At 37.6% G+C, this 125834-nt stretch overlaps 2 protein-coding genes, 1 long non-coding RNA gene and 1 pseudogene across 9 annotated transcripts; 2 read left to right on the forward strand and 2 right to left on the reverse strand.

Moving 5' to 3' along the window:
- Positions 1–1179: 1179 nt before the first annotated feature.
- On the reverse strand, positions 1180–22354 carry LOC114314571 (outer envelope pore protein 16-2, chloroplastic-like; annotated as a pseudogene). Its single transcript, XR_014336866.1, has 7 exons — positions 22223–22354; positions 22085–22136; positions 21823–21900; positions 3526–3557; positions 3106–3139; positions 2791–2857; positions 1180–2003 (listed from the first exon to the last, which is right to left on the reverse strand). The product of XR_014336866.1 is annotated as an outer envelope pore protein 16-2, chloroplastic-like (transcript).
- On the forward strand, positions 15578–20453 carry LOC114314570 (uncharacterized). The gene is made up of 3 exons (XR_014336867.1): positions 15578–19354; positions 19490–19719; positions 19832–20453. It is a non-coding gene; the product is annotated as an uncharacterized LOC114314570 (long non-coding RNA).
- Positions 22355–26804: 4450 nt separating the features above from the next.
- Positions 26805–109279, reverse strand: LOC114314569 (uncharacterized). Of its 6 annotated transcripts, none has more exons than XM_082881583.1 (29): positions 108745–109279; positions 105100–105180; positions 104886–104985; positions 104713–104797; positions 104559–104608; positions 103243–103322; positions 44900–44980; positions 44686–44785; positions 44513–44597; positions 44359–44408; positions 43085–43164; positions 38073–38132; positions 37076–37175; positions 36859–36936; positions 35942–36009; positions 35704–35772; positions 35546–35623; positions 35366–35461; positions 34384–34454; positions 34129–34206; positions 33925–34018; positions 32067–32162; positions 30862–31076; positions 30654–30768; positions 28414–28545; positions 28226–28333; positions 28037–28146; positions 27854–27955; positions 26805–27766 (listed from the first exon to the last, which is right to left on the reverse strand). In XM_082881583.1, exons 1-29 carry the CDS (start codon positions 109048–109050, stop codon positions 27238–27240), a joined length of 3297 nt encoding a protein of 1098 aa, XP_082737709.1. In that variant the 5' UTR covers positions 109051–109279; the 3' UTR covers positions 26805–27237. The 6 variants fall into 6 exon arrangements, with proteins under 6 accessions (XP_082737709.1, XP_082737708.1, XP_082737713.1 ...); XM_082881582.1 differs by having other exon boundaries at positions 26805–27769; XM_082881587.1 differs by lacking the exons at positions 103243–103322; positions 104559–104608; positions 104713–104797; ... (1 more) ...; positions 105100–105180; positions 108745–109279 and adding exons at positions 45104–45211; positions 67552–67874.
- Positions 109280–121711: 12432 nt separating this feature from the next.
- Positions 121712–124398, forward strand: LOC114294629 (small COPII coat GTPase SAR1A). The gene is made up of 3 exons (XM_028238760.2): positions 121712–122180; positions 122682–122813; positions 123805–124398. The coding sequence occupies exons 1-3, from the start codon at positions 122052–122054 to the stop codon at positions 124123–124125; spliced, it is 582 nt and encodes a 193-aa protein (XP_028094561.1). The 5' UTR covers positions 121712–122051; the 3' UTR covers positions 124126–124398.
- The last annotated feature ends 1436 nt before the right edge of the window (positions 124399–125834 follow it).

A 125834-nucleotide genomic window follows, 5' to 3' on the forward strand; every position in this document is an offset into this window, starting at 1 on the left:
TTCTTTTGTCTTGTTTTCATTTTTGGTGAATTTTTGTAAATTTTTTTTTTTTTAATTTTTTAAATTTCTAAATTCAGTTCAATACGAATAGAAAAAATATAATTTTTTTAAAAAATTCGAAAGGACAAAAATATGACAAAATAACAATCTTTTTTTTTACTTATTTTCGTTTTTAGTGATTTTTTTTTTAAATTTTCAAAAAAAATATACATTCATCTCAATAAGATAGACTAGAAAAATAAAAAATCTTGATAGAATTTAAAAAAAAATCATTAAAGACAAAAAAAAAAAATCAGAAAAAGATGTGGCTTTTTTTTTTTTTTTGCCAAAATGGGCCAGAATAAACTAATTTTTTTATTTATTAGAAAAAGACATACAAAAATGCAAAATATATAAAAGTGATTTGATTTAAGTAAGATAAAAAATCAATAAACTAACTTATAAGTCACTTTCTAAAAGAGACTACTAATTAAATAATTCATATGATAATTAACTATTTTAATTAATTTATTTTATAAAAAAATACAGAAAATAAAGAAAATAATTAATTTTTTATAAAAAATAAAAATAAATAAATAAAATAATAATAAATTTTTAACTATTTTAAACCGTAACATACGTATTTTTATTAATGACTTTTGACTAAAATATAAATTAAAAAAATAATATATCTAGAAAGAAATTTTAACTTTTTTTTTTATAAAAAAAAATGTAAAAAATAAAATAAATATTTCTATTAAAATATTTTTTGTCATGTTTAATTCATTTAAAAAATAATAATAAATTACATTACAAAATAAAATTTATCATTCACATACAAATTGCAAAAGGGAAGCATTCTATTCCAATTCATTTACATTATATTTTTTTATTATTTTTTAAATTAAATAAAATAATCATTTTAATTATGTTCATTCTCACATTTAGTTAAAAAAATAATAAAATATATTATAAATAAAATATTATTCACGATAATAAAATAAAATGATCATTATATATAAAGAATAATAATATCCATTCCATTCCATGTTCATTGCAATAAATCAAGCGCAGGACAAGAGGATCCCTTCCCATGAGAATCACTTCAAGAACACCCTTCCCATGAGAATACCCACTCTGAATGACACAATCAGCCAATCATATGTTGCCATAGTCATACATTGAACTCTATATATCAAATGATTAATATAATCAATAGTATATATGAAATGATTAATACAATCAATAGTAACTAAAGGGCGTACACAGTACATGAAATTTCCGCTTAAACGGAATCTGAAGGGTTGACGTACTACAAATGAAGACAGTCTGTTTTCGCGACTCAAACCCGTGACCACCAGGTCACCAAGGATAGCTTTACCGCTACGCGAAGCGTGCCCTTCACCATCAATAGTAACTATGCTTCTAAAATTAGTGGCTGCCCGGAAGGTCCCTGTGCAATCAAAGCCAGTCGTTTTATGCATCACAACACACAATTATTAAATCATGCATGAAAATCGTGTTTTAAGGCCAAAGATTGCAAAAAGAGGCAAGATGGTGTGGTGAAAGAATGAAATTCCTTTCTGTTACAATTCTAGTGTCCTAGATCAGATGATTTCGAATCATACTTCTTATTGACACCCATAAAGGAACCGTTAAAACACGTTCAACTTGAACCAACCAAAATTGCATTAAGAAATAAGAATAAAATCTGAAGTTGAGTAGCCAACCACTATAGATGCTCCTAAGATATGGAGTACGTTCCTTTACAAAGCACAAAAAGAAGTCCTAGCAGGGTCATTGTTCAACAGAAACTAGACATTTCGCATATAGAATATACAGGAAAGCAACTAAATTCCCTGGCATCGCCCACCGTCACCTTAGAATATCCCTGCAAGAACATTCGCAGCAGTGGAGATTGCAGCACCAGTAATAGCACTCTGCACAATCTGCTCAAGAGAAGAATTATCTGATGTAAGTGCCGGTGCCACGCCTGTAATTGCCCCTGCCACCACACTGTTTTTCTGAACCAAAAGAAAGCAACACGGTGTGAGGTAGTAGCCCTACCCAATCCAACTGTTACACAAGACGGCTCAAACTTAGCCCAATGAACCTTTGAGGCTTTTTGAATACAGGAAAGCCCTGTATGATATAAGGAAAAATCTTGGAAACTTGAAAAGTTAACTAAAAATTTAATGTGGTGTGCAAATCCAAATTTAGTGTGCTATGGGTCCACACACTTGATTCTTCGGCAACTTTTCGGGTTACCTGTTTTGGTCTAACCAACCACTTATATGCTGGCTTGAACACACCTTGTAACCCCAAAGGCTTTGCTCAGAGAGAGACAGATTTAAGAAAGCTCATCAGTATTCACAGAAAATTCATACAAAAACTCTACCAGAATAATGTGGTTTTGACATTCTTGAAATTATGTCACAAAGCATTAAATAAGGTCACCAAAGCGCGAAACCTGAGGCTCTGACTAGTTATTTGGATGCCATTGTAACTTTGTAAGGTGAGATGCGTAAAACTGTAAGCATAATGAAGACCATAAAAGAGAAGCTTATAAAAGATGGTAATTATTGGAATTCCTCAAACTTAAAATCAACACTTGCACTCAGTTGGACAAATTTTTATTTGTAATACATAAGGTGTGTCAAATTGTCGAAAACCCTTCCCCAAGTCTTATTCAAAAATCGAGTGTACATGGAGCCAGTTTGCTGAAATATTTACTCAGGGCTTTATTCAATTGGTAGATGGAAGATAAAAACATGGTAATGAGAAGTAACAAACCATGATTAGTAATATTACCCAATCATGAGTTCCACGGGCCTCTTTTAGCCCATAGGTGAGACCTGGTACATTCCAGCAGCCAGTCCTAGAGGATAAGAATATTTGTTAGCACCCTTCACTTTCATCATTTATATGGCACATAATAATCACAACTTGTGCAAGCACTGGTTAGTCAGCCACCTAAATCATGAATGGTGAACATGGTTGCTAAATTGTCAAGTCAACAAAAAGACATGGTCAAGCCACTTCAGCTGATAGCAAGATTTGTTCGGATCTTCAATACAGACATCAAATGAGGAGGAAAAAGAGAGTCCAGTCACTGCATAGACTTACCCCATTGTAGAGATTCTTTTCCGGTATTCTTCACCTGAAAGCATTGTTATGAGAAGCCAAAAGAATTAAAAATAAAACTGTGTATCAGAAATGCATAAAAAAAAATAAAACCAGGACTGACAATAAAATAACCTTTCACAGGGATCCTCTGTCTAAAATCTCAGGTCCCACTATCCCAAGGCCCCTCTCCACCGCATGATCAAGCCAGAGAGACCCATTGTGTGGTAAAGAGATGCTTTGCGATAGGTTAGATCCCAGACGAATTCACCTTTCACTAACACACGATAAAAACAAGCATTGGCATCCATTCTAAGTATCCATTCACTGTTCCAAGCACACGTCATGGTTCCAAAAGGCCTAGCGTTCTTTTTTAGGCTATTTATTTAAGAAAGAAAACTAGCACACTAGTTCGAATCTTACCAAGGCTTCAAGAGATATTCTGTTGGTTTCCCCTGCAAAGCATGTAAAGGAGCATAAAAAACACGGCTAACAGAATTTCTCAAACCAATTTGAATTCAGCAGGATTTGCATCCCTAAATAGAATAGTGTGCTATGATCTTTAAACAAGTATTCCATATCCATGCAAATGTCAAGTCCTTTAGAGAGAAAATCCTAGGTGATGATGCTGCTAGCTCCTGATGGAACAGGTCGGGTTGATCCACGCCTCCCAAACCGTTGTCCGATTGCTAGGCCTACGGAGAAACTTGTACAAGAGTTCAACGGGGAACGGGAGTCCCCCAGCGAACCCTCTGACGAGCAAGTTAGAGAAGAGAGAGTGATGGAATGTAGAGTTAGGATGGTGATGAAGAACTTAACCTTCTTTTTGTCTTAGAAGCCTGTTTATATCCTTTGCTTATCATTTCATTGTCCACTCCGACCTGTCATGTTGGCTGAAAGCCTATGTTTTAGCTTGCCTTGTTCATGGTGAAGTCGTTCTGCCTCGACGTGAAGGGGTTATCGCATTAAATGCTGCAGGGGAACTCATTAATGGCTGATGTGTGGTGCAATAACTCTGCAGGATATTTGTCTACCTACGTGGCTGGTTCTTCTGTTGGCAAGTGTTTAAGTATCATTGTTTCTTGGTGCAACGTTGGGTTCCAGCAATATTCGGCTGTAGTGTTTGAGTTATGCATTGGACTCTAAGTGGTGGACCAAAAGTCCCCATGGGCCCACCTATGTCAGTAGTCCCCCATTCCCAAGTACAGCTTCAGTCCAACGAAGGGAATAAGAAAGAAGACAGGGGTTGCGAGGGATCGATAGAGAGAAAAGCGACTATGAAGTGGGCCGACTGCAAAGGGTCGATTGCGAGGAGGGCCGACTGTGAAGGGCGACTGAGTGGGAAGATCGATTACAAGGAGGGCCGACCGTGAAGGGTGACCGAGTGGGAAGACCGACTGCGAGGAGGGCCGACCGTGAAGGGTGACGGAGTGAGAAGGGGAAATGGCGGCGCACGGGGGTCGAGGCGCGGTGTGACATGTGATGATGTGAAATGGAATAGACAGGGAAGGGAAAAAGAGTAGTGGATCGTGGTCTTATACGTGGCACAATCCCGTAATAAGGGAAGTGATGCGTTAGTAGGGAATGAAGGGGTAGGCTAATATAGGGCGTTGAAGAGCCGGGGGTGAAAATTTCAAACTGGAAAAATTTAATCTTGACCTTTGGAATATAGGCAAACTGTGGGCATTTGGAGTTATTCGCTTTACCTACCTTATCACAAAAAACCAACACATCCCTAAAGTGAACTCATTTGTTTCGTGTGACACGCATCTGTAACACTTTGCGAACTTCCTTATGCCAGCGTCCGAAGCAATACGTAGACACGTAGGAGAGATGGCCCGAGATGAAGTGCCAGCCGCAGGGCTTGACTTGTTAGGAGACAACGACGCGGTGGAGTTGGAGGAACAGTATCGAGTGGAGTGAAGAGAGGAGAGGGGAGCTAGTCAAGCGGTACAGGCTCGTTCGATGACGATGATCATAGCTGCTAAGCCAATCAGCTAAGTGGAGCCGGACCACTGGCATACTAAGGCCAACAAGTCCACGTTTACGGTAGAGAAGTTGGAGAAGGTACGAAGAAAGTACCAAATCCCCGCGGAGATAGAGCTGATGCTGGCCACATCGAAGGAGAGGACGTCGGATGCACGGCCGACGGGGTTCACGCTGTACGAGGAGGCGTTGCGGGGGGGCTGAGGCTACCACTTCCCCAAGTAGTGGTGGACGTTCTTAACAAGTTGGAGGTGGCGCCAGGGCAGTTGATGCCGAACGTCTGGAAAATACTAATGGGGTGTGCGAGCGCCTGGCCACAGGCTACTGGAGGAGCGGAAATGACGGTGGAGGAATTCTTCTCCTGCTACAAGGCCTCAGGTCAAGAGGAGACGTGGGTGACCTTGCAGGCAGTAGCGGGCCGGGGTTTAGTGGCAGGCTTGCCGTCTTCGGTGAAGGGGTGGAGATCGAGATTATTTTTCGTATCAGCGAACGGTAGGAGGGGAGTTCACACAACATAGAAAGTCCTCACAAAATCGGTGGGGCCAAAGTTAGATGTGCCAGCCGAAAATAGGGTGAAGAAGGTAAAGAAGTAGAGGGAGGAGAATGGGGTGAAGTGGGATCAGCTAATCCTTCCTTCAACCTTGTTTGCCTTGAGACTGGGACCGCAGCCAACAGAGGGGGATCCGGCGAGGGAGGAGTTGGAGGCACAGAGGAAGGCGGATGAGGTAGAGGATAAGAGATTGTTCGCCAAAGCAGACAAGTATAAAGAGACACAATTAGGGTCTGCCCCTAAACTGGTGATGAGGGAGCGGGTCTGACCGCATCCTAAACCGCTAGGCAACAAAGACTTAACTGGTTTTGCCCCACTACTGCCCTCAGTAGACCCGTTGAAGAAGAGGGGTAAGCAGGAGGTGGAGGCAGCGTTGAAGAAGTCAAGGAAGAAGAGGGTGGGTGTAGAGGGATGAAAAGACGCCCCTGTCTTCAAAAAGATGAAGGTTGGGGGCGATGATGCCTCTATGGTAGGGAAGATGAAGGAGGGAAGGGTGGAGGCAGCTGCAGAAGAGGCGAAGGAGATTGCCCGAGTAGTGAAGGAAGACAATGGTCCAAGTGCCCGAGTACTGAAAGAGCCCTTTGGCCCAAGTGCCCCTATGGTGTCGATGGTGGTACCTGCACCAGAAGTAACCTTAAGTCCCAGCGAAAGGAAGACTGAGGTCAGCAAGCTAAAGACGAGTGTCGCGCTAGTGACCGCGTTGTACCACACACGCGCGCTGGCAGGTCGCTCGGCAGATGAGGGGAAGCCAGGGTCGCAGCCGACCGTCTTGTTGGAGTGGAGGAGGATGCGACCGTGCAGTCGATGGCGCGGTTGACGGAGGCCGACCTCCTGAGAGGGTTTTGCTCAGCCCAGATGAAGGCAGTGACCCTGGCGACTGCCTTGATGAATAAGGCAGCGCGCATTAAGTTGGAAGTGGAGCCGCTGAGGACCCAGTTGGCAGAGGTAAAATTGCAGTTGCAGAACCTAAGGGTTGAGACAACATGATGGAGGAAGGCTGCTCGGAGTGCATGCGCCAAGGGCGAAGAACATGGAGGTATTGGCGCTGGTGCAGAGCTACTTGGCGGAGCAAGCTAGTGCCAAGCTCCTCGCAACCAAATCAAAGCTGGAAGCAGAGCGCCACAAGGCGATATCGCTAGAGTTCGAGTTGGCGGGTGAGAAAAGGAAACTAGAGGAGGTTCAGCAAGCCTGCACCACTACCAACGAGAGGTGGGAGGAGGCAAAGACCAGCAATGAAGATCTGCGAGACCAGGCAGTTAAGGACAATGAAGAGGCCGATGGTCGGATCGCGGCATTGAAGAATGCCCTGGCAGAGGAGAGGGCGAAATTGGCATCTAAGAGGGCGGAGTACCCCGACTTGTGTATGGCGGCCGTAGACCAATTCAAGGGGTCCACCGAATTTCAGATGGCCATAGATGCTACTGTCGCCAGTAGCTTGGCGAATGAGGGAAATTGGGGGGTTGGGCCGTCTGGAGCGGCCGCTGGAGGTAGAAGTGAAGAGGAAGTGATCCAGAGCTTCCAGCGATCTGATTTCTACAAGCATGAAATAAGCGAGTTCTGGGACAGCGGCTGGATGACCTTCAAGCATAAGGCGCATGAGCTGTTCCCAGACATGGACTTCAGCCTCGTGAAAGTAGATGAATACCACATCGCCCAGACCCCCTTGGACGAAGGCATTGAAGAAGAAGATCTGGTCTCCAGTGAAGAAGAGTGATTTGTGTAACAAAGTGTAAAAATTTTACTTTTGTTGTTTTTTTTTTTTTATATGTAATTTCTGCAACGAATTGTATGAAAGCGTAAGTTTGTGAATAAAACAACGAGTTTTCTTTTGTATTATTGTTGTCGTTATTTCTTTTGAGTTGTAAATTTGGAATAATGAAAATGGCTAAGCATAATTTGATGAAAAATGGGTGTGAAAGTAAGACTTGTGTGTGAATTGTGAAAGTTGCTAGTAAATTGTGATGTAAAAAGTTTAAAAATGGGCAACTAGGCTAACTTGTGAGAAAAGCATGATGTAAAAAATGTTAAAAAATGTTGTAATATGGACTTGGATTTTAACTAAGTATGGCAACCATGCCGTAATATTAAATTATGAAAATGGACTAGCCGAATTCTTCATTCGAGTTCTGACTAAGATTGGGAAGGCTCTACCATGTTGAAGTTTTAATCGACTCAGTCTGGCCGAGCTCTTCGTGCTCAGTCTAGATGAGGCTTCAATTAACTCAGTCTGGCTAAGCTCTTCGTTCTTAGTCTGGCTGAGGTTTCAATTAACTCAGTCTAGTTGAGCTCTTCGTACTCAGTCTGGCTGAGGCTACAATTAACTCAGTCTGGCTAACCTCTTCGTGCTCAGTCTGGCTGAGGCTTTAGTTATCAAGTCGTTATTGAAACACAACGTAGATAATGGAGATATAAAGTCATTTGCATTTAAGGCGTAGCCTATTGATCACAAGTTTACACCACGTATAGAAAGGACAAAAACGAACAAGCGTGTAGATCGTCAAAAAGAACATACAACAATTGATCAATACAAAAGTAGGAGATGCCATTTTACTGGAAATAATGCTTCAAGTGCTCGGCGTTCCACGGATGGGGGAGGTCTCTGCCTTTCATGTTTTGGAGTCGGTAAGTGTCTAGGCGAGGTCTGGCTTTAATGACGTAAGGCCCTTCCCATTTGGCTGCTAGCTTGCCCTCAGCGGGATTTTTGGTCGCAAGAGTCGCCTTGCGCAAGACTAGGTCCCCAGCTGCGAACTTTCTCGGTCGGACTTTGCGGTTGTAGTGTGTTCTCATTTTTTGTTGATATGAGGCCCGTCTGACAGCAGTGGTCTCTTGGAGCTCTTCAATCAAGTCTAAGTCAGCTCAACGCAAGCCTTCGGTTAGTTCTGGATCTGGGTGCAAAACCCTCGGGGTCGGCAGGCCGATTTCCACTAGGATGACCACCTCAGCGCCGTATGTTAAGCGAAAGAGGGTCTCCCCGGTAAGGGTTCAGACGGTAGTGCGATAGGCCCAGAGTACGTTTGGTAATTCCTCAGCCCAAAGTCCCTTAGCGGCTTCCAATTTAGTTTTGATGATCTTGAAGAGAGAGCGGTTGGTGACCTCGACTTGCCCATTGGCTTGGGGATGACTTGGGAAAGAGAAACATGGCTAAATATGGAGCTCTGCACAAAATTACTTGAACTTGGCATTGTTGTATTGCTTGCCGTTGTCTAAGACGATGGCTTGAGGGATTCCAAATCGGCATACGATCGACTGCCAAATAAATCTGGTTGTGTTCCGTTCAGTGATTGTGGTGAGGGGTTCTGCTTCCACCCATTTAGTGAAGTAATCAATGGCGACTACAGCGAACTTGGTTTGGCCCCTACCGGTGAGCAATGGACCAACTAGGTTGATGCCCCACTTGGCGAATGGTTAGGGACTACTGAGTGTAATCAGTTCTGTAGGTGGAGCATGGGGGATGTTGGCAAAGCGCTGGCATTTATCACACTTAAGCACAAATTCCGTGGCATCTTGGTTGAGAGTAAGCCAAAAGTAGTCGGTGCGAAGGATTTTATGTGCCAGCGACCTGGCACCCAAATGATTGCCACATTCACCCTCGTGGACTTCCCTCATCATATAGGTCGCTTGAGCGGGACTGAGGCACCTGAGGTATGGGGGTGAAAACCCACGTTTGTACAGTAGGCCGTTGATGAGGATGTAATTGGATGACTGGGCTCTGACTTTGGCGGCTTGTTATTTGTCGTCTAGCAACTCTCTACCTGTAAAGAACAGAAGGATGTCCGCCGCCCATGGGATAAGTTCGTTTTGGAGGAAGTGGACCTCCTGCTGGGTTGGCGAAGTAGCGAGGTGGGCCGGGTATTAGCGAGGTGGGCCAGGTATTCAAGACGGACACCATGGCTGAGGTCTGACTGGTCAACCAAGGCTAATTGGGCCATTTCATTGCTTTGGAGCTTTCTGACCGAGGGATGTGTTTGATGTCGAAGGTGTTGAAAAGGCGAATGAAGGGGAGTGCAATATCCTTGTAGGCTCGCATTGTGTCTTCCTTTGCATCGAATTCCCCCCGTAATCTGTCCGACGATCAGTTGGGAATCACTGAACACTTGGATATAGCTTACATCAATGTCTCTGGCTAGGCGCAGACCTGCTATCAATGCCTTAAATTCAGCCTCATTATTACTGGCGTCGAACAAAAAGCAGAGAGCACACTTGAAATAACCGCCCTCGGGGGCGGTGAGGATGAGACCAGCCCTACTATCTTCTTTGCGGGATGATCCATCGACATTGAGGGTCCAAGAGTGGGGATCTTCTGCTTCAGTGTTGAATTACCTAGGCGGAGGGAGCGTGGTTGGGGTGGGATTGGTGAATTCCAAGATAAAATCGACGACAGCTTGTCCTTTGATCGCTGTTCGAGGTCGGTAAGAGATTTCAAATTGGCTGAGCTAGACAAACCATTGCATAAGTCTACCGGACAACTCTAGTTGTTGCATTACCTTCTTCAAAGGTTGGTCAGTGAGGACCACTATGAAGTAAGTTTGGAAATAAGGTCGGAGTCGTCTTGAGGCTATGACCAAGGCAAGGGCCATTTTTTCCAGCAGAGGGTAGTTCTGTTCTACCCCCCTGAGAGCTTGACTAATGTAATAAACCAGATGTTGTACTGAGTCATCCTCCCTGATGAGGGCCGCACTGGCTGCGGTGTTCGACACGGCTAAGTAGAGAAAGAGGGTCTCGCCCGAGAGCGCCTGGGAAAGTAGGGGGGTTGGCTATGCACTGCTTCAATTGTCGAAAGGCCTCTTCGGATTCGGTGGTCCACTCAAAGGCCTGTCGAAGGACTTTGAAAAAGGGGAGGCACTTGTCTGTTGCACGGGAAATAAAATGGTTGAGGGCGGTGACTCTGCTGGTAAGCCGTTAAACCTCTTTAATAGTTTTGGGAGACTGTATTTCTATCAGGGCCTTGATTTTTTTAGGGTTGGCCTCGATACCCCGCTGACTGACCATAAAACCCAAGAATTTCCTAGATCCTACGCCGAAGGCACACTTCTCGGGATTCAGCTTCATTTGATACTTGCGTAGGGTGTTAAAAGTCTCTCGCAGGTTTGCCAAATGATCACAGAAGAGTTTGCTCTTGATAAGCATATCATCAACGTACACTTCTATGTTCCGACCTATCTGGTGATGAAATACGGCATTGACTAAAGTTGCTCCGGCATTTTTCAACCTGAATGGCATAACACGATAGTGGTAAGTTCCCCGGTCAGTGATGAAGGAGGTGTATTCATAGTCAGCCGGGTGCATCAGAATTTGATTGTAGCCGAAGAAGGCGTCCATGAAACTAAGCATCTGATAACCGGCAGTGGCGTCGACAAGCAGATCTATGCGGGGGAGAGAATAACTATCTTTGGGGCAAGCTTGGTTAAGGTCGGAGTAGTCGACGCAGAGTCTCTATTTTTCGTTGTTTTTACGGACCAGGACCACATTCGACAGCCATCTGAGGTAATCCACGTTCTTGACGAACCGTGCCTTCAGGAGTTTGTCTACCTCAGAGGCGATAAGGGCATTGCGTTCTAGGTGAAAGACACACTGCTTCTGGTGTAAAGGTCGAAAGTGGGGCTCAATACTAAGACGATGCGTAATGAATGAGGGATCGATACCCTGCATATCGGAATAGGTCCTGGCGAATACATCATTGTGCTCGGTTAGAAGGGCTGTGAGGTCAGCCTTGGCTTGGGAGGATAGTTGGCTGTCGATCTTAGCTATTTTTGTTAAGTTAGTGGGGTCGATGGGGACTTCAACAAGTTCTTCCACTGGTTTCCCTCTAACTAATTCATCTTTGTCTCGGACGTCAAGTCCTTCGATGATCATAGCCTCCTTCAGCTTGACCTCTTTGAGTAAAGCGACATAGCATTCTCTGGCCACAATCTGCTCTCCCCTCACGGTGCCAACCCTGAGGTCGGTAGGAAACTTCATGGCCAGATGATACGTGGATGTAACGGCTTGAAAAGCGTTAAGGGTTGTGCGGCCGAGGATGATGTTATAAGCGGAAGAACAGTCGACGACAAGGAAAGTAAGTAACTTGGTGGTTTGCCGTGGATACTCTCTGATGGTAATGGGACGATCGATGAAGCCTATGGAGGTCACCTGATCCCCTGTGAAGCTGACCAATGGGGTTTGGAGAGGGGACAATCTTTTCTCCCCGACCTTGAACTGGCGATAGGTGTTCAGGAAGATGATATCTGAAGAGCTGTCGTTGTCGACGAGCACTCGTCTGACTTTCTAATTAGACAAGAGAGCAGAGATGACGAGGGGTCGTCATGAGGGTAACGGATGCCTGTGCAATCAGTCTCCGTAAAGGTGATGGGTTCTATCCACTGTTTGGGGTGTTTGAAGGGACGGTCCAATGTCGCGACTTCTTTATCCAATGTCGCGACTTTTTTGAGTTCTGTTCGTTGGGCCGAAAGGGATGGTCTTTCGCGTGCAAGCCCACCAGCAATGACTCTGATCTCTTCAACAGGGGGGACAGGGTTGCCTTGTGCTCGGGGTTGATCATTGCCTTGGTTAGGTTGTGCAGGTTGTCAGGGAGGGGTGTCTCGGTGGTTACCTCTGGTTGGTTCGGTCCTTGGCCGTTGCTGAAGGCGGGCTGCCGTGAACCGACTGAGACACCCCTGGCATATCAAGCTCTCAACCTGGTCTTTAAGGTTAACACACTCCTCGGTATTGTGGCCGTGGTCTTGATGGAAATGGCAGTATTTGGACTAGTCTCGCCGGTTGGAAGGAGACCGCGATGGTTGTGGCCATTTCAAGGGATAATCTCGTTGGATCTGGTTCAAGACTTTTTCTATGGGGAAATTAAGGGGAGTGTATCATTCGAACCGGTCGGGTGGGTGCCGATCGGTCGACTCGAGCAGGTCAGTCGATATACTGAGGTGTTTGTTGTGTGTACTGGGTGGTTCTGGTTTCAGATTCCTTTCTCTTCTCTCTGAGGGTTGGGTTTTTGGTTGTGGAATCTTGTCGGGCAGCTAGAGAATCTTCGGCATTCATATATTTTTGGGCTTTGGAGAGGAGGGTTGCCATGGAAGTCGGAGGGTTTTTGAAGAGGGAGAAAAGGAAGTCGGATGATCGTAGACTAGCCATGAAAGCTGTGAGAATGACCTTGTCATCGTTTTTCGCCACCTGCAAGGCCTCGGTGTTGAAACGAGTGACAAAGCTACGCAGCGATTCCCCTTCCATCTGACGGATGTTGAGGAGCTGAGATGTCGGATGTCGTTGGCACTAGGCACTAGTAAAATGGCTAAGAAATGAATCACTTAGGTGTTGAAATGTAGAGACGGAGTCCATCGATAGCTGACTTAACCAGAGTTGAGCCGACCCCTTGAGCGTTACGGGAAAAGCCCGACACATGATCTCATCAAGAAAAGCATGAAGGATCATTAAGGTCCTGTAAGTCTCCAAATGGTCGACCGGGTCCGTTGTACCGTCGAAAGAGTCGATTGAGAGCATTTTGAACTTTGGAGGTAGGGGTTTTTCTCTGATGGAGGCGATGAACGGTGAGTTGGTTGTTGTAGAGGGTTTATTCTGTATGTTCTGCATGACTCATTGAAGCTGGAGTTTCATGGCTCGGAGCTCCGCATCCCAGACAGGAACGTTGTTACTCCCGTAATGCAATGGAGGTTGGACACTACTGACCTCTCCCTCAGGAGCAGATGCTTGGACCGGGACCCCGAGGTGGTGGATTTATATCTTGGGGTAGGGGTCGCAAACCCTCCAAGTTGGAGGGGTGGGCTTATTGGGAGGGATGGCTCGAAGTTCGTTCTCAATTAGGTGGGATATTTTATGGTAGTGGAGGAAGCACATGGAGGTCTAGTTGAAGCAAAGCGTTGATCAGGGCTTGGTTTTGTTCAGCTAGGCGGTTGATGTTGTTGGTAAGTTTTGTGAAATATTGCGGGGGTTGTTCAGGTTAGGAGGGTCGGCTTGGGGGTCGGCAACGTTGTGTTGAGAAGCCATGGATCTTGTTGTGACCATCCACCTCGGTGGGTGGCAAGGTGGAATTATCGGGAGTAGGTCTCCAGTAACAATGAGCACAATTGTCACACGGAGTAAAAGGTTCCCACAGATGGCGCCAACTGATGATGCTGCTAGCTCCTGATAGAACGGGTGGGTGGATCCACGTCTCCCAAACCGTTGTCCGATTGCTGGGCCCATGGAGAAACCTGTACAAGAGTTCAACGGGGAACGGGAGTCCCCCAACGAACCCTTCGACGAGCAAGTTAGAGAAGAGAGAGTGATGGAATGTAGAGATAGGATGGCGATAAAGAACTTAACCTTCTTTTTGTCTTAGAAGCCTACTTATATCCTTTGTTCATCATTTCCTTGTCCACTTCAACCTGTCATGTTGGCCAAAAGCCTACGTTTTAGCTTGCCTTGTTCATGGTGAAGTCGTTCTGTCTCGACGTGAAGGGGTTGTGGCATTAAATGCTGTAGGGGAGCTCATTAATGGCTAATGCGTGGTGCAATAACTCTGCAGGATCTTTGTGTACCTACGTGGCTGGTTCTTCTGTTGGCAAGTGTTTAAGTATCATTGGTCCTTGGTGCAACGTTGGGTTCCAGCAATGTTGGGCTGTGGTGTTTGAGTTATGCATTGGGCTCTAAGTGGTGGGCCAAAAGTCCCTATGGGCCCACCTATGTCACTAGGTAACAAGAGAATTTTGTTTAGGGGAAATTGTGGATCAGTGGCATAGTTTGAAGATAATTGCACTACACAAGAAATTTTTAAGTGCAAATTTGACAGAGGAAAGATGTCAGTAGAGACTTGCACCCCATGAAAATGAATTTTTTTTTAGGTAAACTACCAATAGGTTTTAATAGAACTTAATTCTCATCAAATCTTATTGAAAATTAGAACTAATAAAATTGCTGTTAAAAATAATTTTTTGTAATGATTTTTTGCACATATCGTTAAAAATTAACAATTAGCGACTTTTTTTGTCGAGGTTATTATAAGTTGTTCCTAAACTTATAATTAGTGACATTTTTCTACGACCAATTTTTCAAATAGTTGCTGAAAATTAAAAATTAATGACGTTTATTTTGTGACGATTTTTTTAAACTGTCGTTAAAATTTGTAATTTGTGATATTTTTTGTGACAAATTTTTTAAATTAGTATTTTTTTTAATAGCATTTGATAAAAAATATCATTAATTCTCACAAGATATTAAATAATAAATTCACCTGTTAAGATCTACAAGTAACTCTCTTCTCTTTTTTTTCCCTCCGACTATCCCACTGATTTGTGATTTCTTTTTTTATTTATATGTTCAATCCTCCCCTAAAACAGTATTTAGATGAATAGAAAACAAACACGCGGCTCAACATGTCCACTCAATAATATCCATCAGGAAGTTACTAAAGCAATCTATAAGTTTTTTGATCTTCTAACCGACACGACACAACACAACAAAATCAACCTGAAACAACCCCCCATCCCCTCCGGAAAACAAAACTTTGACCAGTGCAACCTATATCCAGTACGTGGTGTTTTGAAAAGTTGATAAAAAATTAATTTTTTAATTTTTTTAATATGAAAGATAATATAATCTAAATAGATAAAAAGTTAAAAATTAACTTTTTATTTAGTTGTCAAAGCACCCCTATGTGTATCATTTCTATATTGAAAATTGTTATATACCCATGAAGTGTAGATCAAAATAAATAATATATTTAATATCTTATTATTTATATAAATATTGAATTGGGTTCAAAGTCAGTTCGTTTATTAAACCAACTCAAAAGTCTGGCTCGAACGACCCGAGTTGAGCTCATGAACATATATAGCCTCCGTTTGACAAGGTAAATTGGGGCTATTTTAGCCACTACCGGACAAAAAAGGCTAAATTAGTCAAATGGAGACAAAAGCCAAGCACGTGCTTGGCAACAACCTATGCCATGGTAAATTTACCAAACTACCTCCACTCACTCTTGATTGAGAGGGCCATCGCCTCACTACACACACAACACATTTTCTAGGGCACACAGAGAGGGTGAAATGAAGGAGGCGATTTGGAGACCCTCAACGGCGAAGACATCTGACAAAGCTTGCCACAGTCGATCGGTACCGAAGTACACATCTGCGGCGTCGAAGAAGACTCACGAAGCTTGCCAAAATCGAACGCTTGGGGCGTACATCTGCGGCGTCGAACAACAACTCACCGTCTAAAACACCATCGGTCTTCAGGTAATGGCTGTTTCAGTTTTGATTTCGTTTTCTTTTTCGGGTAAATCCGTCCCCTGCATCCCGATCTGCTGGCTTCATCTATGAAATCCCTTTCAGTGGGTGATTACAAATTTTTTGACTCCAATTTGTGTGGACTCTGTTTTTTGTTTGTCATGTGGGAAACCCACCGCCGAATGTGAAGACTTTGAAGGTTTCACAGATACACACAAAACTAGGAAATGGATTTTAAGGTTTTACTTCCCAAATCAAGTCAAATATTCCCAATTTCAGATTGTTTGTATACTCTTCAATTTTTCTGTTTTGTACACTATGATGAATGTGCAAAATGAGCCAATAACACCCACCAATCAAAATATTAAATCTAAGAGAAAGTAAATTAGAGAATTAGAGTGTCTGTCAAATTAATGTATTGGTCTATTATAATTAGAATGTTACAGTGCTCTGTTTACTACAACAGAGAATTACAGTGCTCTGTTTAAATTTTTCATCCCTTTTTCTTTAATAATTATCTTTGCTGAGGAAGAGGTACATGGTGTCTTAATCCAATTTATGACATCTTCATTTAAAATTAAGACCACTACACAGAGCATATTAGTGTAAATTCCAATAAACTTATAGACAAGAGTGCTCAATAGAGATCATGATATTTCCATATCCATGGTCATTAGGGTTAATTTAAGTTGAGACTTTTGGCTTTATCCAATTGAGAGTTGATTTGGATCTATTCCTATATAAATGTAAGAGAAGTAAATTGAGAAATAGATAGATAGATATAAATCTGTTCTTATATAAATCTATGATCAACCCATGATAAAAATTGAGAAATATATAGATATGAAGTACTTTAAAAATCTGTTCTTATATAAATCTGTTCTTGATTTGTTCTTATATAAATTTGTTATTAATTTATAAATCTGTTCTTGATTTAATTGAGAAGTAAATTGAGAAATAGATAGATATACATTTGTTCTTATATAAATCTGTTCTTGATTTGTTCTTATATAAATGTAAGGGAAGCAAATTGAGAAATAGATAGATATAAATCTATTCTTATATAAATCTATGATCAATCTATGATCAATCTATGATACAAATTGAGAAACACATAGATATGAAGTAGTTTATTACTTTAAAAAAATTGAAATCTTATCAAGATTCACAGAGTTTATCCAAATGTTTCTTGATTTGTTCTTATATAAATGTAAGAGAAGTAAATTGAGAAATAGATTGATATTGTAGGAAAGTTTCCCAACTGTACGTTGTTATGAACAACACAGGAAAGAGTTACATTGCAGAGGTGTTAATGAAAATATTTTATCAAACCTTGTGGCTTCATTTAATGAAGATAGATTAGTGAACCCATTCTCTCCCTCATATGCACAAACATCTGTGTTGTTTTGAAAAAGCATAAAAATTAGATTAGCTTTTTTGGGAGAGGAAAAAATTTGTATGAATTCTGTTTGCTCAAATCTCAGTGTATTTAGAACTTTTTAGGTTGGTGACTAATCTTATCCAAGAGTTTATCCAAATGTCTCTTGATTTCAAAGCCTTTGCACTTTCTCGACTGTTTCATGATAGGAAACACACGGTGTTCATGGCTTTTTTATATTATTATTATTCTTTTGGGGTTGTATATATCCCATATGTGCAAGTGCATATGGATAAAAGAACGTGGATGAATAATAATTTTAAAAAATAAATAATAATTTTTAAAATTAATTTTTAAAATATAAATTTTAAAAGAAGTTTACCACTATACAAGAACGTGGATGAATAATAATTTTAAAAAATAAATTTTATTAATGGTAAATTACAACAATAGTATTTGTACGTTATCATTTTGATTCATGTAAATTTAATTGATTTAATTTGATCATGAATTTTTAATTTGATTCATGTAAACACACGATGTTCATGGCTTTTTTATATTATTATTATTATTTTTGGGTTGTATATAGCCCATGTGTGCAAGTGCATATGGATTAATAAATAAGTTTACCACTATACAAATCTATGGATGAATAATAATTTTAACAAATAAATTTTATTGGTAGTAAATTATGACAGTAATATTTGTACGTTATCATATAAATTTAATTGATTTAATTTGATCATGAATTTGTAATTTATAATTGATTTAATTTGATCATAAATTCTTAATTTGATTCATGTAAACACACGGTGTTCATGGCTTTTTATCTGTTAGGTTTGAAAAGGAAATTCACATTTACCTTTCTATTAACACGTTGATAGTGAAACCATAACTGGTAGGCCACTTTTCTATAATATAAAATGAATAAAATAATGAGTTTGAATACACATCCTATGAAACTTGTGCATCAACGTATTCAGTTCATGTTTATCCTGAAATATGGATTTCATAAACTAATTACTGCTATGATTCATTGTTACTTTCGAATGTTTGTCAAACATAGCATGGCTTCGTTTACCTTTACTGCAACTTCCAGTACATGGCCACGCCGAATGTGTGCCTGTGGACATGGCCCCTGTATTGTTAAGATTTCCAAGTCCACCAAAAATCCAGGGAGTCCCTACTTTGCATGTCCCCGCGCCTATGATGAGTGCCCAATCCATTACCGGTCATAATTGCATGAACATTAAGAACCCATTGACTAATAGTTTCATCATTTGCACTCATCAGCCTTGTGTCAGTTAGATTGATTGGTGCGCAGAACCAAGGCGACAGAGCACAGACTATGCGTCATTTAGAAACGACATTGTCATGCAATTGCGGGATGATGTCATACACATTCAACAATCCTTGCGTCTCCTTAAAACCATTGTCTATGTGCTATGCATTGTTGTTATCATTTTGTTGTTGCGTATGTAAGGAACGTTAGGATATTGTTAGTATGTTCGAAACGTTAGGAGGTTGTTAGTATGTTTTAGTATGCCTATAAGCTTGCTTTGCGTTCCTCCACTAGGAAAGGGTAGACGTATTAATGACTATCATAGCTATGTCCACCGCTCAGTTGCATGTTTATTTATGTATTTTATTAATGTGCAACAACAAAACAACTGGACATTTCTACAAGCATGTCGGTATGTCCAAGAGTGGTACAAAAAACACATGGCTAAAACACCATGTCACACTTCTATATTGACCGGGCATGCATGGATATCCGAACTATATGCGGGCCATATGGGTCGATTTGAGGAAAATGTTTGCATGCCAAAGGAAGTTTTTGCCGCTTTGTGTGAAACATTAGTAAATGATTTTGGGTTACAAGCACCGTAACGTCCACATGGCTTAGTTGTTGAAGAAAGCGTTGCAATATTTATCCACGTGTTGAAAAGGATGCAAAATCAGGAAATCTAAGAATGGTTCCAATATTCGGGGGAGACTGTGTCTCGGTACGTGCATAATGTATTAACTTCCATGAAAGAGTTCACAGTTGTTCATTGCTAGCCCACATATAGTCAGCATCATATACATCCATACGTGCAGTCTAAACGGAAATACCTACCGTTCAAGGTACTATTGAAAAACCTCACCCAGTTATGTGTGCCAAGTCCAGTTATTTTTTTTTTATTTTTAAGTGGACGTGATGTATGAAAATAACCATTACATGTACCCGTAAGAGTAACAATACAATTGGGTTGTTGGCAGGGCTGTATTGGAGGCATAGACGGAACACGTGTAAGTGCATGGGTTATGGGGCCAGATGCGTCAACATATTTATAGGAAATACTGTCACACGCAAAATATCATGGCCGCGTGCGATTTTGACATGTGTTTCATTTTCATTTCGTGCGAATGGGAAGGAAGTATGCACGATAGCCGCATCTTCAACGAGACACTAACAAATGATAATGTCCCATTTCCACATCCTAAAGAAGGTAACACAATGCATTGAAAAATCGATGGGGGTATAATATTTCGCCAAACATCGTTACTTGAAAATAAAGCATAATGTCAATTTCGTGTCATAAATTCTTATACTGTCTACAGGCAAATATTATCTTATCGATGCTGATTATCCAAACCGGGTAAGTTACCTAGCACCTTTCAAAGGCAGTCGTTACCACCAATAACAATTCCGAAGTAGTGAACGGAACAGGACGACAAAAACCTCAAGGGAATTATTTAACAAAGTTCACTCGTCGTTGCACAGTGTGATGGAACGCACTTTCAGTGCCTGAAAAAATCGATGGGGGTTTATTAGAGACATGCCTCGGTATGACTTTGCAAATGTGCAAGTTCAGTTAGTAAGTGCGTCAATGGCATTACATAATTATATACGGTGAAACACAGGTAATCCAACAACTGTTCACCCAATCTGCAACGAGGAAGAGGCTATGACAATAGTAAATGCCATACCAGAAGTTGAACATAACGAGGATGGTTTAATGGTCGGACATGAGGACCCGTATATGGCATTGGTGCGACTTCGCATATGCGACAAGTTAGTGTACTTGCGTAATAACGGAACGTTAGGAAATATATAATAGTCCACCTAATATTCGTAGGCTTCTAACATTGGTAACACACGTGGAACAAACTATATGTAAATATATTATCATGTACAATATGTATGTGTTTACACAGGAATATAATCTCTTTCAATTGGTGACGTGCCTAACTTTGAAAAAACAAAAACCACAGAAAAAAGCCTTTTCGAAAAAAAAAAAAACAAGTCAAACAAATAAGAAAAATAAAAAAAAAAACAAATTCAAAAATTATCATGTGCCATGTCAATTAAAAATATAAAAAGACCAGTTTAAAACAACAAAAAGCCAAAAGAGGCATAAAAAATTATCATGTGCCACGTCAATACATTATGATTTTTCACATCATTTTAAATAAATTACATGAAAAAACCTTTTTCCAAAAAAAACAAACAAAGTAAAAAAAAAATTTAAAAACATAAATTACCAGTTGCCACATAATTTAAAAATAAAGAAAACACATGAAAAATCATTTTTGAAAAATAAAAACAAATTAATGTATACAAATAAAAAAAAATGACAAAAACGTAAATGAAAAAAAAAAGAACCACAAAAATACGCCTCATCCAACAAAAAAAAAACGTAAAAACAGAAATTAGCAGTTGCCACGTAATTTTAAAATAAATAAAACACATGAAAAATCATTTTTGAAAAATAAAAACAAATTAATGTATACAAATAAAAAAAATGACAAAAACGTAAATAAAAGAAAAAAGAACCACAAAAATACGCCTCGTCCAACAAAAAATAAAGAAGTAAAAACAGAAATTAGCAGTTGCCACGTAATTTTAAAATAAATAAAACACATGAAAAATCATTTTTGAAAAATAAAAACAAACTAATGTATACAAATAAAAATGACAAAAACGTAAATTTTTTAAAAAAAAGAACCACAAAAATATGCCTCATCCCAAAAAAAAAAAAAATTAAAAACAGAAATTAGCATTTGCCATGTAATTTAAAAATAAATAAAACACATGAAAATTCATTTTTGAAAAATAAAAGAAAATTAATGTATACAAATAAAAATAAAAATAAAAATGACAAAAACGTAGATTTAAAAAAAAGAACTACAAAAATACACCTCATCCAAAAAAAAAAAATTTAAAAACAGAAATTAGCATTTGCCACGTAATTTAAAAATAAATGAAACACATGAAAAATCATTTTTCAAAAATAAAAACAAATTAATGTATACAAAAAAAAATAAAAATGACAAAAACATAAATTAAAAAAAAAACCATAAAAATATGCCTAACCCAAAAAAAAAAAAAAAAAAAAGAAGTTACAATGACGTTAACGTGGAGGAAGGACGACTAAGAGTTGAAATGTAAAATACTAAGGGCAGTTCGGTCATTTAACATGTGGACACCTCACCAAAGAAGCCAAAAAAGCTAAAAAGTCCTTCACAAACCTAGCTTTTTAGCCCCAGGCTAAAATAGTCAAAAAAATCAAAAAGTCAACTCTCTTTTCAAACGACACCATAATATATACCTCTGAGGTCTGGGAATCAATACTTCTTCTTGCCGGTCGTGATCTCTGGTGGCACACGGCCGGTTTCCACCCCTGTCCCTGATTTTACACCAAAAATATACATATAAATGTATATATATATATATATATATATATATATATATATATATATATATATATATATATATATATATGTATTTGTTATTGTTATGAGTTTGTGTAATAGGAAAGAAAGACAGAGAACAATTAACAAACACAATAGAGTCATGTATAAATAGAAGACCTTCAAGGGCTGTAAAATAAGCCTCATGCGGCACAGCCTAGATTGCTTCAATCTGAGACAAATTGAGAGAGAGAGAGAGTGTGTGTTATAATGTATGTATGTATGTACATGTATAATTTATGATATATATGTATATACCCCAGCGGCTTTGATGAAGCAATGGGCGATACGGTTGAGGAGAGGGTGGCCAAGATAGAAGAAGACGGAACCCTTGTTGAAGTTCCGTATCTCACCCAACAGTGTTCTCGTCTCCAAATTCTTATTGCTCATCTCTCTCTCTCTCTTCTTTGTTGATTTCAAATCAATTTCAAAAACGCAGACAGAGAAAATGCAGTTGTAGAAGAAGAATGAAGAAGAAGATGATAAGAGAGTGTGTGTGCATGTGTGTAAGTAATGGAATGGAGAGTGTAATGTCATGTGGTGATTCGTTGGAGTCCGGATCCTCTCCAGCTTTTCTCTCTGGCTCATCTTCCGAGAAACGGTTCAGATAAAGTCACGTGACCTACAAATAAATAAACGGCTCAGATTCATTTCTTTTAAAAAAAAAAAACATATATGTCCCTCTCTCTCTCCGTTCTTTCTCACTGACACACACTCATCACAACACACACTCTCTCTCTCTTTCTCTTTCTCTCTCTCTCACATTTCTAACCAAAAAAAAAAATAAAATTAAGACCACACTTTCTCTCTGTATCACATTTTTAATAAAAAAAATACATATATATATATTTTAATCTTTTTGAGTTTATTTTCATAATATATATTATATATATAATTTTTAACATAAAATTTTAATTTTTATAAAATTAATATGATTGAAACTATACTTTTAAAATAAGACTAATATTAAATATATTTAATAAAAATTTAAAATAAATAAAAAGTAATTACCATGTTTAGTTATGCTTTCAAAGTATTATTATAAAAATTATTTTGATGAAATAAAACACACAAAAATCATATATTTTTGAAATTCTTAAAAATAATTTTCATTCCAAAAAAAAAAATATGAAGTCATTATTTTGAAAATTATTTTTAAAATATATGAAAATTAAACTCGTTTGGTTAATAAAATTAAATTAAAAGTCATTATTTTGAATTTTTTTCTGAAAAATATAATATTAGTCTTATTTTAAAAGTATATTTTCATTACATAAGTCATTATTCTCATATATGAAAATTTTTTAAATAATAATTTGAAAGCATAACTAAACATAGTAATTACTTTTTATTTATTTTAAATTTTTATTAAATGTATTTAATATTAGTCTTATTTTAAAAGTATATTTTCAATGATATTAATTATATAAAAATTAAAATTTTATATTAAAAATTATATATATTATGAAAATAAAATCAAAAGATTAAAATAGTTTTTTTATTTTTTATTAAAAATGTGATATAGAGAGAGAGTGTGATTTTAATTTTTTTTTTTTGGGTTAGAAATGTGAGAGAGAGAGAGAGAGAGAGAGAGAGAGAGAGAGAGAGAGAGAGAGAGTGTTCTGTGGTGAGTGTGTGTCAGTGAGAAAGGATGGAGAGAGAGAAAGGGACAGATTGAAAGTGTGTGTGTGTCAATTAGTATGTTTCTTTTTTTTAATTTAAATAAATGAATTTGAACCTTTTATTTATTTGTAGGTGACGTGGCTCTATCTGAGCTGTTGCCCGGAGGATGAGCCAGAGAGAGAAGTTGGAGAGGATCCAGACTCGGTTCGTTGGGGGGAGAGGTCAAGTCGAGTGGGGATGCGTGGAACGGTGGGCCTTTACGTGTTGCTTCCCCTCTTCTTTATCAGTCCAATTCTCCTGCCACGCGCCCATTAAGGGTGAACAACAGATATATCGATCCGTCCAAATCGATTGAGCCGAACTAATCCGTCATATTTTGAATGGATGCGTGATGACAAGCGGATGGTTGCGGATTGATTTTTTCCAATCCGCCTAGTTTTGGACGAATGGTGAATTTGAGGTTTCTTTGGCCACAACCGAACCTCCAAACCACAAGCACCCCTAGTAATTTGTAAGATTTTGTATTTTCAATTTATTTAGATATTTTGTTTGTATTTTCAATTGAAAAAGAGTTTAAATATTCTATTGAATATGTTCTGTTGAAAAAGAGTTTTCAACTTGAATATATTTTTTGATTTTTAAATATAACTCTAAAAATAATAAATAAATAAGATTATATATGCTGGTTGGTTTTTGTTTTCAAAAACAGATATAGATGTAATAATACAGAGGCTTACAATCTCTATTACTACTTTGTTCATAGTTTTGGTGGTTTGAATTGTTTTTATATTTTAAGAACCACATATTGTAATATTTTTGTGAATGAGGCATGTTGTAATTGTAATATGTGGATGAAACATGTAGTGATTGTAATATTCTAAAGTTGCAAACTTTCTTTCTTTAGATGAGACATGTAGTGATTGTAATATTTTTTTAAATCATTGACTGTAATACTTTCTCTTTTTTTTTGGAGGAAGTGCACAAGTTAAATTATATTGAAAATTTATAAAATTTTAAACCGCCAAATCAATTCACATCCATCCTCCAATCCGCTCAATCTACATTCGTCGAATTGGCAGACGGATGTAAATTGATTTTCTCCAATCCGCCAATTTAGAGGACAAATGACAGATTGGATATTTCGTGACTGCAACCAACCTGCGCCCGCCCCTAGCACCCATTGTAAACTGGATTAAAATAACAAAGTCTCATATTCTCAAAAAATAATTATTATACATCAATAATAAATTTTAAGATAAATTATAAATATACTTCTTAAAATACGGAGTGTTACTGTAATTTTAAAAATTACATTATGCCATTTTAAGTTAATAATCACATAACAAATGTCCAATTTATTAATAAATTATCAAATTAATAAATAATTTTATTATTATATAAAGTAATAATTAGAAATTTTATTTTATGTTAATTTTATTAAATAAAAAATTATGACAATCAAATATTTATAATTTTTTAAATGAAACAACTCACATTTTAAACAAATCTCGAAAAGTTCATTCATATTTTATACTAAATTCTATAAATATTAATAAATTAAAATTTTAATTTTTTATGAATTTATAGTTATTATTTATAAATTCCACTATATTGTAAATTCTCTTTTGTGATTTAGCTTGTGTCTGTTTGAAAAAGATTTTTTTTAATTGTATGAAGAAGAAGAAAGGTGAATAATCAATTTGCTTTTTGCTTTTTGCTTTTTATTTTTTGGAATATTTATCAATAAATTCTATCTCACAAACTGTTATACCAATCAGTCCCCACTTTATACTTTTGTTCCAGTAAGTCCTACTGGTGGGGAGATTTGTTCCCTTCTGATCCTTTTTTCTTACTAGTGGACAATTGTACCTTTTTTTTTGATTGGAAACTTTTTTTTGCTCACATTTGGTAGTTTGAATGGAATGTTCACTTATATGTCAGCCATCATGGGTAGGGTTTTGTGTCGTCTGAGTTTGGGTGTCTGTGGACGACTGTGTGCCAACTTGATAGAGATATCATTTCCATGGGCAGGACGCCATTGTTATGAAGGTACGTTCCCTTATGACGGCTATGTGTTTGTGTGGCATACATAGCAAGTTTAGTCGCCGACACATCCGTCTTTTGTCGTTGTGTGGATGCGTTTCTATGTTTTGTTTATTTACCTGGTACGTGGGTTGTGTGTTTCGCGAGGGGTTGTGTGTTGTGTTTTGGGATGGGTGTGAGTTCTGTGTGTTTGTGACTCTGTATTTACTGATATGTGCATTTTACTTGTGTGTGGGTTGTGACTCTGTGCTTGTTTGGTGCAGTTTAAAAGCTGCTTATTTCAGCTTTCAGCTTAATTTAAATTATTTTGATGTGTTTGGTTTAACTTATAGCTTATACCTTATACCTTTTTGAAAGTCAAAAATCAGCTTATTCTTTGAGTGGGGCAGAAGATGCTTAATTTATAAGTCAGAAATCAACTTATGTTCATAGTTATAAGTTATAAGCTGTTTAGGCATAAGATATAAGTACTGTCCCATAACTCTACCAAACAGAGCCTCAGTGTTTTATTGCATTCTATTTTGTGATTGTATCTACTTGTTTTTCCGTTGTGATGGAGACACATGCAATGTTGTGTCACGTAACCCACTAATGCCTCAAACTATGGAGGTGCCACACACTCCTACCATACACATCACACACTAGAGCAAAAAATGCTTTAGTGTCCTTTCATGTTGTGTGGCACCCACAACTGTGATACATGACAAGCACCACTCTGAAATTATAAAGGTGCAACATACAACAGTCCACGTCAAACACACGCGCGGAAACACTCACACACCCAACGTATTGCTTACACCAATATACATATGGATGGCAACAATGTCCTTTCACAATAAAAATGATCAAACGGATCATTAGAAAATATTTGAGACTAATTGGATCAAAAGTTCAACAATTAAGATTTATTAGTAAATTTTCTTTTTTTTTTTTTTTAACTTTTCAGCCTTTTAATGATTCTTTAATTTTTTAAACGAAAATCTTCATTTCAATGCATGAAATTACAATTAGTTACAAAATACAAAATTTATATATTGCCATATATTATTAAAAGTATTAAACATCTCTTTTAGTTCAGTTATATAAAATACTACAAAATTATACCTACAGAAATATTACCCTCAAGCCAATCACTGCACCCAAAAACACAATGAGAGGAGAGGAGAGGAGAGGAGAGCAAAATGAAAGGAAATTAACTATACAGGGCAATATTGGTGCCCTATCTATCCCACATATATAATTCACATATACCTATCTATATATGAAAGGGGGCGCAGAAGCACAAAGGAGACAAAACCCAAAAATGATTAAAAAAAAGAGAGAGAGAAAGGAAAATTAGGAAAACCAAAATTAAATGCTAAAAGAATGTTTTACAAAAGCAACAAATTACTCGGCTCAAAAGCATCAGAAAAGACTTAAAATGAAGCGGGAAGGGAAGTCTGCCCACAATAAGAAAATACGAATTTCTTGCCGCCCTTTTGATGGCACTGTACGGCGTCCCTCTCCCAACCCAGTCGTATTCATTTAGTCAGTTTCTGATTTCACTTTTGAATGTAAAGCACAGGGCTGGATAACTTCCATGTCGAAATATGCTTCTGGAACATAAATTAAGACCCGCTAACAGCCATTTCTGGTGAGGAGTTCGGTGGTATTAATGGGCAGTCCTCTCCGCTCAACAATCTATTGTCTGTAGTAGTACTGTGCAAGCTATCAGAACAGCTTCTAGGACCGGTTGATTCTTTATCTGTATAGCTCTCCTCATCTGAACTCCTACACTTACCCAAACAGCTTATGGATCCCTTATCTGGGTTATTCTCTTCGTCTGGGATATTCTTGGAGTCTGGAGAGGAAGGAACAATCTGCACGGTGCTTGCTGCTTTTTTACTGGGTAATACCGCTTGACTTAGAGTTGAGCACAAGGCAGCAAATACACTATCTTTGGACTTCGGGTTTTTACCTATCCGTTGCTTTTTTATTAGCCCAGGCTCGTCCTTCAGAGCCAACTTCCTTTTCAGCTTAAAGGACTCGACTGTTCCCTCATCTCCATCAGAAATTTCTGATTGCTTCCGCGGTGGTGACTTGTAGTCTTCATCATCCTCATCATCCTCATAATCAACTAGTCCACTAGATCTTGGACTACTACAAAAAAGAAAACAAACACATTACAGAGTAAAATCTTTGCGTAAAGCAAATCCATAATATTTTGTGGGGCAACTTGAATACCTTAATGATGGGTAGTTTGCAGTGGATCCATTGGATAAAACAGGCTGAGGTTGTACTCTAGGGGAATGTGAAATGGATGCAGACGCTGAATCTTCTTCGTCGCTGATCAAGCACCGCATTCAGTGGCTACTAGCAAAATTATTCTACATAAAGATTATCTACTACAAGACAATAAAAATGCACCTGTCCTCGTTGAAGTAGTCTTCCTCTTCTTTATCCAGGGCACGCTCATCTCTTCGTTTTCTGGTGTCCAATAAATTAACGGAGTTCTTCATTCCAGGGTTGTCCAGGGACTGCAAAATCAAGATCATCAAGCAAAAGATCTATAAACCTGAAGTAAGATCGAAAAACCAGACAAGAATTGAAGAATACCTGCTCATATTTAACTTTCAGACCATGAATGGCGGTTAAATTCTCAAAATTAATCAACTGATTCCAGAATGAATCAACTACATACTTGAGTAGTACCTTCAAGTTCTCCTGCATGAGTCAGCAGATTCTCTTCCCTGAGATATCCATTTAGCAAGCAAATACATGAGAAGTTGAAAAGAGATGGTCACCTTGCAGAGGTACTCGAAGAGTTCTAGAACAGCAGAGTTCAACAGGTTATAACGATTCCCATTACAAATAAAAGCCTGTACAATTGGTTTCAAAAGGTTGTTCTTCACAATATGATTCATCAGATGCTCATCCTGCACAATGCCATACGAATTTACCTCGTAAATAAACATGCTGTCCAAAAGAAATATTAATTCAAGCAAACCACTTGCATTCACAAGCAATCGCCATGAGCTCACAGTTTCGTTGTGCTGCTGGCTTCAAATTTTGGGTTTGGAGCTGGGGTTGGGTATTGTGATTATAGCTTGAAAACTTGTGTGAGGTGTTGTAAGCAAGGTTGTTAAGATCGCGATCCGGATTGTAGCATCATACGATCCTACAATTCAATTAATACAAATCAATCCGACTCGCACTATGGATCGCACCTATGTCAGGATCGTTACAGGATCAGTAGGATTGTGGGATCCAAGGTTCTGAAAAGCGGTTGCGGTCGCCGTAACAGTAGCGGTGGCGCAGTTGCGGTTGCGGTTGCGGGGTGTAAAGGCTGTAGCTTAATGGTTGCGGTAACTGAAACCGTGCATTTTTTTATTTTTCGCACAATTTGAAAAAAACTTACTGATACACAAATTTTTCTTCCATGATCATATTTATTGGGTTTAAAATACATATTGATCAATTTTTGTAAATTTTTAAGTATGATCCAATATATTTCATATTTTTAAATCTCTATAAACTGAGTTTTTTACATTTTATTTTAATAATTAATGACTTTATATTATACAAAAAAAACAATCTACGACAGCCGCTACAGCCGACACACCTGTGAATCTCAATCACACTGCAAAAGCGGCTGTAACGGGTGACGGTAACCACCACAACCGTTACGTAACGGTGTTACATAACGGTTGCTGTCGTTTTTTAAAACCTTGGTGGGATCAATACGGTATCGCGGCTATTTACGATCCTGTAAAAAAGGCTTTTTTGCTATATTTGAGTCAAAATACGTATCTGAAGAGGAAAACAGTGGAAAAAATTACTCTCCACTCCAAGGCTGTTTACATGTGATTAGGGCAAGACAAGTATGGGAAAGAGATCGAACATCAAAGCTTCAGATTTTCTGGAACCAGCTCCAGGTACTCTTCTTCTTCTTCTACTTGGTTCGTATTCGAATCTTCCTTCTCTCTCTTTTTTTTTTCAGTCTTCTTCGTTTTTCCTTCTGCTGCTGCTGCTCCTTCTTCTTCTCTCTGTTCGAATGAATTCAAATCTGCCTTGTTCAGTTTTTGTTTTTCTAATCTGCCCCAACCCTCTCAATTCTCTACCCGACTTTATACCAGTCAGTGTTTCTCTCTCTGCTAGTTTCCCTGTAAAATTCATGGCTTTTGTTTATTATTAATGGGTCTTTTTTTCTTTTTTCTTTTTTGTAATTTGGGTATCTAGTTTTGATTTTGTTGAATTCAACTAGGCTTGCGGTAATACCACGTTTGATATACAGATTGTTTTGGGGGAGTTGAACATAATGAGATTATGGTTGTGGCCCTTCCTAAGGTCCACAATTTATAATTTTTAGTTGCAGGGTTTTGATTTTTTGGTCTATAAATTGCTAAGGATTGGCTCCTCAAAATAGTTTGTCTCATCACAAAATGCGCTATCAAATTAGTATTGTTTGGTGTTGGTTATGAATGGTATTCATTTTTTTTTTTTTTTTTTGGTCTGACAGTTAGGAGTGGAGATGTCTATGGTGTGCACATTTGTGTGTGTGTGTGTGTGTGTGTGTGTGTGTGTGTTGTCATTCTATGTACATTTTGATAGTATTACTTAATCATATCAAAATTATTACTTTCTTTTATCATCTTAGTAAGATCTTACGATTCTCGATCCGATCATACGATCCAATCCAGTAGACCCCCAAAACAATCCCAAGTAGGATCCTGATCTTAACAACCTTGGTTGTAAGTGCAAGTACTAAAGCATCTGTCTTCAAATTATAAACTAAATAAGTTGCAAATAAGTAGAAACAAACAAGTACATTGTTGGACCCCTTTCATATCAGCTTAAATTTCCCTCCCTTCCAGAACTTTGTTACCCAAATGAGAAAAATGGGAAAAATATCACTCAGCAAATGAAAACCAGCAGAAACTTACATGCACACTATGAGGGTAAATTCACACAAAATTTGGAATGCATCATGACAAGGTTCATGTCAGCCAACAAGTTCTTATGAGTATCAAAGGAAATCACTTACACTACGGGAAATAAGGGTCCGAAAAAAACGAACAGCAGCAAGTACAAGGTATTTTTCCTTCCTATGAGTCAGGAACAAAACTTTATCTAGCACATTATGAAGAAGAAAGTTGCACCTGCAAACATGAGAAAACACATTAAGTCCAAATATCATTGTCAGAAGCGGATCATCAAAACTAAATGACCATAAAAGCAGCACCAAAAATTACTTTATTCTGCATGGATGGTGCAAAACACAAAAGCACAGCAGTTCACATATGTTCAAGAGTATTTCTGGCTTTGCTCGGATTTCATTTTCAGCACTTCCAAAGCCCACAGATTTGCTGACTGATTGATCAATGCTGTTAGGAGGGCAAGATGATGTTATAACATCAATTAATTGACCCAAGTGCTTCTCATAGAAAATCTCAATGATAGTATCTCTCTGCAAAAAATCAAAAAAAAAAAAAAAAAGGAAAGAATGATCAAACACAATGATGCCATAGACTCAAGTAGTACTTCAAAGAACAAATGAGAAAGAAACAAATTTAATGTACAAGCAATTATCATCCAAAAACCTTTTAGAATATTTACAGCACAAATTTAAATGAATAACCATAAACCTTCGGAAGAAAAAGTAAACACAAATCCAGCATGCTCCAAAAATGCAAAATACACAGTAGCTCCAAAAGATCCACAATCTAGAAGCTCAGAATGAAGATCACTGTGTTCCAATTTACACCTATATTTTCTGGTAAATAATTTAGATCTAGACCCTAACTCCAAACCTATTCTACTAGGTAGTACTGTGACACAGACATTAAGATTGAACCAGTTCCCATCCACAGTAGCACCTTTTAGTGGGTTAGTTCAATTACTTATAGAACCACTTCCGTTGTGCGCTATTAGGGCATTTTAAAAAAATTTAGGGAGTTTTTAAAGTCTCACATGGCAGAATATTATTTAGAAAGTCTTTTTAGAATGTTTCCTAATTTTAATTTTTGCAAATATCACTCTTTTGCTTGAAGAAGTGAGTCTAGGTTCAACATATCTCCTCCCTCATATCAACTACAAATCAATGTTTTGAAAGGCATTATTGAGGTTGCATCTAGGCGAGGCTCCTGCTACTGCAGAGCCTAGGGAGGGTCAGATGTACGCAGCCTTAACCATGTGCAGAGAGACTGTTTTGAAGGTTTGAACCCATGATGCAGAGGTCACAATAGAGCAACCTTACAGATGCTTTCTTTCAACCAAAACAAAAAGCATTCAAATAATTCAAAAAACATAAATTTTATTGCACAACAGTTGACTACTATCCACCACATGTTCTGTAAGCAGATAAAAGATATTTCAATACTGCTATAGAACTCCATTTGGCAATCAAAAGTCATTTGAAAAACATAAAAGTTGCATAACAAAATGAATAATCATGCACCTGTGATCCTGATGTATAAGAATCCAAAAGGTTTCGAAGAATTTCAAGAAATTGGCAATGCATGTCATCCCCAAAATCTGTTATCATGCCTTTAACCTACAAATACATTAACCACACAACAATTAACTCTTTTCTTTGGAGAGAGAGAGAGAGAGAGAGAGAGAGAGGAGGAGGAGGAGGAGGAAGAGGAGGAAGTGCATAACCAAAAAGAAAAATAAAGGAAAACACAAATTTATATTTAAAAAAAAAAAGAAAAAGAAAAAGAAAAAGAAAAAGAGCATACTCAAATTGAAATCACAAGCATAAGAATAGTTGCCTCCATTTTAGAAACAATGAACACAATAATATACAGTAGCAACAAAGGTATTACCAAAGCCTGACTAAGAGCAACACACTGTAGTACAGAAAGGTACCATTTCAACTAGCTACAGCACATTAGGCCCCACCTGATTGGGACACATGACTTTGTTTAGTTTACAATACATTAGGCACATCTCTACAAGAAAAGCCCTAAAACTTTTTTCTAATTTGCAAGTCTGATAGATGTCCTTAGATCTGATGTCTCACCATTAGATGTATGTGTGTCCTAATCAAGGACATTAGGACATTAGGCCCCACCTGATTGGGACACATGACTTTGTTTGGTTTACAATACATTAGGCACATCTCTACAAGAAAAGCGCAAAAACTTTTTTCTAATTTGCAAGTCTGATAGATGTCCTTAGATCTGATGTCTCACCATTAGATGTATGTGTGTCCTAATCAAGGACTAGGAGACCATGTGTTGATGAAAACCAAATTAACTTTGTACACTTACAAATGAGAATGCTTTTATTTGCTTTGCTCAAAACATGAAGAGAAGAAAATGTTCGTTGTGCCTTTTATTTACTCTATTTAAAACCTCGAGGGGCACATTATTCTTCAAGACAATAGTATCATGGCTAATATAATACAACCAAAGTATTTAAACACTACGTTGTGGTTTTTCCACACAAATGTAAAGCCAGGTTCTTGTACCTGATCTTGCTTCTTGCTATAAAATCTGTTGCTGTTACCAATCAAAAAATAAAATAAAGATAAAAAGACGGTGTCTACATCTTGCCTCACCCATATAAATTTAAAGGGTGTTCACATTTTTCATATTTTATTACTATATTTTATTTTCTCAGTAAGTAGGGATCATATTATTGAATAACGTGCTTGGAGCACCATCCGTTTAAACATAAAAATAAAAAAATAAAAAGAAAGAAAACAAACAAAACTATGCACCCTTACACACTCACACCCTTGTCCATTAATACAAACCCCAAAAGAAAGATCGAAGGAAAAGAAAACAAACAAAAGTAATTTTGTTGTAAGTAGTTGCATATACACAAGTCAAGTCAAGAAAAATAATCAAATCGGAGGAGATTGTCTGGATGACTTGACAAGCAAGCAACGAGGTGAAAGATATATGAAAGTCACCTGAGAGATATATGACAGTTCGCTATGACTGAATTACAGTGGAGCCGCCTATCTTACTTCCAAAAGACCATTTGATCAGCCAGTCAAGATATTGTAGTTCTTCAAGTAAGATGTACGTTATATTATCATGTTGAAACATCATAATTGTAACTTAAATTGTTGATAATTGTTACATTTGTACATATCACCAGTTTATGTGAAAACTAGTGGATATAGAACATGCTTTAATTATTTGAAATATTATATTACCATATCTTGGTTTCTTATCACCAACACCAAAAGAGCTTACAATGATACATTATATATGGCATGCCACTATTGTACAGACTAAGGCACATGAACCTTGTATGAGTTGAGAAGAAAGAGAAGGGCGAGGGGTGAAAAACGTACATACCAGAAGTCCAAACAGGGTGACCCCTTCCTGCCTAGTGACATAAGAACGCAAAAGATTTGGATCCTGATTAAGGAAGAGAATAAGAATGTCTGTCCTGCATCCATCATAATGACTTATCATTCGGACAAATATCATTGTTCAGGAAAGAGAAAAAAATACAAAGAAAAACAGAATACTAAAGCGTGTGAAAATCTAAGTCATTACCCAATTAATACAAGCTTTTTATCTTGACTCTGCAAGACATCAACCATGATATCAAATAAGCCTTCATTAACTAGATCCCTACATGCATTCAAAAAAATTTATGTGAATTTATGCACACAAATATGTGAATGCATAATTAAAGATACATGCTAAATGAAAGATGATATCAAAGATAATATACATATATAAGGGTTTCAATTTTGAAATTTTGATAAATAAAATAGGGCCAATATATGTAACTTCTGTTATGTGTACCTAAATAACCGTTGTTGTTGGATCATCTGCAAGCTCTTGGTTAGACTACAAAACTCATGCAAGAAAAGTATCTGTTTTCAAGAAAAAAGCAAACAAGTTCAAATTCATGACGAGCTGTAACATAATAAAGCTAAGAGTCACCCACGGTCTGAGAGCAGAAAATGAAAAAGAAAATATAAGTTAAATTAAAGGTATAATACAGGCATAAACATGCAACTAGTCCGCTAGAACATAATTTACAGTCTTAAAATATGTCTTATTGAAGCACTTATTCTTTGAGGGGACTAGAGTTTCCACCACATAATTAAATCGTTTACTGTCGAGCTCTTTGTTATATTGGTTGCATGGAGCCTAATGCTAAACCTATTGATTCTTTTGAAGAGATCTGGGTAGCATGTTTCTTTCAATGAGTATTATTGGCCTTCTCTTGTATGATCGATGTGCACACGAGTTGCTCCCGTCCCTATGGCACATTTTAATGAACTACTTAATATATCAACACAGTACTCTCCAAAGAGCAGGTCAAGTTCTAAAAAGCAAATGAGACAATTATTTGAGGACAAATATCTTCAATTAGGAAACAGCAATACACAAATGGAATCATCTATGATAAAGAAACAATGTTGAATGAACAAACAAAAGCAAGAACACCTTAAAGCTTAGTCCATTTATTGCTCACAGTAACCCGTTCGTTTTGGCCTAATAAATAACAGTAAGGTACTTGATTAACAACACCCAAAACAGCATCCAAGATTTTAAAATTTTTGAAATTCAACATATTGAAATTTCCAACAGCATACAGAAATGGTTGAGGAAGGATGGCCCAAGAAAGATAATATAGAATCCCAGCCCCAAAAGTAAATAAATAAATAAAACAAAAATAAGAAAAGGCACAAACCCAACTGCATTCCACATGCTGTAACTTGCATGGTGCATACAGTGGCCATAAGCCAAAAAAGGTGAGTACTTGTTCAGAAATTACCAAATTTTTCTTTGACTCTGCAGAAGTGGTAGACAACCTCAACCTTGCAAACAATTCTTGAATAAAGGTGTTGTCATCTTTTAACCAAGAAACAACCTGCAAAGAAATAAGAAAATCAAGAACAGGAGAACAACCACCCAAGGCTTAGGCTGTATTGAAATTCGAATTTAAACATCTTACCATGGCATTATTTGAATGAATTATGGAATTGAGATTTGCAAGAGTTGCGTCATCCAGCACTCTAGGCAAAATGACATCCTAAAAAAGATGAAACAAGATAAGAAATATACTACAGCTACAGGCAATAAATAAACTACGTGAGCATTGAAGATATTTGCCTTCAAATAGCCAACTCTATATGTTTGGTGTATCTTCGACAGGACCTGCGGATCTTTAATTGGTATGGCCTACAAAACCAAAGACAGACAGACAAATAAATAAGATACCAGAAACACAAATTTTTATACCCAAAGGGTGGCCTTTACTACATCAAGCACCCCCAAACACCAACTTCGAAATTGCATTGGGAATGGAGGAGAAAAAAATACAAAAGGGAAGTTATTGAATAATATGTACCTCCTTAAAGACCACATGCTCTTTTAAAAAACTGCGATGACGTTGAACATGAGGTATATCTGGATCATCTGCAGGCCAGAATTAAAGCAATTCGTCGTGTAAGTGTTACAGTTGCAACATATCTAAGAACCTTTGGTTTATCATTGACCAAGGGGTATTTGGACACAGAAGATTGCAGAAGTTGTTTTAAGTTTCACTTGTCGGGTGGATTACATAGACGTATTCTTAAAGCACAAAATCACAAACAAGGAGAGTGAAAACACTAAGGAATCACAAAGCGCATTCCCATGCAAGTATTCCAGCACACACGCACCATGAAAATATGCACTTCATTGGCTTCAGACACCATGAAAATATGCACTTCATTGGCTTCAGAATTTCTATCAATAGATAGGCAGCTACCAAACCATATATAAACACTAATAAACGATTACTGCCAGAAAAGAGGAGTCACAAATAAGTGATAAATAACAATGAAGAACTGTACGAAGAAAAATGATTTACCAACACGTTATAATCAGAAATTGGTGATCTGTGAAATCAACAACCCACAACAAAATAGCATAGCGCAGTCCAACAAGTTAAGCATATTGGAACTACTTTCTGCCATGCAACTTGCAGCTTGGCACAAGGTAAAAGAGAACTTGGCTGTTAATCATATCCAAGTAAGACAACACTAACTAACAACATTGACAACGATAGGTATCAAGGCAAGGCAATCTTAAACAAAACCACAAACAGTAGTCTTCTAAATATTAATTACTGTAGCTAATAACCAGCACATGGAAGAACTATGTTAGCCGAAATGCAAAGTCATCTAAAGCAATAACACTAGGGATATAATCACAGTAAAGTCACTGACAGAACTACAGAAGGTAACTAAAAGTATACTTCAGACCAACAGAAATATAACTTACGTTCAAGAGACCCAATAGTATCCATGACCAATTCATCTGCAAATATTGTCTCAAAGATCTGAGGACTATTGAATAAAACTGCAGGTCAACATACTAATACATTAGTATGAAGGAAATATATTAAGAACCATACAAGAGGAAAAAAAACATTTATAGGAGATAACAATCATTATAACAACAATAAGAAAAAGAAACTTAAGCAAAATGGTTTACTAACTGATCCCTCTGACAATTTTGAATATCATGTGAAGACCATCAATATCGTCCAAGTCTTCGCAGATTCTAAAAAGGTCCATCAGTTTACGGAAAAAATCTTGCTGCAAAAAAAAATAAATTTCGTAGTCAGAAAAATCTATCAAGAAAATCATAATCATGAGAGCAAATGCCATCGAGTTGAGAATAAGGATGGAAGAGATGAAAAGGACACCAAAAATAAACAAAAGAAGGGCCAAGGCTTGTAATGTGCTTGGTTAGATGTCAAAGAACAATAGTATCCCTTTTTCTAAAACAATTTCAATGTCCAGGTTAACTAAATACAAGATAAAGTTTATGATCCAATTTCAAAACAAATGGTGTTAATATGGGCATTCACACAACAAGCTACCATCCTTCTAGCATAGATATACACAACATTTTATTGAACACTCAAAAATTCCAAACTTCGCATGTTCCCCGTCGATTTAATTCAATATCAATGAACACCATGGTTAATGGAGAAGTTAAGGTGCAATTTATAACGTGCATAGGTATTAGAAATACTGATACAAAAAGATAATTTTTTTATTGAGAACAAGTTTCCAGTATTGTTAGGTTTAACTGTCTAACACAATACAAAGAATTCTAGGCCTTGTTTGGTTTGCATTTCAGACAAAATTTCAGAATTTTTTTGAAAAAATGGAAACTAGTTTGATAAAAATAAATATCAAAAATATTATTTTAAATTTTTAAAAATTATTTCTAACCTCCCAAAAGATAAAATTATATATAAATGATAAGTGTTTTTTTATTTTTTTTTATTTCTTTCACCAAATTAATTTTTAGTTTTTTTGAAAAAAAATTCTGACACAAATTTCCGAAAGCCAAACCAACATAGCCCTAAACATATTTTTTTTGGTGGTGAATCACTTTATTAAAATAGATTATGTCTAAACGTCCAACACAATACAAAGAACTCTAACATAAACAAAATCACAAAAAAGTTGTAGAAAACTTACATCATGTAATATGAGTTCTGTTACACGCATCTGATCAGCAATGCCACTCTCAACCACAGTCTGCAAGACCAAAAGTGATGAAATTTTCATCAAACACACACACAAACATTTATTGTGCATGTACACCCCATTAACTAAAAAGACAACAGAAAATGACAAAATGAACTGTTATCATGCCAAGGAAAAAGATATACACAGGGGGGGAAATAGAAATAACAAACATTGAATAACATGATATTAAAAGAAGATAAAATAAGCACTATTGATATCTACCACCTCAATCATAGCAAGGATCAAGAACGCTTTCGTGAGGCTTGAAGCAACCAAAGTTTACAGTTACCCAAGATTTATAGTTCCAGCAATAGCACTAAAGCTATTTTATAAAATCACTACTAACGACAATGGAGGTTGTCAGTTCTCCGTAATATTTTGTCAAAAGCACCGGGGGGGGGGGGGGGGGGGGGGGGGGGTTCCCACCAAATGTTTATGTCAGAAGCTTGATTTTTTGAAGCTATTTGTGTTTTAACTTGTATCAAAGCTCTGATTCCAAAAACTAAGTTCAAGTTTTGTAATATGTTTTGTTTCCCACTATGCTTATCATGCAGCACACTATTCTGTGTGTTTGTGCACCATGTTCAGTTCAGGACTGATTCATTGGTTGGTCCTCCATGTGCAAAACATAGTCACACGCGAAGGAGGTGTTAGATAGCTTGACACACATTGTTGGGCGATTTACTGGCAACATATGCTTTTGAGGCAAATAATGTTCTAATAACAATATACATCAAGGGTCACCTACAAAGAACCCACATCCAGTATCTAAGGCCACGTTTGATAACTTCGCTAGTTTCCAATTTTCTCATTCCAAAAAACCATGTTTCATTTATCAAAATTTTTTTTTTTTCCTTTTTTGCAAAAACAAAGACAAATAACATGTATTGCATACACAGGTTTTCAAAACAAATAAAAACAAAAACAAGAAAACATGTTTGGTGAGTTGTAAGAGGGAAAGTAGCCAGAAGAGGGCAGAGGGGAGAGGGAGTGAATGAAAATTTATTTTCAAAACAAGTGAAAACACATTTTTTGTGTTCTCACTTTTTTCCCAATTTTTGAAAATTGTTGCATTTTTGGCAACAAAAACCATTATCAAACATGTTTCCGTTTCTATTTTTCAAACAACATAAAACAAAAAAAATTACCAAACATGCCCTAAAGCATCAACAAAATCCAAAAGTTTATCAAGGGAGGGTGTAAAATAAATTGATGTATATTATTGATTGATGTATGTTGTTGATCTTATTGAATGTATACAATCACTCTCCTATATATAGAAGAGAAAAACATACTCACCTACCACACTCAACTCTCACCTAACACACTTACATCTACCTACCACACTCAACTCTCACCTAACACACTCAACTCTACCTACCACACTTACAGTCCCCCTCAAACTCAAGGAGGATAGATACTAACCAACTTGAGTTTGGAGAGAGTAACAAAGCAGGAAAGTAAACTGATAAATAAAATAAAACAAGATAGGAGACACGGTATGGTCGTGTCAGACCGATGTAGCAGACAGTTTATGGGGTCATGTCGGACCGTTGTAGCAGACAATTTACAGGGTCATGTCGGACCGTTGTAGCAGACACTGTGTGACAGTTGTTGTGACAGTTTACGGAGTCTTGCTGGACCCTTGTAGAAACTAACCGGAATCAATGTCGGGACAGTTTACAGAATCTTGTCGGACCCATGAAGGAGCTAACCGGAATCAATGTCGGGACAGTTTACAGAGTCTTGTCGGACCCTTAAAAAGTCGCACCCTCAAAAAGTGTGCCCAATCTTTCAAAAGGCGTGCCATCAAAAGGCGTGCCCAATTCATAAAAAGGCGTGCCATCAAAAGGCGAACCCAAGTCATAAAAAGATGTGCCGGACATGATGGCGAGGCGCGTCACCACATTGGCTTGCGCGCCCGTTTTGTCGTCTGGCGTCTGGCGTCAAGTGGCGCGCGATGCGCGTGTCTGCCTTGGCTATTTAACTAAGGTTGAGGCGGAGGCTGTGCAAACCAATCTGAAACCGCCGAACATTTGCATTCTGAAATACTCTGTAAACACTCTGTAACCAATCCTTCTCTGAAAGTACCAGTCGGAAATCGCTGCTTCGCTGAAACACTCAGCAACCCAAAAAACATGGCCTCTTCTTCCCGTCCAGCTACCCAGAACATGGCCTCCTCTTCCCGTGGTCTGCTCACACTCTTTCCAGACCTGAACGAGTCCACAAGAGAAATAACTGGTGCGGTGGCCAGTGAACCTCAACCAAACACCTCTGGTTTTGCTCCGTTGAACTTTCCGATGCGGTCTGTGGAGCAAAAAATGGCGGTGCAAACTGATATTGAGGCCAATCAGTATACTTTGAAGTCATGTGTGGAGACCATGACGGCGGTCACAAATTTGTCGAACCGGCTACAGAGTAGGACAAATGAGGTGCAGCAGTTAAACGCCCAACTGGCTCTGCTCCAACGCATGTATAAGGATGCGCGAGCAGAGATAAGTGTGCTAAAGGCGGAAAACAAGGAGCTGAAGCGGAAGGCCACCGTTATGTTCCGATTTGGAGGGCCGCCATATGCTGCAGTGGAGGAACAGGGAGTAGTGATCATGCCCAGTGGAGTGGGAAACACGGAGGCAACACCGGCAAGGGCCGCCCAGGACGGAGGCAAGAAGAAGAGACCGGCGGCAGAGTAGAGAAGAAAAATCCCACGGTGCTGATTTGTGTTGGTTTGGTTTTTTTTTTTTTTTTTTTTTTTAATTGTGTGGTGTAAAATGGTGATCGGGGTGAGCCCCGACATGAATAAAATAAGTTGGTGTGCAGTTCGTCTTCTTTCTCTGTTTTTGTGTTTTGTTGTTTTTTTTTTTTTTTTTTTGTTGTGTTGTTTTGGTGCAAAGAAATAACAATGAAAAAAAGATGAAAAATAAAGTGAAAGAGATAAAAAAAGAAAGAAAGAATTAGAAGAGATGTGAAATCAAAACGAGAGAGTGAGGGAAAAAAGAGAGGGGTTCACGTGGGTGCTTGGCCCACAGTGTTGTGAAAATCTGCAATAGTTTTTTTTTTTTTTTTTTAATGAAAAAAAAAATAAATAAATAAGATAAAAGAAAGAAAGTGGAGTGTATTGAGTGGTGTCTGCCATGTGCATGCCTGTGATGAGTGTTTGGGAATATAGGATTATAAAAAGAGATATAGATATATATATATATATATAGATAGAATAAAGAAAGTGGGAGAGAGGGAGGATTATGGTGTCAAAAAAGAGAGAAAAAAAAAAAGGAAAAAGAAATAAAGAAGCACAGCTGGGGTATGAGCACATGCATAAAGAATTATATAGATAGATATATATATATATAAAAGATAAAGAGGGTTTGGGCGGTTGATTAAAAAAAGAATTTGTGGGTTTGAAAGTGGCAGAGATTGCCAAGCAGCTTTCTAAATTGAAAGAAGATCTTGAATATGTTAGGTTCTTTCCAAAGACTGAGAAATATGTATCTTTCTTCATGGGAGGTGATGACACAGACATAGTTGATAGAAGAAAAGTGAGAGAGTGAGATGGGTGGGTGTTTCAGAGAAATGGAGAGAGGTCCAGCTTGTCTGGGTGTGGCTTGCAGTTTACTCTCTCTCACCCTCCATCTCACAGCAGCCATGATAATGCCAGAGAAGAACCGTAAAGAGATCTGCAAATACCTCTTCCAAGAGGGAGTGTGCGAAGCGAAGAAGGACTTCAACCTTGCAAAGCAACTAGAGATCGATGTTCCAAATCTGCAGGTGAGGAAGCTGATGTAGAGCTTCAAGTCGAAGAAGTACGTGCGCCAGAGGACGGTGTTCTGCAACATAAGGGAAGTCGAGGGAGGCGAGGTGGAAGTCGTCGTCGTCAAGGAGGATGTCGTCGGGGAACCGGAAGAAGGTCGCTAACTGGGCGCGACGGTGGTGGGAGCAGCGGGTGGGGGTGTCCGCCAGCTGATCGATGTCGGTGAGGCCGGAGTGTACGGCGGCGATGGACTTTCCGGCGAACGACTTGCCGGAAAAAGGTTGCTGACTGATGGTTAAAGTATTCCTTCGGCAGTGCAAGGAAGGCTCCGAGTCGGGCTGCGATATGAAGGCAAGCCCGCCTGAGACTCGGGAGCAATATGGCGAAGAACTCGAAGTAAAGTGTAGAAAATTCCAGCGGGCAGCGAAGGCAAAGTTGCCGGCCGGCTGCCCGCCGGTGAGAAAAAAAAACAGGCCTAAATCTTAGTGCTCTGATACCATGTAAAATAAATTGATGTATATTATTGATTGATGTATGTTGTTAATCTTATTGAATGTATACAATCACTCTCCTATATATAGAAGAGAAAAACATACTCACCTACCACACTCAACTCTCACCTAACACACTTACATCTACCTACCACACTCAACTCTCACCTAACACACTCAACTCTACCTACCACACTTACAGAGGGATTCACCCTTGCAAGGACAAATTTATGCCAAACAAAATAAAAGGCAAGTTCAACTGATAAATTGAGTCTCTGTGTCCTCAAAAGAAGCCTATTTCATTCCCACCATTAACACCACATCAAACCCAAGGATGCAACCGCCCCAGCTTCCTCTTACTAAATAGAAAGAAAAACATGAAGAACGGAAAGAAGAGAAAAACATTATCAACACTAAGAAGCTATATCAACATATCGGCTATGTGAGTCACGTCTCTCACAACATGTCAAAGTCCATGTAACATGAATCACAAGCTTCTCATAGTGGTTCATACTCACTTTAGTGATTACAATTATACCATAGTTACAAGATACACAGACCAAGTAGGAAACTAAAAACTTCAGTTAACTAGGAAAACATATTTTCAATAATCATTCAGCATTTAACCATAGGTGTTCAATGTTAATCACTCAAATCCAGCAGCATAAAAGGCAACATTAAAAGAGAATAATAACCAAAACAAACACCAAGGCATCAGATTCAACCTTCAGTATTATAGGAAGTGTAGATAGCTCAACGGCAGGCAACTCCCTCAATTCACTGTTGACACTATGATAAGTCTCATCTGCAGAAGTAACAACAAAGATCAACTATTCATAGCATCATGAATAATACAAGTTTTTTATGAATAATTGTTTAAAATGACAAAATACAAATCTGCAGGACAAAGGGCCTGTGAAGGCATTTAACTAGCAGTGCTGAAAAAATAGTTGGTAATGTGTTTGGCAAAGGTTTCCTAAGAAGTGCTGAAATAGGGACATATATGAAATTATCACTTTTCTTCAGACAAAGTTCAAAAGTTCATATAACTCAATGTAGGGTAAATTACAATGACCCCTCCCTTGAAGTATAGAAAAATTACAATTAACCCCACAGTTTTAACATAATTACAAAAGCTTCCCCTCCACTAACAGCAGGTTAAATGAAGCTAACTGAGTTTATGAATTTACTATCACACCCTTTATTATTTTTTATTTTATGGAATAATTATAACTTCTTTAAAAAGAAAAGAAATCTTGTGTAGTAGCTCATGAATGCACCGAGAAATCTTGTATCTTGCCTAACATACACAAGATTTCTCAATGGATGTGCACTAAGAAACCTTACCTTGCATACACTAGATTTCTCAATGTACTCTTAGCTTTGAACTATAAATGCTAAGCAAACTTAAAAAGTAAAATCTAATACCACTTAACTCCATCAAACACATGGATGGACACCTTTTCAACTATTTGGTTACTCAACCCAACAAGGAAACTGACTTATTCAAGTTACAACAAGAATGCTATTAGATGTCCAACACATATGTTTTCTACGAACCTATACAGATAGCATCCAATACACAAACAACTAAATTTACGTTGGTATGATGTTAACAATCATAGATCACCAATAGATAGTTTTAGCCTCCCTAAGACGTTTGAGTCAAATCAAAATAGAAACAACAAAACCAGTTGAAATTAGAAAGTTAAACAATGATTCAAGTACCAATCTGACTATGTTCGTTCCAATCACCCAAATAGATCCAATATTTTAACATCCAAACTAAAGTAGCAATATCAAGGCTCCCGAATAATCTTGAGAAAAGAGAAAAATAAATTACAGACTATCTACACAAATTGGACCAACAAGACCTTCCTATAATTAATCAGATAGCAACCAGCTTCTAACTTTACAGAAATTGGGAATTCAAGAAAGGATAAATCACATGAAAATATGACAATAATTGTTTTAAGAGTGGATCATAGCTAATACTTACTGTTAAGAGTATTAAAATGCATGTTTCTTTGCACACTACAAATGTTATCCCTACATGAAAAAAGTATGTCATTAGGTAATAAAGAAAAATAAATAAAAGCTTAAAAAACTACAAAGCAATAGAACGCCAATGAGAAGATACTATTACTAGTTACCATATGTATGAGCACCCTGTAGTCTCCTGAAAGCTAAGAGCTAATTCAGTTGAAAACTCAGGATCTCTCCATGAGATAATTGTATCTGGAAGGAGGGGAAAAAAACTAAATTAAGCAATAACCCTAAGGAAAAAACGAATAACAAGAATCACTTGTGTAAACAAAAAGAATACCTTCTTGTTTTCGGTAAATATCATCTGAACTAATACGGTGCAAAAGTAATGTTTCATTGTCTTCTTCATCAATAACAAACAAACCCAGTTCTTCCGATCTCTGTGTTATGATATTTGGATTCAATCAAAATATCAGTCAATTCATTTTGACAAGGAACCTTTGATCACAAATTTAGCAATGTAAGGGAAAAACAGATTATGGAAACAACCACACCTCCAAATAATCAACAGTAACATGCCCAGTTCCTTGGTCATCCCACTTCCCATCACCACTCAGACGGTAGACTTTGACACGCTGAAATTTAATTGAAATTAAATATAAACTAAGAAGCACTTTCACCAGTTAAGAAAAACTTAACAGAATTCTCACTTAACAATGGTGCCAAAGATAATAGGCAGACATAGAATAGAAACCCACCATTGAAAGATACACCATGATCAAATGCATCTATAGTGCACAAGGAAGAGAGGTTCATAGTGTGTACATACGGTGACTACAACCAGTTCTGAAAAAGCCTCTCGAGAGCTAATAGTGAAAAACATGGTTGTTAGAATCGTGTGATTCACAATACAATTTAGTTATATTGATATTTATTTTATGTTAAACATTGTGTATTTGTAGAAATATATAAAATGGCAAATACTAACAAGAGCCCCGGCGGCATTGTTTAATATTGGGATTCATGTAAAAAGTGTTTTGGAAATGGTGAAAAAGTACAAAATTAATTCAATGAGAAAATGTAATGAAAATTAGTGAAAATTGTCTTATATTCTAAACTTTTTTGTTTTTTTCTTATGCCCAGGAGCACTTGTTAGCAAGACCCATTGTTGGCTACATATTTTGTATAAGCCAATTGCAATTCGACACGTGGCAGGATAAGGGCAATACGGGAAGACAATTCAAATCTTCAATCATAATCACACACGTGGCAATTAGTATTGATTTTTGTAGAGCTGCATAGCACTGGATCAGCAAAGAAATGCAAGATGACGTAGCTTCAACAGTTACTCATATTTAAATTCAAAATCAGGAGGGAAGCCTAACTGCAGATATGGCATAGTGGAGCTAACTATAAGGCAACATGATCAGCGACCATGGAAGGATGGTTCGACGGTTAGAAATGCAGTTCGACGGTTGTCATTGAGAAGTATAAATAGTAGCGAAGGCCCCAGAAAGTGCCCCCAGACTCAGATCCAAAAAACTAGTTTTATTTACTTCATTTTTCCTTCCAGTTTTTACATTTCTGTACTTCAAATTCCTACACTGCACTTCGTTCATAGGAGTAGTTTCAAGTAGTTTGTTGCTGTAAACCTCTACGAGGCTGATTTGGATCTGTGTAAGTCTTTCATTTTACTTAATGAAATACTACAATTGTTCTTCATTTAATCATTGTTTACTTAATTCTCCTAAACAAAGCCACCAGTAAAAGTCCTCTTTATTGAGGCTGAAAGAACTAAAACATAATCGTCTGATAATTGGTTGGCAATTAAAATTCTGTAAGGACTGATTGATCTTCGCTGGCACGCTCACAATTACAAAAATAACCTTCGAAAGCCAAAAGGCCAACGCATATTTTTGGCACGCCCAGTGGGACAAATTAAAATGGCTAGACGTAGGAGACAAGGAGCAAATGAACGCTTGGAAGAAGGCATGGAAGGAGAGGTAGAAATACCTAATCTAGAGAATAATGTGATAACACATCCTGTGGAGGTACTTGTTTTATCAGAACCTATGGTTGAATAGACTAGCACTTCGGAGCAAGTACCACATGTTCAAAATATTGGACGAGACCAAGGAATTGGACCATCCACTGTTCCATCTACTCGGCCAGTGAATCCATGGGGAGGCCTAGTAGATGCCATGAGATAACAGTTAATGAACACAATGAAAAGATGGGCAACATCCTTTTTGGATCGACTAAATACTCATCAACCAATTAACACAAGGCGCACAGAAGAAATTTCAAATGTCTCTCAGCAAAGATTGGCTAGAGATAAACAGCCTATGTAGAGTAATGGACATACTAATGGTCAAACTAGTAACCAAAACTATGAAAGATCATCACCTCAGTCTTAGTATGAGCCTCTTTCGAGGCCTGTGACAACTCAAAATGCCTCATTACTTAACAGTAAAGCCATACAAATTGGTGTATCTGGCCCAACACAAGAAAATGGCACAAGGATGCTTCCAAATCCCATGTTCAAAGCCATACCTGGCACAAGAGGTTCACTAATACCTTGTTCGAATTTATACCCGGGGATTGGAAAGGTTTCCTGCAACTGGAAGAGACACAACACCTGTTCCAGCACCTTTTGCAGGTCTTTTTGCAAGACAGGCTCTGAAGGGTCACCCATACCCTCAATAGCAGCCAACACCACAGGGATAACCAGTCCCAAACATACCGCCCTATGGACCAAAAGGACCCCAGGCACAAGGTTGTCCACCAAATCCTGTGTTTGTTCCTCCAATAGTGGTTCAACAAGCACAAAATATGGTCCCTAGGGATCAAATTGCCGATATTGTTAGAGAGATGTGTGGACCAATTGCTCAGGGGATTCAAACTCCTGTGTACAGGAAACCATACCCAGAATGGGTAGATAGGGTACATGAATACCCAAGAGGCTTCAAGATACCAGACTTTGCTCTTTTTTATGGGAAAGGAAACCAGTCGACGGTAGAGCATATTGCTAAGTTCACCGCTTAATGTGGTGAATTTACCAATAATGATTGCATGAAGTTAAGACTGTTCCCAAATTCTCTTACTGGGGCAGCCTTCGTATGGTATATTAACCTTACACTGGCTCTATTCAGACTTGGCAACAAATAGAGAAGACATTTCATACCCAATTCTTCCAAACAAAGCCAGAAGTTTCTATGACAGACTTGGCAAGATTGAGTCAAAGGCCTGATGAAAAGGCTACTTAGTTAATTGCCAGATTCAAAAGAACACGAAACAAATGTAGGATCATCTTACCAGAGCCTGAATTTGTGAGATTGGCTCAAAATGGTCTAGAGTTTATGCTTCGAAAGAAGTTTGACTCAACTGAGTCTAGAGACTTAGTAGAACTAACCTATAAGGTGTTTAGGTATGAAGCATTACTAGAAGAAGAACAAGATCGAAGTAATGCATCATACAAGACGTGTTATAGAGATCCTAATTATGAGATTGATGCAGCAGAGATTGTAGGGAAAGAACCTGTGATCTATGAGGCATTAATTCATAAAGACACAACAATTGACCAGCAGTTAAAAAAAAAGACCTTCATAGGAAATACTCTTTCGATTTAACAAAGGCAGATGACATTTTTGATCATTTGCTTATGGCAAACTTCCTGTAGTTACCGAAAGGGGTCAAAATTTCGTCTCTAGAGGAACTAAAAGGAAAAGTGCATTGTAAATGGCATAATTCTTGGTCTCACTCAACTTAAAACTGCATTTTTTTTCGAGACAGGATCCAAGAGCAGATTCGAAAGGGGAGTCTAAAATTTCTAGCTAAAGCAGAAAAGGCCATGGGGATTGACGCTAATCCATTCCTAGAAATTTAAGAAGCGGCAGCCAATGTTAGTATGCCAGACTTCCAGAACTTATCTTTGAAAGAATTGGAAGAGGTCAATGTGCAAATGCAGGTTGCCAGCCAGACTACTGTCAGGAAAGATGCTAGAAGTTTACCGGCTGTTGGACAAAGTTTTGCTGACCAGAGGGAAGACTCTGATGAAGAGGCACTGGATGATGATTCTTTAGAGGCAGCTGTCATGCAAAGAATGTGCCCCAGATGCAGGTTGAGCTACAAGTGATTGAAAGGACTTCCGATTGATAGGAAATAATATTACAAGGATATGCAAAGGCGTTCTAAACCAACCAGTGCTTACAACAAAAGGCCATATCTAACTGGTCCTAAGCAGTAGCCATTCATGACTGGGTCAACAGCTACCAAAGTGTAATCCAAGGGTAAAAGACCTCTACATGAGTTCAGACCACCCAACTATTACAGAATGGAAGGCAATCGTCCTGAATGGAGGCCTGAAGTAGGCTCAGGTTATGGGATCAAAGCCAGAGATTGGCCCCCTAGATCAGCATCACACAAGATGGAAAGTGGCCACCTTCATGAAAAGCCTGAGTTAGGCCCAAAGCAAGGAGTCAAAGCCAAGCAGTGGCCCTCATAGCCAGCTTCGAAATTGGCTTCGAAGGAAAAAAGAGGCAGCTCGTCGACTGAGCTAGTGGGTTCATGGGTTCCTGGAGTTCCAGATTGGTTTGTCATGTAGAACAAACCTAGGGAAATGTTTACCCAAAGAAATATTGTTAGAGACCAAGGTAGGATGGTTAAACCTGCTTTGATAGTTCTAAATAATTGGGTGTTACTAAAGCATCCAAAAACAAACGAACCAAATATGGTCCTTATGATTTCTAGGTCCCAAAGGAGGAAGATCCAGCGAAAGTACACTCAGTACCGCAGGGATATGAAAGAAAGTGGAGAAAGCTCTTCATTGGACCAGCCAAAGCGCCAAGCAGACGGAGAAAAAAGTTTAAAGTTAGATCATAATCCAAAATCGACTCCTCAAGACAAAAGGAGTTGCAACAAAGAGCAATTGGCCAAAGTTCATTCCGAACTGAAAGCCAAAGAGAGATCCAATTTCGCAGGACTGGAAAAGGCTTTGATGAAAAATGATAGTGAGACAGAGGAAGAACTTGGCCTAGGCCAAAGGAAAGAGATGGCTGAGGAAGAAATGTTTGAAGTCATCATGGCTGAACAAACATTTTTGGTTGAAAAACCAGCAAAAACAGACCATTCGAAGAAAGTTACTAGTACTGAAGTGCTAGAATGCAGCATGAAAGATGCTTCTGAAGTAATTGAACAAGTTGGCCAGTAAGAGAAACAGGTACAGCCAGTCATCCAATTTGGCTGGTTTCCTCCAGTATCAGTGAATATGGTACATATACTACCACAGGAATTCCAAGCAGAGGATGAGAACCAAGAAGGTCACGAAATTGACCCAATTCCAGTTTCTAGTGAAAACTCACAAGTGAGTATGGTGCAAGATGAATCCGAAGTGGCCATACCAATGGAAACTGGAGATGAGAGTGAGAAAGAGATGAGTATTAACCTCTCATACCCTTTTCCCACGACATCCATGACACAGCATATCAAACCCTTGTATATCAAGGCCTTCTTCGATGGGATACAAATGAACCGAATATTGGTGGATAATGGGGCAGCAATAAACCTGCTTCCGAAATCTTCTTTGAAGAAACTAGGAAAGAGGAACCCCAGACTAATCCCAACCAGTATAACCATTGCTGGTTTCGCTGGAGACAAACAGATGGCTTCAAGGCATTTTGCTCATCAACCTGAGTATGAGAACCAGGGACTGTATGACTGCATTCTTCGTTATCGACAGCAATGCTAAGTACAATGCTCTACTTGGTAGGGATTGGATTCACACCAATAAGTATGTGCCTTCCTCTCTACATCTAAAAATAATGATAGCCTTGGGCAGTGGAGAGACAGAGGAGATCAATGCAAATAATCAACCCTTCATAGCTTGTGCAGATTTTGTAGAGGCCAAATTGTATACTGAAGGAGTGGCACCACTCAGTGTACTGAGGAAACCTGATGGATCAGCCGAAGTGACGACTGATGAAGAATTAGCACACCTGAAGCACTTAGTCCAAGAAAGTGCTGATGAGGAGTTTGTCGCCAAAGATAACAATAATGCCTGGTTGTAGGCAAAAAGATGGAACCCAGGAGGCCAGATCTTTGGCTTTAATTAAGTTCTCAGTATTGGCCATAAAATCAATAGTCCAGAAAATGCAAGAGTAAGAAGAAGAAACCATGACAATTGGCTGTAAGCAGGAGCAGCAACAGGTCAGGGTTTTGGCCTTAGGAAAATACTGTGCATTGGACATTAAAATAAAAGTCCAGGAGATACAAGAAGAAGAAGCTTTGTGGACAGACTTTTTCTATGAGGAGGAGGGCAAAGATGTTGAATCAAAGAAACTGGGAGCAGGACAAAGCAAGGAGATTGCTTCGAAGATAAAAGAAATAAAAAAAGAAGCATCAATGAGTCCTCAGGTGCAAGACCCTTTGGAAGAAGTGAACTTAGGGGAATGTTCTATACAGCAGCCCACCTATATAAGTGCTTGGTTGAAAGCTCTTGACAGGGACCAGTTGTTGTTGGTCTTAAAGAGATATAAAGATTGTTTGGCATAGTCTTATAATGAACTACCAGGATTTGATAGATCATTAGTAGAACACAAGCTTCCTATGAGGCCTCATTTCAAGTTATATAAACAAAAACCAAGAAGGATGAGTCCTGAAAGTGATTCAGAAGGTCAAGGAAGAAATTCTTTGGCTCCTCAAGGCAGACTTTGTTAGGACAGCCAGGTATGTTGAATGGCTATCCAATATTGTGCCTGTAGTTAAGAAAAATGGTAAAATGAAGGTATGCATCGATTTTAGAAATCTGAATTTAGCAACTCCAAAAGATGAGTATCTTATGCCCATAGTAGATTTATTGGTGGACAGTTCAGCAGGGCATCAAATTTTATCAATGATGGATGGGTACTCTGGTTATAACCAAATTTGTATTGCAGAAGAGGATATCCATAAGACAGCATTCCGATGTCCTGGGAACATTGGCACCTTCGAATGGGTTAAAATGCCATTTGATCTGAAGAATGCTGGGACTACAGATCAAAAGGCTATGAACACTATCTTTCATGATCTCATTGGAGGATACTTAGAGTGTTACATTGATGACATTGTAGTAAAGTCTCAATCCATAGAGGAACATTTGTTTCATTTGGAGGCAGCTTTTGAAAGAATGAGAAAATTCAAGTTGAAACTTAATCCTCTCAAATGTGCTTTTGTTGTATCAGCTAGAAACTTCTTGGGCTATGTAGTACACAAGAAGGGAATACAGATTGATCAAAACAAAGCCAAAGCTATCATCGAAACCAGACCTCCATCAAGTTGAAAGATGAAGAGGAATTTGTGTGGACAGCAGAGCATCAAACTGCTTTCGAAGGAATCAAAGCCTACTTGGCCAACCCTCCAGTGCTAATGCCACCAAAGGGTGATAAGCCCTTGAAATTGTATATAGCTGCAGAAGAAGATTCACTGGGAGTTTTCTTAGCCCAAGACAATGATGAAGAAAGCAAAGAGCAAGCAGTTTATTACCTTAGTAGGTTTCTAAATTCTTGTGAATGCAAATATTCAGCTGTAGAAAAGCTGTGCCTTGCATTGTATTTTGCTGCAATAACTAAGATACAATCTTTTGTCTACAACTGTCTTAGTAATTGCAACTACAGATTTGGTTAAATATATGTTATCTAAACCTATGTTGAGAGGAAGAATTGGTAAATGGATACTGGCTTTATCAGAATTTCATCTAGAATATATCCCCCAAAAAGCAGTAAAAGGACAAGTTTTAGCTAATTTCTTGGCAGACCATCTGTGTCAAACAGAAAGCCAAGAGATAATGGAACTTGGTATGGTTAGTATTGAACCATGGCAAATGTGGTTCGATGGATCGAAAGTCAATAGTCTAACTAGAATTAATGTGGTGATTAAGTCACCACAAGGGATAGAAACCACACATGGTGTGGTTTCAGAGTTGATGAAATTACTTGTTCCAATAATCAAGCTGAACATGAAGCTTTAATAATTGGACTAGAAATACTTATTGGATTACAAGATCATGCAGTTGACATATTTAGAGATTCTCAATTGGTAGTTAACCAGGTAAAAGGGATTTTCAAATGTCAAAGTGTAAGTATGTTGCCATATTATGTTGTTGCATTACATTTACTTTCTCAATTTCAGATAGCAAATGTAACTTATGTCCCAAGATTCTTGAATAACAAAGCTAATGATATGGCTCAAAAAGCTTCGAATTTCAAGAGAAGGGATAACATTCAAATGAACATAAGTCAAACAACATATCAAAAGGTAATACCACCCTTAAATAAAAAGAATGTGATCTTAGAAGTCAATCATAATGACTTATAAAAATAAGATTGGAGGCATCCAATAATGCAAGTATCTAGCTGGCCCATCGTCGAAAGCCAGTAGAAAAATCAAACTGCAATCTATGCAATACATAATGTATGGTAATGCTCTCTACAAAAAGGGGGCATATAGGTTATTATTGGAATGTTTAAGTCCAAAGGAAGCATTGACAGCCATGGCTGAGGTTCATGAAGGCATCTGTGGCGCTCATCAGCCTGGTGTAAAGATGAGATGGCTGCTTCGAAAACATTCTTACTATTGGCCAACCATCCTTAAGGATTGCATTAAACATGCTAGAGGTTGCCAGGCATGCCAGAAGCATGGTGCAATAAGACATGTACCCATAACTGATCTGCATGCAGTTGTGAAGCCTTGACCGTTTAGAGGATAGACTATAGATATGATAAGGAAAATACACCTACCCTTTTCGAAGCATCATTGTTTCATCTTAATGGCCACAGATTACTTCACTAAGTGGGTCGAAGCTAAGCCATATAAGGCTGTAGATCAGACCGAAGTGATTGGATTCATTAAAGAGCTGATCCACAGATTTGACATCCTACAGACCATAACTGTTGATAATGAAACTGTATTTGATGGGAGAATGGTAAAATCTTTTGTGGCAGAGTTTGGAATTAGCCTTGTTAATTCTACCCCCTATTATGCACAAGCCAATGGCCAGGCAGAATCATCCAATAAATCCTTGAAGAAAGGAATACAGAAAGTTGTGAAAGACGGGATTGGCATAACTTGTTGGATGTACTATGGGCTTACAGGACTTCTCCAAGATCAAGTACAGGAGTTACTCCTTATGCCTTAGTATAAGGGCATGATCCAGTATTACCTATAGAAATTAACATCAGGTCCTTAAGGGTGAGAGGTCAGGATCAGTTAGTTCCCGAGCAGTATCATCAAAGTATGTGCATGGAATTAGAGAACATAGATGAAGTTAAAATTCTGGCATTCAATAGCATTTTTTTTCAAAAGAAGAAAACAGCCAAAAACTATAATAAGAAAGTCAAGCACATTAGGTTTGATGAAGGTGATTTGGTATGGAAGACAATACTCCCAATAGGGATCAAAAGCCATAACTTTGGCAAGTGGTCACCTAATTAGAAAGAACTATATCAAGTTCATAGAGTCTTGCCTTCGGGAGCATATCATTTGAAAATTTTGAATGGATATGTGCATCCCAAGAAGATTAATAGCAGATATTTGAAGCCTTATTATCCACCTATATGGAAGACACAAGGAATAGAATAAATGCCAAATAAAATAGCATGAAAACACTCAAATGATAAATAAATATTTTATTTCATAATAAGTTGAATACATGTAGCCATAGATTGGCCTAGAAGTCAGTACAATGTTTCAGTTGTTCCTTTACAATAGATTTTCTACTCTTAAGAGATGGGAACAACTGAATAGTTGTAGCCATATCCTGTTTTCGATCAGCCAGTCCTTGGTTGGTGATCTGCAACTTGGTGACAGTTCGATCCAAAACCTGATTGACTGCTGATAATTATTCTTCAAGTTGAGCTTTCTTCTCCAGTAGTTGAGCTCGGAATTGGGAAACAGAGGAATGTTGCTCCTTCAATTCTGACACTTCAGCATGAATTTGAGAAACAAAACTCTGGTCTCTCAGCAATTTCTCTTCTGCAACCTTGGCAACATGATAGATGTTGATGTAGAAATCAATAGTGGCTGCCGCCTAAGATAAATGACTTGAAATAGTCATGTTAGATTGCTCAACAATCTTACAACACTGGAGGAAGCCACTTCTGATTATAGGCCTTTGTAAAGCTTCGAAAGGAATTCTTGAGAAGGATGCCAGCAACTCCAAACAGCTGTCCAAGTCTATTGAAGGTAAGGAAGTCTTACTACTAGTGGAAGAACTCTCAAAAATTTCTAGTAGAGAATCAGCTAAGACTAATGACTCAGTCTCATTGCTAGCTATTGGAGAGGTGGAAGGTATGTCAGAGAGACTATTTAGCCTAGCTTCGAAGATGTCCACCTCATCCATTGACATGGAGGGTACAGAAAGAACTCTGGTAGAAGGAAGAAACGGTTGCATAGGAGTAGGAGAAGAAGGTGAAGTACTCCTAGCAGTCTCTATAGTTTTGGCTACCAATAGCTCAAGAGAAGAGGGACTGGAGCTAAGCAGAGGTAATGGACGAGGAATTGGAGGGCTACCAGTGTCTTCTCCATGGAAATCAGCTATCACTAGAGATGATGTAATAGCTGGAATTTCCTCAGGAGGGGAAGGAGCGGCAAGGCTTGAAGGAAGAGCAAATTTAGTAGAGTTGAGAGATAAATAAGGAAAGTATGGGGTTAAGCCAAAAGAAAGGGATGCAGGAATGCTGGGCTTCAAGAAAGGTATGGAAAATATAGGACCAAGGGGTGGAAGTATTGCTTGAATTGGCTTTACAATTCGAGGTCTTTCAACTTCAAATCAGATCGAAGGAGTCCTGATTGAAGGAGGAGGCAGAGTAATTGTTGCTGCAAAAGAAGAAACACAAAGTAATGTCAAGTCTCAGTATCAAGAATTTGAGAAAAACGAATAAAGGCAGAAAAAAAGTATTGGTTTCAGAAGTAGTGGTTATGATTGGGGAACTATGAAGAGTATAATATCTAGCAGCTTGTTGTTTTCTTGCAATTTTTCTTTGAAGTGCATCAGCAGCAGCAGCTTCATCCCTAAACATTTGTTGTTGCCTCCTCTTCTCAGCTCTCTGAAATACAATAAGTTCTTTGGAGTGCTCTGCTTCCACTGCTTTAGCAGATGCTTCGTGAATGGGGTCTCCAGTGAAATCAGCAAGAGAAACAGTCATTTTCTTCCTTCTCTTCAAGGGTGTCTCTTGCTATTCTGTCTCTTCTTTTTCTGTTTCCTTTTCTTCCATGTGAACCCCAGGTGCCACCTCTTCAGGATCAAGTAAAAGCTTTCTTTTCTTTTGTTGTTGCTGTTTGCTCCTGAGAAGGTTTAAAGCTTGGACCTTTTAGGGAGAATCTCCCTATGAGGCACCCGCACCACCTACACCAAAGAAAGAACTATAAGTAAGGGTTAGAGCATTATAAAGGAGAAGAAGAGAAAAGAAACAAGGGTACATACTTTTCTTCGAGGCAGCTCGAGTAACTAGGAGGAGTTGAGGCAGCAAGAATAGGCTTTGTGGTGACAGGTGCAAGAACTATAGTAACAGGAGCAGTAAGAGGTAACAACTCCAGCCCCTTTCGATTTGGCTAGAGGTACATCCAGTACCATTAATAGGTCTTGGGGAGAAATGGCCAAGTGTACCTCCATATTGGTCATCACCAGTTCTGGCACCTTTTCAATATATTACTTTGAGGAATGAAAGAAAAGTACTCAAAGTCAATAAAGTCCTGGATGAATTTAGAAGTTGCTTCTTCTAATCTGGATCTTCAAACCTTCAAGTCCCTGCTGGTAAGGCTTAAATTGGTTTGGCTGCAGAGAGGTATTAGGACCTCTTGTGAGAAGCAAAATTGCCTAGCAAATTGGGCAGGACAATAGGGCTCAAGCAATGCATTTCTAAGGTCTGGGATTCATAGTCCCAATGAATAACTCTCTAGGGATCAGAATAGAGGCCCATATGTTCTTGTGTTGGGGTGAAAAGCAGGGCCTATCACTCAAAAAGGTCCTCAACCAGGATGGGCCAATGTTGGTAGGTTCGAAGAGACGGAAGCTGTGAAAAGAAAGGGAAGCTGAGAGTTAATGGAAGAAAGAAAAGTAAAAAGCAAAGGTGAAAGGATAAAGTGAAACATTGACTAACTTCATGCCATGAGTAGTGGAGTTTGGCTCCAAAAACTTTAGGCATTTAGATTGTAATTCGGTAAAATATGCAAAAAGCCAAAGTTGAAGTATCCAAAATGGACCTCTTTGATTGGCATCCAAGGGTTTTTCACAAAAAAGGGGAACAGGCTCTATAAACATGGCCTAGAACGTATGGAGCTAAGGCTACCTTTCTTTGTAAGACAAGGGCTTTAACAAGAGGAGCCAATTCAGGCATGATCCTCTGAGAAGAGGTGCAGAAGAGAAACTTGCAAAGCCAATATAATATAAAATAAAAGAATTCCTTATCAGTCACAGGGCCCTCTCTTTTATTCTCAGTCTTGACAAAGTCACTATAAGATGAGTTAAGAGAAGGGAGGGAAAAAGGGGTTATGAGGTCAGGATAATCTAGACCAATGGGGGTTCCAGTGGGGGACAATCCTAATAGATGGCAGATATCAAGAACAATAAGGGTCATCATCCCACATCTGAATTGAAAGATTAAAAGCAGAATTCCAAAAGCAAAGGGCAGCAGATATTAAGAAAGAGTCCTCCGAAATGGTGAACCTGGACAATTGGAGGGCGTCGAAGAGGCAGAGCTCTTGAAGATCCAGAGTCCTATCAAGGACAACCCGATCATACCATTCCTGCCACTCTGGTCTCACCGTGGGCAAACAACAATGGGGGCGGTTCATCCTCCAGCTTCCCCAGTCAAGATCACCTTCGTAAAGGAGACAATGGTCTTCTAGACGTAGATACAGCGCTGGAAGCTCAATAGGAATCTCCCTGAATATGGGCCCAAGCACATACTCTTGCTGCTCATGATGACGAGGAATGAAGATGAGTCCGTCAATGGCGCTTTTCTCACCAGCCTTGTGCTTCTCACACTCTTCATCAATAATCTGTTTCAAGGCTACAGATGGACTCGCACACTCCACGACCGGTATTTTCAAAGAAGAAGAAGCCATTGATAGAGAATTTTCTTAGAAGATGAAAGGGTTTGTGTGTTAAACAATCAAGTGGATTGGGAGCACAAAATAAAAGGATTTTTAAACCCTTCTGTCTGAAAAAACATTCAGTCGTTTTACACGGACGGAACTCACAAAGAAGTACTAAAGGTATGAGTGTGAAAAGTTTCCCTCGATATTGATAGTTATGGAAGGAAACACATCTCAAATACTATCGTCAGCTTCAAAATAAAATATTTGGCTTCGAAGCCAAATTTTGGCGCCAAAATCAAATGACAAACGGCTTCGAAAGCAGGAAGTCGACTTCGAAGCACATCCTGTTAGCATATTATATTAAGTACTAGCATATTATATTAGCCGAAAGGTACACTAGAGTCTGTCTGTAATCATTTTATGCACTCAGGGATAGCACTTAGGGATCATCTTGTAATTGCCTTTCTTGTAAACCCTAAATCTTCATTTATAAATAGGGGGTGATATTCTATCATTCCCCAAGCTGGTTACCCAAGCTTCATGGTATCAGAGCTACACATCTAGGGTTAGGGTTAAAAACGTACCTAGTTGGATCATCTGTTGGGTTGATCTCCTCCAGCCGTCCTCTTCGTCTTCGTCTTCGTCTGCTTCGTCTTCATCTGCTTCGTCTTCGTCCCTCAGCTCGTCTGCTTCGTCTTCGACTCCTCAGCTCGTCTTCGTCTTCGTCTCATCTCCTCCAGCCATCATCGCCCTCGTCGTTCATCGCCCTCGTCGTCCTCAGCTCTCGGTCGTCTTCATCACTCTGGTATCTCACACCTTGATATATATTTATCTATAAATATATATATATATAACCTGATATATATATAAATATAACCTGATATATATATTTATATATAAATACATGTATACATAAAATCAATATAAATATATATATATAAAAAAACAAAAAAAAAAAAAAATGGTTTCTTAATTTTGTTATGTCTTTATAATAGTCATTGTGCCTGTTATCTCACTACCACCTTCCGGGTTTGTGATTGCCACTAGTTTTGTTGCGGGTTCGGTAGTATTATATCCATGACAGATTCCACCAGTGTGTCCCCTTCTTCTCAAACACCAAAGAGTGAGAGTCTCATTCTACCTACTACCATGACTGAGATCCTCAACCCTAGTCTGAAAATCACCACCTCTCTATTTAATGGTCAGAACTACCTATCATGGTCTCAAAGTTTGACTTTGTTTTTGAAAAGCAGAGGGAAGATGGGGTATGTTGATGGCAGGATACAGGCACCTAGTACCACTGACTCAGGTTATGACCAATGGGAGATTACCAACTCTTTGATTATGAGTTGGCTTATCCATTCGATGGTTCCAGAACTTGGTGAAGGCTACTTGTCTATGGAGACTGCCCAGGACGTTTGGGAGGCTGTGGCTGTTACTTATTCCCGCAAAGGAAATTTTTCACAGGCATTTGAGTTGCGCCGCTCTATTGAGAGCTCACTTCAGGGGGAGCAGACTGTTCTTCAGTACTTCACTTTCCTCACCAACGGCTGGAAACGCCTTGACCACCTGGAAGACTATAAGCCCGTTTGCCCTACTGATTCTATCGGGTACAAAAAGTTCATCTCACGGGAACGGGTCTTTAAATTTTTGGCCGGCCTAAATGTGGAGTATGATCCAGTTAGGGGTCGAGTTCTGAGTATGGATACTCTTCCTTCACTTCAGGAGGCATTTGCTTATGTACAAAATGAGGAGAGTCGCCGGTCTGCTATGATGTCCCCTGTCTCCACTGACCGTTCCGCATTACTGTCTACTCCTCAAGATGGCCTCAGCCTGCCTCCTCCGTCTGTTACTAAGGAGCCTGTATTCTGTGATTATTGCAAGAAGCCACGGCATACTCGTGAGACGTGTTGGAAGCTTCATGGGACTCCATCCGGGGGTCGAGGTGATCGGTCTGGTTCTCGAGGAGGTCGGTCAGGCCAATCTAGAGGACGTGGTTCCTATTCCCGGGCTCATCAGTCTAGTGCCGTTGATACCCTTGATTCTAATTCTACTTCTGTTACCCAAGCTTCTGATACTGAGCTGGAGGATGCTTTGCGCCAATTGTTGGACCGCTGATCTTCTACTGCTCTCAGTACCGCTTCCTCGTCCTTTGCCCGCTCAGGTAACTTAGCATCTTCTCCTTGTGCTTTCCTGTGACACATTCTTGCCTTGGATTATTGATTCTGGTGCCTCAGATCATATGTCTGGCTCCTCTGATCTTTTCTCTGTCTATAAGCCCTCTTCAGGTCAGGACAAAGTTAGGATTGCCGATGGTACTGTTTCTTCCATTTCTGGAAAAGGTTTAGTCCAAGTCACTCCTACCATACATCTATCTTCTGTTCTCCATGTTCCTAAGTTTTCTGTTAATCTGTTATCCTTAAGTCGTCTTACCCAAGATTTGAATTGTAGTGTGACGTTTTTTCCTGATCATTGTCTTTTTCAGGACCTTGTCACGGGGAGGACGATTGGCAGTGGTAGTGCAGAAAATGGTCTCTACTTCCTAGATCAACCGGACAAACTTGCTTATTCTTCCACCACGTCTTCTACTACCCCCGTTGATTTATGGCTGTGGCATCGGCGTCTTGGGCATCCCTCATTTCATTTATTTAAGCATTTATTTCCTTCTAGTTTCGCAAATCATCATGTGTCTGACTTTCTTTGTGAGTCTTGTCAACTTGGAAAACAACATAGAGCTTCTTTTGCTCCCAGTTTGAATAAAAGCTTCGTTCCTTTTTCATTAATACATTCTGATGTTTGGGGTCCCTCTCGTGTTCTGTCTGTGAAAGGTCATCGCTGGTTTGTTACATTTATTGATGATTTTTCTCGTGCTACTTGGGTGTATCTCATGAAAGATAAGAGTGAGGTTTTCTCTGTGTTTCGCATTTTTCATAAGATGATTTGTACTCAGTTTGGGGCCACTATCAAAATATTTCGTTCTGATAATGGCGGGGAATACATAAATTCTGGGTTAGGACAATATTTCTCTACTCATGGCATTATCCACCAGACCTCTTGCACCAATACCCCTCAACAAAATGGGGTGGCCGAACGCAAGAATCGGCATCTTCTTGACATGGCTCGATGCATGTGTTTTTTTATGAATGTGCCTCGGCCCTATTGGGGCGACGCTGTTCTCACCGCTGCCCATCTTATTAATCGTCTCCCTACCCAGGTCTTGGACAAAAAGGCTCCGCTTCACGTCCTTCTCGGTTCTCCGTCCTTGTTTTCTATTCCTCCCAAAATATTTGATTGTGTCTGTTTTGTCCATAATCACTCTCCCTCTCGTGGTAAGTTGGACCCTCGCTCCCTCAAGTGTGTTTTCCTTGGTTACTCTCCTACTCAAAAGGGGTATAAATGTTACCACCCTTCTTCTCGTAAGTGGTTTGTGTCCATGGATGTCACTTTCTTTGAATCCCAGTCCTATTTCTTGTCCTCTCCGGTGTCACCGTCCTCATTTCCGGGGGAGCCTTGGTGTGAAGTGAGTCCTGTGCCTCCTATGGTGGAACCAGTTGTTCTTGCACCACCATCTACTACTGTGCTTCCTATGGTGGAACCAGTTGTTCTTGCACCCCCCTCTTCTACTGGGACTATAGAACCCACTGTCACCAAGAATACGGACGGGCATGTTTATGTCCGGGACATAGACAGAAAACAAGTTAACTGGATACACGGGACCGTTTCTGCTACCCCACTGCCATCTCCTGCTTCTGATGAGAGTCGAGGTAACTTTGAATCTCTCGAGTCCATTGATCTTGATGTTCCTATTGCCAAGAGGAAGGGTGTGAGATCTTGTACTCAACATCCTATCTCACAGTTTGTATCATACTCTCATTTGTCATCCTCATATAGAGCGTTTGTGTCCAATATTTCCTCTGTTAGCATTCCTAACCATTTTCAAGATGCTCTTGCTACCTCTGAATGGAAACTAGCCATAATTGAGGAAATGAAAGCACTTAGGAAGAATGGCACTTGGGAATTGACTAAGTTACCTACGGGCAAACGACCTGTGGGATGTAAATAGGTATATACTGTGAAACACAAAGCAGATGGGTCTATTGAGCGTTACAAGGCAAGACTTGTGGCAAAAGGGTTTACTCAGACATATGGCATTGATTATCAGGAGACCTTCGCACCCGTGGCTAAAATGAATTCAGCCAGAGTACTTCTCTCTCTAGCAGTTAATCTAGATTGGCCGCTTTATCAGTTTGATGTCAAGAATGCTTTTCTCCATGGTGACCTCGAAGAAGAAGTATATATGGACATTCCTCCGGGTTTTGAGGATCATCAAACAGAAGGCAAAGTATGCAAACTTCGGAAGTCATTATATGGTCTCAAACAGTCTCCAAGGGCTTGGTTTGAGAGATTCACTCAGGCTATGTTTAAATATGGCTTCAAACAAAGTCAGGCAGATCACACATTGTTTGTGAAACATTCCTCACACGGTAAAACTACAACACTTATTGTTTATGTAGATGGCATAGTTCTTACAGGCAATGATAGTGGGGAAATACCTCGGTTGAAGCAATATTTAGCTAAAGAGTTTGAAATCAAAGACTTGGGCAGCTTGAAGTATTTTCTGGGAATTGAAGTTGCTCGCTCTAAGGATGGGATATTTATCTCACAGAGAAAATATGTACTTGACCTGTTGAAGGAAACTGGGATGCTTGGCTGCAAGGCATGTGCCACCCCCTTGGAACCCAATCAGAAATTAGGGGATGATAAAGGAGGAGAAGTTGTGGATAGGGGGAGCTATCAACGATTAGTGGGTAAGCTCATTTACCTATCTCACTCCCGTCCTGATATTGCTGTTGCTGTCAGTATAGTTAGTCAGTTTATGCATGCTCCTCATCAGATTCACCTTGAGGCTATCATGAGAATCTTGAGGTATTTGAAGTCTGCTCCTGGAAAGGGTCTGTATTTTTCAAAGTATGATCATCTTCGTGTAGAAGCCTATACAGATGCTGACTGGGCTGGGTCAGTAACCGATAGGAGATCAACTTCAGGGTATTGCACATTTGTTGGCGACAACCTAGTTACTTGGAGGAGTAAGAAACAGAATGTGGTTGCCAGGTCAAGCGCAGAGGCTGAGTTTAGAACTATGGCACAAGGTGTGTGTGTGAACTTTTATGGATCAAATTATTGTTGCGTGATCCAGGTATTGATCAGACGGACTCCATGCGGTTATACTGTGATAATAAGGCCGCCATCAACATCGCTCACAATCCAGTTCAACATGACAGGACAAAACATGTTGAGATTGATCGCCACTTCATTAAGGAGAAACTCACTAGTGGTACCATTTGTACTCCCTTTGTCTAGTCTGGTGAACAACTTGCTGACATTCTCACCAAGGGGATTGGGAATAAACCATTTCATGACATATTAGGCAAGCTGGGCATGAGAGATATCTTCGCACCAGCTTGAGGGGGAGTGTTAGCATATTATATTAAGTATTAGCATATTATATTAGTCGAAAGGTACACTAGGGTTTGTCTGTAATCATTTTATGCACTCAGGGATAGCACTCAGGGATCATCCTGTAATTGCCTTTCTTGTAAACCCTAAATCTTCATTTATAAATAGGGGGTGATATTCTATCATTCCCCAAGCTGGTTACCCAAGCTTCACATCCCACGCCTCACAGTGAAAGAATGCTTAAGTGTTTGTTTACTTCAAAAGGATTAAGGACCTGTTTGTAGGTTTCTAAATGAGAGTAAAATCCTTCGAAGCAAAACTTGAAATACCTTACGGTTAGAAATTGTTTATTCTAAGTTTTAAACCAAAAGTTGGTTTGATATGATACAGAAGAAATCATTAGTGCAGTCCTTAGAAGAGGTTTTCATATTTTGGAAAATGTAAGCTGTTTGTTTGAAACAAAATTGGTTGATTTGAAATAACTTGATTGTATTAACCATATGTTAGGGAATTGGGTATGATCAAATCAAGTTTCGAAGGGCAAAATTGATAAATTCGAAACTTTGATTCTGAAAGGAAACCAGCAAAGGTTGTCAATTACATTCCCTATGTTGGAAAGGTTCAAGTTGAACTTCCAGCATTTCATTAAATATGATCAAATCAAGTTTCGAAAGACAAAGTTGAGTAATTCGAAACTGATGGCTAAGGAATTATGCTGGTCCTAGAATCAGTACGAGAGGCAATAATTGTTTTCTTCAAGGGAAAGCTTCATACTTTGGAGGAGTTTGAGTTAGAATTTGGGATGAAATTGGGGAGTTAAAGCACATCAACCATACAGATTAAGTTTACAATTGGAGTGGTAAATCAGAATCTGACAAATGAAATTCGGAAAGCTTAGTTCTATTGTTAAGTGTCGTTTCATTTGATTACATTCTCAATTTCATAAAAATATGAAATGGACAAAGTTATAAGATCATGGAATTTAGTCCAACAAAATTCAATAAATGAAAACTTTTTTTCTACTCTATCCTCTATCTTGTCTAGGTTTGGCTTATCTAGTTGGTAAGCCCTTAATTGAGAAGTGAGTTGTTGGGCTTTCACTTTAAATTCTATTTGTTTTAGGACTTTATTTGTGGCGTCCATCTCCTCTTTTTCATGCACTTCGTTCATTGCAACATCCTCCCCACACTCAGAATCCGGGTTCCTAAAGGCCTCATATTCATCAAAGAGGTTCTCTGCCTCATATTGAACCTGAATTCGAGCAGAGAAGGCTTCATCCAAAACTTCATTGGTAATGGAAGCCTGGAAGTGCCAGTTGAGCAGGAGAGGAAGTTGGTCCAAAAAGGTATAAAGCTCTATTTAGGCCACAGAATTGAGAAGATGACTTCGAGACATAATGTCACAAGCCCATAGAAAGTTCTTGTGGGGAATGTCATCTCGAAGGACTTCAAAAGATAGATAGGAGAAAACAGCAAGTAAGGTCTGAGCTCTAAATTGCTGATAAGGAGTTGGAGGCACTGGGGCTTGGTAAGGGGTGAAGCATTGGTCCTCAGAGAGAGTAAATCTCAATTTATCAATCCAGTTTGGATTGGAAGGCAGAGAAGAAGCAGTCGGAGGTTCCTGATCGAATCTAGGAATTCAGGTCTGGCCACACATTCTAGCCAATCAGAGGTATAAAGTTTTGTTTTTTGGCTAAAAGCACAGGACTAATCCCTAAAGCTTCACCAGGACGTTGGACACTTCGAACCATCTGAGATGGCAAGGTAGAAGTATACGATGATGAAAGCAGATTGTCCTCAAGACTGCGTATGCGGTCAATAGAAACATACGGATATACTACAGAACTGCGTTAGGAATGAGAGATTTCAAGAGGGTCATCAAATTCTGGGAATCAATGATGTATGCATTCCCTCGTCTGAGGTTGAGTAGGGGTAGTCCAAGTTCCCCAGCCAGAGGTCGTAGAAGAAGACGAAGCAGCAACTTCATCCCACGCGGAAGGCTTTGCTGTAGAAGAAGAGCTTCCGATATCCATGATTGTAAATTTATGTTCCAAAGAATCGTAAGCAGCAGGTTCTTGGTTCAAAGGTCGGTGATTTCCAAAAACTTCCATAACTTGTATAAATGGAGGTGGATAAAGGTGGCTAACCAATGCATGAAGGTTCTTTCGAGGACGAACAGCATCATCAAATAACTCTTCGTATGCTTGATCAATGTAAGAGAAGATTGGCTTAGCCATAGAAAATGTATCAGTCTTTTCGAATACTGAGATAGTGAGGATGTTCAAAGATTAGAAGAAAATTTAATGCAAATATTTCATTGATAAATGACGGTTGCAATTCTGAAAAATGCAAAGCCCATGCACGTTTTAAGACGTGGGTAAAATACATTGATCCACTAATATCACCAAGTATTGGGTATATTAGTGCGGGGGGTAATGTTGGCTATATATTTTGTATAAGCCAATTGCAGTTCGACACGTGGCAGGATAAGGGCAATACGGGAAGACAATTCAAATCTTCAATCATAATCACACACGTGGCAGTTAGTATTGGTTTTCATAGATCTGCATAGCACTGGATCAGGAAAGAGATGCAAGATGACGTGGCTTCAACGGTTACTCATATTTAAATTCAAAATCAGAAGGGAAGCCTAACTGCAGATATGGCATAGTAGAGCTAACTATAAGACAACATAATCTGCAACCGTGGAGAGATGGTTCGACGATTAGAAATGCAGTTCGACGGTTGTCATTGAGAAGTATAAATAGCAGAGAAGACTCCAGAAAGTGCCCCCCAGACTCAGATCCAAAAAATCAGTTTTAACTATTTTATTTTTCCTTTCAGGTTTTACATTTCTTGTTCTTTATATTTCTGTACTTCAAATTCCTGCACTGCACTTCGTTCATAGGAGTAGTTTCAAGTAGTTTGTTGCTGTAAACCTCTACGAGGCTGATTTGGATCTTTGTAAGTCTTTCATTTTACTTAATAAAATATTACAATTGTTCTTCATTTAATCACTGTTTACTTAATTCTCCTAAACAAAGCTACCAGTAAAAGTCCTCTTCATTGAGGTTGAAGGAACTAAGACACAATTATCTGATAATTGGTTAGCAATTAATATTCTGTAAGGACTGATTGATCCTTACTAACACGCTCACAATTACAAAAATAACTTTCGAAAGCCAAAAAGCCAACACCCATATAAAATTTATATTGTTACAACTCAGTCTACTAACCTTGAGGTTGTAGGTTTGAAACTAGAATTCTCAATTATGCCACAAGTTAGGTATTGCCCAATCTATCCTCCGAGAAGAACCCCATTCAATGGGAACTTAACTGTGCAATTTTTTTTTTTTTAATTGTTAAATAAAGTGAATCTTATGTATCTCGAGTCAAATCTATTTGCTATTTGAACAAATTTCTTCTTGTTTTATCAAGCTCCATGAATTGGAGTATTTGTAATATCAAACTTGGTAAATCCTAATGCTCCATTCAATAGAAAAAAAAATTAATGTACAATAAAATACAAATGGTTTATTTTTCTGCTATAGTTCAGTTTATCAGATACGGCTCATTATTTTGCTAAGAAATATTAAACTGGGGATTGTAGGGGGGGTTCCCAGAGGGAGCATCCTACCAAGAATAGGTGTATATGTATGCCACATTTAGTAAAATTGTGGTAGGGCCCAAATTTTCCTGCAACAACTAAGCACATGTACTAGAAAGTAAAATGATTTTTATTTTCCTTTTCCCTTCCTATCCCCCATCAATTAAATGCAGCATAAGGAATTTTGGGGGCATTTGCAAAATGGCCCCAACGAACTTGCAAAGTGACATAATGTCAGCAGCTATACTCCAAAATATTGGATTAATATGCCATTTGGCAAAATAAAAGCAAAGCCGACACTCTACCTAGACACCCAAAGACAATTAAGGTCACACATGTCCTCACTATGCAGGCGATCAAGGTTGTCACAAGCTCTAGCAAATATTTTTTCAAATAACTTGATTCATTCAGTTTTCGAACACTACTAACTGTAGCAATCCTATCATGTACTTGGCAAATAGCATATCACAAACCTAGCAAAGTTCTTAACCTTTGTACTATCATGTAATCAACAAATAACATTGAAATGTTATTTCCAACACTTCACTTTTAAATGGTCGACTTGTTACGAGGATCAAGTTTTGATTACAGGTACTGCCACCTGCCACAAACAAAATGCTCATTTTCAAGCATTTCTAAACTGGGTCACTGCCACTCAGCTGGCACTAAAACCCTTAGTGACCAGCACAGAAATGTGCTTAAAAACACATCCACAATACTCCATAACAACTGTGAAATATTCCAACAATGATTGGACCAACTAATAAATCTTGTGAAAAGAAAATTGAAATTTTCTTTCCTCTGAATCAAACCAAACAACGCAAACCAACTTAGGGTCCAAGAAACTAGAATCCCACTGCAACCCTAAAACACAAGCAAATCAAACACTATAATATTACAATTTTATGCTCACAGCACCAAAAGCAAGTGAATTCACCATGATAAAATGCAATCAAACCACATAATTGAAGTCTGTATTTAAGACCCAACTTAATAATAACAAGCAAACTATGAGAACCTCAATTCTAGGGCAAAAGAAATAAGCTTTTCCTTCAACAGTGAAACCCCTCACCTGCATCGAATGCTGCGCCGTCGGAGATTTCTCTTGCGCACCCATCACGCTTCTCAGTACAAAAGCTACGGATATTGAATTGGAAACTCGGATTGAATTGAAATTAGGGTTTTGGAGGGTCGAGAAGAGAGATAGCAGGGAAGAGAAAAATGAAAAAGGAGTTTGATTATCAGGAGGTAGAATAATCAATAGAAACCCTAAACGGCCATTGACGACTCAGAGTGAAACTTCTGTGGTCTCTCTCTCTCTCTCTCTCTGTCCCCCTCCCCCGCTCGTCTCTGTGAAGTGTTGGTTTGTGCCCGACCTTTGAAAATGGAAGAGCATTGCGAGTGGTAAGATAGTGAAATCCCTATATTGCCCAGTGCCGGGGAATCAAATTACAAGTGTACTCACCCACAAGAAATCATTTGCTAGAAGCGTCCTACCTATGTAGGGGTATGACCTTAGTAAGAGGGACGCGTAGCTCATTTTGCCCTTCTTTTTTTTGTGGTTCAGCAGTCAGTCAATATATGGGTCCAAGTTTATACGTACTTCTTTGTTCATGATTATTATTTTATTTTTTTAAAAGGATAAATTATCAACACAACCTCGATATTTGACTAAAATACAAATTCTTCATAAAATTTAAGAAATTAAATTGTACATAACAAATGAAAGAGCCAATTTATTATGCAAATATAAATCTCAGAAAATAATTTGTTATGCAAATATAAACCTCGTGGAGTGAGATGTAATTTCTCAAATCTCGTGAGAAATCTGTATTTTAGTCAAATCTTGAGGGGTGTTGGTAATTTGCCAAAAAAAAAATTTATACATATTTCAATTAATTTCTTTCAAATTCAATTAAAGACAGATTATTTATACTAGAATTAAAAAATTTACAAAAAATTAATTTTTCATAATTTAATCCCAATAATTAAACTCTAAATGATTATATGAGGAGCACACTACCAACCTTAGGTTTACTTTGCCCTCCATTCTTTATACAAGGTGATTATCAATAACATTATAAATTTAGACTTATAAATTCACAATTTATTTAGAAAAATAAAATCAGTAGTTTAAATTTATTTTACTCATAAATTCTACACTTTTTCAATTTAATATTCACCATGTGAGACCATGAAATATCCTCTCACGTGGATTGTTGGTGAGATTCAACGAAAGCAGCTCCATGAACTTGCAAGAGATAAATCTAGTTGATGCCACCCAATCGGGGTTACCGGTCGGGGCACTCCGATGATAAAGTTAGAATCCATGAATAAAGAATCAAGAATAGTCAAGAATCAAGAATAGTAAAGTGTATTTGTATGCTGTGTGGAGCAGAAAAGAGATCTTACCAAATGCCTTGAGGTGCCTTTCTTTTATAGACGGGGGTGGGCCGAATAAGCCCAATAGTTGGGCCCTTGACAGGCCTTGTTTGGATTAGCCCAATAAGTTTATATTTTTTTTTTTCTGGCTCCCACAATTGCCCCAAAACTTTCATTGTCTTCAGTAGAAGGAATTAAAGTTTTTATTGTCGAGTTATGCTATTCAAATAGATGTTAAGTCCTTTGACAAAAAATACATTTGATAAATAAATAACATAAATGAATAAATGGTTGGATGAATGCATGTATGTATGCATGTATGTACAAATATATGTATATAGAGGAGTGAGGTGAGCTAAAGCCCAGTGAGTGATACTATCTCTATAACGATGGGCCACGGTATTATAACCCCCGGGTAAGAGTGTAGGCCGCGGTATTATAACCCCGGGCAAGGGTGTAATATATTGTTGAGTGCAAAGATTGCTTCCAAATATGGACTTTCGTGCCGAGTTAGAAATATTTCCATATGCCGAGCACGGAAATGATTGCCTGAACCAAATAAGACAGATTAAATAAGGTAGATATATTAGCCAAAAAATAGACCATGGTATTATTACCCCCGGGTAAGGGTGTAGACTTGTGGTATTATAACCCCCGGGTGAGGGTGTAGGCCGCGGTATTCTAACCTCCGGGCGTAGGTATAGGCCGTGGTATTCTAACCCCCGGGCATGGGTATAGGCCACGGTATTATAACGCCGGGCAACGGTGTAGGCCGCGGTATTATAACCCCCGGGCATGGGTGTAGGCCTTTGCTAATGGCGCTCCGTGCCGAGTGCGAAGATTACACTGTACTCAGAGACTTTACTGATTTTAAGTGGCGACCAAGTGCCAATATGGCAAGGACTTTGAATAATGTATCATATGTCAGTGATGGCCAGTACTGAATGAGGTAGACATGCTAATCACAAAGACTATTGCTCCGCTTGTAAGGAATGGCCAAATAGATATTAGGCCAACTATTTAATTGCCGAATAAATTTTGGGCCAATTAGCATTGCTCGATTTGCGTTTAGTCCAATGTAGACTTGCCCAAGTGCTTTTGAATGACAGGCGTTAGTCTGAAAGAATGCAGATTGGACTTGCCCCATTACCCTATGTGGTGGGGTAGATTCGGCTTTGGTAAAATGACGGCGTGCAAAAATATTCGAACTGCCGATTGCTAAATGCGAATGGCCGACTGCCAAGTGTGTAATGTATTGCCCCAAAACTGGCGCTTGTTTGGAGCGGTGTGAAAAGGAGCTGGAGTTTGTAGCTAAAGTAAATTTCGTTGCAATGTTTTATACCAAGTTGGCTGAGTATGCATGCACAAGAGAGGTACCGAGATGATGATCGGCTAATAAATGGCCAAGGTAACACGGGTAACACAATGAATGATCAGGGAAGACGGAGGATTATATCCTCGCCCCAAGATCGTGTTGCTGAAATTGCATGCCGGTCAGTTGAACTACCAAGTGGCCGAATTAAAAGCACCAAGTGAGTGTAACAGTTGTTCAGTGAGTTTGGCGATAAGCGTTTAAGCCGATTAAATTGTACCATTGTCATGGAATTTGTTAGAAAATTGCTTCAATTTTTGTGAATATGTAACATTGGATCGCCGTTGCCCCATTGCTTGCGAATGACGTTAGGTATTCGGAAGAAATTCAGATTGGACGGTGGCCAACATTACCGAGAAGTAAGCCGAGAACAAAGTATAGTTGCCCTATTCCTTCCGAATAACATTGGCCTGTTGCTTACGAATGACAATGGTTATTCAGAAGGAATTCGGAATAGACTTGAGCCAAAATTGCCGAATGATACAGGTTGTTATAGTGGCGGGAAGACACCAAAATTGTTGAATGCGGCATTGATCAAATGCCAGGCTTGGCGACAAAAAGTATTGTTTGAGCTGCGATATATGGCATTGCATATAAAATCTACAATTTTTGGGTATGGAATTTGAAAAATTAGACCATACGGATGTGTTCAGAATGCTCTAAATAGTTGGAAACGACTATGGGATCGCTGTAATCGGACTCTTGATGGCGTAGTTGTAGCCAAAATGATTTTGACGACTCAGATCGATGGAGACTGGTGTTGTGCGATCCACTGGATAATTGCTCTTATATTGCAAAAAATAAAAGAAAATTAGTGTGGCTGGAGTTAAACCTGTGCTCTTGTGATAAAAAATTAACACTTAACCACTCTGCCATGACATGTCTTGTGTTCATATTTTGTGCATTATATATATTTGAACTTAATTATTTGGTTATTACAAGATGTAACTTAGCTACAATCCACCGAATAATTTCTTACGTTTTGCCAACTCCTGGGTCGTCTTCTTCAGCAATATATGTGATTTTCTGGCCAAATTTCAATTGGCTCATACGACTTCATTTTAGCTCCGATTTTGACGCGATTTTTTGTGTTGGACTCGTCTCAATGAGTACTTTATATTGGTGTAATCAAAACTTGATTTTGGCAATGTTGAAAATTGCAGGTTTTGAAAATATGGGCTTTTGCGCAACTATCGGCAAGCATCGGTTGTTTTTTTGTTCCTCTAGTTAGTGGCTTTGGACTCCCTGAGTCGATGTGAATCCTCTGGTATTGTCAGATGTGGATTTTGGTAAGTCATGGTGCTAGTTTTATGCCGAGTGCGTAGAGCCAAACAAGTTGTCCGTGCTAGACAAAATGCAAAGTTGATATTAATTTGTTCATGATAATATACCGAGTAAGTTGCCGAACAAGCCGAATAAGTTGATAACATGCAGAGGTAATGCAAATAAAACAATTAAGTCGTCGAAACTTTGTTGATAATATGCCGATGAGTGATACTATGCAAAGTGAATGAAAATAAAAGTTGTCGAATAAGCTGATAAGTTGTTGACTTGTTCATTGGGCCGGTGGATGTAAGTTGGTTCGTTGGTGGTTGCCGAATAGTGTGTGTTGGATGTGCCGAGCTAGACTAGTACGTTTGGGTTGCCGAAAGCTGGATCAGTAATTCATCTTTGATTGTGCCGAAAATATTTCCTTATACTATTTGGTCTTCGACTTTATTTTGGCAACGCGGTCGGTCGGCTATTTGCTATTGCCGAATGATTTAATTGGAGTGACAGCACCGAATTATAGAGGCAGAGAAATAGACGAGTTGATAGGCCAATGGCAACGCCGAGTAAGGCGGGTTCCCAAACTGCTTAAGTGGCCGAAAAGTGCCAATGTAATAACTCTTGATCGGATAAGAACTCGGCGAGGGAATGGTTGAACAGCTGCGCAAATTTAACAAGGTGGTGGCTGAAGAACTTATGCTTGGCAGAGTGATGTGATGTAGGAAATGGGAATTTTTGAATAATGTTGACTAAGCAACTTGATAAAGTTGCCAAATTGATATATATATATATATATATATATATATAATGTGTTGACTAAGCAATTTTTGAATTTTTGAATAAGCAATTTTTGAATTTTTGAATAATGTTGGCTAAGCAATTTATATATATACATATATATAATCCCCAATAGCGTCCTCTGCAAACTGATATATATAAAATTCATAATCATGGTCTCGGCAAAAAGGTAAGGGTTATAAGCGAAACAATGTTTTTGGCAAACTTCTAATATCATTATATATATATAATTTATTTTAATAGCCGAATTGATTGTACCACTAGAGTGCTCCATAGAAAGGTAAGTGATAAAAGTTAGTTCCCAATTTTTAGAGAGAGAAAGTAAAGACCCAAGTTTGGAGTCCGTAGAAATTGTTAGTATAGATATATATGTATGTATATTCCAAGAAAAGATGAAATTTCATCAATCAACATGAACAGTGTGAAGTGCACTTGCATAAGTTGGTAAAGTGCCGACTAACAGCTTTAACAGATTCAACAAGAAAATTTCATCACTCAGCTTTAATATGCCGCAAAGATGTGCTCTTCAAGAAAAGTGAAACCCATTTGTAGAGAGAGAAAAAGGAGATACAAAAGATTCACAGTGAACAAAAAGTTCTATTTTGTAAGCATAAACATATGTATATCCAATCCAAGAACCAATCTTAAAATAATTTCCAAAGGGCAAATAAATCAAATTTGTTGTTAAATTTGTACTTACAAGAACATGTTTGTTGTGTTCTTCGTTGATCTCATTCAGTCGTTCTCACAGACGGCGCCAATTGTGAGACCATGAAATATCCTCTCACATGGATTGTTGGTGAGATTCAACGAAGACAACTCCATGAACCTGCAAGAGATAAATCTAGTTGATGCCACCCGACCAGGGTTACCGGCCTGGGACACTCCGATGATGAAGTTAGAATCCATGAATGAAGAATCAAGAATAGTCAAGAATCAAGAATAGTAAAGAATATTTGTATGCTGTGTGGAGCAGAAAAGAGATCTTACCAAATGCCTTGAGGTGCCTTTCTTTTATAGACGGGGGTGGGCCGAATAAGCTCAATAGTTGGGCCCTTGACAAGCCTTGTTTGGTTTAGCCCAATAAATTGATATATAATTTTTTTCTGGCTCCCACAACCATACATACACATTTATAAATAAATTATGAATTAACATGGGTGAATTCATAACATTTTTGGGTGATCATATGCTCATCGTATTTAGTGTGTTTGATTTCAATTTTTTAGAAATTAAGTTATTTATTTCTTCTCTCTTTTTTAGTGAATATTTTTAAAATGTTAAGCAATTTTTTTACTTTTTTAGATACACCTTACTTAAATGTATATAAATAGTAAAATATTTGTGAAAAAATATTTTAAAAATTAATAAATACACAAAAATATGAAAAATTTATTGAATTTTTTTCCCCTTATTTTTTGGTATTTAGTGAATTTTTTAAAGATTTTTTTCACAAATATTATACTTTTTAAGTGTTTTTATGTTAGGTGTGTGAAAATTAAAAACAAATTACTTAAAATATTTAAAAAATTCAGTGAAAATTTAAAAAAAAAATTGAAAAGTAAATTCTGAAAATAAAAATCAAAAAGGGTGATTGGTTTTCCATATTATCTATATCAATAATTAAATAATGTTGATATAACTACGTTTCTACCAATTTTGGTTACACACATTCTCACTTGATTCAACACTCGTGTGAAAAAACTGTATAAAATAATATGTAAGCAAATTAAGAACCTATATATATTATTGGGAAAAGACTATAGACATTTTATTAAAAAATAAAAAATAAAAAAAACAAAATTCCTTATTTTTTGAATTATAATTAAAAAAATCATAACTAAATATCACATAAAACATAATTAAAGATCTCATGAGTCATAAGAATAAAATTAGTCATAACTAAAAAGTAAAATAACATAATTAAGGACAAATATAATATAATTCTTTTAAGGGGTGTGTATAATAAAATTTTTTATATTATTATATAAGTCAAACTTACAATTATTACACTAGAATGTCACCCTTTACAAATTTAAATTTTTAATATTTGAATTGCGTAACTATAAAAAAAATTATTCCACTGTTATTCCTACAAAAGATAAATTCTGTCCTTTTTTTTTATAATTTAAATGCTTAAATGGAGGATTTTGAAATTGACAAAAATAAAAAGGTAATACATAAGAGCATCTCCAACGGTAGTAGGCATTTTACCTATCTAAATATTACTATAAAGTATATATTTTATTTTGTCTATCAACTGTTTTATGTTTTTACTCCAACCATGCTCTTTATTTTAGCTATTTATTCAAATACTATTAATTTTATAGAATGCCACGTCAATAACAAAGATGGAGGGAAATGATCCTAATGATTGAACACATTTTGCCTAGCGTTAAAGGCTAGCTACATGTAGCTAGTGAATATGAGTTGAGCCAAAATGCCTACTCATATGCCTAGTGCATTGGAATTGAAAAAAATGAATCACACTAGGCATTTTAACTAACAAGTATTATATGCCTAGTGCATTGGAGATACTCTAATAAGAGAGTAAAGTGTAAATCAAAAAAGAATACAATGTTATAATAATTTTAATTTTTTAATCTTTTATTTTTACCATAGTAGACAAGGCACACGGCTAATGTAATGTTTCAAATCCATAAGATGATTTGCTTGAAAACATGTTGGCAGGAGTGGGACGCCATATATTTGAATGAAGTGAGACGGTGCACTTATGTTAATTTTGTTATTCATCATGTACAATTGTGTATGTGTTGGCACCATAAATCTGTAATTTTTATTATTATTTATTATTTATATAACTGCAGGACACGTGGCATCTTCGTATTCATTTGAAAGTTAAAAGAAGTTATAGAGATGATGGAGAATATGAAAGACAAAGTGGATGAGTGGAAGGACAAAGTCGATGAGTAAAAGGACACATGGCAAGACAAGAATGAAGATGTAAGAAATGGGTAGTTGCTAAGTAGTTATTGCTGTATTTTTTCCTCTATAAATAGTCATTAATGGCTACATTGTAAAGATCCAAGATTCATAATCAAAGACAGTTGATTTCAATATTTGAGAGGGTGATTTATGATCAGGAGTTGGGCCGAAGTAACGGCCGAGCAGATTGAGAGCCCAACGGTGCATGGGGCCGAGATGATTGGCCATCCGCCAAGAAGTGGGCTGCCAGAACTTGAGCCGGGAAGAACTTGGGCCAAGTGTGAGTCACCCCGGCCCAAGATGGAGCTCGGCTAGATAGCGCCTGGTTGGACCGAGCTGCCTGATCAGGGGATGGCTGAAGCCAGACAAGCTGAGTGACCGGCGCCCGGAAAGGCGTGGTCAACCGAGGAGACTGTTTGACCGGCAGAAAGGCCGACCAAAGGAGTTACCCGGGCTAGGCACTGCCGGGATGCCGCCTAGCCCGGTCCTCCATGTGTTTATCCGGTTAGGCGCTCGGGTATGAAGCATGGCATGCCCGTGGTAGAGCAGCTCGGCTGCCGAGCTCCAGCTGTGAAGTCAGGCAGTTGAGATTAGGTGATGATCGGCAAGGTTTACGTTGACAGATGGGATAGCAGAGCCACGTGTCAAGAGATGACTGGGAGTGGATATGGGGCTCAGAAGGTATATAAGCATGTCTGCGCCCCCCATAGGCGGGACACGAACATCTCTGTAAGGAATTCTTACATTCAAACACTCTCTCCCTTCTCTCTATCCATCCTAAGGTGTGTGCTAACTTGATCGTCGGAGGGTTTTTCCGGCCACACACCGCCGGGTAGCTCACCGTTACTTGCTCGCAGGTGATCGGACATCGACGGAGCTCGGAAGAAAGGAGTACGGGCTTACCGGAATATTTGCTCCCCGTACAATTGGCGCCGTCTGTGGGAAGCTTGACAGACAAAACCTTGTCTTCCAGGTTCATCTGATCGCCGTCCATGGCGAACAACGACGAGTTTCCGTTGTCCGCCATCGACGGAGCCACCCCGGAGTATACCCGAATGAGAGAGGGACCTCCTGCTGTCCACCCAATGGCTGACTTGGGAACGCCCGCTGGTGGACAGTTAGGAGACGCGCGGGACAAGCGCGGACGAAGTCATGGACATTCACGGAGTCCAGATGGTCACCGGCGGAGGAGAGACTCGCACGCCAGGCGACTGGAAAGCAAGTTGAGGGATCAAGATGCTGTCATCCGGCGAATGGCGGCGAAGATGGAAGATCTCAAGCGGCATGTCAAAGGGAAGGGTGTAGTTGGAGTGGGAGACCACAGTGAGTGCACCCCATCCCGCCGTTCAGTCGGTCAGAGTCAGCGACGTACTCAGTCAATATCCATTACCAGAAGTTACCAGGTTGGTGATTCCGACGTGGGTGCAGGGAAGTCTAGCGCGCAAGACAGCACCTACAAACCCTCACGTCCGGAGACGACGTCGAGGTACTCTTACTCCGCTTAGTCAGAGGATTTACGGGCGGTCTTAAAGGAGCGGGCCCGCCGGCATGAAGCCCAGAGAATACCAGCTTTCCAGCGACTATCTTACGGGGTTCACGCCAGCGAGGAGGTCGGAATGCCTCCGCCCCGCCAAGCAGTGCCACTCCTTGAAGATATGGACTTGGCCAGGCTGAGTGCCACTCCTTTTTCCCTGGAAATTGAAACAACACCACTTCCGGCAGGCTTCCACCAGCCTAAGTTCACACTTTATGACGGAAAAACCGATCCATACATGCATGTGAGCCACTTCCGACAGGTTATGGCTGGACATAGGCGCAATGACGGACTTATGTGCCTAATCTTCCCGTCAAGTTTGGGCGAGCTGGGTTTAAAGTGGTTCGAGTGGTTGCCTGAAGGGAGCATACAAAGGTGGCATCAGTTGGCCGAGGTGTTTGTTACACGCTTCAAAACAACACAAAAACACCAAAGGAAGTCGATCACTTGCTAAGTGTCAAGATGGAACCGTGCGACACACTGAAGGCATACAACTCAAGGTACTGGGAAACCTTCAACGAAATCTTGGACTGCTCGGTTAACCTTGCAATCACACAGTACAAGCGAGGTCTCCCGGTCGGACATAAACTGCGGGACTCGCTTACCATGCACCAGCCGACCTCCATGGGCCAACTCATGCAGCGCATCAATGAACACATCCGAGTAGAGGATGACGCGTCCGCTTCTACCATGAAGACTACTCCGGTAGGGACAGACAAGAAGACAGCAGGCAAAGTGCACGCAGTTGGGCAAGAGTCCAGCCGCTCAAGTGACCGAGCAGAGGAATCAGACCGTGGCACAAACCGTAAAAACCGGGGTAGAGGACGTCGGCAAGACCGGGATGACGTTGCAGATGCCAACAGGAGGTTGAAGGCAAGAACTGGCATCACCACGGTCTTCAAGATTCCAATTTATCGCATACTTAGTGAAATCCGAGACGAGGAGTATGTCCGGTTTCCTGCTAAGTTGGGCGATGGACAGAAGGGCTACAATCCGCGGTACTGTTGCACATTCCACCGGGAGAGAGGCCACCGGACTGAGGATTGTTTGCCTTTGAGGCAGCACTTAGAAGAGCTCGTCGCGGCCGGGCACTTAGACCTCTACATTGATGGCGGTGTGAAGCCGAATCTGGCCGCGGTCGATCCCAGGGGACAGGATGACCGAGACGCACCACCGCAGGGAGTTATCAATGTCATCCACGGCATCGTGGAACCAGAACGAGTTTGCGAACTCCGGGGCATGATAAAAAAGGCAGAACATATGAGGGAAGTTTTGTCGGTACAGCCCGCCATCAAAAGGGGGAAGACTGAAGAAAAAGACGTGATTAGTTTCACCTCAAGGGATCTTGAGCGCATCCAGACGCCGCACTACTACGCGTCAAGGACTTTGATGTTAAGCGGATCTTGATCGATCAGGGAAGCTCGGTCGAGATCATGTACTATGATGCGTTCAAGCAGCTTAAACTCCGAGAGACAGACTTGGCTCCGGCAACTTCGCCACTGGTTGGATTCAACTCTCAACCGGAGTGGCCTTTGGGAAAGATTATCCTGCCGGTCAAAGCGGGATTCGTGGTCAAACAAGTTGAGTTTTGGGTGCTACGGGTGCTTTCGACGTACAACCTTATCCTTGGAAGGGGATGGCTACACGTCATGCAAGCTGTAGCATCGACTTATCACCAAGTGATGAGATTCCCCTCGGCCATGGGGGCAATCAAGGAGATTTGGGGCGATCAGGTCATGTCCAAGTAGTGCTTCGTGGCGGTCAACGGAAGCCGGGCTGCCAAATGATTCGTTCAAATGATCAAGGGACCGGAGGACCAGGGTGTCTTGGATGATGTGGGCACCAAGGCCGAGGATAAGGCTGTTGAAGAATTGGTTGAAGTGCGGATTGATACCGAGCAGCCGGACAAGTTCTTCCTGCTCGGTTCAAGTCTCACGGCCACAGAGAGGACCGAGATGATTGAGTTTTTGATGGCGAATATCGAAGTCTTTGCATGGTCGCCTAACGACATGCCTGGCCTCGACCCAAGTTTTATCTGCCATCACCTCAATGTTTTCCCTGGAGCAAAGCCAGTCATCCAGCGAACAAGGAGATCGGCGTTGCATCACGCCGAGGTAGTTGCTGAGGAGGTAAAGAACCTGCTTGAGGCACGAGCAATTCAGGAAGTGCACTATCCTCGGTGGATTTCCAACACAGTAGTGGTGCCTAAGAAGAATGGGAAGTGGCGAGTTTGTGTCGACTACAAGACAGTCAACCGAGCTTGTCCCAAAGACAGCTTCCCTTTGCCGCGCATTGACCAGCTAGTGGACTTGACGGCTGGACACAATAGGCTCAGTTTCTTGGATGCGTACCGCGGCTATCACCAGATCGCCATGTATGGGCCTGATCGAGAGATCACCTCTTTCACGACTCCAAGGGGACTCTTCTGATACCGAGTCATGCCATTTGGTTTGAAAAACGCCGGGGCAACCTTTCAGAGGATGGTGACCAAAATGTTTGCTCCTTTGCTTGGTCGGACAATGGAAGCTTATATCGATGATATGGTGGTAAAAAGCCGACATGAGGCAAACCATTTGTCCGACTTAGCCGAGATGTTTGCCATTCTAAAGAAGCACAAGCTGCGCTTGAACGCCTCAAAGTGTGCCTTTGGCGTAGGATCCGGGAAATTTTTGGGATTCCTAGTCACGAACCGAGGCATCGAAGCAGACCCTACTCAGATCAGAGTCATGCAAGCGTTGAAGCAGCCCAGCTCGACTAAGGACGTACAGCATCTGGCCGGTATGGCCGCCGCGCTTAATCGATTTATAAGCCGGTCATCAGATCGCTGCCGCTCTTTCTTTCAAGCATTGAAGTCAAAGTTCTCATGGGACGACGAATGTAACCGAGCTTTGGCCGAGCTCAAGGAATATCTGTCTTCTCCGCCACTGTTGGTTACACTAGAGCCGGGTGAGGAACTCTACCTTTACCTTGCCGTCTCCCAGCATGCAGTCAGTGCGGTGCTGGTCCGGGTTGAAGGAATCAAGCACCTCCCAATTTTTTATGTCAGCAAAACTTTGTTACCGGCAGAGTCGAGATACTTGCCGTTGGAGAAGCTTGCTTTAGCCTTGATGATGGCTTCAAGAAAATTGGCACACTATTTCTACGCCCATACCATTGTCGTACTGACTGAGTTTTCCCTCAAGGCCTTGTTTGAACGGGCGGACTTTTCAGGCCGAATTCTTAAGTGGGCGGTCGAGTTGGGACAGTTTGATGTCAAGTTCCAGCCGCGCACTGCTCTAAAAGCCCAGACCTTGGCAGATTTTGTCGCCGAGTTCTCACCTGGCATTCATCCGGTATGCCCGGTCGACATTACCGAGGCAGATGATGAGATGCACGCAATGCCAACCGAGGTACAACCAGTTGAAGGAGGTAGCGCCGCGGAGTTAGCGCGCACCATCGAAGTTCTCTCAGTTTGCACGGTCATACCACCCGGTGATGCGATGACGGAGTTGTGTATCACCAACCCTTCCACTCTGTCCGGTCTCGCATCACCAAGGGGGGAAGAAATTGAACCACACCGCTCAGAACCTGATGATTCGCCTACGGACTTGGGCATTCCGAACCAACTTGCTGAGTCCGGTGCCGAATCATCAAGGGGGGAAGGAATGGTTCCACACAGCTCAGAACCTGCGGCCGGCTTCACACCGCAACCTGATGATTCGCCCACAGACTTGAGCATTACAGAACAACTTGCTGAGTCCGGTGTCGAATCACCAAGGGGCACTGAATTTGAACCGGTCAACACCGAACTTGACACCGCACAGCCGAGCAGTTGTGATCCCATTGCCCTTCGCAACTCTCAGGACCCATCCGACTGCTGGAAGCTTTTTGTGGGGGACATGTGGAAGCTTTTTGTTGATGGAGCGTCCAACCGCCATGGTGCCGGCCTAGGTATTGTTCTTATATCCCCGGATGGCCTAACCATTGAACATTCTATCACGCTTGGCTTCCCGGCATCTAACAACGAGGCTGAGTACGAGGCACTTCTCGCCGGGCTCAAGAGCGCAATTCAAATGAAGGCTGCCGAGCTCCTGGTGTACAGTGATTCCCAGCTTGTGGTTAACCAAGTTACTGGGATTTATGAAGCAAAGGACGAAAGGATGGCGAAGTACCAGGCTCTGGTCAGGGCACATATCAAGCAGTTTGAGGCAATTAGAGTCCAACAGATTGGCCGGGAAGAAAACAGCCGAGCTGATGAACTGGCCGGTCTCGCGTCTATGGTGGATAATACTTTTCCAAACCCTCTTTTGATTGACTTTCTTCCGCGGCCAAGCATTGAACACGCCAGGCAGACAGATGTACTCTACACCGCGCTCGGTCCCTCTTGGATGGACCCCTTGATCATGTTCCTCAGAGACCGGACTCTTCCAACTGACAAGAAAGAAGCACACAAAATCCGGGTGAAGTCAGAGCGGTTTTGGCTCTCTTCATCCGGCGCGTTATATAAGAAGTCCTTCACTGGTCCTTATTTAAAGTGCGTGCACCCGAATAATGTGGAGGCCTTCTTGTATGAAATTCATGAAGGCATTTGTGGCAGCCACATAGGAGGCAGGTCCTTGGCCTACCGTGCTATTTCGCAGGGATACTGGTGGTCGTGCATGCAGGCCGACGCACAAAAATATGTTCGCAAGTGTGAAAAATGCCAGAAATTCGCCCATCAGATCCACCAGCCTGCCAGGGAACTTCTTCCCCTCACCAGTCCTTGGCCATTCGCCATGTGAGGGCTAGATATAGTGGGACCACTGCCAACAGCGCCGGGCAACCGGAAATTCTTCATCGCGGCCACAGATTACTTCACAAAGTGGGTTGAAGCTAAGCCCTTGGCAACCATCAAAGAGAAAGACGTGAAGCGATTTGTCTGGCAGAACGTGGTCACGCGGTTTGGCATCCCCAAGATTTTGATCTCTGACAACGGCACCCAGTTTGACGGTCGCCTATTCAGAGGATTTTGTGAAGATTTGAAGATAGAATTCTACAACTCCATCCCGGCTTACCCGCAGTCCAATGGTCAAGCCGAAGCATCGAACAAGACTATACTGGATGGGTTGAAGAAACGGCTGGAAAAGGCCAAGGGCAAATGGGCTGAGGAATTACCTAGCGTCCTTTGGGCATACCGAACAACCCCGCGACGTTCTACCGGGGAAACTCCATTTGCTTTGGCTTACGGCATGGAGGCGGTCATACCCTTGGAAGTTGAAATGCCCATCCTCAGAAGTGAGAGTTTTGAGCCCGAGCTGAACGCCGAGGCTATTGCCTTGGAGCTGGACCTAGTGGACGAGCGTCGGGAGAAGGCCCTCATCCATGTGGCCGCCTACCAACAGGAGCTCTCAAAGAAGTATAACAAGACGGTGCACCCCAGACCGTTCAAAGTTGGTGATTGGGTTTTGAGGAAGATTATGGGCAACACCCTGGTGCCAGGAGAAGGCAAATTAGGGGCAAATTGGGAAGGACCCTATAAGATCACTGGTCTGGCGAGCAAGGGGGCTTACCACTTGGAGGATTTAGAGGGAAGAGCAATACCCCGGCCATGGAATGCGGCTAACTTGAAACTGTATTATTTTTAAGCTTCTGCTTTCTTTTCTTGTGCAAAGAAATTTTTTGGCTTGCACCACAGCATGTAATTCTTTTTGTCAATTTATAGAAGTAATTTTGCTTTAGCACTTGGACTGTTGTTTTAATGTTACGGACCGTGATGATGTACTCCGGTTAGAAGAGTTGGTGTTTTGTCCAACTTCGCATTACCAACCGAGATGATATACTCCGGTTGGAAGAGTTGGTGTCTTGTCCAACTTCGCATTCCCAACCGAGATGATGTACTCCGGTTGGAAGAGTTGGTGTCTTGTCCAACTTCGCATTCCCAACCGAGATGATGTATTCCGGTTGGAAGAGTTGGTGTCTTGTCCAACTTCGCATTCCCAACCGAGATGATGTATTCCGGTTAGAAGAGTTGGTGTCTTGTCCAACTTCGCATTCCCAACCGAGATGATGTACTCCGGTTGGAAGAGCTGGTGTCTTGTCCAACTTCGCATTTCCAACCGAGATGATGTACTCCGGTTGGAAGAGTTGGTGTTGTGTCCAACTTAGGATTCCTAACCGAGATGATCTAATCCGGTTGGAAGTGTTGATTTTTTCAACTTTGTTACAACCGAGATGGTTATTTCGGTTCATGAATTTGTTTTGTTATGCTGAAGTGCTTCGACCGTGTTATGGATTCCGGTCGACAAAGTGTTGTTCAAACGATGAGTTATACCGAGATATTTTGCTGAAAATGGAATTGATTACTACCGTGCAAACACTTAGAAAAATTTGAGTTTCTCATTGAAAAGAAAATCATTACAAAAGGTGGGGACAGAGCCCGGTTACATCAAAAGAGTTGGAAGCAAAACTATAAAAAAGAACAAAGAGAACAGAACTAAACTAGGGGGGAGAGATTGGTGAACTCGTCCTCGCCAGCATCAAGGTTGATGGTTGGACTGACGTCTTGGGCACCGGGCTCAGCATTGCCGTGCTGCTCCTGCACCTCGGCCTCCTCTGCCTCAGAGTCTGTCTCACCGCCTCCATCTTCAAGTCCTTCCTCGGCCTCCGCTTGCAGAGCGCTGAATACGTCATTTGCGTAAGGCACAAGGTAGACCGGTAGCGAAGCTGGAGGTGGGTTGGCAAATACGTCGGTGTCGGAGCCTTGGCCGAGGTGTTCGCAGGCAGACTTCCAGCCTGCTTTGAAGTAGATGTCTTGTGTTGCAAAGACTTGCTTCTTGTAGCTCTCCTCGGCTTCGTTAAAGCCGGCGGTGTTTGCAGCCCGGCAAGCTTTCTTCTTCGATTTCTTCAGGGTATCCACCTCGGTCTGGAGCTCATTTTGTTTTTTCTCGGCTGCATCCAGCTGGCCGAGCAGTCTGGAGTTGGCCATCTCAAGAGAAGACTTAGCCCGGCCGAGCTCAGCTTGAAGGCTTTCTACCTGGCTGGCTGTGTCGTTGGCTTTCTGCCTAAGTCTGTGGATACGCTCCAAGACCAGGTGTTGTTTTTGAATGGCCTGCAAAAACAAAAGCAACGTTGATTAGATAGGAGACCGAGCAAAAACGGACCGAGCAAACACTTGCGAAATTTTCAAAGGAACATCGACTTACCCTGCCCATAGACTTCACTGACGATTTGACCAACCGAGTGTCGGGGACGTGGTCGCTGCCGACCACGTCGCTCGGTAGTAGCAAGGCTTTGGACAGATCGAAGGCGAGTAGATGCTCTTTGTCAGCCTTGATCGAAGCCGTCGCCGGGATATCTTGACCTCGGTGCTTCAAATGTGGGCGCCAGGCCGGCACTGGGGTGGGGGCGTCTGTTGGATGCTCGGTGGTAAGCTCGGTGACTAGCTCGGCGGACGGGTCTGCCCGAGCTCTTTTACCGGCACGTCGAGCAGAGGGTTCTCGGCTGGATTGCCCGGCGGATTGAGTGGCAAGGGCGACCACAGCGCCACTAGATTGACCGGCGGCTGGCGACCGAGTTACTACGCTCGGCACCTCGGCGGATGTGGCGGTGAGCAGGTTCTTGATTCTGCTGCGCTTGGCCATTTCTTGTTCCTCGGTCAGGCGAATGAGGGGAACGTCAGGAAGGGAAGGATCTGAGGGCGGCGAAGGGGCGCAGAGGAAGTCAGTTACTCTACTCCGGCGCAGAGCAGTATGTCGGTGTGTAGCCAAGTAATTCGTTGCAATCTCGGCGAGGATACCGAAGCACGGTCCGAATTGCTTCGACGTTGGGAAATTGATAGTTGGCTTGCAAGGCTTGGATTGCTGCAAAGGAAACAAGAAAATCGGTTAGTTACAAGGTAAAACGTTAAGCTAACCGAGCAAGTTTGAGTGGCTTACATGAAGAACCGAAGCCCTTGTTTATAAACCAGCCCGGGACCTCGGCTGTTTCGTAATTGCCCGACACCCAGAAAAAATCATCGTTGTGAAGATCTTTATCCGGGGTGCCGGTCACAATTTTTTCCTTGCCCGGTCTGATCTTCAAGTAATAAGCCAAACCGTCCCCAGTGTGGCCCATGGTGTATTGCCTCAATATCTCGGCTAGACCCAAGTTGGTGCCTAGCCGATTGTTCAATTCGTGAATGCCGTTGATTATTCTATAGGTATTGGTTGACACTTGTGTGGGTGCCAGCCCGGTGCGGCGAAAGAACTCGGTTATAAGAGGGTTGAGCGGGAAATGGAGGCCCCCTTCGACAATAGAGAGCACGGTGAAGGGGCATTGGTCAAGTCTGCCCCAAGGTGTGGTCTCCTCTTCAGCCAGTTCGAGATGAACATCGGCCGGGATGCCGTAATCCCCTCTGAAAGCAGCTAGCGCGGCCGGAGTATCCACTAGGAAGCGGAATTTCCCCATTTGTGGCCGGCTTAGTGTATCTCGGCTGAGGGGTTTGGCACTGATTATTGGATGCTGCTCAGTCCTGAGAGCCTCAGGAATGACAGTGGTCCCCTTGGACTCTGCAGGAAAAGGATGGCAAGTGTTAAGTGTTAGCGCGGTCGCGCAAAAGGAGCTAGATTTTAGCTCGGTCATTAAGGGTGCCAAACCACCTCGGTTGTCTATTCTATTTAAGGAGCCCGGTCGCCCAAGCAGACCAGATGTTAGCCCGGTTGAGCGACCAAGTCCTTTTGTTATCTCGGTTTTTGCTGGGTTTGAGACAAACATGTCATTTGCTCGGTCAGGTTGGTTTTTTGGATCAAAAGAAGACCAGGAGCCCGGTTCGCTCCAGTTCTTCAGTGTTCTTCAGGAAGAAGAAGAACACCAAGAACAAAGGGAGGTTTAGGACTGATTCTATGGCCTATGCCCTAATAGCTACGTTTTTGTGCCCTAATGTGTGTATTATGAAAAAATATAGCTACTCTAGAGGGATTGAAGATCTTATATGTGAAGGGCTGGGGCTGTTCTTCCAAGCACGAAGAATGGCAGTCGAGTATGAGGAGAGAAAAGGCACTTGAGCTCTGAGTCGTCAGGAAGAAGAGAAGCAGTAGGAAGAGATCGTAATAGGGGTGTCTTGTATATGTAAGAACGAAAGGCCGCCAAAATTCAAAATTCTGGCACGGACGGTGGGTTGGCTGCCCGATGACCAATGGCAGCCCGCCACGTGTCCCTATTTATGGCAATATCAGTACTGAAGCGACGGGTTAAAAAGTCGAAGAGCCAACCGAGCTACTTCCGAAGAAGGGGGCGTCATCCGTGGCAGATAACCGGGCAAGTTTGCGGCCAGTTTGTTAACTAGTTCAGTTGCCTTCTGGCCTCTTGGAGACCGGAGAAGTGTTATCTCGGTCGAAGAGAATAATCCCAGTCACGCTTTCACGAACGGAATTAAGGGGCAATTGAGAGGGTGATTTATGATCAGGAGTTGGGCCGAAGTAACGGCCGAGCAGATTGAGAGCCCAACGGTGCATGGGGCCGAGATGATTGGCCATCTGCCAAGAAGTGGGCTGCCAGAACTTGAGCCGGGAAGAACTTGGGCCAAGTGCGAGTCACCCCGGCCCAAGATGGAGCTCGGCTAGATAGCGCCTGGTTGGACCGAGCTGCCTGGTCAAGGGATGGCTGAAGCCAGACAAGCTGAGTGACCGGCGCCCGGAAAGGTGTGGTCAACCGAGGAGACTGTTTGACCGGCAGAAAGGCCGACCAAATGAGTTACCCGGGCTAGGCACTGCCGGGATGCCGCCTAGCCTGGTCCTCCATGTGTTTATCCGGTTAGGCGCTCGAGTATGAAGCATGGCATGCCCGTGGTAGAGCAGCTCGGCAGCCGAGCTCCAGCTGTGAAGTTAGGCAGTTGAGATTAGGTGATGATCGGCAAGGTTTACGCTAATAGATGGGATAGTAGAGCCACGTGTCAAGAGATGACTGGGAGTGGATATGGGGCTCAGAAGGTATATAAGCATGTCTGCGCCCCCCATACGCGGGACACGAACATCTCTGTAAGGAATTCTTACATTCAAACACTCTCTCCCTTCTCTCTATCCATCCTAAGGTGTGTACTAACTTGATCGTCAGAGGGTTTTTCCGGCCACACACCGCCGGGTAGCTCACCGTTACTTGCTCGCAGGTGATCGGACATCGACAGAGCTCGGAAGAAAGGAGTACGGGCTTGCCAGAATATTTGCTCCCCGTACAATATTTCTTGTCATTTTCCTTATCTTAGGAGTAGTTTAACATAGATTTATATTTCGAAGCATTTATTTTCAACATTTCCATTTCGAAACATTTTATGCACTTTCTTTTTGAAGCATAGGAGTAGAGGTAAGTAATTATTACTTTGATTGTTCACTCAATCGTCTTTCTCCGTCTCCCTCATTTTTCTTTTAATTTTTATTTTCTCTACACTTGGCAATTTTGAAGTCCTCTTCGTTGAGGCAAAAGAACCGTCAACACAATCGCTTGATAATTGGCTTGAATTTAATCTGTAAGGATTTTTCAATCCTTGCTGGCACGCTCGCATTTATGATATTTTCCTTCGTAGGAAAAATAAGCCAACAATTTTTGTCACGCCCAGTGGAACGTCAAGTGTAATAAATGGAAAATAAATTGGATTTGTTTATTTCAAATAGCCTAGATGAAATTTATTGGCGTAAACAAGAAATTTTGGATATTCAAGAAGAGATCTATTTTCTTGATGAAATAAATTTTCATCCCTTACAATATTATTTGGTGGAAAAAAAAAGATACCATTTAATTGGAGAAATTCATCAACTTGATATGGAAATTCACCAATGGAATGATGAGTTATCAACTCTCACTACCAAGTCTTTAACTGAGGCCTTAATAGCCGGAATGGGTGAATTTTTTCAGAATTTTTCCATGGTTGAAAATAGCAAAAACAAAGAGTTGATTTCATCAATGGCTCGGGAGGTTCAAGAGTCCGTTTTTAAAGAGCCAAATTATGAAATTAGCATAACGAAAGAGCATGTTTTTTAACCAAATTTGGCTAAGAATGATGTTTCATACATGGCTCGAGGGGTAAAAAAACTAATTTTTAGAGAGTCAAGTCATGAAAATAACATTCTTATGGGGGATTTTCATAAGCCATTAATGGCTAACATGGAAAAACAACCCACTTTGCCAAAGAATTATGAAAATCAATTCGGCGAAAGTCATGTTTTTAAACCAAACATGGTCAAGAATAATGAACAAGCCACTGTTCATGAATTCAAAATTTTTAAAAATTTTCAAACTGTCAAAAAGTATGAATTTTCATGGTCACGCTATACCATGACTTTTGTTGTTCAAAATCTATTTTGGATTTGTGGATCACATCAAACGTTGACTTTGATGGAATGACTAGCAAATAATATTTCGTTATTGAAATATATTGGGCCAAAAATATGGTTGATCCATAAAACCATCATCATTTGGTTTTGTGATTACCTTCGAAATATGTCCCAAGACACTTCGAAGCATGTTATTCATTGAAATATCATTTTATAGCCATTAATGGCTTGTTAAAATGCTAAACTAATTTCATAGTAATCCAACTCTTTGGATTTGGTATGAAGAGATGTCATGAGTACTTTCGAATGACGACTTTCATCCTTTAGTAACATATGTGACTTTCGAATGGTGGTTTTGTTATCAATAAACACATTCGAAATGTAACATGGGGCGAGAAAACTTTCGAAATGTGTACCTCTCTTCAAATATATGTAAAATGGCAATTAATTAGTTGTCAAATAATGCCTATTTTTGGCATGATAAGTTGGTTCGAAAAACAACAGTTTTGGTGTTCGAAGAATTAATAGTTGGTTCGAAACACAAAATTAATATTTTCCTTAATTATGTATGAACCAGAACATACAAAATTTAAATAACCACAATTTGGCCAAAAGTTGCTTCGAAGGCCCTTTTGCCATAATTTTGTAAGCTTCGAAGCACTTCATCTTGCATTAACAGCTTCGAAGAAACAATAATGGTGGTTGTGAACCTTCGAAACTTTACTGAGTATTTCCAAGGATGTAATTTGTCCTTTGTCGGCACTTTTAACCTTCGAAAGATGATTTTGGTCCTTTATACCACCTTCGAAGCTTGTTACTAATCCATAATAGCTAGCATTCGAGACATCTAGTCATAATTTCATACTCGTTCGAAGCACTTCATTGGTGCTATTATATCATTCAAAGCACTTTGTTGATATTATTCGAAGCATTTTATTGCTTAGATTAGTCATGTGCTTGGTTCGGCCCTTCAAAAATTCAAGTAAACATCATTTTTAAGGGTCGCGGGGGGTAATGTCGGCACCATAAATCTGTAATTTTTATTATTATTTATTATTTATATAATTGCAGGACACGTGGCATCCTCTTATTCATTTGGAAGTTAAAAGAAGTTATAAAGATGATGAAGAATATAAAAGACAAAGTGGATGAGTGGAAGGACAAAGTAGATGAGTAAAAGGACACATGGCAAGACAAGAATGAAGATGGAATAAATGGATAGTTACTAAGTAGTTATTGCTGTATTTTTTCCTCTATAAATAGCCATTAATGGCTACATTGTAAAGATCCAGAATTCATAATCAAAGACAATTTATTTCAATATTTCTTGTCATTTTCCTTATCTTAGGAGAAGTTTAACATAGATTTATATTTCGAAACATTTATTTTCAGCATTTCCATTTTGAAACATTTTATGCACTTTCTTTTCAAAGCATAGGAGTAGAGGTAAGTAATTATTACTTTGATTGTTCACTCAATCGTCTTTCTCCGTCTCCCTCATTCTTCTTTTAATTTGTCTTTTCTCTACACTTGACAATTTTGAAGTCCTCTTCGTTGAGACAAAAGAACCGTCAACACAATCGCTTGATAATTGGCTTGAATTTAATCTGTAAGGATTTTTCAGTCCTTTCTGGCACGCTCGCATTTATGATATTTTCCTTCGTAGGAAAAATAAGCCAACAGTATGTATGCCTAGTTTTTCAGACTTTTATTATAATTTATCCTCTTTTGGTTCTCAAAATAATAATAATAATAATAATTATCCTCTTTTAATGCCCATAATCTATGAGGAATTATTTTTAGTTTAACAATGCAACAAATTTAAAAATAAAATAAAAAAAATACTCAGATTTTTGTTTTTAGAAAAACACATTTATGAATTACAATCATTTTAGATATAACCAACATCTTATTAATTGTAAATCTACACCATATAACTTTATTTTAAGATTAAATTTAAAATAAATTTTTATGATTCATAATATATCTTTTTGTTGGTTCATCCAACACCATTGAAGATGGCCACATAAACACATAGTGAGTGTTTGGGAAGTGGATTTTTTTAGTTGTAGAATATTATTGGAGAAATTTTTTTTTTGTGTTTGGGAAGATAGTTGGGTTTTTGTGGTTGGATGTGATGCTTGTGAGGAAAAAAAAAATGAAATGATTATGGAGTTTGATGTGATATTTTATTTGGATTAATTTTTTTTTTTATTTTGTAACCAATTTGTCTTTTAGTTAAAAAAATAAAAAACCAAAAAACTTCATTCCCAAACACCCCCATAATGTAAGTGATGTTTTATAACACCTTACAATATTTTCTATATCTCAAGATTTTCTGTTTTTGACTTTCTCTTGTGAATTTCCGACACAACTCTGACAACTTTCCAATGTATCTACAGCGAGTTCTCAAAATACTTCCAAAATATAGATCTCGGTCTTTTAGTTTGATACAGATTTTGATTTTTCAAACCATATATATTTTCCTTAGATCATACTAGCTATTTTTTTGGTGGTTTTATATTTTATTGTTATAATTCTTGTTAAATTGTTTGTTTGACTTTTTAGAGTCTTGTTTTTATTTTTCTTGATATGTATATTGTTTACTTTTATTTTAATATAACTAATTTATAATTTTCTCAAAAAAATCTAAAGATTATTTATTCAAATAGGTTTGTCAAAGAAATTAAATATTTGTTTCTCTTCATAATAACTCCCCATTTGTTAATGGACTATCTTTTATAGTGTTTCAAAATGAGTAGCTTTCCCCAACAAAAATATTTTTTAATGAGAAAAATAATCTAAATATAGTAATACTTTTTTATTAAAAATTTCAGTAGAATGAAGGGAAAATTTAAAAGGCATGAAATCTTTTTCTAAGAGAGCCCCTCAAATCAGCTAAGTTAATGTCAACTAGTAAATGCTGATTGAGCATGACAGCAGTAATAACCCGTTTGATCTGTGGATTTTGCAAGAAAAAGAAGGAAATTGTAACAACCCTCATCACTGTTTACCGAATAACCACTGATTATCGTTAAACTGAAACTGATTATAACTGAAGTAATTGAACTGATTGAAATACTGAACTGACTGACTGAAATCTGAAACTGATTGATTGACTGTATCTGTTTAAATGCATTTTCTATCTGTTGATTGTTAATTGATCTGTTTGTGTCTTTGTGTTTAAACTGCTAATTGAAGGCCTTATCGGCGGCCGAACCGGAAACCAATTAATGTTTTATAATCATTGTGATTTATGTGAATTTATAGCATATTTATCTGAAAATTGATTAGGTATGATTAAATTAGATTAAATATTGTTAAATTGCATTGTTCTACTTATTCACAATTTTGCCATCCTTAGTGGCCACTACCTAGGACATCCTTGAGCCTTATTTCACTCAAACAAAACACATTTCCTCAGCCCTTGTCCTTGCTAGCCGACCAAGAGAGAGTGATAGTGAGAATAGTGAATTAAACGTAGAAGATTTGGCTTGAATCTTGAAAAATTGAAAGCTTAAGTGCATAATTGAGCCTCTAGACTTGTAATTGAGGAACCTAGGTATGAATTTCATCTTTCTTATTGGGTATTTAAGTTCCTTCTAGCATGGATCATGGTAGTTGAAAGAGTTAAGTCAAGAATTGGTTCATTAATGTTGAATTAGAGCTCATTCCATGCATGCATGTTTGAATTGTCGAATTTTGAGTTGATTCCATGGAGAATTGTCTCATGCATGCTCATGGTTATGTTAAGTCCTTGTTTTCATCTTGTTTTTGGAACAATTGGCTCCTTAGAGCATCAAATTGAAGCTTTGAAATGGTTTTAATTTATGCATGTTTGCATGTTCTTCATATTCATGGAAATTGGTTTGAATTGCATTTATTTGAAACACCCTTGGGCTTTGATTTTACAAATTGAGCTTTGAATCATGTTAAAGTATGAGTTTTGATGTGTTTTCTGGAAAATTGGCCCAAGAGGATCGAAATTTATGGTTTAAAACTTGGTTTTGAGCTTGAGGTTCAAATTTGGAATTTCCAGAATTTGGACTCACGCTCGAGCGGGTTGACTAGCGCTCGAGCGTGGAAATCGTGCTCCCAGCATTCTTATTTTGTTTTGAAGTCCGCTTGAGCGGAATAATTAACGCTCAAGCGGGACATTGTGTCTCATGCTCGAGTGGGTGTCGAGCGTCCAATTGAGCGTGATTTTCACCTATCCAGCACTTTGGACTGTTTTGCAGAACGCTCGAGCGGGTAATTCTATGCTCGAGCGGAAACCTTTGTTTGCATGTCCGCCCGAGCGAAGTAACCTACGCTCGAGCGTGACCCCTATTTTTTGAAAATTCTGAAAATACTTTTAAAGTGCATCTTTGCATCTTCATCTCATCCTAGGCATTCTTAGGCCTAGTTTAAGGCATCTTAATGAGGATATAGATGTAGAACCACACCGAGGCAAATTAGGGATTAAGTTATTATCTTTTCCAACTGTGTAACTTAGTGTGTGTTCAATCTGTAACTGTGTAGGGTTGGCGACTGGGGACGCGCTCTAGCTTACTGTAGCCCAGAACTCTGTGAGTAACAACTATGTAAAGATATGTTCAAAATGATTATCTTCTGAACAATTGAGCTGTACTGCTTTCTGAACTGATACTGTTAATTGAATGAATGTATGCCATATATTCTGAACTGTATTGTGGCATCCTTAGCAACTATTGTTTACTGTTACTGTTACAGAGATCTCTGTCGGTTCCCTCGTTGAAACCACTACTGTTACTGACTGATGGCCATCATTTACTGTTCGGTCTTTTAAGACCTACTGTTTACTGTACTGTTATGCTAATGGATGTACCACATATGACTGTATCAACTGAACGACTGAAATACTGATTTAATGAACTGTTTTCATTACTATAAGGACATTCATTCTTAACCCCTTTACGCATTGTGTTATTCACTGGGCTTTAGCTCACTGCTCATATATATATATGTAGGTGTGCAGGCACCAGACTGTGGTTAGAAGCGTCGGGGTAAGCTCTAGTTTTGTCAAGCCAACCATTGTGCCTCACTGCGAGGTTCCGAGCCTGTCAAGCTACGGCTTAGGGGTGTTTTTGATTTCCCCGTCTGTCTCTATATCTGTTTTGGTGCGATTGTATAGACTGTTACCGTACTGTTTAATAGGGATTAGGTCCCTGAACTGAATGATTGTATATATGTGCATACTGTTTTGTCTGACTGTATATATTTGAATGAAAAGTCTTTTTGCATACAGATTGTCACAGCTCATTGGACATTATTTAATTACTGTATTGGCTTCCGCCAGCCCTGTACTCTATATTACTGTATTACTGTGAAGCAGGCCTTCGGTAATCTCGGATTACTGGCCGGTTACGGTGCTAAACCCATAGGGACGGGTTTGGGTCGTGACAGAAATATAATGGGTATACATAGAATTTTATATGATATACCCCTTTTTTCATGTTTTATAGTACCAGTCATCAGAGGCTTGCCACATTTTCAGTGGAGCACAATGAAAGATGAAAACAATTACGCTGTGTTTGGTTAGGGGATTTAGAGAGGGATTTGGAGAGAGAGAGGGAAAAGGTGTGTGAAACTATGTGAAATATAGGTATATTTTATTTACATTTCACCTACTTTTTCCATTTTCCTTTCCAAATCTCTCCTCAAATCTTTCAACCAAACACATCATTAATAAATACCATCATTATACAAAATAATGCCCTCAAAACCGAAGGAGGAACACATTAATTCAGTGCCTAAAGATTGTACATAATACCATTAATAAAATAAAATCCAAATCCCAACCTGCTTGAGTTCAACTGCCAATATGATAATGACTGGATCACAATTAATAAATCAGCTTATTTTTTGTGCCCTAGTCTTGCACATGCCATAGTTTGGACTCTTACTAAACACTGAACTCAAATGCACAAGATTTGTGGGACTAATACCTTCAAAACAAATCATGCCATTGCATTGTAAATTTGTGATAGCTAATACATTGATTCCAAATAATTCATGCACCTGCACGGCTCCTAATCAAACTAAAATAACAACAATAATGAAATAATAATCATGAAGGACTTAGCTGCCTGCCACTGAGGCAGCCATTGCACTTCCTCCCCAAACTCACCCAACATATATATATGCCTGTAAAATAACCCATATAATGAAAAGCACCAAATTTCCCAACAGTAAGCATTTCAACACTGAAACCATAACCATCTAGCAAAAGCTCATCCATCAAATAATAATGCATACAATCCAACACAATATGCCAAATGATTAACAAGTTGCCCCCTTTAATTGGGCTACCGGCTTCCAAAATACTCCCAAGCAGCATATTTGTAAGGGTGATTGGATGCATGAATTTGAAATGAAAGGGTTTGGACACAAATCATTTAAGAATAATATTTCAAATAAGGTTGCCTTCACCTAGAACTTTTACCCGAAAACCTATTCATCTTGTTTAGGGTATAGCAAATAGCCATTACTATTCATGAGTTGTTCAGGGAATAGCAAATAGCCATTACCAAAAGGAGTAATAAGCTAACAGAAGGATGAGACAATGAAATATTTGTCCATGGGCAAAGAACATGAGAAAGAAATAAAAACTTAAATCGTTAGCCCTCTCTATCTTGGGAAATGATTGCTTCTATTAACCCCCTCTTAGGGATCAACAATGTTTTGTACAGAGTAACGATTAACGGATATACGATGAAATTATATGACACATTTGAAATAATAATATAAGGGCCTATGAAGCACGGACACCTCTCCGGAAGCAACGTATGGGTGTTGAACATGTGTAAACAAGGACACGTGTCAAACACGCTACCTAACATTTTGGGCTTGGACCTTTCAGTTTGTTTGTTTAGAAATAAATAAATTATAAAAAGTAAAATAAAAAAAAAGATATATTGTATATTTTCTTTATATTTCTTCTGTCTTAAAATATTAATTTCTTATTCTATTTTAAAAATGAAGAACTAAAATAACATGATTTTCCTATTTTTTCTTTTTTTTGTTTAAAAATTCATTAACACAAAAAATATAATTATGGCAATTGATATTTCCATAAAAATGTACTATCAAAGGATAGTTTTGAAAAGTTAATATTTTTTAATTATAATAATTATATTACCAAAAAAAGTTAGATTTTCTAAAAGGGACAAATATTTTGGTACGAAGGAGTATGAATTTGAGATTACCAAAGTACCAATTCTAATTATAAATAATTACTTTTATAAAAAAATTTAAGATTTCTTACATTTTCCTATATTTTTTTGCAAAAAAAAATCAACTTTATTATAATTTCTACTACTTTCATATCAATTATATTTATTTTCATTTCCTTCGTTTCTACTATCTTTATCCACACAAACCTAGCCTTCTACGCCAACTATGGAGAAAATTATTTAGTCATTTTGGACAAGTCACCATATGTCTCAGCTTAATATTTAATGGTCAAAACAATAAAATTTAATATTTTTTTATTGAGTTTTGAATAAATAAATTGACGTAATAAATGGTGCGAAGCTTTAAGCCTACCAAATAACCTCTCGAGTATGGATCGTCGGCCGCTCTTTCCTGTGGCCTTTCCTGTCGCACTCCCCAAAACAACGTCGTTTTGGGGAAACGGCATCGTTTCATGTAGTTGTTTTTTTTTGTTTTAATTTTTGCTCCCAAAATTTGAGTTTCCCGCTTGAACTCTTATTTGACTTTCATCTTCGTCCCTCTCTATTCTGTTTAGCCCTAACCACGCAGCTGGATAGAGAGAAAGAGAAGAGAGGCATAGCTGGAGAAAACGAGACGATCGACGAACGGAGAGATGATCGGCGCCATCTACGAAGACAGAGAGAAATGGTGGAGGGAGGTGACAATGATGGAGGGAGGTTGGCGGAGGGACGCGAGTCCGGCTATGAGGCAACAATGGCGGAGGGACGTGAGTTCGATGTGACGCGACGGCGAGAATACGACATTGCAGCCATGACAAGGTCTATTTCAGTCTCTGTGTCATTTCTCTATATTTACATTTTTTATGGTTATAGTTGCTGATATGCTCAACTACTATAGTTGCTGATATGGTTTAAATTGGTTTAAATTGCTTTATAGCTCTGCTTAACACTGCTTAACATTGCTTTATAGCTATATATGTACTGCTTAACATTGCTTAACATATGTAAATCTTATACTTCCTAGTTGTATATGTAAATCTTGCCTATTTTTTATATATGTCAGTGCTAATCATGTGTTATTAAGCATTATATAATTGGAAGCAAATCTGTGCTTTTAAGCATTATCTAATGGCATTGTGAGCAAACATGTAACTTGCTTGTTTAGAACTTTGTTACTCTGTTTCAATACAAAGCAACAACTAGTAATTGTGAGCAAACGAACTTTGTTACTTTGTTTCGAAACTTTGGTATTAGATTTGTGTTGTGTATATATATAATGCAATTACAACAGTCTACACATACCCTCATTATGCAATTACAGCAGTCTATACATACCCTAATTATATAATTGGAAGCAAATCTGTGCTTTTATGCATAAGGTCACTTATATAAATTGGGGGATTCTTAATTATCCTCATTTTGAAATTCAAAACATCCCTTTTAATCAACTGTCTCATAAAAATTATATAAATGAGAGAAATCATTAAAAGATCCAAGTAATAAATGAGGGAACACATTAAAATATATTGGTAAATGTTGATAATTTAGATAACTGGATGCACAGAGGTACTTTATTAAATTACAAAGTTAGAGATAGAAAATTAAACACTGGCATACTTGTCCAAAAAAATCCAAGTCATAGATCCAAGTAATATAAATTGATTCATTGAACCTATAAATCGAATTGCAGGTAATCGAAGAAAATAATGTTGTTGATGAGGTGGCTAATTGTGGTTGGAAGCCGAAATTGGGCATGTCATTTAACTTTGAACAAACTGCATATGACTTTTACAATACCTATGGCGGAAATGTGGGCTTTAGTATTAGGAAGCTATATGCACACAACAACAAACATACTAAGGAAATAACTTCACGGACTTTTGTATGTTACAAAAAAGGAACTCGGGGTATTGACAAACGAGATCCACTAGTAAAATTTCCGAGACAAGAGGTGAGGTGTGGTTGCGGTGCTCGATTTAGTATCAAGTTAGATAGAAATTTAGGAAAATATGTTGCCGTTGATTTTGTTGAACATCATAATCATGATCTTGTGCCTCAAGAGTGCATTCATATGTTGCCATCCCAAAGAAAAATATCTACCACCCAAGCAATTGAAGTAGAATTGGCTTCAGAATCTAGAATTCCTCTTAGGTCTGCTTATGAGCTATTTGGTAGCGAATCTAGTGGAAGAGCATCACTTGGCTTCACCAAATTGGACCAAAAAAATTACTTGAGATCGAAGAGACAAAAAGATTTGGAATATGGAGAAGCGGGTAGTGTATTGCAATACTTTCGTAAGAAAACTTTGGAAAATCCATCCTTTTATTATGCAGTCCAATTAGATTGTGAAGAGCAAATAAGTAATATATTTTGGGCCGATGCACAAATGATAATGAACTATGCTCAATTTGGTGATGTAGTGACCTTTGACACTACTTACAAATTAAATAACGAACATAGACCTTTTGGAACCTTTGTTGGATTTAATCATCATTGAGAAACAGTTATATTCGGTGCAGCGTTGATGTATGATGAGACTGCCGAATCATTCACATGGTTGTTTTAGATTTTTTTGGAGGCAATGTTAAACAAAACTTCAAAAACTATTTTCACAGATCAAGATGCTGCGATGGCTAAGGCCATTCCAATTATCATGCCTAGTACAAACCACCGACTTTGTACATGTCATTTGATGTAAAATGCTGTGAAGCATGTAAGTTCCCTCTTTGAAGATGTTGGGGTGAAGGGTGTTTTTTCAAAATTTATGCATCAAATTGATGATGAAGAAGAATTCATAATACAATGGGACCAAATGCTTGATAGATATGATATACACAACAATCATTGGTTGGAACAAACTTTTGGTGTGAAGGAGAAATGTGGATGGCCATATATTATGAATTCTTGGGCAGTTGGAATGAGTACTACTCAACTAAGTGAATCATTCAATGCATTTTTGAAGGATTATCTCCATTGTGATCATAACTTGATAGAATTTTTCATGCATTTTGAGAGGATGCTCTATGACAAGAGGTATAAAGAATTGGAAGCCAAGTATAATTTGTCCCAAAAATTGCCAAGGGTTTCCATTCCAACTGTGATGTTAAGGCAAATGGCAGATATTTACACCAAAATAATTTTTGAGGAATTCCAAAATGAGTACGTGCAGTCCATTGAAGCGTCCATTGTAGGCACTATTCATGATGGTGAGAGTACCATATTCACAATTCAAACGGACGTAGATGGAAAAAAAATAAGAATGTGACAATGGATAGAGATGATTTTTTGAGTTGTAGTTGCAAGAAATTTGAAGTGAAAGGCATAGTGTGTCGACATTGTTTAAAGGTGCTTAGAGAGATAATCAATGCAAAGGACCTTCCCGCACAATACATACTCAAACGATGGACTAAAAAAGCAAGGGCTGGAAGTGTGAAAGATAGGCGTGGGGATGATGTCAAGGCTGATGTGAAACTACATCAAAGCAACTGATATAGGTCATTGATGAATATGTTTAGAGCAATAGCAAGTAGAGTTGCCGAAAGTGAAGAAACTTATCATTTGTCACTTGTAAAATGTGAAGAACTGAGTGTCATGGTTGAAGACAAATTAAGTGGGCACACTTGTGGTCAAGTGGAGATTACCGAATTAAGAAATTCCTCAACTAAGACATGCCCACAGAGTGAAGAAATAGATTGTCCAATCCAAGTTAAGGGACTCAAGAAAAGACAAGCAACTAGTAAGGGAAGAAGGAGGATCAAGGACGGGATGAAAAAATCCATTGCAAAGAAGAAAAGAATGCAATCTAAATGAGGTAATTACACAAAATTGAACCTATGATTAAATGACATTTTGTTATGTGTTATGTGATGTGTTACCAATTTTGTGTTATGTGTGTTGGAAAACTAATGAATTAAAGAAATTGGTCATTTGTAGGGTGATGCTTTTTGTGCTCCTGAAAATCAATCTGAGCCTCGTACCACCATGGGTAATAATTGTATTCAGGTAATATTTACTATTGTGTGCAACCTTGTATTAATCTTGTTGGATTGGTTATTCTTGTAATATAGTAGGGTGATATTTATTATGCATGTAAGATGGTTCTTTTTGTGCTTCCCAAGGTCAATCTCAACCTTCTTCGGCCATTGGTAATCATTCAATACAGGTAAACTTTTTTGTGCTTCCCCTGGTTTGAGTTAGTTGCTTATCACAAATTTTGTCTTGTTATGAGAATTGTGTAATTTGGAAGTGATTTTTAGATTCTTCTTATGACATGAAATCATGGGTTTGTTCAGTTTTGTGTTGTAGCAAACTTCATTTTGGAATGTATTTCATGTATGCCCAAGAAACAGATTAGTTTTTGTATATTACTTGATAAGAAAAACATGTGTGTTCTTTCTCACTTGTAGTCTAGCACATATGCTTGTTGACTGCGCTGTCTAAAGGAAATTCCCATGTTAAATTTATTATGTTGCTAATGATAGAACTCCAAAGGGTTAAACTTTGTAAAATCAACAGAGCATATCTCAGAAAAAAGGAGAATAAAAAACCTATAATGGCTTACTCATGTAATCGCTTTTGTTTTGGTCTATTTCTGATACTGCTGTCTTGAAGTTTTATATCAAAGGCAAAAAAGGTTGCAAATTGGCTTTTATATCAAAAGCAACATCAAAGCGTTTTTGTTTAATTATTTGGCATCGAGCAAGTTGGCACCTATGTACATCCTAAGATAAAGGTCATCAATGTGCATTAATGTTGTTTTACTTTCCTGCATTGGTTGTATAGGGTGTTACTGTTTATACTCCCCAAGATCAATCTCAACGTCCTTTGGCCATTGGTAATCATTCAATACAGGTAAATTGAACCTTTGACATGCATAGACCTTAGGGAAATTGAACCTCATATGGAACCATTGTTTTATTTTATTAATGTTTTTTTACTTTCTCGCATTGGTTGTATAGGGTGTTACTGTTTATACTCTCCAAAGTCAATATCAACCTCCTTTCATTATGAGTAGTAATTATGTTGAGGTAATGATTCATATTGTGTGTTTTTTTAAAATGAAAATGCATTCAGCATGCTTGGTTAGAGTTTTTCAAAAATTATTTTCAGAAAATTCTACTTTCTTATTTTTCGTGTTTTTTTTGTTTTTACTGAATTTTTTAATATTTTAAGCAATTTTTTTTTTTTACTTTTTAGACATACTTAACATAAATATACCTAAAAAGTAAAAAATTTGTGAAAGAAACCTTTTAAAAATTCACTAAATACCAAAAAAAAAAATACGAGAATTCAGTATATTTTTTTGTATTTTTATGTATTTATTAATTTTTTAAAATATTTTTTCACAAATTTTTTACTTTTTAGATACATCTAAATAAGATGCATCTAAAAAAGTAAAAAAAATGTTTGAAATTTTAAAAATATTCACTAAAAACAAAAAAAATACAAAAATCAAAAAACTCAATTTTTAAAAAATTTAATCCAAAAAACTCAAACCAAACACACTGATTAGTATTTTTTTTTATTTCATATATTATTTGCTTTATGTTGGTTTACTTTAGGGTCATGGTCATGGTGTCTATAGTTCTCAATCTCGACCTCCCATGGGTCACACAAGTGTTCATCATGTCACGTATCCTACATATGATGTGAGTTATAATTACTTACATACTTTACATTCAAATGGAAGTACACATTGTATCAATATTTTAATAAATTTAGCACTATTGCAGGGAAGTAATACGCCTCAGTCAATGCTTTTAGTCTATCCCACTCAGACATCGTTTCAGGAGTTGCTTCGAGGCACTACAGTTCAACACTTTCCAGTCCAAATGTTGCAAGCCTCACATAGTCCTGCTGACAGTCATGTATATGGACATCGTTGAACGAACGATGATGTTATTATATTTTAAACAGATTTGGGTGTATTTTTTTATGTTGTTCAAATTTGGGTCATTATTGATGTTATTTTTTGCAATGGGAACTATGTTTGTAAATGACATGTTTGGGAACAATGGGAACAATGTTTGCAATGGGAACAATGTTTGATACATGTTATTTTTTTATGACATTATTTTTTGATTCTTATGCTATGAATGAAAAGAATATTCAAAATTTATTATGTTGGGTGTTTGCTATATGATTGAGTTATGGATTTATTGGTTTAAATATTAGGAGCAGAATACATGCATATATATACTTGGTAATGGGCAGATTAATGTCACTTATTTTGTGTTTTAATTACACCCTATAATGGACAGATTACACTTAGTTTCTATTTGATTACACCCTGTAATGAACAGATTACGCTTATTTCCTGTTTTGATAACACCTTGTATGGATAGATTACGCTTATTTCCTGTTTTGATAACACCCTGTAATTGACAGATTACGCTTATTTCTTGTTTTGATTATACCCTGTAATGGACAGATTACGCTTATTTCCTGTTTAATTACACCCAGTAATGGACAGATTACACTTATTTCCTGTTTTGATTCCACCCTCTAATGGACAGATTACACAGCTCTGCTGGGAGAGGTCCAACATAACCATAACCATAACCATACAAATTGATTACACATATTACACAGCTCTGCTGAACAAAATGAACAACATAAAAATACCAAGTGCCACCACATAACCATATAACCATACAAAGTTAACAAGTCCAGATAGCTATACAAAAAAAAAGTTTACAAACATAACCACATAACCATACAAAGTGCCACCACCAAGTTCATATAACCATACAAAAATAAAGATTACAAAACTATTACATTTTTATAACTAACACTGATACCAATTACAAGCAAGATGAACAACCCATAAATACGACACGAATTTTGATTTATGTCTGTTTCCAACCCAAGCACCTTCGCCCTCAGAAATTGGAGTTCTTCGCTTTGAAATCGAAGTTGTTCGTTCATAAGTCGAAGTTGTTGTTCGGTAACAGTTGGCATATTTTCCATTTGCATTACTCCTTCACCTCTACCTTGTGAATTTGTAGGCAAGCACCATCCAATAAAATCGCCGCAATTTTGACAACAATAAAATAATTTGTTTCTGTTTTGCTCCGTTTCGGAAATTCGAATTGTTGCTTTCTTACGACATTTAGGATAGTTTCTGTTGCAATACGTCAACTGATTTGAGGTACCTCCGTTAACATTTGAACTTGACATCTGCAAAATTATATACACAATTCATAGGTAAAATTATATACAAAATTATATACACAATTCATAAATTTCATTGAAGTCATATTTGTCACAGCCTCAACTCACACACCCTCTTAGGCTAAAGTCACATTCAACTTGGATCACATCATTCCTACATACTACTATGTAAATTGGTCTATGTTACACATGATAGATTGATAACCCTTTCATCTAACTCTGGATTTGAAATCAACAACAACTGATAAATCTATTGCTCTAGGTTGTTTTTTCCTAAATGTGAACACATCACATATACAGATTATCAAGGGAGGGATTCACCCTTGCAAGGACAAATTTATGCCAAATAAAATAAAAGTCAAGTTCAACTGATAAATTGAGTCTTTGCGGCCTCAAAAGAAGCCTATTTCATTCCCAATATTAACACCACATCAAACCCAAGGATGCAACCGCCCCAGCTTCCTCTTACGAAATAGAAAGAAAAACATGAAGAACGGAAAGAAGAGAAAAAACATTATCAACACTAAGAAGCTATATCAACATATCGGCTATGTGAGTCCCGTCTCTCTCAACATGTCAAAGAACATGTCACATGAATCACAAGCTTCTCAAAGTGGTTCATACTCACTTTAGTGATTACAATTATACCATAGTTATCAGATACACAGACCAAGTAGGAAACTAAAAACTTCAGTTAACTGTGAAAACATATTTTCAATAATCATTCAGCATTTAACCATAGGTGTTCAATGTTAATCACTCAAATCCAGCAGCATAAAAGGCAACATTAAAAGAAAATAATAACCAAAACAAACACCAAGGCATCAGATTCAACCTTCAGTATTATAGGAAGTGTAGATAGCTCAACGGCAGGCAACTCCCTCAATTCACTGTTGACACTATGATAAGTCTCATCTGCAGAAGTAACAACAAAGATCAACTATTCATAGCATCATGAACAATACAAGTTTTTTTATGAATAATTGTTTAAAATGACAAAATACAAATCTGCAGGACAAAGGGCCTGTGAAGGCATTTAACTAGCAGTGCTGAAAAAATAGTTGGTAATGTGTTTGGCAAAGGTTTCCTAAGAAGTGCTGAAATAGGGACATAGATGAAATTATCACTTTTCTTGAGACAAAGTTCAAAAGTTCATATAATTCAATGTAGGGTAAATTACAATGACCCCTCCCTTGAAGTATAGAAAAATTACAATTAACCCCACAGTTTTAACATAATTACAAAAGCTTCCCCTCCACTAACAGCAGGTTAAATGAAGCTAACTGAGTTTATGAATTTACTATCACACCCTTTATTGTTTTTTATTTTATGGAATAATTATAACTTCTTTAAAAAGAAAAGAAATCTCGTGCAATAGCTCATGAATGCACTGAGAAATCTTGTATCTTGCCTAACATACACAAGATTTCTCAATGGATGTGCACTAAGAAATCTTACCTTGCATACACTAGATTTCTCAATGTACTCTTAGCTTTGAACTATAAATGCTAAGCAAACTTAAAAAGTAAAATCTAATACCACTTAACTACATTAAACACATAGATGGACACCTTTTCAACTATTTGGTTACTCAACCCAACAAGGAAACTGACTTATACAAGTTACAACAAGAATGCTATTAGATGTCCAACGCATGTTTTCTACAAACCTATACAGATAGCATCCAATACACAAACAACTAAATTTACGTTGGTATGATGTTAACAATCATAGATTACCAATAGATAGTTTTAGCCTCCCTAAGACGTTTGAGTCAAATCAAAATAGAAACAACAAAACCAGTTGAAATTAGAAAGTTAAACAATGATTCAAGTACCAATCTGACTATGTTCGTTCCAATCACCCAAATAGATCCAATATTTTAACATCCAAACTAAAAAGCAATATCAAGGCTCCCAAATAATCTTGAGGAAAGAGAAAAATAAATTACAAACTATCTACACAAATTGGACCAACAAGACCTTCCTATAATTAATCAGATAGCAACCAGCTTCTAACTTTACAGAAATTGGGAATTCAAGAAAGGATGAATCACATGAAAATATGACAATAATTTTTTTAAGAGTGGATCATAGCTAATACTTACTGTTAAGAGTATTAAAATGCATATGGATCATAGCTAATACTTACTGTTAAGAGTATTAAAATGCATATTTCTTTGCACACTACAAATGTTATCCCTACATGAAAAAAGTATGTCATTAGGTAATAAAGAAAAATAAATAAAAGCTTAAAAAACTACAAAGCAATAGAACACCAATGAGAAGATACTATTACTAGTTACCATATGTATGAGCACCCTGTAGTCTCCTGAAAGCTAAGAGCTAATTCAGTTGAAAACTCTGGATCTCTCCATGAGATAATTGTATCTGGAAGGAGGGGAAAAAAACTAAATTAAGCAATAACCCTAAGGAAAAAACGAATAACAAGAATCACTTGTGTAAACAAAAAGAATACCTTCTTGTTTTCGGTAAATATCATCTGAACTAATACGGTGCGAAAGTAATGTTTCATTGTCTTCTTCATCAATAACAAACAAACCCAGTTCTTCCGATCTCTGTGTTTTGATATTTGGACTCAATCAAAATATCAGTCAATTCATTTTGACAAGGAACCTTTGATCACAAATTTAACAATGTAAGGGAAAAACGGGTTACAGAAACAACCACACCTCCAAATAATCAACAGTAACATGCCCAGTTCCTTGGTCATCCCACTTCCCATCACCACTCAGACGGTAGACTTTAACACGCTGAAATTTAATTGAAATTAAATATAAACTAAGAAGCACTTTCACCAGTTAAGAAAAACTTAACAGAATTCTCACTTAACAATGGTGCCAAAGATAATAGGCAGACATAGAATAGAAACCCACCATTGAAAGATACACCATGATCAAATGCGTCTATGGTGCACAAGGAAGAGAGGCTCATAGTGTGTACATACGGTGACTACAACCAGTTCGGAAAAAGCTTCTCGAGAGCTAATAATGAAAAACATGGTTGTTAGAATCGTGTGTTTCACAATACAATTTAGTTATATTGATATTTATTTTATGTTAAACATTGGTCCTGTTTGGTGTAACTGTTAAAACAGATTATAGATTATGACTTTAATCAGAAACTGTTAATCTGTTTGGTATAACTATTGGATTATACATTTAAGTTGCTGAATAGTGTTTGTTAAATAAACTCAATGTGAAGCAGCTTTTTCAATTAACTATTACTTTTTATTATTCACTATTTGTTTATATTTCTCATAAAAAATAAAAATAATATTTTATAGTCCATTTGGGTCTTTTTCTATTTTTAAAAAAATAAAAAATAAAAAAATTTAAGAGTATAACCGTGAATTAATATGTCCACAGCATTAGCTGATAATTAGAAGTAAGGGGTAAGCAGCTTCTCAGAATCAGCTTTTTTGACTTATAATAAGTTGTTACAGTCAGAAGCTGTTTGAAATAAGTTTAACCAAACAGTCTAAAATAACTTTTTAAAAGCCAAAAGCTGGCTCAAAAAAGTCACACCAAACACCCCTATTGTGTATTTGTAGAAATATATAAAATGGCAAATACTAACAAGAGCCCGACAACATTGTTTAATATTGGGATTTATGTAAAAAGTGTTTTGGAAATGGTGAAAAAGTACAAAATTAATTCAATGAGAAAATGTATTGAAAATTAGCGAAAATTGTCTTATATTCTACAACTTTTTTGTTTTTTTCTTATGCCCAGGAGCACTTGTTAGCAAGACCCATATAAAATTTATATTGTTACAACTCAGGCCTCGTTCGGGAACAGGCTAATTTAGTAATTTTTTGGCTATTTGGCTAAAATATGAGCTAAAAAAACTAGTATGTTTGGATGACTTTTTGGCTTTTTACGAAAAGATGTGCAAAAAGTAGAAAGAAAAGAGAATCTTTGACTTTTTGATATGGGTTGTTGGCTTTTTGATTTTTTTAGTGACTTTTTGGCTAAAAAAGCCACTTGCCAAACGAGGCCTCAGTCTACTAACCTTGAGGTTGTAGGTTTGAAACTAGAATTCTCAATAATGCCACAAGTTAGGTATTGCCCAATCTATCCTCCGAGAAGAACCCCATTCAATGGGAACTTAACTGTGCAAATATATATATATATATATATATATTATTATTAAATAAAGTGAATCTTATGTATCTCGATTCAAATCTATTTGCTATTTCAACAAATTTCTTCTTGCTTTATCAAGCTCCATGAATTGGAGTATTTGTAATATCAAACTTGGTAAATCCTAATGCTCCATTCAATAGCAAAAAAAAAAATAATGTACAATAAACTACAAATGGTTTATTTTTCTGCTATAGTTCAGTTTATCAGATACGGCTCATTATTTTGCTAAGAAATATTAAACTGGGGATTGTAGGGGGGGTTCCCAGAGGGAGCATCCTACCAAGAATTGGTGTATATGTATGCCACATTCAGTAAAATTGTGGTGGGGCCCAAATTTTCCTGCAACAACTAAGCACATGTACTAGAAAGAAAAATGATTTTTATTTTCCTTTTCCCTTTCTATCCCCCATCAATTAAATGCAGCATAAGGAATTTTGGGGGCATTTGCAAAATGGCCCCAACCAACTTGCAAAGTGACATAATATCAGCAGCTATACTCCAAAATATTGGATTAATATGCCATTTGGCAAAATAGAGACAAAGCCGACACTCTACCTAGACACCCAAAGACAAGCAAGGTCACACATGTCCTCACTATGCAGGCGATCAAGGTTGTCACAAGCTCTAGCAAATATTTTTTCAAATAACTTGTTTCATTCAGTTTTTGAACACTACTAACTGTAGCAATCCTATCATGTACTTGGCAAATAGCATATCACAAACCTAGCAAAGTTCTTAACCTTTGTACTATCATGTAATCAACAAATAACATTGAAATGTTATTTCCAACACTTCACTTTTAAATGGCCGACTTGTTACGAGGATCAAGTTTTGATTACAGGTACTGCCACCTGCCACAAACAAAATGCCCATTTCCAAGCATTTCTAAACTGGGTCACTGCCACTCAGCTGGCACTAAAACCCTTACACTGTGTTTAGGAACCTAGGAGAGAAAAGAAAAGAAATGATTGTGATTTCTCATATTTTTGTTTGGATAAGGAAGAAATAAAAGAAAAGAAATAATTATGATTTCTCTCATTCTTGTTTGGTTAGATTTCATTAAGAGAAAAGAAAAAAAAATTATTTTATGTTATATTACCAAAATAACCTTTTTATATTTTCAAACATTTTATTTTTTTTATTTTTATAGGGACAAAATTAGTATTATGAAAATAGTGGTTTCTTTTCTCTCTCAATCTCTCCACTTTTTAGAAGAATGAAAATGAGGCTTATAAGAGAAATGAATTTCTCTCCATTTCTCTCAATTTCTCTCCACTTAGGTTATTCAAACAAGTAAGAGAAATACATATCGCCATTTCTTTTCTTTTCTCTCCAAATCACTCAATCCAAACATAGCGTTAGTGACCAGTGTTGCGGATCTAGGGCACACCAGGGGACACTCACAAGCAAAAACACAAGACTTTTAACGTGGTTCGGCAAACCGGCCTACGTCCACGGGAGCGATGTTGTTATATATCAACAAATGGAGGAGATTACACACTCTCAACTCACTGTCTCTCTATATAACACACTCTCTCAGCTATGATGCCCTGTATTCAACTCTCCTTAGCTTCTCTATATATAGAGATTACAAAGGCAAGAGGCACCCTTTGAAATGAGCTGGCTGCCAGCCCATTTCGGTGGCTTTCCAGATTGCTTCATGGCCTCATGGCCTCATGGCCAACTCACATGGCTTCCCCACCATGTAGCTGGCTGCTACTTTCCTTCACATGGCCAGAATCTCTGTAGCCAACTCAACTTGGGTTGATCTCCTACAACCAGAACAGAAATGTGCTTAAAAACACCTCCACAATACTCCATAACAACTGTGAAATATTCCAACAATGATTGGACCAACTAATAAACCTTGTGAAAAGAAAATTGAAATTTTCTTTCCTCTGAATCAAACCAAACAACGCAAACCAACTTAGGGTCCAAGAAACTAGAATCCCACTGCAATCCTAAAACACAAGCAAATCAAACACTATAATATTACAATTTTATGCTCACAGCACCAAAAGCAAGTGAATTCACCATGATAAAATACAATCAAACCACATAATTGAAGTCTGTATTTAAGACCCAACTCAATAATAACAAGTAAACTATGAGAACCTCAATTCTAGGGCAAAAGAAATAAGCTCTTGCTTCAACAGTGAAACCCCTCACCTGCATCGAATGCTTCGCCGTCGGAGATTTCTCTTGCGCACCCATCACGCTTCTCAGTAAAAAAGCTACGGATATTGAATTGGAAACTCGTATTGAATTGAAATTAGTGTTTTGGAGGGTCAAGAAGAGAGATAGCAGGGAAGATAAAAATGAAAAAGGGGTTTGATTATCGGGAGGTAGAATAATCAATAGAAACCCTAAACGGCCATTGACGACGCAGAGTGAAACTTCGGTGTTCTCTCTCTCTCCCTCGCTCGTCTCTGTGAAGTGTTGGTTTGTGCCCGACCTTTGAAAATGGAAGAGCATTGCGAGTGGTAAGATATGAAATCCCTAGAATTAAAAAATTTGCCCAAAAAAAAAATTTATACATATTTCAATTAATTTCTTTCAAATTCAATTAAAGACAGATTATTTATACTAGAATTAAAAAATTTACGAAAAATTATTTTTTCATAATTTAATCCCAATAATTAAACTCTAAGCGATTATATGAGGAGCACATTACCAACCTTAAGTTTACTTTGCCCTCCATTCTTTATACAAGGTGATTATCAATAACATTATAAATTTAGACTTATAAATTCACAATTTATTTAGAAAAATAAATCAATAGTCTAAATTTATTTTACTCATAAATTCTACACTTTTTCAATTTAATATTCACCATACATACACATTTATAAATAAATTATGAATTAATATAGGTGAATTCATAACATTTTTGGATGATCATATGCTCATCTTAGTTAGTGTGTTTGATTTCAATTTTTAGAAATTAAGTTTTTTATTTCTTTTTTTTTAGTGAATATTTTTAAAATGTTAAGCAATTTTTTTACTTTTTTAGATGCACCTTACTTAAATGTATCTAAATAGTAAAATATTTGTGAAAAAATATTTTAAAAATTAATAAATACACAAAAATATAAAAAATTTACTGAATTTTTTTCCCCATATTTTTTGGTATTTAGTGATTTTTCTAAAGATTTTTTTTACAAATATTATACTTTTTAAGCGTTTTTATGTTAGGTGTGTGAAAATTAAAAACAAATTACTTAAAATATTAAAAAAAATCAGTAAAAATTTAAAAAAAAAATTGAAAAGTAAATTCTGAAAATAAAAATCAAACAGGGTGATTTGCTTTCCATATTATCTATATCAATGATAAAATAATGTCGATATAACTACGTTTCTACCAATTTTGTTACACATTCTCACTTGATTCAACACTTGTGTGAAAAAACTGTATAAAATAATATGTAAACAAATTAAGAACCTATATATATTATTGGGAAAAGACTATAGACATTTTATTAAAAAATAAAAAAATAAAATTCCTTATTTTTTAAATTATAATTAAAAAAATAATAACTAAATATCACATGAAATATAATTAAAGATCTCATGAGTCATAAAAATTAAATTAGTCATAACTAAAAAATAAAATAACATAATTAAGGATAAATATAATATGCTTCTTTTAAGGGCTGTGTATAATAAATTTTTTCGTATTATTATATAAGTCAAACTTACAATTATTACGCTAGAATGTCACCCTTTACAAATTTAAATTTTTAATATTTGAATTGCTTAACAATAAAAAAAATTATTCCACTGTTATTCCCACAAAAGATAATTTTTGTACTTTTTTTTTATAATTTAAATGCCTAAATGGATGATTTTGAAATTGACAAAAATAAAAAGGTAATACATAATAAGAGAGTAAAGTGTAAATCAAAAAATAATGCAATGTTATAATAATTTTAATTTTTTAATTTTTTATTTTTACCATTAGTAGACAAGGCACACGACTAATGTAATGTTTCAAATCCATAAGATGATTTGTTTGAAAACATGTTGGCAAGAGTGGGACGCCATATATTTGAATGAAGTGAGACGGTGAACGTTTGTTAATTTTGTTATTCATCATGTACAATTGTGTATGTATGCCTAGTTTTTTAGAATTTTATTATAATTTATCCTCTTTTGGTTCTCAAAATAATAATAATAACAATAATAATTATCCTCTATTAATGTCCATAATCTATGAGGAGTTATTTTTAGTTTAACAATGCAACAAATTTTTTTTAAAAATACTCAGATTTTTGCTTTTAGAAAAACACAATTATGAATTACAATCATTTTAGATATAACCAACATCTTACTAATTGTAAATCTACACCATATAACTTTATTTTAAGATTAAATTTAAAATAAATTTTTATGATTCATAATGTATCTTTTTTTGATTCATCCAACGCCATTGAAGATAGCCACGTAAACACATTATATATCTGTTTGGCAAGTTGGTTCTTGGGCTTTTTTGGCTATTTTAGCCACAAAAGACAAAATAGGCTATTTTAGCCACAACAAACAAAACATCACATCCAACCCATAATCATTACATTCTTCTCTCACAAAAAAACTCAAAAAAGTCAAAAAGCCAAAAAGCCCTCCCCAAACCAAGCTTTTAAGCCCAGGCTAAAATAGCCAAAAATGCCAAAAAGCCAAAAAGCCAACCTACTTCCCAAACGGAGGCTATGTAAGTGATGTTTTATAACACTTACAATATTTTCTATATCTCAAGATTTTCTATTTTTGACTCTCTCTCGTGAATTTCCAACACAACTCTGACAACTTTCCAACATATCTATGATGAGCTCTCAAAAAACTTTCAAAATATAGATCTCGATCTTTTAGTTTGATACAGATTTTGATTTTTCAAACCACGTCTATAGAAAATTTGATAATTTTCCTTAGATCATACTAGCTATTTTTTTGGTGGTTTTATATTTTATTGTTTATAATTCTTGTTAAGTTGTTTATTTGACTTTCTAGAGTCTTGTTTTTATTTTTCTTGATATGTATATTGTTTACTTTTATTTTAATATAACTAATTTATAATATTCTCAAAAAAATCTCAGGATTATTTATTCAAATAGGTTTGTCAAAGAAATTAAGGCTCCGTTTGGTTAGAGTTTCAAATTATAGTTCTACCAATTGATTTGAGTATATTGTTTGTTTTGAGATTTCAAATCATAATTGTACACCCATTTCTCAAAACTCAATTCAAAACATAATCATTAATTTTCAAAACTCATAACCAAACACATAGTTCAAAACTCTTTTCAAAACTTAATTCAAATCAATATTTTAATTTTTTAAATATTTAACTATTTTAAAAATATTTTAATTTTGTTAAGATTTTAAATATTTTAATATTTAAATATGTTACGATTTTTTTAATTTTTTGAATATGTTTAAATATTTTAATTTCAAAATATTACGATTTTAATTTTTTAAATTTTAAAATATTTTATAAAAATAAATTCAAACTCTATTTTATAAAAATATTTTTAAATATTTTAATTTTTTTGTTATGTATTTGATTACGATTTGAGTGTAGAGTTGTGAAAGTAGTATGGAGTTTCGAGTTATGTATTTGGTTATGAGTTTTAAAAATAATTTCTTAATTGAATTTTGTTCTATGTGTTTAGTTACGATTTGAGTGTAGAGTTGTTTTTAAATTTTAAATATTAACATTTTAAATTATTTAAAATTTTTGAATATTTAAATTATTTAAATTTTTAGGATTTAAATTTTTTGAATATTTATTTTAATTTTTTACTTATTAAAATTTTTAAATTATTTAAATTATCTAAATATTTATGATTTAAAATTTTTGAATATTTATTTTGAAAAAAAAAAATTTCCTTTGTAATATTTTCAATTAAAAAAATTGATTAATGTTATTTTCTGTTAATAATAAAGTTTTTTAATTGAATTTTAAAAAGAGTTTGGTTATGAATATTGAATGTAATTTTCAATAGTGTGAATATGTTTTGTTATGAGTTATAACAATTTGAATTAAGTTTTGAAAACTCTTTCCAAAACTCATAACCAAATAAATTTTCTTACTTCACATGTCAAATCAAACTTTCAAAATTCAATTTTACACTGAATTCAACACTCTCTTCAAAAATCATAACCAAACAAATTTTCTACACTCAAATCATAATTCCACAACTCACAAACTCAAAATACAACTCATACTCTTAAGTCATATTTACAAAACTCTACCAAACGCAATCTAAATTTTTGTTTCTCTTCGTAATACCTCCCCATTTGTTAATGGACTATCTTTTATAGCGTTTCAAAATGAGTAGCTTTCCCCAACAAAAATATTTTTTAATGAGAAAAATAATCTAAATATAGTAATACTTTTTTATTAAAAATTTCAGTAGAATGAAGGAAAAATTTAAAAGGCATGAAATCTTCTTCTAAGAGACCCCCTCAAATCAGCTAAGGTAATGTCAACTAGTAAATGCTGATTGTGCATGACAGCAGTAATAACCAGTTTGATCTGTGGATTTTGCAAGAAAAAGAAGGAAATATAATGGGTATACATAGAATTTATATGATATACCCCTTTTTTCATGTTTTTTATAGTACCAGTCATCAGAGGCTTGCCACATTTTCAGTGGGGCACAATGAAAGATGAAAACCATTAATAAATACCATCATTATACAAAACAATGCCCTCAAAACCGAAGGAGGAACACATTAATTCAGTGCCTAAAGATTGTACATAATACCATTAATAAAATAAAATTCAAATCCCAACCTGCTTGAGTTCAACTGCCAATATGATAATGACTGGATCACAATTAATAAATCAGCATATTTTTTTGCCCTAGTCTTGCACATGCCATAATTTGGACTCTTACTAAACACTGAACTCAAATACACAGGATTTGTGGGACTAATACCTTCAAAACAAATCATGCCAATGCATTGTAAATTTGTGATAGCTAATACATCGATTCCAAAATAATAATTCATGCACCTGCACGGTTCCTAATCAAACTAAAATAACAACAATAATGAAATAATAATCATGAAGAAGGACTTAGCTGCCTGTCACTGAAGCAGCCATTGCACTTCCTCCCCAAACTCACCCAACATATATATATGTCTGTAAAATAACCCATATAATGAAAAGCACCAAATTTCCCAACAGTAAGCATTTCAACACTGAAACCATAATCATCTAGCAAAAACACATCCACCCAATAATAATGCATACAATCCAACACAATATGCCAAATGATTAACAAGTTGCCCCTTTAATTGGGCTACCGGCTTCCAAAATACTCACAAGCAGCATATTTGTAAAGGTGATTGGATGCATGAATTTGAAATGAAAGGGTTCAGACACAAATCATTTAAGAAGAATATTTCAAACAAGGTTGCCTTCACCTAGAACTTTTACCCAAAAACCTATTCATCTTGTTTAGGGAATAGCAAATAGCCATTACTATTCATGAGTTGTTCAGGGAATAGCAAATAGCCATTACCGAAAGGAGTAATAAGCTAATAGAAGGATGAGACAATAAAATATTTGTCCATGGGCAAAGAACATGAGAAAGAAATAAAAACCTAAATCGTTAGCCCTCTCTATCTTGGGAAATGATTGCTTCTATTAACCCCCTCTTAGGGATCAACAATGTTCTGTACAGAGTAACGATTAACGATGAAATTATATGATACATTTGAAATAATAATATAAGGGCCTATGAAGCACGAACACCTCTCCGGTAGTAACATATGGGTGTTGAACATGTGTAAACAAGGACACGTGTCAAACACGCTACCTAACGTGTCCCTCCTTTTTTTTTTTTAATTTTTGCAGACAAACACTCTTTTGAACACGTTGAAGACAAAGAGAAACCCCAACCCAGGAGACACAGGGTGAAACCTTAACCCATTGATGATAGAGAGAGAAAAAGAAAGAGAAAGGATGAAAAACCTGTTAAAGCCCTAGATTGAGGTATGTTCTTCCAATCTGTGTGTTCGACTCTCTCTCCCTCTGTTCGGTGCTCTCTGTTCAACGTCGAACCTGTTCATCTTCTTCGACTCTCTCTCTCCCTTGTTCGATGCTCTCTGTTGATTCTTTCGTTTTTTTTCTCTTGTTCATCTTCTTCAACTCTCTCTCCCTTGTTCGGTGCTTTCTGTTGATTCTTTCGTTTTTTCTCTCTATTCGTCTCTCTTGTTTGATGCTCTCTCCTTTTTTGTTAGACTCTCTCCCCTCTTCCTATTACTAAATCTCTCCCTCTTTTATTCTTTATTTCTTCTTCTTTTTAAAACCTTTTTTGTTTTTAGTAACAAATAAAAAAACCTTTTTTTCTCCTCTTTTACTTTTTTTCTATATTTTTTAATATTCTTATTTGCTAAACACGAATATATAGAATAAATTATTTTTATTTGTAGAAAAAAAATTAAATTGGGAATGATATTTGATATTAAAGTAAATAAATAAATAATAAAAATAATATATATTTTTTAATTTTACATATAATAAATAAAAAAAATTATATGTATTGACCGTATCCCTAGCATGTCATGTCTTCCATTTTTAAAAAATTTGTGTGTACCTGTCCCGTATCCATGTCCGTGCTTCATAGATGAGGGTTTGTTTGATTGGATGGATTATAGCATAAGATTGAAATTATTAATCCATAAGACTCAAATTCCATTGTTCGTCTACAATTTTTATTATTATGATTAGATTCCGGTTATTATTCAAACAAGATTCCGATTGGACATTCTATCTAACAAAATTAACAATTTTTTTTAATCTTACAACTAATAATGCAAAAGAAACATATAATGGTGTTTTGAAAAATTGGTAAAAAACCGACTTTTTGACTTTTTTGTGGATTTTTTGTATAAAAAATTAGAGAGATAACGCGATCCAAAAAAGCTAACAAGCCAAAAAGCTAACTTTTTACCAACTTTTCAAATGTATTTTCATATCCATTGCAAAACAAAAGTGAAAACATATAATTATTTATCCCACTACACCAACTACATAACTACTCCTACACTAATCCCATGAATTATTAATCCCTTCACTATTAATCATATTAATCAAACAGACACTCAAAGTATTTATTTGAAATCCTTTATGCCAAGAATTATAGGTTGTACAAAAATCATAAAATAATTCCTATCTTACCCTATACTTTCTCAATTCATCTATAATAGCTAAAATCTCCTTCGTTTTTATAGAGTCTAATCTTAAATCCGTCCACTTCAAAATCCCTCTACCCAAACAGAACCATATTTCCATTTCCCCATAAAATCATAGCTTCACAAGGAACACATTGATTAAAAAAAAAGTTAACAGCTACAACAATGCATTTGGTTAGAAGATTTAGAAGAAAAAAAAAATATCATTATATTTTACCTAATTTTACACACATTTTTTCTCTCTATTTCCAAATCCCTCAACCACGTAACAGATTCATCTTTATCAAGCCAAACAAAATGAAAGTATCATTAGAGGAACAAACAAAATTATAAGAAAAACAAATCATATAAGAACAACTAGCAACAAGAGCTCAAAATATATGATTTTCAACAGACAAAAACATTAAAAAAACAGAAATGGGGTTTAGATCATCAAACTTAAACACAGAACAATCTAACAAAAATTGTTTCATACTGAAAGTAATTCTAGGTCAAAATTACTCTTCCTCGGTAGCAGCTTCGCCACTCTTCTTGTTGTGCTTCCTCGCATACCTCTGGTTCCTCAGAAACTTCGGATCCATCTACACACACCAAAAAAAAAAAAAAAAAGCTATAAATTCATACGATTCATCTATAAACATATATATGTGAATATATATACAAATCGTACCCCTTTGGTGGAAGTGTGGCGGTGCTTTCGGGGCTTCTTGATCCCGTTCTTGTGAGCCTTGTAAGACTGGTTGTGCGCCGTGTGATTCTTCGACTTCGCCATCTCTGCCGAAACCACAAATTAAATCACAGATATGCGAATTCAAAGACGCCTATACATACATAGATAGAGCAGATACAGATTAGAGGAATGAGAGAGTATGAACCTGTTCGCTGTGCTCTAGGTCGAGTCGGTGTTAGGGTTTTCACGGAGGAGACGATAGGTTTTTTTTTTTTTTTTTGCTGTTTATATGGCTTCTTGCGAAGCCCTAGCCCCTAGTTGGGTCGGTTTGTGAAATGACTAATTTGTCCTTCTGGGCTTGCCTTTGCTTGACTACTACATAGGTTCTAGATGGATGGGCTGGGCTACATCCCAAAAGCTTGACGACTCTACATCTGGGCTGTGAATGTTTTGGGCTTGCACCTTTTTGTCTCGTTTGATTAGAAATAAACAAATTATGAAAAATAAAATAAAAAATATAAATATTATATATTATATATTTTCTTTGTACTCCGTCTGACAATGTTAATTTTTTTATTTTATTTTTATTTATTTTAAAATATTAGTCTATTTTTAAAAATAAATAACTTAAATAACATGATTTTTCTATTTTTTTATTCTTTTAAATTCATTAACATAAAAAGTATAATTATGACAATTGATATTTCTATAAAAATATATTATCAAATGATAGTTTTAAAAAGTTAATATTTTTAAAGTATAATAATTATATTATCAAAAAAATTTAGATTTTCTAAAAGGGACAAATATTTTGGGACGGAGGAGTATGAATTTGAGATTACCAAAATACCAATTCTAATTATAAATAATTATTTTTATAAAAATTAAGATTTCTCACATTTTCTTATATTTTTTGCAAAAAAAAAAAATAACTTTATTATAATTTCTACTGCTTTCATATTAATTATATTTATTTTCATTTTCTACTTATTTTCATCCGACCTTAGCCTTTTATGCCAACTAGGGCTGCAAACGAACCGAATCGAGCCAAGTTTTGTTGAGCTCGAGCTCGAGCTCGGCTCGTTTACTTATCAAGTTTATTTATTGAGCTCGAGTTCGGCTCAATAAGGAACTGAGTTTGAGCTCGGCTCATCTCAATTCGTTAACATTAATGAAACTTAAGCTCGGCTCGGCTCGATAATGTTTTTAATATTATTTATATTATTTAAATAAAAATATTTAAGTAAAAAATATCATTTATATTATTTAATATATAAATAATATATTTATTATATAACTTAAATAAAGGTAAACGAGCTGAGCTTATGCGAGCTCGTGCTCGACTCGTTTACTAAACGAACTGAGCCGAGCAGAGCCGAGCCGAGGCGAGTCCTTAACGAGCCAAGCTGAGCTTGTTCATAAACAGTTAGATTCATTTGCAGCCCTAATGCCAACTATGGAGAAAATTATTTAGGGGGTGTTTGGTGTGAATTATAGGGGTGATTATAACTTATTTTTGTAGCGATCCCAGTTTTGTCACTTTGCTGTGTATGTCGGGAATCGAGCTGCCCAGTCAGCTCGTGGGGATCTAAGGAGCAGCGCCCCTTTGCGGGTCCTAGGGCAGCGCCCTGGCGGGGTTGAGGGGCAGCGCCCCCGAAGCAAATATGCAAAATGCATTAGAAGTCGTTTGTCCGCTCGAGCGGCCGTTTATGCGCTCGAGCGAAGAATGTTTGGTTTCAGAAGTCTGACATGTCTGCAAAAGAATTGGGAAAATGTATTAGCGGACCATGTTATATCAGTTCGTGAATCTAATATTTCAGATCACTTTTGTATATCTCTCTTTCTCTAAAAACCCTTTCCTCTCCCTTCTCTCCACGTTTCCCTATGGCAAATTGGATCAAAACCTTGATTTTTCAAGATCCATTAGAGTTCTAACATAAGTTCTTCATCAAAGTTGGTTAACTTCTCGAGGGCTTCGTTGTGTACGGTGAAAATCGAGTTTCGACACCGTTGATTTTGGGGGTTTCATCTCATTTCTTCTTCAAAACTTGAGGTAGGGATTTTCTTAGAGTTATATATATATATATATATATATATATATATATATATATATTTGCAAGATCTATATGATTTTCGGAATCATCTTTCGATAGTTTTGAAAAGTGATTGTTGATTCAAGAAGTTGAATGATTTTGAAAGTAGGTTTGTCACTTGTTCTTTTAAAATGATCTTATAGGTTTTGATCTTCGTTGATTAAAGAAAAGATGATTTTGGAAAGTTTTCTTTCAAAATATTTGAGTTGTATAGTTTTGGTGAGAAAACCTAGAATTTGTGAAATTTTTTATAAAAATACTAAAAATTCATTAATGATATTGTTATATTTATTTTGTGTGTCAAAATAAATGGATGTTTGGAAAATTTATTATTTATATTTATATAAATGATGAATTTCAGGGAACATGGAAATTGTTATTCATTTTGGAAATTATTGTTCAAAACGTTGAAATAGTCTTGAAATGACTAATTGTTGAGAATACTTAAGAAAATGAAATTGTGTTATTCATTGGATGATGAATTGGAATAAAAGTATTTATATTCATCTTGTGTTATTGGTATAACAATTCATTTGATTACATTAAATTTTGAAAGTTGATTTGAAAACTTGCACTGAGAAAATAATGTTGAGAAACAAGTTTTCATGAAATGGTTTTGGGGTAAATACGTTTGTAAGTCTTGATAGGCGGTATAGGTGATATTGAATAAGTTGGGCTGAGAGTCTGGGGTGAAAGACCAAAAACCCACGCGGATAGGTGTCAAGTCTTTCGGTTAATACCGGTAAAAATGATAATTTTGTAATACTTGTATAGTCTATTTGCAGATACCGACTTAGGAATTACCAGAGTCGTATTTACCGCCCTTGAAATAAATTGTTAAGTTTTGAACAATTGAAATTGTATAATATCATTGAGCATGATTGTTTTTAAAAGATGAAAATGCGATTTATCTTCAAAAAGGGCATAGCATGACATGTGCATTTCATCTCTTGAGACTTGTATAAAATGTATATACTTTGTTAAGAATTTTCTACTGGGCATTATGCTCACCCTACGAGATTTTTGTGCAGGAAAAGATGTGGTGATCCCACCCAACTAGGGGTATGGAAGTATGTGTGTTGAGAGTACAATGCTCTCATTTTGTTGTGACTCTGTGTGTAAGCCAAGGGTTGTGTTTGTATGGATTTGAATAACCGTTTTGTGTAAACAGGGTCAAGTCTTGGAAACTTGTAAATCCCTGGAGATATTTATTTGTTTATTTACTTGTTGTTGGATTAATGTATTGTTGCATAAAGAACTATTGTATCATGTAATGTAAGTTTGGAGATTTATATTCGATTTTTCTTAAAAGAGCCATGATTGTTGTCTTATCATTTGGGCTAGAAAATTGGGGCGTTACAATTTTAATTTGGAAATTTATGTTAGACTGTTTGGTGCAGCTTCTGCTTACAGCTTTTGAGACAGAAATAGCTTAAATAAACTGAAAAAAATTGATTATTTAGAAGCTGGAGACATGATGCTTCTGCTTACAGCCTTCTGATTATAAACTTTTAACTTATAATAATCAACATCAAACACCCTCTTAGTCGCATTGGAAAAGTCACCATATGTCTTAGCTTAATATTTAACGATTAAAATAATAAATTTTAATATTTTTTATTAAGTTTCGAAAAGATAAATTGACGTAATAAACGGTGGGGTAAATTAAAAATACATTCATTGAGATTTATTTAAAATATAAATTGCTCCATATGGTTTAAAAAATTACAAATATCTCTCAGTCATAATTTTTTATTTAACAGAATTAATTGAAAAAGTAAAATTTTTAACTGTTCATCTATACAATAATAAAATTATTTGAATTATTAATTGAAATAAAAATTTAACATTATTAAAAACTGTTAATTAACTTAATGATTTTTATTAATAAAAGAACATATTTGTTATGAAATTAGAAACGTTAGGAGTCAAAATGTAATTTTTAAAACTACATGAAGTAATTTATAATTCAAGTAAATCTCAGAGGTGTATCTGTAATTTACCCTAAGGCTTGGTTTAGGAAGCGGATTGGCTTTTTGGACTATTTTAGCCTAGAGCTAAAAAACTTAATTTGGAAAGAACTTTTGAATTTTTGATAATATAATGATTATGAGTTAGACGTGATATTTTGCCTTATTAAACTAAAAATATATATTTTATTTTTTATAACTAAAATAATTAAAAAAGTCACAATCTTGCCCTCCCAAACGAAGGCTAAATATTGCAAAGCTTCAAGCCTACCAAATAACCTCTCCAACTCTGATAGTTATTTCCAATGCCAGCCATACACAATATGAAAATTTTGTCTGTAGTCCTGGATTAGGATGACTTGTTTGGGGGAAGTAAGTTAAAATATTTTTAAGAAAAAAAGGGAAAAATTAATTTAATATTATTTGTGACATTATTATAAATATAACAAAAATGTTTAAGGTCCTCTTTCCTCTCACTCCCTTTGACCCCTTTTTTTTTTGATTGGTTACTTTTTCTTTTGCTTTTTATTTTTTCCCTTCTCCTTCAATCATCATCCGCCATGTGTGTATGGGGATTGTGGGGGTAGTGATTGGAAGGGATCTCTATCAATGCTCTAAATATAATTAGGATATTTGGCTCGGTAACAACTTTTTAGTTGTAATATAATTTCATTAATAAATAAGAAAATATAATTCATTAATAAATAAGAAAAATTCTAATATACACCTCTAGTTATGTCATTATTTTCTTTAGTTATATGTATCTTTAATTTTGTTATTTTATTCTTTAGTTATAACTAATTTTCTTTTTTAATTATGATATTATTTTAGTTATAACTCATGAAATCTTTGATTATGACTCATATTGGATTTACTTATGATATATTTTTTTTTATAGTTATAGCTTAAATAATATAAAATTATGTCATTTTTTAAATTTAATTATAAGATAGATATGTGTGCATATCATAGTGTTTCCCAACAAACAAACATCCTAGGAAAAAAAAAATTAAAATTATAAGTATTTTGACATTCTCTATATTAACACAATTTTTTATCTTTTTAATTTTTAAAATTATATCACCTCGCTATTTTTATTTTTATTTTTATTTTTTTTACATTTTTAAAAAAAAAAATTTAAAAAATATAATATCAAATCAACCACTTGGCCTATAATTATAATATGCTTCTTTGATGACACCAACACACCAATACCTGTCCTCCACCTGGATTATCACCTTAGTGACCGGAACACTTCCCGGTTACCGTTCCACCGTTCCACGTCACAAACCATGGTGCTTGCTCATTGCTCAAGCCAGCCCACAAAAACCGACCCGTCCGGTAACCTTCCTCCACATCATCCTACTACTGCTACATAGACACCTTCCCCAAAATAGAAAAAAGAAAAACCTTTTCATTTTCGTTTCTACATACCTCCAGATTGTGGTTGATCTCTATCAATCTAAACTTTCCGGAATTTGAACGCAAGTATTGTCTTTGTTTGGCGGGTTTATCGAAGAGAGAGCTGAAATCATCATCATCAGAATGTTCTTGGTTGACTGGTTCTATGGTGTTCTAGCATCTCTTGGTTTGTATCAGAAAGAGGCCAAGATATTGTTTCTAGGTCTTGATAATGCCGGAAAGACCACCTTGCTTCACATGTTGAAAGATGAGGTTCTCTCTCTCTCTCTCTCTCTGTGTACTAGCTGTGTTTACAATTTTTATAATTGTTTTGTGGGCAATTCGATGAGCGATGAACGTGGGTTGAATTTGAAGACTTTTATGTGGAAATTCGATGAACGAGGGAGATGGGTTTAATTTCAAAACTGTATTAACTGTTGAAAAACTGAAGTGTGACAATTTTCATGACAGTTCTGAGTTTGGATATAAATGGATATGCATGAATAATTCATTACTGATTGAGTGAGTCAAGTTTGTTTGTTTTTTGGTTTTTTTTTTTTTTTTTTAAATTTAAAGATTAACGGAAGAGGACACAAAAATTCAAGGTATTGTTGTAATGTCTTGAGCAACAAGCTGATTTTTAGTGTTTTTACCTTGAATTCAGCTATGAATTGTTACTGTTATTTTGGTAATTAATATTAGAAAACTAGGAATATGTGTGTGTGTGTGTGTGTTATTAATATTAGCACTTGTTGTGGTGGGGATGTTTGGCAGAGATTGGTACAGCACCAGCCAACACAGTTTCCGACGTCTGAGGAATTGAGTATCGGGAAAATTAAGTTTAAGGCTTTTGATTTGGGAGGGCATGTGATCGCTCGCAGAGTTTGGAAGGACTACTATGCCCAGGTGAATTATTGTCACGTCGGAATTTAAGTGGTTCTACTATGTTTCTTCATGATTTTTTCTGTTAGTTTGTTCAAAACCTTAAGCTAGTACATATAAATATACATATGCACATATGATGGATGCCATTTCTTGAGATATTTTCACTTGATATGCATAATATCAGAACATAATTATGACTTTTACTGTTGGTTCTTGTTTCGATTGTTGCTTGCTGAGTAAAATTTGAGGGACAATTTATAAAGGCCTTCTTGGAAGTGGGAATTGATTTGAATTTAGTGTGTCTTGGTAGGCCTATTGGGTTATCATTTATCAGGAAATGAGTTCCTTAGCACTAGTGTCATAATCATCATTTTGGCTTTTGGGCTTTTGATTGCCTATTAACAATACAAAAATGATTATCCTCCTTATATTTGGATTGGCTAAGTGGGCATTCAATTCTTTCGTGGTTTTCTTGCCTTAGCCTTGTTGTTTCTTTGCATGTACTTTGAAGAATTGTATATTGTTCAAGTTAATTCTGGGAAGTCTATTTGCAATTGTTGCCACTTTGTTGTTTTGAGTTTAGAACCTTTCATGCTGTTACTGCAATGGACAATGGTGAAATTTTATAGTTGAGTTACTGCAATCAACTAGTCTGTTTGACATTTTTACATCATGTACTTTCAGTTGTCATTTTTGTTTTTTACTTTCATACTATTTCTGTCTATTGTGCATATGTAGTTTTGAGTGTTTCAATTATTATATGATGTACTTAACAGTTTTCATTTTATTTTTCACACTCCTACAGTTGTTATCTATGCATTTCTAGTTTTGAGGGTTGAATCTTGGCTAAATGAACTACTGCTCGAATCAATGTTTTTTCATCCTGTCGTTGTTATTGCTGTTAGTTTTTTTCTCTGTCAAGGCACGAAAAGGACAAATCACAGCTCATTTATATGACAAAGAGTCTTGAATTTTGTTCACAAATAGTATATAATTTTTGATCATCATGCAGGTGGATTCTGTAGTTTACCTTGTTGACGCGTACGATAAAGAGAGATTTGCAGAGGCCAAAAAGGAGCTGGATGCCCTCCTCTCAGACGATTCACTTGCAAATGTCCCGTTTCTCATACTTGGGAACAAGATTGACATACCCTATGCTGCCTCAGAGGATGAGTTGAGATATTACTTGGGTTTGACTGGTGTTACTACCGGTAAGGGTAATGTTGACCTCGCTGACTCAAATGTCCGTCCTATTGAGGTCTTCATGTGTAGTATCGTGCGCAAGATGGGATATGGTGATGGCTTTAAGTGGCTTTCCCAATACATTAAGTAGGAGAATCGGAGAATGGAAGAAGCAAGCGGATGTGTGAAGCCATCTAAGGGTAACTTTCATGCCACTGCTGCATGAATGTATATATTGGGAATGTAAAGTTTAGTATGTAGCTTTTACCTTGTTATCTTGCAGACAGTCTTGCTATTTTTTTGGTGGGGAAGGTTAAGTTGATTCTGTTCTCTCTCTGTGTCTGTCTCTCTTCGTACTTGACACGATTGTAAAGAAATAAAGTTGCGCTGTAATGTTTATGATTGATGGGGAAATGTTCCGATCTTTTGCATTCCATGGCAACTGAGAGTGTGAAATGTTGTACTTTTGTCTCAAGTTCCCAATAGCTTTTGCTAATCAAAGCCCCAAAACTAGTAAGGGCACTCGTGCGCCAACAAGATAAGGCGACGCGAAAGCCTGATTATGGATGTGTAATGTGATTCTTCAACGCTAGATTTCTTTTTGGTTAAAACTTGATTCAAGGAGGTACCCCTGCCATCAAATGGATTTTTTTTTTTTTTGTAAAAAAAAACAATTAATTTTAAATTCTCTCTCTTTTTCTTTTTATTTATTTATCAAAGTATTTAGTACAACATGTGCTTACAATTTATTGAACAAAATAATATAAGCTGAGAAAAACTAATTAATAGAAAGCTAAGATAGTTTTTTAACTTACCAAAAGCTGTACCAAATTTATTTGATGGAATTTAAACTTTGTTATGTAAGGGTTCATATCGTGATGGTTTCAAAATTTCATCATCTAAACCATTAAGCCATTTAATCTATTGTCCAAGGCTTATCAAGAAAATCTCAAAAAATGCTAATTGCTAAAGTTTCAATTTCTCTGAAGTCTAGTAAAATAATATCTCATTTTGATGTTTATTTAGGTATTAAAAAAAAAAAAAAATCCAAGACTAGACTGCTACTGCAGAGCAGAAATGAAGTGCACAAGAAGAACCACACTTCTGATCAAGAAGTTCAATCAACAGTGTTTCAGTATTTTCACACAAGGGCTTCTACACCTCACACCAGCCATCTATTCCCATGCCAGAATAAATCATTATATAGCCATGCCAGCATCAAGAAGAAAATGTAGAAGCAAGGAAATGCAAAAATATCTAGCACGTTGCTTGCCCGGTTCCACATTGCCAAAATAAATCCATGTCAGTTGCTATCGGATATGTGAGAAGCCGAGTCACCTGGCTAGGAAAAAGCTTCCCCTCTTAAAGTAGAGACAATAACTAAAAAACAACAAAGAAAAGCAACTACGGAGAAATTCGCAACCTAATGTTTTCAATGGAAGGCCTAATCATTGGAGTAGAAAGATCTCCGACTAAGTGCCAAAAGGCCATGACAGTTGCTATCAAGAAGGGAGCTCGGAAAAAGCCCTCGTTTGTTGCCTAGAAAAGTGAAGTCCAGCAGAGGTCATGGAAAGGATCTTAATCTTTACTATCCTGGGAAGAAATATATGTGTTTGTTTAGGTGTGTTGTGCTAAACATTCGGGTTAGGTTTTGAAGGGGGGCTTTCCTTGTGACATGACGACAATGTTAGCAAGGGAAATTGAGAACTAAACATCTTAATCCCTTCATATGGTAGTTCAACACTAGAATTACAGAAAATACACCCTATGAAGACCGGATTAGGACATTATGCGGCTTCGTATCCCAGACTGTGGGTACTTCCTCTTTGGTATATACCCACTATTGTAGACAAAGATTGA

The sequence above is a fragment of the Camellia sinensis genome, chromosome 7 (genome assembly GCF_055761805.1).
Source record: "Camellia sinensis isolate YWXY chromosome 7, ASM5576180v1, whole genome shotgun sequence".
Taxonomy (NCBI): domain Eukaryota; kingdom Viridiplantae; phylum Streptophyta; class Magnoliopsida; order Ericales; family Theaceae; genus Camellia; species Camellia sinensis.

What these genes read in the sequence shown, in the direction of transcription:
- LOC114294629 (XM_028238760.2), top strand. Translation starts at nt 122,052, where the DNA reads ATGTTCTTGGTTGACTGGTTCTATGGTGTTCTAGCATCTCTTGGTTTG. An exon ending in TTCACATGTTGAAAGATGAG is followed by an intron (nt 122,181 to 122,681) that starts GTTCTCTCTCTC and finishes GATGTTTGGCAG; the next exon opens with AGATTGGTACAGCACCAGCC. An exon ending in GGAAGGACTACTATGCCCAG is followed by an intron (nt 122,814 to 123,804) that starts GTGAATTATTGT and finishes ATCATCATGCAG; the next exon opens with GTGGATTCTGTAGTTTACCT.
- LOC114314569 (XM_082881582.1), bottom strand. Translation starts at nt 109,050, where the DNA reads ATGCTCTTCCATTTTCAAAGGTCGGGCACAAACCAACACTTCACAGAG. An exon ending in TATTTACCGAAAACAAGAAG is followed by an intron (nt 104,798 to 104,885) that starts GTATTCTTTTTG and finishes CCCTCCTTCCAG; the next exon opens with ATACAATTATCTCATGGAGA. An exon ending in CAAAATTGTCAGAGGGATCA is followed by an intron (nt 36,937 to 37,075) that starts GTTAGTAAACCA and finishes GTTGACCTGCAG; the next exon opens with TTTTATTCAATAGTCCTCAG.